General features: G+C 50.6%; 1 protein-coding gene across 6 annotated transcripts; it reads right to left on the bottom strand.

Moving 5' to 3' along the window:
* Nucleotides 1–22,069: 22,069 nt before the first annotated feature.
* Nucleotides 22,070–78,434, bottom strand: SYT6 (synaptotagmin 6; the record flags this gene model as incomplete). 6 transcript variants are annotated; one of them, XM_084242673.1, is made up of 7 exons in its annotated part: nucleotides 22,070–22,141; nucleotides 27,206–27,356; nucleotides 29,534–29,705; nucleotides 34,315–34,435; nucleotides 65,284–65,842; nucleotides 67,629–67,977; nucleotides 78,272–78,434. In XM_084242673.1, 7 exons carry the CDS (start codon nucleotides 78,432–78,434, stop codon nucleotides 22,070–22,072), a joined length of 1,587 nt encoding a protein of 528 aa, XP_084098799.1. The 6 variants fall into 6 exon arrangements, with proteins under 6 accessions (XP_084098799.1, XP_084098803.1, XP_084098802.1 ...); XM_084242677.1 differs by lacking the exon at nucleotides 78,272–78,434 and adding an exon at nucleotides 77,467–77,487 and having other exon boundaries at nucleotides 67,629–67,894; XM_084242675.1 differs by lacking the exon at nucleotides 22,070–22,141 and adding an exon at nucleotides 23,801–23,818 and having other exon boundaries at nucleotides 27,227–27,356.
* Nucleotides 78,435–143,022: the final 64,588 nt, after the last annotated feature.

The following is a 143,022-nucleotide window of genomic DNA, read 5'->3' on the forward strand; positions in this document are numbered from 1 at the left end:
CCATCTTGTTTTGGTCAAAGATTCATCCCTCTGCCTATTGGCCTAAGGTTTAACTCCCTGCTGCTTCCAAATTCTCAGCAGGAAGCAGCACGGGATGATGCTGGGGGTCTCACAGCAAGCAGGTCTCAGCCCTCCCAGGACTGATCTCCTCATGAAAAGACAGAGGCGAAGCCAAGCTCCTCTGAGGAGACATGTGCGCCGTACCTGCTTCTTCAAACTGCTCAGCCATTAGCCGTGTCAACCCAGGGAGGTCATTTCACTCCCAGGACTTTAGTTTCCCTGTTCGCTCTCATGGAGCAGTGGAGACACAGGTGCAGACATTTTAGAGATGGAACCAATTGGCCCGGGGTGAGGGCTGTGGGCTAGCCCAAGACAATAGGGCAGTGAGCTTGAGACCATGAGGGGGTCCTTTATCCTGCACCGCATTTGTGTTCTCAAGTCAACCCCCACTACATTGGAGGGGGTGGTTACCAGGGCTGAAGTCTCCTCAAATCATATGCCAGGAGAACCCACAGTAAGCTCTCTGAGTGGTCCTCTCAAGCCTCTCTCTCCCTAGGCGTCAAGAAGGACATAGCACTCCTCACCCCCTCACCTTGGGTGGAAGGCATTGCCTGTCTCTAGACAGCAACAACTCCTTCTCAAGAAATACTCTGCAAATCCCTCTCCCTTCATTCTCCTCCCTCTTCTTTGTACGTGTGCTCGGCTCTGAGCACCAACAGTCATGGAAATGCTCCTGGCTGTTTCCTTGGTAGAATGTGTACATGGCTCACTGGCTTTAATTTTTTTTGTTTTATCTACTGTCTTTTGAGGTTTAAGAGGGAAATTCTTATTTTAATGTGCTGTTAGACAGGTAAACAAACCAAAATAATATAATTTTGGATAGTAATAACTCCATGAAGAAATAAAAATCAAGTGAAGTGATAGAGAACGGCCTGGGGGAAGAACACCTAATTTAGGATGTGTTATCTGGGAGGTATCTGTCTCTAAGGAGGCGGCACTCTGAGCTGGGGCTGAAGGAGAGGAGCTGGTTCTACCCAGATCGGGGTGTGTGCACGGTGGGGGAAGAGAAAGCAGTGCAGGCCTCAGAAACAGCAAGCGCAGCATCCCAGGTGGAGACAAGGTTAGTGCGTTCAGGCAAGACCACTGGGGCTGGACTAATTGAGTAAGTGACAGAGAACCCCGAGGTTGGCAGGGCGGGGTCATGGGTTTAAATTTTATTTAATTGCAGAGAGAAACTGTTAGAGGGTTTTGAGCAGGAAATGACCTGATCTGATTTTGTATTTTTTTTTTAAAGATTTATTTTATTTATTTATTTATTTATACAAGCACTGGGTACAGTCAGAAGCGCGGGAGGGTGAGAGAATTCACCAGAGCCAGAGCGGGGAGCAGAGCAGGCAGACTGACGAGGTACACTGCTGAGGGGAGCAGCGGGTGGCAGGAGAGGTCTGCGTGCCATGTGGGACCCTCCTCTGGTGGCCGGGGAGCAGCCGGGGATCGAACCGGCGTCGCGGAGGCTTCGGGTAGCTTCGCAACCCAGCACTCAACCACTGCGCCACCAGGGAGGCCCTGATTTTGTATTTTAAAGAGATCAATCAATGGCATGGAAAAAAAGAAAGAAGGAGGGACTAATAAAGAATACAAGAGCCTGAGAGAACATAATAAACACATGGGAGAGACCTAGTTTGGCTCTTTATTCAAACAAACTAATTGCGAAAAGAGATCTTTGAGGCCATGCAGGAAATTTGAAAGCAAACTTGTTATTAAATAATATTAAAAAATTATTTAACGCACAGTATGTAGGGGTGATATGCCGTGATGTCTAAGATTTGCTTTGGCATGGTTGGGGGGAGAGGGAGAATTTTCCCCCACCCACATGGGCTCTTCTTGGGCTGCTCCAATAGTCAAATTAACATCAGACAAATTAATAGGAGGAAAAAAATTTAATTACTAATATGGGGGGGAACCTACATAGACAGCTGGATTCCAAAGACAGTCAGCCACACTGGGGGACTGTATCCTGAAGTAAGGAGTGGGGTAGAGGTCTGGGGCTTTGAGGAGAGAGATTGGGGGCTCAAATGATGAAAAGACCAGATGTTCTGTAACTAGATAGGTTTTTAGATAGAATGGTTATTTCTGATAATAACTCTAATTCTGGGGAAGACCCCAAGTTTCAACCTTGTAAGTAATAAGGGAGTGGTCAGAGTTTCTCTTGATGGGCCCTTAGTTGACCTTAGCTTGAGATAATCCACATGCCAAAGAGGTACATCTGGGGGCACCCTACCCTTTACACTTGCCACAAAAATACAGCTGTCTTCATAACACACTATGCTGTGCTACCAGATTAAGCATGTCTTTTTAAATGTCTATTAAAAGTTACAACAAAAATAATTCAGTTGTTGTGTGGACAGTGGATTGCAGGGGCAAGAGGGGAATCGAGAGGCCAGGTAGCAGGCTTTACAATGTCCCAGAGGAGAGGGGAGGTGGGACTTAGAGTAGGTGGTAGGAGAGAGGGGTGCAGTGGAGACACAGGTGCAGACATTTTTTTTTAAGATTATTTATGCATACAAGAGCTGGGGTACAGGCCAGAGGTGCGGGTGTTGAGAGGATTCACCAGAGACAGAGTAGGTAACAGAACAGGCAGACTGACTGAAACACACTGCTGAGGGGAGCAGCAGGCGAGACAGGAGAGGTCCAGGTGCAGACATTTTAGAGATGGAATAAACCAGCCCCGGGGTGAGGGCTATGGGCTAGCCCAAGACAATAGGGCAGTGAGCTTGAGACCATGAGGGGGTCCTTTATCCTGCACCGCATTTGTGTTCTCAAGTCAACCCCCACTAGATTGGAGGGAGTGGTTACTAGGATTGAAGGCTCTTCAAATCATTTATTTCTCACATCAAATCTGTTCTTAGGCTTGGGACTGGGCTGAGCCCAAGTTAGCCATGCTAACTTGGAGCATGCCATTGGAGTAGCCGTGCTACTGTGGGGAGCTAGCAAAGATGTGGGGGGATGGAAGTCTGGCTAAAAACCTTTGGAATAACTGGAAATTCTGTAATGTATACAGGATGGGTGAGGGAACAAAATCACTTCCTTTTGGCAGTTGTAATTCTCAGCCTTCAGGTAAAACCCTCGGTGTATCTACTCCTGGAATGAATTGCTTTTTCCACACTAGACCACACCACATTTCAGCAGTGGTGCCCTGAAACACAGATCTTAAATTGACACTTGGTTACATCAATTATGCAACCTATTTAGCTGCTAACACTACTTTGTCAGCATTTCAAGAGGGTTCATTCAGCCACAAGCCCTGGGCCCAGCAAAGGAACTCTTGACTGCCTGCAATCTGCCCAGAGGCAAAGCTGTTTGTTGGTAGCTATTTGTTTTTTGTGTCACTCTTTGCTTTTATTTTCTGCACAACTGGTAAAACAAATGGAGATGTACATCTGTCACTGTGGGTCTAGCAGTTCTTTGCTTTTTCTGGGTATAATCTTGTTTAATGGAGTCAGGCTTTGTTGTTTTGCCTGCATTTTTTTCCCCTTTGTTTGAAGCATTTTTTTGTTGTTGTTGCTAAAAGTGCTTTGATGTCCTGGCAATAACACACACACACACACACACACACACACACACGCACACACACAATGCTCTTATTGAGCACTAAGCGAGGAGGCTCTGAATGGTGCTTGGAATACATATCTGGACAGTACCCCTTGATATAAGCAGATCTCACCCCTCTTAGGCAGTGGCTTCTTAGCCTGTTTTATATTCTAACATCCTCCCCGATGCTTGGTTTCCTCCTGCTTGGCCTACCTTGTCATGTTCTCTAGAAAATCAGGTCACCCTGTACCTAACTTTTCCCTGGCCATTGACATTTAGCTGCTTTTTGAGCTCATGTTGTGTCTAATCCTTGCTCAGTGCAGCTATGTGAGCTGCCCTTAAAGAACACCATAAATCATCACTTAAGGGCCTTAACAGACTCTGTTAATGGTGGAACACAAAGTCTTCCCCTCCCTTGTGCCCAAGTGGCAGTGAAATACCTCCTCTGTTGTCTTCTTAACAGTATTGGACTTTCCTGGTTAGGGTCTCCAACCTCACTACTCAGGGAATGTTTTTCCCAAGAACGTGCCCATTCCTGCACTTTCTCTGGAGATTGGCACCTGCTTCCCAGCTGTCACTTACAGATTTTCCTAGTAGGAATCAGTCTTAATCACTTGCCACCAGGCAAGTCACTTAATATCTTGGAATACTATTTCTTTCGTAGGTAAATAAGAGTAATTCCTCCCTTTGTTCTTGACATCAGACCAGGGCTAGAAAGACTGGAATGGAGGGGGAGCAGTCGCTGGGATGAGCCGATGAGATACAACTTATGAATATTCTTTACAAAATATTAATACCCTGCACAAAAGCTAGAAATCATTTTCATAAGAAAAAGTGTCTCTAGAAGGTGGCAGTATGTGTACAGTGATAGGTAAGCATGTCTTTTTATTCAATGCTGTATTAATCATGCTGTGCTGAGTGTGGGACAGGTTCAATGAACAGTAAGACATAGGCCTTGCCTGTAAGGAACTAAAGTCTTGTGGTGTATACAGATAAGAAAACAGGCATTTATAATACGGAGCAGTAAGAACCATGGAAACGCTGACTCCCTTATGAGAGTACCCAGAAAGTTCTCTTAATCTAGACTAGGAGAGCTCAGAGAAAAACCTTGTGGAAGAGGTGTTGGGCATGGGCAAAGGAGACTGGAAAATGGTATCTTCTTGGAAATGTTTATTTTCCACTCAGACTCTCAGTGAAGTTAAGTGCTAAGACTGTAGAGACAGGCAGAAGCTAGGAGGGGGAGGATTTGAACACTGGCACTACTGAAATGTTTTAAGCGGAGAGCGACAAGACCACTTGAAAGCCATATGGGGAATATTTGGAAGGAGGAACAACTGAGTGAGAAAAATCAGTTAGAAGGCTACTACAATGAACTAGTTAAAAGTTGATAATAGGGCCTCCCCTGGTGGCGCAGCAGTTGAGCGCTGGGCTGCGAAGCCGCCTGCAGCCTCTGCAGTGCTAGTTTGATCCCCAGCTACCCGAGAGGGTCCTATATGGCACGCAGACCTCTCCTGCCGCCCGCTGCTCCCCTCAGCAGTGTACTTTGGTCCTTCTGCCTGCTCTGCTCCCCGCTTGGGCTCTGGTGAATTCTCTCACCCTCCCGCGCTTCTGACTGTACCCAGTGCTTGTATAAATAAATAAATAAATAAATCTTAAAAAATAATAATTATTTTTAATAATAATTTTTAATGATAATAATAATTATTTAAAAAATAATAATTATTATCAACTTTTTAAAAAAGTTGATAATAACATGATCTGAGATATGCTGGAAGGTTGAAGGGAAGTCCATGGAAGGGATATTTGGGAAGCAAAATCAGCAAAATTTGAAGTCAAACGAATTGGATGTGGGATTGGCATAGAATAGAAGGGTCACACCCTCATTTCCAGCTTGGAGAACTGTGTGGATGGCAGGACACAGCTCAGGATGGTAGCTTCAGTTTGACTCTGACTCATCTTTAGGGCCTATGAATTCCATGTAGAGATAGTGTTTAGATATTCCATGTAGAGATAAACATGGTGTTTGGATATTCTGCCATTTTTATCCCAGGATGCTTCCCTGTTCATCCCTCCAGGAAGGGGTAGGATGGCAGACTTAGTAGCTTTCTCCTGACTGCTAGTGCAGACTAGACAGGGAATAGGTATCAGGTGCAAAGGCAGTGCTACAATGACTGACCTGTAACTTATTATGTATGGTCTCACTCAGACAAATGATCTGTGCTGATTAGATTTTTCTCTCGAGAGTTTCAACCAAGCCATTGGGCTGCCAGTTGTTAATGGACAATGGTGTTGGAAGGTCCGAGAATCAGATACTGGTGGAGGCCACTGGGGTCATAATAAGTGGTTGTAAATTAGCCCCTTGATATCTTCCTGAAATACCTGAAAAGAGAAGAGGATGGAATAGACACAGATAGACAAAGAACTGAGTGATCATGTCACTACCCTGGAGAGAGACAGACAGACAGACACGCAGGCACACACACAGAGACAGAGAAAGAGACAATGCCTGGCTTATTTTCTAATTTTCAGTTCTAGTTCCCTTGAGCCTGACTGTCCCTGTTCTCTCTCTTAGTCTATCTGTCTGTCTGCCTATCTATCATCTATTATGTTTAAATATTCCATATATGTATGTTTATATATATTTTATATATAATTCAAAGCATTGTATAGTTATATAAATGTTATAGATATGTCTAAATGTTAAGTATACTTTCATTTACCATTTTCCACTTTAATTCTTTTACTTTACTTCATAAATATATAACCCGAACAGCCAAAATTAGAAATTGGGACCAGGAATGGGGTTTCAAGTGATGGAGCCTTAAAACATGAGACTAGTTATGGTATCATTGGGACAAGATACAATAAAAAATATTCCACTGCAGGATCGGAAGTCTATACTTTTTGGTGGAAAAACAATTAAGTTGTCATTTGATTTCCCTTGAGAATCAGATCACATGTACACAAAAGGTAAGGCTTTGGGAGGTTTTGCAGCTGAATGTAAGTGTAATAAGCAGTTTATTTATTGCTTGGAGTCTTAGATAAAGGCCAACAGAAGAGAAATAGGCTTCTGTCCAGAATGTCTTTCTATGAGCAAATAAGAAAAGCAGAGTGATTATGTAACCCTGAAGCCTGTAGCCTGAGCTCTCAGATTACTTGGAGTGGAGTTCAGAACCAGCGGACCTCGCCAAGCTGTGGTCTGTTCTGCATTCCTGTCTCCTTGAACGTCTGGTGCCAAAGATAAAGCTCTGATAGACAGAGACGGATATTCAGGCCATTGGGAAAGAATTATTTGGGAGGAGAAGGCATTGCTGAGGAACATGACACATGACACCCCCTCCATGTTTCTCCCCGACATTTCTCATTCTGCCTTTGCCATAAAATAAGAACATTCCCACTGAGATGCAAGGCTCGCAGGTAGGACTGGATCGAGAAGGAAAGGCAGCTTAGGGCCGGCATTGGGTTTTGATCCTTCTTGCTCTGCTGGTTCTGGGGGTATATTATGGAAAGAATTTCCCACACTTACGTGGCACAGAGCAACGTCGGGTCCGGCGGTGCTCAGAGCAGCAGCAGGAAGGGGAGGAAGACACTGCAGAGGCCGGGCTGGGACAGGGGCTTGCAGGAGGGGCCCAAGGGTGAGCGATCTCTTGCTCTGTACTCAGCAGCCACGGACCTCGACTGGAAAACTCAAATGACGTGTGTGTGTGTGTGTGTGTGTGTGAGCAGCTGCATGCGTACATGCACCCATGTACTTCAGCATAATTCCTGGCTAACAGCGCAACGGCAGGAAGCACACTGACTGTGTACGTGTGTGTGTACATATATATATATTTAATTGACGTAATGGTTTGCATTATTGTTTATATTTTAGAGGTATAAGGACCCCCCTCAGGTGCTATTACCGTGGCGCACCCACCACCAAGCACCCACAATCCACCACCATAGTGTTCCCTCCTCACACTACCCCTCAGCTTGGCAAGTCTCTCATCCCTACCATTTTCTCAGGTCTCCTTGGGGTCCCCCTCTTACATGGGGCACATAGCCAGCCTCACGGGGCTCCAGGTGATGGAGGAATCTCATCTCCACTTTGGAGAGGAGGAGAAAAGCCATGTTAGGGGCCACGAGTGTCCTCGCCGACCCTGACCCCGGGGCCCTCTCTTTGGCCTGCGCTTTCCACTAAGAGCGTGTTGGAGGAGACTTTGCTTGGAACTTCTCTCAAATCCACAACCTCTGTTTATTTTCACACCCCTAATTACCCTTTCAACTTGCAGTGGTTTATTTTTAGAGGCTTCCCATCCACCTCATTAACAGCTCGTAAAAGCTCCTGTCTCATATTTCTACCATTTATACCCTTAATTAAACACAGTGGCCTTTGTTATCTCTCAATACCGGCCTTGTTAGAATTTAAATGGGATGACTTGCAGCCAAGGCCCAACTGATTTTTAAGCATCCCTGCCCCTTCCTCCAGCCCTTTTGTGTGCCAGGGGGTTGTCTAGAGCCCTGACCCCAGGGCTCTCTATGTTGCCTTTGGTTGTTCTTTTCACAATGAAGGGCTGAGCATTCAAAGAAGACAGCTTGAGGTTCTGGCTGCTCTATTTCGCTTCTGGTTTGTTTACTTCTTATTTATTTATTTAATTTTTTTTTTTTTTTTTTTTTTTTTGCACACTTGGCTCCCTTCCTCCAACCCCATCCAGGCTTGTGAGGAAAGAGGTTGGTTGGGATTTTTTTCAAGCTTTGCCATCCAATGTGTGAAGAGAACAGCAACACTTCATTAAACGCACACCAGGACTCAGATCCCCGATCTCACACCTGCTGATCCTCCCACCTCATCAGGAAACGCTGCCTAATTACCTTTTCCTGCTGGTTTATGGTCAAGCCTTCTTAGTGGGACTGGCCAGAATATTGAAAGCATCCATCATCCGAGGCAGCCGATCCCAGGTACCACCTTGCAGCGGGAGGAAGGCGGGTGTGGGTAGGGGCAGTGATTTCAATCTGGTTACATGTAACATAACATATGATACACTTGGTGGCCTGGGCCGAGGTTTCCCAGCAGCATTTGGGGGCCTGTGGGAACTTACACTTCGGGCAGAGCAGGGCAAATAGCCAGTGGTCTGCCGTCCATGGCCTGGGTGCAATGTCCTGTGGAGCGCACTGTCTCCCTGACAAGAGACGAACCTATAGTCCATGCTGATGGCTCAGGGGTGACCAACGGGGTGCAGGCAGAGATGGCGCCCCAGCCCTCCAGAGGTAGGATAAAGCAGCTAGGGTCAGACTCATCTAGGATTGAATCTCTGCTCCTGGGCCTGCGGCAAGTGACTCTATTTCTCTGATTTGTTTCCTGTATGTAATGAAACAAAACTAGCATTACCTAGTTCCTAGGCCTGAGGGCAGAGCTAAATCAGAACCTGGCACAGGGCCTGCATATCATTATCATTTAACAGATGATGGCTGCTGGTGTTAGCATTCATATGGACTAGACATAATACTAACTGATACACGTAATCCTGGAATGAGTGTGTTGGGAGGTAGCGGCCACCGTGGTCCCAAGGGGTCCTGGGGCAGTGTGAACACAGGGAGGACCCTCCAAAGAGGTGAAATTTTTGGCTTATTTCTTAGGGCCCAGGAGAGGGAGGAACAGAAAGATGATTCGGAAGCTCTGCCTGGGGAGGAGCCTCTGATGGTGCCATCACCACGAGAAGGGGGTCAGGTGGCCTGGCGTGAGGGGAGTCTGTTGAGAGTGGGCTGTACAGAGTTGGGGGCGCTGTCGTCACCCACACGGATTTCTCAGCAGGAATGTGGGAGCTTAGGAGAGAGGTCACTGCTCTGGGGGCATCTCAGGATATTTTCTTGTGGCTCAGAAGACCCCTCCTCTACCTCCAGACCCAAAGCAGATGAAGAGTGGGTGGGATTAGCGCCCACTCGGCCTCTGCCTTTTCTTTTCTGCTCCACTCAGTCCTCGATCCCAGAGTAGATTCCTTCCTAAAGTGCGTCCGTGTCTGTCCCTGGGAGCCTGGGCAGTGCTTGTTCACTGTAAGAAGGAAAAGATAGGGTCAGGGAGAGGGTGGTGGAGGGCGTCTGGAGGAGGCACCCAGCCAGAGCCGGACTCTGCCACGGCCTGTGCCCAGCCGGGATCGCTGGTTCAGAGCAAATGCCCTCGGTCATGACCAACTTGTCTGCTTCTGCTTTTGTTCTGTGGAGGCAGAGGCAGGAGCGGGGACAGCGGAGGCCTGTCCCCCACCCCAAGACTGTCCCTGAATGCAGCCCTTTGTGAGAGCCAGCCACGTGGAATTCACAAGGTCCCCCTGTGAACTGAGTGCGTCAAGGTTTTCCCGACCTCGGTTCAGCTGGACCACTCCAGGTTAAGCAAACCTCTAATTCTGGGGCCAAATGTCCCTCCGTGCATGGGCCTGGAGTTTATTGGCATCAGAATCATCTAGCAGCTGGTTGGAATACAGGATCCTGGGCTCTGACCCAGGCTAGCACTTCAGGACCTTAGTGGTAGCAATTTCCACTTCAGCTTTTCAGTTGACTCCAAGGTAGAGTAAAGTCTGAGAGTGAGAGAATATCCTTTGTTGCCATTACACTGGGTTTTCTAGAAAGTTTCTGAACCACTTTTGGTTTTCTGAATCTGGGTACTGACTCTGGCCTTGGCTGGAGGGGGCTACCTCTCACAGCAAGGGCTTCCTCTCTGGCGTGCAGATACACAGGGCATCAGAGGGAGCCAGACAGAAAAAGGTTCTAGCCCCGGTCGCTAGTGGAGGAGGAACGTGGGCATGAAAAGAAATAGCAGCACAAAGCAAAGCATAGCAGCGTCTACGCAGGAGCACCCCAGCAACTGGCTCCCAATGTGGGCAGAGGCTGGCGTTAGGCCTTAAAGCAAGGATGGGATTCAGGTCCAGGGGAGGGGAGGGCATCCTGGGGTGGAGGTCCGGCTTAAGGAGGGCCTGAAGAGAGCAAGGGCTGCGTGTGTGCCTGTAGAAGGAGGAGGAGGAGACCCAGGGCTGCCTGAAAGCTGAACAGATCCATGGCCAATTTCACGTAAGGCAAAGTCCTCGGCAATTTCTAAAGCTTTCTGCAAACATTCATCATCCGTTTCCCCCTGTAGGCAAAAGGGGAGTCAGTAAAAAAAATTTTGAGTAGCGGTGGAATGCCTGCCCAAGGTATTAGGGTGATTAAACCACCAGGCAGTGGAGAATGGCCGTTTAGAGTGGAAATGTCATTGTCTGGGGACAAATCTGATTCATTTTCCTAGCTGTGAAATTTCTATTAATTTGAATAGCTTCAAGTAGGGTCTCCGGTTCCCACAACTGCCCCTCTAGCTTTGTTTTACAGCCTCACACATTGACACCGCCGGCTCAACCCCTTCGGTCTTGAGAGTATTCGGTCCCCGGATAAGCAAGGAGGAGAGGAAGAAGTAGAAACCCCAAATTAAGGAGATGACAGCAGTAATCTGGGGGGAGATCGTGAGGGTCAGAGAAAGAGCAGGGCGGCTGCATGAGAGAGGAGTCATCACAGGTGCAGAATAGACACGTGACTTTGAGGCCAGGGAAGGGAGAGAAGGGCCTCGAGGGTTAAACCAATGGGACAAGGCACCTGAGGTCCGCAGCTGCCCGGGGAGCTGGCGCGGGGGCCTGGTGCCCGGGCTGTGTGGCATCTGGGGTATGGTGCCATCAGCACAGAGTGGCAGGTGGCGGTTGAAGCTGCCCAGGGAGAGAGAGCAGCATTGGGGGGAGGCCAAAAACAGGGTCTGGGCCTTCCCACTTCTAGGGGTGTGTGTGTGTGAGCTGGGGGGCGGCAAATGTGGGTCCCGTGGAAGAGGCCAGAGTGAGGTTAGGAGAGAACCTCAGAGGGAGGGGTGACCAGCCCCAAAGAGATGGGCGGGAGCACTTGCTTTAACAAGCCAGTGGCTTAGCACGCTCGTAAGAAGGGGCGGTGGTTTGGTGCTGCTCTGCCTGTGGGTGCACTTAGGTGGTGGAGTTCTGGGGACTTGGCTTCACCCAAGAAGCTGGCATGGACTCCCTGGACAGTGGCGGGGTGGGAAACTTGCCCCAACATGTCTCTGCACATCCCGAGCAGCCGGCTTGGCCAAGGCTGATCTATCACCCTCTGTCCTGAGCCGCCTGCCGGCCCCGCTCCCAGGCCCCTCTCTCTCCTCAAGCCACAGCTGCGCTCTGCTCCACGAGCCGGAGCCTCTCAGCCACGCAGGCTTCTCAGTCAGTTGAACACCAACCAGTTTTCCATTTGGGTGGTAGTTGCTCCTCCTCCTGGCACCTCAAGTCTGAGTAAGGTTGAAGAGATTGGCCTCTTGGCTGGGCCTGAAAGCGGGGAAGCTCACTTTGGAGGGCAGGGGTAGAGTTTGGGGTGATGGTTGTTCAGTGCCACAGGCTTCATTTTTCCCTGAAGTGAGAATCACCTTGCTTGTTCCCCGGAGTGGCCTCGGAAGCGCTACCTGGGGTTTCTAGAGGACCGAGTCAAGGGCCCACCAGCTAGGAACAGAAATTCCTGAGCCTGGAGTTTTCTGGAGCAATTGGCTCTTGGCTCTCTCTGTCCCTGGAGTTCAGTTAAGGTTTTCTCTTGAAGATGTCAGCGCTCTAAGAAGTTTGAAGAAGCAAAATTGGGGCCAGGGAGAATGCCCCCTGGGAACACACCGGCTATCTTTTTTTTTGGTGTGGATTCTTTGTGTGTTTTTATAGCCGATGGCAAGAAGGTGGGCGAAGGGAGAGAAGAATGGATCAGTGGGGGAGCTGGAGCAGCTGCAGCCCCTGGCTCTCTGGGGCTGACGGGCATTGTACCCAGTCCCTGTCGCCTCCAGGACTCCCGCTTCTGCAGTGATGCGCCGCGCTAACCCACTGGGCAGAAGCCAGAATCGGTGGGTGGTGTTAGCATAAACCTTCCAGCTGCAGGAACAGGAGTTGCGAGTTATCTGACATTTAAAAAGACAGCTGAAATGAGTGAGATATCGACCGACACATTCATTAAATGTCATCACTTTGTTTCTCTTCGACGTTCACTGCGCTAGTCATTCTAAATTAATTACAGAGCCACTTATTTATTCCCCACATACCCACCCCTCTGCAGAGCAGCACAGCCCCTGATTCTCTTTATTCTCCAGTCACCTGGTTGGGAGAGGTGAACAGGTCTTTGAGGAGAGAGGGCATGGGCAGTAGCGATGCTGCTGTCTGTTCTCAGGGCACAGATCAGAAGCTGAGCCCCAGCACATCTATCCTGGTGATTACACCCATTTTACAGATGAGGGGACGAGGCACAGAGGTGATGTGAGCTGCCCAGGGGACGCCTGGGGTGGGGGAGCCAGGACTTCCCCCAGATCTTTTGACTCGAGGCTCTTGAGATTTCCAAATGTATTCATGTCAAAGGTGAATCCACCCAAATCCGGCAGCAAAAGGCTTTCTTTACTGTCAGCTTGCCCCTGGCGTTTCATTGTCCAGGAGTCAGGACCCCAGGCAGCCAAGGTTCAAGACCAGGAGGCCCAGAAGGACCTGTCTGCCTAGGAAGTCAGGCACGGGACCATCTGGCAGAGAAGGTGCTGGGAATTTTAGGAAGACAATGTCTGAAGCTTGTCTGGCTCTTTGATTTCACAATCCATTTTTAACTGCAGTGTGTCACTGTCGGTAATTTCTCCAAAGCAATGAAAGACCATGGTACAAAGGGCCATAACCTTTTCAACTGTGATTAGCAAGTCCTCTGTCATCTCAGGGACTCACACTTCCAAATACACTCAGAATACCTAGCTGTGGAATTTCATTCCTTATTGCCCCATAAACCTGACTCTGGCATAGACAGCACAGCAAAGCCACAAAGAAGAAATGCTGCGTGTCGCAGGAAAGCCTGAGGCACCTGCCCACGTCCCTGCCCTGTCTCTCTGGATAATCTACGATGTGTCACCAAACTTCCCCAATCTGTGCAGAAAAAAGTCACCTCGGGGGAAAGACTCACACATTTCCCCATTCCCCATCCCCAGTACTAATATACCGTGAGTAGGTCCACGCCAGACACCTGCAGAGCTGACTCATTCCTCTGGTACTGAATGCGGCCAAGCAAGAAGGCAGGCATCTGAGCTGCTTTGTGAGTTCCTGAGTTTGCAGGGTAACTCTGAACCCCCTGAGTCCTGTCTGCCCCCTCCATGGCAGCTCAATGTCAGGTTTTCCCTTTCATCAGGTCTAGTTGCAGAGGATTTGTTCAGAGATGCATACTGTAGAGTGATAACCCTCTTGCCTTTTGGAACTCAAGCCTGCTCTCCCGTAGCTCTCTGAGCGACGGTATTTCATTCTTCCTGGAGTTGTCCAACACAGAAGGCGTTTATGGGGTGACTGGTTGTGGTTGGTGTTATGGACACACTATGACTCTTCTGCAGCTGTCTCTGGAGGAGTAACTAATGTAGGGGATCAAATTAGTATGCATGAGCCATTCAGAAAAGGATGAGGCAAGGCCTCAGGGGGTCCATTTAGGGATGCATCATGAAAGATATATGTATAGATGGCTGAGTTACATTATCCTTCCCTACAATGCCTTAAATCTCAGACTTATCTCTAGCACTTCCCTTTCCACATTATAAAGCAATTTTCTAGTTATGGGTCTAGCTCCTCCTCTGAATTGTGAGCCCCACTGAAGAGCAGTGGGGCTGTTAGAAGACAACTTAGCATAGGACTTAAGCATGCAAGCTGTGGGATTTAACTATCTAGGTTCAGCTATGTGACCTTGGGTAAACTGCTTAACCTTTTAGGATTAGAGAGAGAATTAAATGAGATAATGCATGTGATGCACCTAGAATAGTGCCTGGCATGTATTAAATGCTTAGTGTATGTTAGTCTTTATTAGTTTGTGTGCCTCAGCTTGGGCATGTTACCCAATATACACAAGGTGCTTGACACTGCTTGTTGAGTGAATGAGTGAATACCTATGTGCAAGCAAAAAAAAGATGAGCCAGCATTAATGGGGCTAAGTTCAGCTGAATTTCTTGACTGTTCTGGGACAGTGATGGGGTAGGAGAGAGACCTTTGGGCTATCGGTTGAGTTTGGTCAGTAGATTGGGAATTGGGACAGGCATTTTGCAGCTGTGAAAGATGACTTCCATAGGAAAATGGCAAGAGTTGGGTTATGTGTGGTATAAAAGGTCTGCCAGGCTGGTATAACCTCCATGACTGTGTTTTGGTCTGTGCCAACTATCATAACATGAGAGAGGACCCCAGAGATTTGTGGACAGAATGTTAGCAAATGGTAGCTTCTGGGTGATTACAGAAATGGGTCTCAGTCAAGACTACCCAAAGTAATCTAGAGATTCAAAGCAATCTCTATCAGAACTCTAGTGATTTTTTTTTTTTGCAGACACAGAAATATTCATTCTAAAATTCAAAAAGGAACAAAATGGGAGGATTCACACTTTCTGATTTGAAAACTTACTACAAAGCTACAGTAATCAAAAGTGTAGTGCTACATAAAGGCAGATATAGTCAATGGAATAGAATAGAGAGCCAAGAAATAAACCCACAGCTATATGGCCAAAGGATTTTCAATAAGATGCCAAGATACACACATGCAAAAGATACAAAAATTAACTCAAAAAATGAATCAAAGACCTATGGGTAATAACTATAGACTCTTAGAAGAAAATATTGTGGAAAAGCTTCATAGCATCGGATTTGATGATGATTTCTTGCATGTGCAACAAAAGAAAAAAACGGATGAATTGAACTTCATTAAAATTAAAAATATTCATCTATTTTTGGGCATTGGATCAAGAAGATGTGGTCCATATACACAATGGAATATTACTCAGCAATCAAAAAAGATAAACACATGCAGTTTGCAGCAACATGGATGGCGCTAGAAGGGATCATGCTCAGCGAAATAAGCCAGAAAGAAAAATAAAAATACCAGATGGTCTCACTCATAGCAGGAATTTAGAAAACCTAAATAAGAGATCAGGAAAAAGACTAATCAATACAAAGTAAAAATCAAAATCAACAAGCAACTATAAACCAGAGACACAGTACGGGGCGTGGGGGGAGGGAGGTGCGGGGAAAGGAAGGACTAGAGTCAAAATAAGGGGGGGGGTGCAATTGTATGGGGAATATAACCAAAATGAAAATGCTTACATTGTGCAAAGATGAAAAAAGATATAAGAATTATATAAAATAAAATATTTAAATAAAAAGGCAAAAAAAAACCCAAATAAAACTAAAAACATGTATGAATAAAAGAAAAAGAGCCACCAAGTGAAAAGGCAACCCACAGAATGGGTGACAGTATTTGCAATTCATTTAAGGAGTTAAAATCCCAGAATATATCGAAAATACCTAATGCTCAACATCAATTAAAAAAACAACACAACTCAAAAACGAACAAAGGACTTGAATAGGTATTTCTCCAAAAAAGATATCAAATGGCCAATGAGCACAAGAAAAGATTCTCAACCTCATTAATGACTAGAAAAATGCCAATTAAAGGCACAAAATACCACTTCACTCACCATAGGACACCGACCATCAAAATCACAACATAAAACAAATGAACAAGTACTGGAGAGGATGTAGAAAAATTGGAAACTTTATACGCTGCTCCTGGGAATGTAAAATGGCGCAGCCATTAAGGCATCAGCATGGAGCTTCCTCAAATGTTGAAAATAGAACTACCATGTGACCTAGCAATTCCACTTCTGTGTATAGACTCAAAAGAATTGAAAGCAGGGACATGAAAAGGTATTTGTACAACCACATTCCTAGTCGCGTTATTCTCAATAGCCAAAAGAAAAAGGCGTCTTGCTTGTCCATGGACAGGTGAATGGCAAACAAAATGTAGGAGATATAGACACGGAAAGATGAACCTTTAAAAGGAAGGAAATTCTGACACATGATAGCAACCTCGAGGGCATTATGCTAAGTGAAATAATCCAGACACAAAAGGACAAATATATGATTCCATTCATATGAGCTACCCAGAGTAATCAAATTCACAGAGACAGAAAATAGGATGATGGTTGCCAGGGGCTGGAGAGCGGAATGGGAGTTGCTGTTTTGTGGGGATGGATTTTCAGTTTTGCGAGATGAAAAAAGTTCTGTGCCGACGGGCAAGATGATTGTACAACAATGTGCATGTATTTAAAGCCACTGAAGTGTAAACTTAAAAATGGTTAAATGGTAAATTGTATGATATATAATGTACCACCATTTTAAAAACAGCAAAGAGCAGACTAAGCTGGCAAAGCTCAGAAGAGCAAAGGATTGGGTCCCTGCAAAGGTGGGTGAAGAGAGATTTGTGACTCAAGTTATGTTTAAGTGCTTTGGTTGAGTCTGTTATGAAGACTCATTTTATGAAGTCCTTGATTGATCTGTTTTTGTCCATCAGCATTTTCATAGATCAGCTGTGCTGGAACCCAGCTCCATTATTATTCATATCACTTTCCTTTCCTTAGACCTCTACATGCTAATGATTCCTGGACAACCTCTCTCTGAGACTCTCCTTGTCTGCTTGTACCTGCGTGGTGGTGTCAGCCTCCTGTCTGCACGCCCCATTCTGGTGTGTAAGCTTCCTATAAATTAGCATCTCATGCCCGACCTCTCTGCCAGCTGCATCATGAACTGTAGCTGTCTGCTTGCAGCCATCCGGTATCTCAAACCCAGTTTGGTCCAAGCCAGCCTCATGATTTTAACTTGTTCTGCTGAATTTCTGGTTTCTGCAGAAGGCACCATCATTTTTCTGGTGCCTCGAGTGTAAAAACATACAAAATGTTTGAATCCCCTGCTGCTCCCCCTCTGCTGGGTGTGCACAGCTGACAGCCCTGTTGCATTGTCTGCCCGTGGTCCCCATACCTTAGAGGAGCCCCCTTGTCTCTCCTTGCAATGACCGCCTGGCTCAGCCCTGCATCCCTCTTGTGTGGACCACCGCGGTTGCCCACTGGTTTCCTCGCCGCCAGCCTCTCCTCGGGGCCGAGTGCAGCTATGAAACGTCCAGAGGAAAAGCAGGAAGAGGCAGCCCTGGTCCCTGCACTTGGACTCAGACATCTGGACGGGCTCACCTCAAGGAGAAGGGGACACAGCGCCGATCATGAAGTCCTGAGTGGCTTCTGGCTGAGAAACCATCCGTGGAGGTGGGCATTGGTAAGTGGATGGGGAGTGACTGCTACCTTGAATCTGGAAGCCAGGCAGAAACCGGCCACAGTGGAGAGGGGAGGGGCACTTCACCCAGTCAGGGGTGACAAGTGTCAGGCAAGGCCAGGTCTGCAGCCTGGTGGGGTGGGGCTCCGGGGGTGGGAGGGAAGGACTCCTTGGGCCTGACCCGGCGAGCAAGACAGCAGTCACCCTCAGGGGGGTTATAGTGCCCCCTGGGTTCAGGGTGCTTGGCAGCTGTGGGAAGTCCTCTGCTCTGGGCCTTCACCTGTAGGGACTCCTCAACTTCCACACCCTCAAACCCTGGCATCCTTAGAGTACCTAGATCAGATGCCCCTTCTTTCTTGAAGCTGTCACGCATTCTGCCAAGCTGTGATACTCTTTCTCCACCGTCTGTAGGCTTTTCATTCATCTCCCTAACCGCACTTTCCACATTCTACCCTGAACTGTAGCGACTTAACTTGCCAGTTTACTAGACTATAACTTTTGGGGGGTGGGGGAGATTCAGGTCTGAGGCTAGCACAGTTGTGTGGCTCAGTCTATAGTCCTTGATTTCACTCTACGCAAATAGAAGTTTCTCTTTATTCATTTCTTTGAATCAGCCATTCCAGTAGCTATCACCCTCCTGAGTTCTGAGTTCCCCTGGTCTTCCCAAGGCTGCTAACCAAACATTTCTAGTTATTCTCCCTTCCCCTGCACCCCAGGCACTTGAACCCCTTCTGTTTTTGGAGACCATGTGAATATTCCCCAGGAAATGAGCTGTGAAGGGAAGAGATGTGTGTCACTTCCAGGCCAGGGCACCGAGGCCAGTGGGAGGCACTCGGGTGTTCATTTCCTGGTGCATGACAACTTGTGTCATTGAAACTGTTGGCCGCTCTGACATCCTGAGCACCCTTGAATAAATTCGAAGAGTAGAGGCCTCTGTGTTGACCTATGATGGGCACCTGGCATGAATGAGAAATAAGCCACTGGAACCTGAAGGCTGTGATTGCTGCACGCCCCAGCCCAACCACCAGAGATGTTTGCCCCGACAGCATCACCAGGCCTGCCTGCACTGGGTGGCTGGCGGGAGGGCAGAACCAGGGGCAGTGGCGACCTCAGCCAGCAGAGCACTTCTCTCAGGCATTCAGCTCCCCCGGTGGCCTCTCACTCTGGAGTGCCAGTAATTAGGTGCGCAAGTGCAAGACAGCGGTGCCTTCCGCTCTCCTCTCTATGGGCTGCCGTCTAAATTAATTATAAAACTCAGGGGTGAGCAGAGAAGATATTCTATTAAGTTAGAACATCCTTTTACATTTGAGTCTGCAGTAGGGTTTTCTCATCACTCTGCCAGGTTGTGTTTTATGAGAGCAGGATTCCTCTTGGGAGAAAGCGTCACACACCCTAGGTACAAGGGAGAAGCTTCGGCATCAGGAGGGGCTGCTGGCTGAGCTGAACAGCAGAGGAGCAATTGAACAAAGCACAGGTAGATTCCAGTCTTAGGGGGTCTGCAGGCTTTCACTGGGTAAAATAAAAAACAAGCCCTTCTGCTACACCTCTGATTGAAAGGAAGTGGTTATATGAGATGAAGATTAAAAAATAAAAGCTGTGCAGGAGTGTGTGTGTGTGTGTGTGTGTGCACGTGCGCAGTTTAACCTCAGGAACACACAATGACAAGAGATATGGGCAAGAGACAGATTTAATTGAATAAAAACTCCAGGCTGTGACAGGGGCGGGAAGACACAGAGCAGTAATTAACAACATAATTTTTTAAATGACGATGCAATTAATTAACATCTTGAGTATGTGAGGGGTGGGGGAGAGGGAATCTTTCAGCCCAGAAACACTGCTAAATAAAGGACAAGGGAACTTTGCATTAAAAAAAGAAATCTATGTGCAAAATGCCCTGGTTTTTGCAACTTCACCAAAGCTCACAATAGCAACCCAAGCGGTTTCTCCTTAGCAGAAGACATTAAAAATGAGTCAACCTTGGATATCATTTTATGCTGAACTTCTAATTCCTTTTGTTCTCACGTGCGAAGGAGAGATGTCGGACTAGATATTGAAGTTGGCAGACATTCATGTTCCATTCCTGCTTCAGGTTGAGGACTTTCTCCCCTGAGGATGCCTGGGGTGGGGGTCCAGGAGCCGACAGAACCCTGGGTAAGCTGCTGCGCCTGGAGATATGTACCCAGAGGACTAGAGTTGGCGTAGTAGCAGTTGGTTAGGGTGGTGTGGGGCTGACCATAATCTGCTCAGAAAATATTCTCCAAAACCGTCAGGGGCTCTCCTGCATGGGACAGCGGCTCGGAACCGAGGAATGGCGGGAACAACGGCTAGTTTACGGCGCAAGAGGAGCGAACTCCCTGCTCCAGAAGCATAGAGATGCACTTCCGACTACGGGTTTGAAGGTGAGGTGACCGCTGGCCATGGAGACTGAGCTCACTTTTGGAAAGACCCCTCACCCCTCACTTTCTGGCCCTGGAAATACGTTACAGGACCCACAGCATCTGCTCAGTGATTGAGACCAACTCAAGTGGCTCAGTCTGGAGTTAAGAAACAGAAGGAGGTTTATGGCCTGCCAGGAGTCTTGCCATGGCCTTGTGTTTGTCTTCCTCTCAAGAGCACATCCAGCTGTTAGGCTGTGCGTCTGCCTGACTAGGAAGGGTTATCACTCACAACACATCTGGCGAGAAAATCTTTATACCAATGACACCTTAGTACCTGGACTGGCCTATGGTTCAGTCCAGGGTGGAATTTGGTTTATCTACATTTCCTTTTCTAGACCGAAAACATCTTTTGCAACAATAACCACATACCTTATGCCCAGTCTGGTCATTTTTAGAACTAGAAAACTCCCTAAAGTTTTATCAGCAGAAAAACCTGGTAACTCAGCTGAAAACGAGGGAGACTTATTGAGTTGCTGTCCCTAAAGCAGATGACAGATATAAAGAGTAAGACACACGGCGTGTGGATAGCTTTTACGTTCTCGGCCTTCCATCAGCAAGAAGGCCTTCTTCAGCACATTCACCTCTTGCAAGTCCTACCCACAACTCTGGAAATCGACAAGGTGTCATCTCAAGTTGAAGTGGAAACTCCACGCATTTACCAGGGCAAGAAAAACTAAGATTGAGCAAATCAACCTAATTATAGGGGGTTGGTGGGGAGGTCACTATCAATTCAACATAAGTATAATATTACAATACAGAAAAGTTGAACATTTTTTTTCCTAAACTGAATTTGGCTAAGGTAGAGTTCTAAAGGGAAAAAAAAAAAAAAAAAAAAACCTTCATTACCACTGAAACAAACAACACTGAAGTACTTAGTAATTTATAGAACTAAAGTTTAACATGAATATTGTCCCAGTGTCCAGGGGGCTGTAATAGGCTTAAGCTGACTCAGCATCCATCAACAAAACACTCGCGTGGAAAGATGGACTCCAACCATCACTGGGGTTTCAAGACTCCCCATTCAGGAAAGCACATTTTATCTCAGTTTTGCTTTGATCTATTTAGGCTTTTTAAACAGCTGCTTGGTACTTCGTGGGATTATAAAGCTATGTATAATGCAGAAATCATTCTCCAACATATGTGCCTCCTTTCTTTACAGTGAAGATTATTTTTGAGAACAAAGATCCTATTTTCAAACAAATGTGGTCATTAGCTGTGGCACGCCAGAAAACATATGGCAAGTTTCCTTTCTGCAGAATCGTTCCTAAAGACAGTGACTGTGTTCCCTTGAGGGAGCTACATTTTCAATTAGTGAGGAAGGATTATGAGGAAGGGGCGAGTGAGGAGCCCCCCACAGCCAGCTAAAGAGTCCAGACACCGCAGAGCCCCCCACCCACATCCATATGGGACCAGAAGTCCTTGTCTTGACATAGGTCACATCAGCAAAGAGTTTCCAAAAATCACAATTCACCTTTAAAGTCTTAACTAATGTCTTTACGGTCTTCCACTGGCTGACGTTGTTCCTGCCCACACAGAAAGCGCAGCCCTGCTTCCATGGTCCTTCTGGGTGGGGGAGCTTGGTGGAGACACAAAACGTCAGAAACTCAAACCACCTCCCCCCAGAGACGACTATTTTACATTGTGTTTTCTAGAACCGACCTCTGGGCTCTCCACGCTTCATCTTTTGTTCATCATTTCTTGACAGCAGATCCGTAGAAAGTGAAAACCACAAAAAACATCACCTTGGGAGACAGAAAAAAACGAAGACAGATCTGACCACGTGACAGGTGTCTTGGCCTTGACCTACATGGAGCGGTGAGGACTCGGGGAGACCGCCCTGGCTGCCGCTCCGCTCAGCGCTGTGTAGACGGTTGAACGAGTGCAAAATGAACGCTGCTGAGTCCCGTTGGTGTCGCTCGGCCGTGCAGCTCATGGTGTCGGAGGTGGTTTCGGACATGGGCCCGAGCTCTCGCTGTCGAAGCTGGCGGCTCGGCCCTGCCACTGCGGAGAGGAGAGAAAGTGGTTATCGTGGGCTGGGGGGGGGGCTGTTCCAACTTCCGAAACATCAGCCCATGCACTGAAGTCACTTTTCCCAGCTTCTTCAAGCCTTCATGATTTTTGCGGTTGGCCATGCAAAAACATAAGGAAAACAGCTTTAGAGCTTCTAGCTTGGGATACCTGACTAAAAAAAAAAAAAAAAAAAAACAACCTACTGCAGAGATAATTAAAGCTTTCCTCACTGTGCAGCGTGTACATGGGTGTGTGTGCATGTGTGTGCGTGCATGTGCGCGCGTGTGTGTGATTTAATGAGGTGCACTGAGTGTACCTTCTCTGAGTGCTTCAGCCATTTTTCACACGGAAATCAGATTATGTTAGCAGCGAAAGAGGCAGTCTGCAGAGTCTGCCAAGAACCCACGATCATGAATTATTAGCAATTTGTCTGGGAGCCGTTCGAACAGCTAAAACGCTGCTATTGCTTTAGCAGTGAGCGCTCTTCTTCGGTCCTAGAGCTCCCGAGGGTTTTCACACCACCTGGTGAGAGCTGGAAGGTCAGCAGGTAGCAGCCCAACCCCCTTTCTTCTCCACCTTGCTTCTCCTCAGCTCTCCACTCTCACAGGTTGCCTCCTCTCAGGCCAGCCCTCACCCCTGGGTGGAAGCGGTGGTGGGACGAGGTCTGATGGGGTGAAGGAGAGGCCGAGGATGGTGGCTCTTGGCTTGAGCCTTTCAACCCTCCTTTAGATGGAAGAACCAGTCGGAGCTGGACAAGGATCTGACCCTGTGGCTATTCTTCACCTGTCTGGGCTGTGTGATTTCCCAGTGAGTCGGTGGTGACTGCTTGCTCCTTTTGTGAGCTGAGGAGAACCAACCCTCTCCTAGGAGCCTCAGGCCCAAGGCTCCGAGAGAGAGGCCAAGCTGCTGGCCGTTCTGAGCCTGGCATGGAGCTCTTCTCAGGAGCTCCAGGGGTCTCCAGTGTGCAGTGGGGCAGGGAGAGGAGGGGGGCCAGTAGGAGTTGCAGCTGAGTTTGTGCCTACATGGTGGTGGGGTGAGGAAGGACCCTGGTCCCCCTCAGCAAAGCCATCTCTAGACAAGGCTGACCTGCCTCAGGAATAGACCATTTGTGACCCAACACCTCCTATGGGGTGGGGGGACACACCCACTGGTGGAAGGAGACCCAGGCCTGCTGAGCTACCTGCACACTCCCAGCTCTAGAGGAAGCCCCTGTCATCCTCCCCCTGGCTTTGTTCTCCACAGCCCCTTGGTGTCATCCTCCACAGGCTGCCTGAGGGCCTCTGTGAAAGCAAGAGCTGGACAATCAGGGCAGACCACTGTCACACGACCCCGGGCTGAGCCATCTCTGCATGCTAGACCTGGGGGTGGGGGGATCACCCCGCCGAGCTCTCCTGCTCTTGCAGGCAAAGAAACAGACAGAGCAGGCAAAAGGCCCCGCTAGCCAGGGTAGAGACAGGGTCCAGAGCTGGGCCTCCTGGATGCAACTCAGAGCCCTTCCACTCACCCTGCTGCTGTCACAGCATCTGCCACACTGCGGGGAAGGACACAAAAAGATGTAAGAAGAAACCTAACCTCTTTGGGTCCACACCAGGTACTTACTCCTAACTCCGGGTGGCAGTCTCTCTGCTGGCAGCATCCACGTGAATGAAATCACAACCGAGGGTTTCCCTGGTGAAATATTTTAGATAAATAAGTGCCTGGTCATCAAGCCCACGCTGAACTTCTGACTCCAGTGTTTCTTAACCAGAAGGTGACACAGTGATTACGAGTACTTTCATCGAACAGACCTTCCTTGGAGAGGTCCTGCTTCTCCTGTTACAGCTTGGATGTTGGGGAGAGTCACACCGTGTGACGGGCTCCTTTCTGGGGTAAGCGTGCCATCGCTCTATGATGGCGAGGTCACGCCAGAAGAGAAATGCAGTGGCTACGCATGGTACCTCTTTTGCTCTAATAGCCCAAAAAGGAAGTCACATGGAGCATCATTGTTTACACAGACAAATGAAGAAGACACACTCGCTCCCCAGCGAGCCCTGACTTCTCCGATGCAGATAAACACAGGGGGGGCTGGGGCTCGCGGACAATGAGGTGAATGGCTCCGGCCGCCTAGGAAGCCCAAAACAGCAAGAACCGGCCCCCTGCGCACAGGAAGAGAGTTGTTCCGAGGTGGCTGTGCTCCAGTCAGAACTTCCATTGTCCTGCTATGGGCACATTCCAGCAGAGCGCTACAGTCTCTGGCAGGTGATCTGAACTTGGCCCTTCATAACAGAACGCCTGGAGAAGGTCACTGGCCAGCCTGTGCGGTGTGTGTAACAGAGAGGATGCGCAGCACCAGGCAGGGCTGCCCTGGGGGGGCAGGGGTCGTGGGGTGCCGCTGGGGAGGGATACTTGCTATGGCTCCATCAATTTTTTTATTCATGAAAAAATCCCAGCAAGAAAAAAAACCTTATCTGTTCATTGGTTCCTCTCGACATTATTTTAAACCCCCAAACAAGCAAGCAGTGAAGGTGCCCTCTGTCCTCATTAATAAAATGGCAATGATCACAGCACTTGAACCTCTCAGAAAGGCGCCACATAGACACAGCGCTTTACAGATCTGGTGGCGTTTGTCTCCCACGAGCTGGAGAACACTGTTTCTTGACGTATTGAACAAATGGGAGAAACAAGTTCAAGGAACAAGTCTCTTGCTCAGTGTCCAGAACAGGACTGAAAAGAAGTCAGGATGTGAGCCTTAAAGAAAGTGGAGATGATAAACGTGCATGTACAAAGCACCCCAGGAATGCCAAGGGTGTTTAATAGCAGCCCGGTGCATTTTTAGATGCATTTTAATAAAGATACTCAAACTGTGCTGTTTAAAAAGGTATACAAATTGGTATTGATGAAATCCTGAGTTGCTGAGGCAAGTGTCACGTTCAGCTCCTCATGGAGAAATGACCAGCTGAGCAGGAAAAGGTAGGACAAGGGCCCGGGGTGGGGTGAGGGTGGTCGGGGAGGACAGGCAGCCTCACAGCTCAGCTGCCAGGTCAAGAAAAAGTAAACCCAAAGGACATGAATCAATTTATTCTCTTTTCGTTTTCCATATACTGTTACTTTCCCTTTACTGTCTCATCAAATATTCATTTTCAAGGGCTTGATTCTACTTTATCTTCTTTCTTTTGTAGTCCAGACTAGGGAGTGGGACTTCTCCAAGAAACAAGACTTAGAATCAATTATTTGGCTTCATGAGGCTGTGTTCATCATGGAGAGCGACTCTGGGCCCAGCCCCAGCACTTCCGTGGCACCCCACACCCCAACCCTAGCCGCTGTTCGTCCTCTATGCCCAGTTTGCAAGCACAGGCCCAGCCTGGTACCAGTGATGGGTTCTTACAGGTTCAAGATTACAGAGCAATGCAAGAGGGGGCTCGCCTGCCCGGATGTCTTTTAGAGTCAGTGCTTTGTGGAAAGGCAGAGGTAGGAAGGGCCTATGATTCCATTTCCTGCTTGGGCAGTGCTTGCCAGGGGTCCCGCAGGCCATCGAGGCCTGTTAGTTCCCATCCCATGCCCCGTCCTTAAATCATCCCAAGAATTTTAGTGTACTGATTTTATTCTTAACATCTCCAGAGATTTTAAAAAGCAGGAAGAATTTGGGGCCCTCCCTGGCCTGAGTCAACCCTGCATTGGGTGAGGTGCAGGGAGCTCCAGATAGCCTCAGACTCCGCCCAGTAGCGGCCTCCCAGGTAGCTGGGGCTGGTGGTGGGACCCCACCCACTCTCTGCGGACAGGGCCTCTGGGAACCAGGGGCCTCGGTGGGGAGGAGCACCTGAGCGCAGAGGCAATAAAATCCCACAGTGGTGGGAAAATCACAAGATAGAAACAAGAGGTCTCTGGCGGCCAGGAGCTTGGTGTCTGCTCGCTCCTCTCTGCTGGCCTCAAAGGCACAGGCTACCTGGGAGTAAATCAATTATTCTGGCTTCCTGGAGGCATCTGTCTCCTAAGGGATCCCCTGCATCCAGTCCCCTCAGCCCTGTTCTCCTGAGATCTCTCTCCCGGTGGAAGTGGGTAGAGGTGGTTTGTCCACCGTGAGAAGGAGCGGGGGTCCGGCAGGCCGTCTAGATTGCTGCCCCACGTTTTCTGGATGGCAGGGCATGGGGAGGAGATGTTTGTTTTAAAGGCATCTCTGCTTTTAAGTTTGGGGACTCTGTGGTGGAAGGGATCGAGTTTTATTTTTTTACTAGTACATTTTCCAATTTTATACAGACTTCCTAAGCTTGACCCCTATTAGGATGAGTGAATCACCTCACTTTCTAGGAGAAGTGTTGGGTTATGAAATATTCAACATGAAGTTTGAAGTTTGCCTGGTCAACATCCCAGCTCCTTTGAGAAAAAGTGGGACTGGGACCACCCATGTGGTCAATGGCAGGCTCTGCAGTTGGAGGGGGCCGAGGGCGTGGGGCGGGCCGGAAGGGACGGGACGTTTTCTTTGCAGTTCTGAGAGAAATGACTGACTTGGGATGATACAGGAAGTGACAGGGGCTGAGACTGGGGCCCCAGCCTCCAGACTCCCAGGCCTTCACTCCTCCGGGAGCACCTGCCAGAAAGCGTGACACCTTCTCCAACAAAGGTGGGGACCAGCATTCTCGGGGGAGGCCTTGTTCCGAGATCGCCACGTAGGCAGTGAGCACTTTCCCAGAACTGCTGGCTGTGCACTCAGGGAACTGACTGCTTAACAGGGGCAGAATTTGCTGCCAACGTCTTATCTCACCCCTGTGGGGCTGTCTCCTAAAGGACTGACTTGGCCCAGGGGCTTTGTGAAAGCCTTCCGGGCCTGGCACTGTGGAGCTGCTGGGAAGGCTTCCTCCAAGCTTTTGTTTTCCATTTAGAACTTGGTGTTGCTTTCAGAGGCTTTTTGTCAGCTAGCTGCCTGCCATCCTTCTCCACGACCTCCACACTGTGGGAGAAGCCCCCAGGCGCCACCTCAGAAGGACCCGCCAAAGCTGGGGGCTTGCAGCCGCCAACTGCCATTCTCCAGCCCACGCCGCCATGCAGCACACATGCCAAGGCAAGCACGACCTCACCCACCTCTTTGAAGGATTTCTTTACCTCCACCAAGGAGTGCCAGTGTGCGATGGGCTTCCGTGGGTATGCCAGCATCTCGTTCCAGTGGTCCCTGCCCAGGCCTTCGGCGTTGATCCCCACACGACACACTCCTATGATCTCATTGTGGCCCACTCTGCGGGAGACACGAGGCCCCGGCACTGGCACCAGCACACCCTCAGAGAGGGCACTCAGGGCCTCGTCACTGGCACCAGCACACCCTCAGAGAGGGTGCTCAGGGGTCCCAGACTCTGCGGCAGGTCTGAGAGTGCTAAACTCTGGAAAGAGATGCCTGGCAGGTCCTCAGGTTGCCAGAGGCAGTGAAGCTTCGCCCAGCCTTCTTGGGTGAGTGTTGGACACAGACAGAGGAGCAAAGGCTTATAAACTTGTTTAGAATTTGAGGAAATGGTGGGCAGATGGCCTGACTTTAGGAAGGGGGAGAGTTTAAGTGTGTTTCCTTCCGTGACTCAGCGAGCATCACATCCCAGCTTGAGATGTGAGCATTTGGAAATAAATCACCCTGTTATGAGTACCATTCCTCCCTGCGCCCAGTGGCTGGGATGTGATTTATCCACTCAGTAAGAACATCAGTCATCACTCAAATATGTTCACCGAGCTCCTACTACTGCCGAGAGATGTGTTAGAAATCCGGGACTGAGGCTTTACTGCATGGTTTCTTTCTCCTCCAGCTCAAGGGACAACTGGAGAAAAGAACTTCCACTGACTGGAGTAGTTGGAAGGTGCTTTTGGGCCTGGATTGGAAGAGCAGGGTTTGGATAATTAGAAGACAAGAAAGGAAGTAGAGGGCCTCCTCCGGTGGCGCAGCAGTTGAGCGGTGGGCTGTGAAGCTGCCTGCAGCCTCTGCAGCGCCGGTTCGATCCCCGGCTGCCAGCGAGAGTCCCACATGGCGCGACAGACCCCTCCTGCCGCGTCCGCTGCTCCCCTCAGCAGTGTATTTCGCCCGGTCTGCCTCTTCTGCTCCCTGCTCTGGTGAATTCCTTCACCCTCCCGCACTTCTGACTTTACCCAGTGCTTGTATAAATAAATGAATAAAATCTTTAAGAAAAAGGATACATTTTTAAAAAAGAAAGAAAGAAAGAAAGTAGAAATGAAGTCAGATGGATATGCTGGGTCCCGATTACGGAATATCTTGAGCATCTGGGGGAGAGCCTAGTGTAGGGTAAGTGAAAAAGCATCAGGCTTTTCTGCCCTCCCGCCATCAGGATAGAGGATGATCCTTGCGGCCTGAATGCATGCCTGATGGCGGGCACCTGGAGTAGGGTGTGGGCATAGGTAGATGGGATTCACCTGGGCTAAGGCTGGGCTTATAAGGGCAGCGTCATGGGGATGCTGGAAGAGCAGAATGAACGGAAGAGCAGAGAGCAGAACGAGAGTGAAAGAGAGACCAAAAGAGGCCTGCCAGCCTCCCGGCCCCCCGGCACCCCTGCCTGCTGTGTACCCAGTAAAATCCCAATAAAAGCCTGAAAAGCCACTGACAGCTCCAGGACACCTCCTTTACTCCATCTGCTCGGGTCATAGAGATCCTGCCCTGTGGCCTTCCTGCTACTACACCTGGACAATAGAAGCTGCGGATGGTTCTAGAGAGCAAGTCCAGGCCTTTGGGAAAGTGTGTCTTTGGTGTATCAGCTGGACTGAGGCAGGGGGTGATGAAGACAAGAGCCAGCTAGGAGGCTGCATCCACCATAAAGGATAGTGGCAGCAGCAGCAGAAGTGGAGAGAACAGGGAAGGATTTTAAAGGACAGGTGGTGGGGCCTCCCAAGGGGTTAAGCACAGTGCTATGAAGGTATCCGCAGCGTCTGTAGCACAAGTTCGATACCTGGCTGGCCAGGGAGCCACCCACATGGCCCAGCAGACCTCTCCTGTCTCACCCGCTGCTCCCCTCAGCAGTGAATTTCAGTCAGTCTGTCTGTTCTGCTCCCCACTCTGTCGCTGGTGAATCCTCTCACCCCCACACCTCTGGCCTGTACCCCAGTTCTTGCATGCATAAATAAATCTTTAAAAAAATAATAAAGGACAGGTGGTGCCTTGGTGCCAAGTAGAGGAGCAGGAATAGGCAGGAGTGAACTCAGGGAAACTGACATCCCCTGATAGAGATGGGTCAGCTGGGAAGCAAAGCTTGACTCTTTGCCTGGGGGACACACACTCCTCCTCAAACCCCTGTATCCTTCTTAGGTGGAGGTAGAGTTGAGACTTCTGGACCCCTGAGCCTTGCACCACAAGGTCCCAGATCTAGAAGCTGCAAGGAGAGGGGGTGAGGGCAGGGAATGTGTCCCTCTGGGACCCGGACGTACCGGTCGTAATCCATGACCGAGATGAGCAGGCTGACTTGGTCCATGTTCTCCGGGGGGATGTCAAAGATGATGGCCTCGTTGTAGACCGGATTGAGTGTGTTCTTCTTTATGGTTGTTTTTTTCTTCTTCAGTCTTCGCCCGTCACAGAGCAGGGACACTTTGACATATGGATCTGTGCCAACGGGGGTGAGAGGAGGGAGCGAAGCTTGTTAAACAGATGTCCTCGCACATTATTTGCAGCGTGGGGATGGAAACCCTAGACCTGCTGCTGCTCATCAGATGGTATCAGTGGGTTGTTCCAATAATTAAAACACCTTGTATTTATGTAGCACACCTGTCTCTGAGGACGCTCTGTGCTTAATAAACACAGAGTCTTTAGAGACCTCGGGATTCTTGGGAGAGCGCTTAATGGACTTCCACTAATAGGGAAGCTGGCCCCCCATCATTCAAGACACCTGCCCAAGGCTGGGCGGCTCACGGCCCGAAGCTCAGCTCCGCGAGGGCTGCCTCGCTCCAGAGGGCGGTGAAGCTGAACAAGACACTCTATTTCTTTCACCTACTTGGAGTCCTTTTCTCTGGGATTTGTCGGCACGATTAACCAAAGGATAAGGGGGTAAAAATAGAACTCCATAATGCCCGAGGAGTGGCCATGTGTCAGAGCAATGAGCAGCGCCAATCACAATGGCTGTGCCCTCCCCACCTGACAGTGTCCTCCCCACAAGCGCGTCCATCCAGCACCCAAGGGGGAGCAGGGGCCCCTGGGGAGCCCTTTCCGGCACACTGCTGGGCGGCGGGGGAGGCGGAGGGGAGCGAGGCAGGGTCCGAAGATTCAGGGCAGCTGGTTGACATTTCGCTTCTCAGCGGGGTCTTGGACGTGCTCCACGCGTGAGATGTCTGCACTCAGCGACCAAGGGCCTCCCATCCTCGCTGCTTCTTTAGTGTTGGGAGTGGGTATTTCGTGGTCATCTTTCTACCCTGGAATTTTCTACTCACCCACGGGAGGTGACACCTATTGTGTCTCCTCCTCGCACAGGTGTCTTGGTCACATCTTAATTGTTATTTATGCCGCACAGTTCGAGAAACAGGAGGGCCACTCATGGCTAATAACAGCTTGGGAGACAGGGGTGTGCGGAGACACCTTCTTGGCCAGAAGCCAGGGCTCGTGTGGCTCTGCCAGGAGGCGCTGGCCCAAGCAGCCACTCCCGCTCTCTGGCTCAGGCGTGGGCTCCCAAGCACCCCTAGGCCGTCACGCTCCCTGGGCATCGTTGGGGTGCAGGCGAGGCATAGGGCTTAGGGGAAGTTAGATCTGTGACACCTAACCAGAAACTCCATGCCTGGTAGGTGTTTTGTGGAGACCTAAAAGAGCCATTACTAACCATGTGACAATGGTGGCGACACCTTACCGCGGGGACACTCAGGTTTACAGGGGAGGCATGGAGGCAGGGGGTGCTTCATCAACCCGCTGTCTCTGACTGTCTACTTAAATGGACCCTCTCTCAGGGGGATTTTCTCAGGAGAGAGTTCTGAGCACAGCCCTAGGCCGGCTTCCTGCAGCTCCAGCCCCTGCACATGCGCCTAGAGCAGTGCCCAGCTCTGCGCAGAGAGGGGGCAGAGCCAGCTCCAAGGCTCATCATTTAGGTGGCAACTTCTGAACTCCTTCAGGGTAGACTTTGCCCTGGAAAGAGTCCCCAGGCTTGCGGCTGCTCAAGGACTCCCTCGTCCCCTGCCATCCCTGCTTCCATCCATGCGCACAGCAGACCAGATTTCTACGTCACTGGGTTTGGGAAACTATAGCAGAGCCACCTGCCTCCTCAACTACCAGGCCTCATTACTGACTGAGGGATTCTCAGCTTCCTTCCCCAACTGTTTGCCCCTATGAGGCATATCCAGCCTTTAAAGCTCAGTAATATGTTCCTCACCAGAACCAATGAGCTCACCAGCATCCCAGAGGCTAAGCAAATAGGTGACCATTTTCTAGGGTTCCCCAGGCAGAAGTTTGTGGCTTCCAGTGGAAAGCTGGTTCCAGATGACCTTTGCTCTCTAACAGCCTCTTCTCAGAAGGGAGACCAAGACCAGCAATGTCTTTCAGCCTGACAGTCATAACCCAGCACGGAGTATGTGCCAGGTACAGTGCATACGTCACATCATTTAAACTGCACATATTTATCACCCTCCTCATTTTATAGATTAGGGAAACTGAGGTTCAGAGGGTTTAAGAAACTCACCTGAGATTTGAGCTCAGGTCTGTCTGGCTCCAAAGTTCACATTTGTAACCACACTGGAAGCAGTACAGGCCAGCTACAGAGATAAGGGGGTTGCTCTCTCCCCACAAATTTGTGGCTTACTGTCCTTATTTTGTATGATTTATTTATTCTTTTGTATTATTTTTATTGTCCTGGCACCAACAGATAAGCTTAGAGAATTGATTTACCAGAAGTTTAGACTGAGTTGCCTGGGAAGATATTGGTATTAGTTCGAGGTCCTATGAGTCAAGAACAGGCCATTCATAAACTCCATTCACTTTCTAGTCTATTCGAACATCAAAACAGTCTGAGCTGAAGACAACCTCAAGGTCAATCTCAAAAATGTAGGTTGACAGGCCCCTGGCACGTTTGTCCTCACTGCGTCACCCTGCCAAGTTTCCTCATCCCAGCAGTGTATGCGTTCCTCCATCCATACCCCATCCGTTCATGCGCCATTTACACATACTGATTCACTGTTTATTGCGTCCCAAGCACTGGTGCAGACACTTGCTTATATGAGTAAACAAAGGAGACAGAAACCCCCAATGAAAAGGGCTCCCTGAATATTCAGAATCAAGCTGAGATTTAATACCAGATTCCAAGCCCAGGCAGAAAACAGAGGCAATTGCAAGAGGGAGGTTAGAACTTAGCAAAAGCAAAATCCCTCACCCCCAAACCTCTGATGTGGAGCTGCCCTGATGGTCCCCCCACCCCCCACCATGGCGTCCCCATAAGCCTCTCTCCGGCATGTCAATATAATTATAAAGGAGAAGAGAGTGTGGGGACTTGGGCAGCCAAATCCTATTTCCCTCAGCATCCTGGAGAGTCCTCAGTGAATTTCCGTCCCTAGCACACACTTATTTTGATATTAAAATTAAATCTATATTGGCTGTATTTTTGAAGGAAGCTGACTTTGCTGCGGCCTAGGAGCTTTGCACACTCGAAAGGGGTTTTTTAAGCTCTTCACCACATTCAGAAGATTCCACAGAAGGAGACATATGAAGGTGGGTGCTATGGGGAGGACTTTTGGCCTGGAAATTGTGAGCTGCAGAGACCGTGGGGGCCAGGAGCAGAGATAAAGCTGCAGCAAATCAACATCTCCACACAAATTTCCCCTGAAACCTCATTTCTACATCTGCGTCAGGTTACCCCCCCCCCCCGCCCCCGGGGCCCAGATGTTTTCGACTTCATGGTCACCTCTTTATGGTGACTGTGATTATACTTCGGAGTTTTCCAGGAAGTAAATAATGGATAAAGGAAAAATCTTCCATCTACTCCCATCCAAATTCAGAGGCACCTCCGGAGTAGTTGAGGCTGGTGATCTGAATCATCAGAAGTGCCTCCTGGGCGGGGTGGGGGTGGGGCGCCAGAGGAACATCAGGGCTGTGCCTACATTTGCTGCTCTGAGCACAGCCCAAACTGTCTGCGCCTCCTCTTTGGGAGGCTTCACCCCATTTCACTTCTCGGGCTAATTTGAGCCGACAGGGGGAAGGAGGCTCTAGGGACCTAAGCTCCTCCTCTGCTATTTCAAAACTCAGCTAACTTCTCCCACAATGACTTGCAGAATCGTGGCAAAGGATCGACCCTCTGACACCAGGTCCAGCCTGCAGGCTCTGCCACTGCCCCCAAGCCAGCATTTCCTTGGTGGCTAGAATAGGACTGGACAAGGACTTAATCTCTCCTCCTTACACGTGCAACCCTGCAGGAACAGACTGAGGTTGAAGCCCTGGGAAAAGCTCAAGGTCAAATGCACTTTGTTTTTGGTGACCTCGCTCCTTGGACTCAGTCTGCAGGGCTGCCGCAGGGCAGTGTGGTCCTACAACAGGTACACCCTCCAACTTGACTTAACTCCTGCAAGTTATATAAGCTAGACAGATTTTTTTTTTCCTTAATTTTTTCCTTCTGTTTATTCACATCTGTTTCTCTCCCTCCTCTAAGAGAAAGAATGATAGTAATAGCTAACACGGACAGAACACATATTACACGCCTGGCACAATTCTAAGCATTTATATGAATGAACTTCACTGGCCCTTAAAGCACCAACCCATGTAAGACTTTTTTCAGATTTGAAACCAAAACATCTCACAGGAAGGAGGTGGCAGGAGTAGAATTCAAAGCCAGGCAATCTGCCTCCAGAAATGGTTTTCCTATTCTAAGAATACCTTGGGCCTCCCTAGTGGCTCAGCGGTTGAGCGCTGGGTTGCGAAGGAAGCTGCAGCACCGGTTCGATCCCCGGCTGCTCCCCGGCCACGGGAGGAGGGTCCCACATGGCGCACAGACCTCTCCTGCCGCCCGCTGCTCCCCTCAGCAGTGTACTTCGGTCCTTCTGCCTGCTCTGCTCCCCGCTCTGGCTCTGGTGAATTCTCTCACCCTCCCGCGCTTCTGACTGTACCCAGTGCTTGTATAAATAAATAAATATTAAAAAAAAAAAAAAAAAGAATACCAGCAATTCTGCCCCTTCTCTCCCAACATCTTTCCAAATCCCGATGTCTGGGCCACTGCACACCACACAGGAGGGCGCGTGGGCAGGACAGGTACCTGAATAGCCTGTGATGTCCATGGCCTTGAGGTTCCGGCATTTGATGACGGTGAGCGTGAGCCTGCCTGCTGTGGGCAGGTAGCAGAGCGAGAACATGATCTCTCCCAAATCCACGCTTTCCTGCAAGAAGCAGACAAGAGGGCAGATGAAGGGCCCGGAGCCCCCTGCAGCTATGTGGGGCCACTCGGGGGGTTCTTGGCGGCAGCGTGCCATGTCTTCAAGACCCAAGGGTCTTGCCTCCGTGCTGGGAGTAACTGGGCATGAAGACACCCACACCAATATTGCCTTTTCGGTAGAATCTGTCTTCTTCACTATTCCCTCTCAATTCTGCTCAGATTCTGCTGAGTCCTTGCCATCCTGGGCCCTTGGCTGCAGCCTCCTTACCACCCTGTTCAGTCACTGGCCCCCGTGACTGGCCCCCTGCTTGCTCTGTGGTCGTGACAGTGTCTTTACAAGACACACTCAGGTTATCAACTGCCCCCCTCCCAGAGACCTGCTTCCCGGCCTCTGCGCAGTCATTCTTTGTCAGCCCCTCTGCAGCATCCTCGCCCCTCTGGAACACACCCGGCTCTCAACCTCAGGACATGCTGCCGACCCAGGAGGAGCACGCCAGCCATCGTGTCCTTGTGCTGGGATATGGTCTGTTCTGCTCCTTCAAACACGAGCCAGCACTCAACACACACTTTGCAGCCTCTCCTGCCGCCAGAATCACCACTGTTGGGGATCCCTACCCCAGAGAGTTCCTGACAACAGGGAATAGGAGAACTGCGGAGGTGCCAAGCAAGCCTGCCTGTTTAATTATTTGATACCACGAAGCTTCCTCTTCCTGCTCGATGAGGGAGGATGCTCTTACTACAGACCCTCAGGCTCAGAGGCTGGCTGGTGCTGCTGAGGGCTGCAGGCCCTGGGCGGAGGGGAAGGCCAGGGTTTGCTCAGAGGGAGCCTCTGTTCGTTCATTCCTTCAGCGCATTCATTGAGCACCTGCTTTGCCAGGGGTTACTCTGGGTGCTGAAGATACATATAGACAAAAAGCCCTGCCCTCATGGGGCTTGCATATTGCCAGAGCAAAGCACCAGAAAAAAGGTAAATAAGCAAGTTAGATAGTAAAATGTTGAACAAAGGTCAGGCAGGAAAAGGAGCCAGGACACTTTCATAGGGAGGTTGTAGTTAGAAGTTTAGACAGATAGGCCAGGGGAGGTGTCCCTGGGGGGGGGGGGTGGCTTCTGAGAAAGAGGGCGACACCAAGGTGTTTGTCCCTTCTTCTTACAAAGAACCAGGCTGTACCGAGGACTCCCTACCTGGAGAAAAATGCAAGACCCCTCCCCGCACCGCGCGTCTGGACATGTAGTCCCAATGCCCCCCTCGAGGTGGCGCTGGTACCCCCTCTGGCTCTGGAAGTGTCTTCTCTGTTAGCCCCTCTCCCATGCTCAGTCCCAGCCCAGAGAAGCAGGTGGGTCTTGCCGCTCCCAGGAGAGTCTGACTGGGGCAGAGCGCACACCGCGCAGAAACAGCTACCCCGCCAGCACTCAGGACCCTGTGATTCCACAGAGCCAATGAGCCCCACCCCCACAATCCATTTCTACCTCTGAGGCTCAGCAACTCTGCGAGGCAGGGTTTATCCCCCCAGTGCTCAGAGGCAGGACTCGGTGCTGGAGCGCATGGGCAGCACAGAGGCCCAGCCTAGCTCCAGCTCTCAGGAGCACTGCCCTTCAGGCCCATCAAAGGGGCATCTCCAGGTCACCCTGGACCTCTGGCCTCAGATCACAGGGTCATCCATTTGTTCATTTGCTCACCTGTGCAAGAGGCACCTCACTTTGAGGAGCGTAGGCAGAGCCTTCAACATGCACACAGTCCAGTGGGGGTGCAGGTAGCCAGTTAAAAGAAGGTGCCAGGACCCCATCTCTCAGTGTCTGCTCTCTCCCTAGCCCCCCGTGTGCAGGGAGAGGCCTGGGCACGGCGTTATCAGGGCGACGGGCCTGCACATGGCAGGGATGTCAGCACGCACCGGGCTGAGCGTCCCATCCCGGACACAGGCACCAAGGGCAGGAGGACCCCAGCTCCTTCCCCTCCCTTAGAAGCCTCCAAGCGTCCATCCTGCCCAGCGCTCCAGAAAGCCTTTCAGACTTGGGAACATGGCAATGAGAACTGACTACTGCGAGCCTCCCATGGGCCAAGTCCTTTGCAAAATTGTCTCCGTGAGTGTCCCCACCGCCCAGGAGCGCTCTCACCCTGCCCTGAGCACGCAGGAGAAATGCGCTTTGTGCAGGTGAATCACTTGTCTGAGGCTGCAAGAGCGAGCGGCGCCCTGGCCCAGATGCCCGTGGATCACTGGCGCGCCTCTCCCACCCTCGCTGGCTCTGGAGTCAAGGCCCATCCTCTGAGCTTGCTCCTCGGACCCATTGGGTCCTGTCTCACCTCCCGCCCTGGCCACTTCTCTCCATGCTGACCCTCTGCTCCATAGAGCAGGTACATTTTTGGTCCCTTTTGCCAAAATGCCGCTTCCTCTTTGCTTGAATGCTCCGTAGAGCACAGGGCCACCTCCCACACAACCCTCCCCCTACCCCTGTTTCCAGCCTACAGAGAGCCACCCCCACCCCATGACCTGCCATCACTTTCTGCCCCAGAGCTGCTCACGGGCATTACCAGCCCCCAGGCCCTGAGCTGTGCTCCCACCAGCCGCAGTGACTGGAGAGCCCTTGGGGCAGGGCAGTGACTGGAGGGCCCTTGGGGCAGGACTCTGCCTCACCCCTACTTGTGCTCAGAGGAGTCCAACAGCACATGAGGGGAGCCACATGCATGCCGAGGAAAGGGTGATTACATTTTCCCCGGAAGAACCCTGGAAGGGTGACTTTCGGCATCAGAGTTATGTCAAGTTCTGACTCTGAGATGGAAGCTGGGGGCCCCTCAGGCCCCTCTGGGCAGAAAGAGCAAAAGGCGCCCCCGCCAGCAGCCCACGATGCAGAGCGGAGCTTTCAAAGGCAGTCGTGTTCGTGTGCAAGCCCAAGTTCCAGTGCTTGTGGACTTGGGAGACCTGCCTGGGGCCTGGGGGGATACTTCAGGGACTCCCAAGGCTGGCTCCCTCCAAGGCTCCCCTTCCAGCAGAGGCATAGTTCCTGATAGGACCAGGGCAGCTGGGGCAGGTCGGTGCTGGATCTGCAGCGTGCTGTGGAACTCCCACCCCACAGTGAACTTCACGCTGTATCAGTGGGTCCAGACAGCACAGGGAAGGGGCTAAGATCCTCCACGGCCTGGAGCCAGGAAGGAAGTGAGCCCAGTCCGGGGGCCTCCTGCTGAGCCACGCTAGGCCTGATGCGCTTTGACCGCTGCTGGCTCCGAGCATCAAGGAGGTTATTGCTCCCTGCACAGGCAACAGAGAACTGGGTTATTTGATAAAGGAGAATAAATAGGCTTATTCTGAGTAGTCGAGAGGCGGAAGCTAAGCAAACAGGCTTCTTTCAGCACCACCTCCCTCTCCCGAAAGCCAGACCCTGCTGGCCCCACAGGCAGGCTGCCAGGTCCCCTCCCTGCTCCAGCCTCTTTCCCAGGAGATTTCAGCCCGGATCCTGTGTGCCCTCCCAGCCTTTTATCCTCATTAGGCAAGTTTGAGACTTTGGCTTTAATAAAACCAGGGGCGAGCAGGGGCTGCGGAACAGCCGCACGTTATTGCTTTCATCTTCACCCCGGTACAGGAGGTGCCTGGGGGCTCCGGCCGGTAATGAGCTCCCCGGTGCTGGGGAGGTCACTGCTGTCTAGAAAGCAGCAGAAACCAACTCACCCCCTCCACCCCTCACCTAGAGGCTGAGAGTGTGGTCCCAGCCAGTAGCAGCTCTGCTAAAAGCCCTGGCCTATCTGGCAGGGAGTGGCCTGCTGTCTGGGGAGGGGGAGCAGACATGGTGGCTCCCAAAGAAATCTGTCCCAGAGTGTTCACCTGACCGTCGCTGCCCATAATAGTAGCGCTGGCTGCAGTACCCAGAAGCCGGGCAGAAGGTTCGTAAAGGCCCGTGCCTGGCATTGCATTGCTCTCTGCCCTCACCACAACGGCCCACTAAAGCACTTCTCTCTCCTTGATGCACCCACAGAGCCCTAGACATGGCAAGCCAGCTCCTCTCTGAGGGCTGCCCAGGAAGAGCAGTGAGCCCCAAGTCAGGAGACCCTGGTTTTTGTCCCTCAGCCACTAAGTAGCCCGAGACTTTGGGCATTTCATGTCTCTCAGCTCCGTTCTGCCAGGTGGAGCGCTGCACCAGACGGTGGCTCCTGCCTGCCATAAGACTCAAGCTGGAAGGCCTGTCATCAGCCGTCACCAGCTGAGAGGACCCAGGGCACTTAACTGGTGTCCGCTGCCCGCCTCAAGATCTAGCAATTTGATTTAAAATCAGAAGATTTGAGCCCCACTGCTCCCCCCCACCAATGTTCTGCTCTTCTCCAAGGCCACCTTCTTCCTTCTAAATGGGCACCGAGTGGCATCGAGAACCCTGCGTCCATCCAGGAAATCCAGACTGAGCGAAGCAGGAACACCCTTCCCCACATCTCAGAGAGCACTTCCAATCTCCTCATCACTAAGTGGCTTGTCTGAATCTCTCAGCACCAGCAGAGAAGCATCCGCTGTACTTTTAGGAGGGCCCCACGAGACCTAAAAGCATCTCTGAAGCAATGGGCAAGAAGTGCTGTTAAGTTGCCCTGGGCAGGGGCCTGCAAGAAGACCGGGTAGGTGCCAATTTGGCTCCAATGGGTAAAGAAACATCAGGTGAGCAAGTTTTCTCTGTAGGTCTGGGGCCTGGGGTTGGAGCTAGAGATGAGTCAGATGTGGACACTGGACACTCGGGGCTGGGCTGACCCCCTTAGTTTCTGCCCCATTGGACCACAGAGCTTTTCACAGCCCAAGCCAGGACCATAACTCACCACTTTCATTGACTGTGGGGATTATGATAAACTGTGTTCTCATTAGATCCTGGCCCTGGGAGCAGGATGGGAGCTGGTTTTACTCATTCTACCTCTCACACCCCGCCCAGGGACAGATGGATAGAAAGTGCTCAGTAAATTCTAGCTGATGAATGAATGGTTGAAAATACGGATGTGGGGGCCAAGGCCCAGCTCTGATATTTACAGGTGGTACAATCTAACCTTTCATAGTCTCAGTTTTCTTATCTATAAACGGGGCTAATAGCAGAAGCTACTGCTCAGCCTTGTTGCAAAGATTAAATAATTCGTGCCAAGTACAAAGCCTAATTCCTGGCATAGAGAAACCTCTCAGTCAGTGTGAGCTGTTGTTACAACTATTAGGGCTGTAATTATGATGATTATAAAGAGCTCAGGGTCTTGGGGTGGGGCCAGGGGTGAGGGGCATTGAAGTAAGTGATACCACTTGGCAGGATCAATGTTGAAAGAGGGGTGTGGACAAGATGTGAAGAGTAGAAGTGGGGCCTCCCTGATGACGCAAGGGGTTAAGCACCTCACTATGAAGCAATCTGCAGCCTCTGCAGCACGAGTTCGATCCCCAGCCAGCCAGGGAGCAACCCACATGCCGAGGCAGACCTCTCCTGTCTCGCCCCACTGCTCCCCTCAGCAGTGTACTTCAGTCAATCTGCCTGTTCTGTTCCCCACTCTGTCTCTGGTGAATCCTCTCTCCCACTGCATCTCTGGCCTGTACCCAGCTCCTGTATGACTAAATAAATAAATCTTTAAAAAAAAAAAAGTGAAGTGGGAATCAGAGGGGCCTTCCCGGAGGGGGCGGTATTTGATAGGGTGTGTGGAGGGGGAGTAAGAGGAGTTTGCTGGCAGAATAAAACAGCCCAGAGTTCCAAGCAGAGGGAGCAGCAGGCCCATAAAGACACAGAAGGAGGGGGCCTGGGAGGTTCCAAGTGGGGAGAAGGTGAGATGGGGAAGGGGCCTGAGGAGCAGCAGTAAGGGTGCGGCAGTGACCGCTCAGGGCTCATTCTTAGGCCTTTGCCCTTGACTAGGGTGGAGGAGACGGGGTCTCTGCTGTTGCCCTCTGTCCCCGCGTCCCAGGCAGCCAGTGTCACCCCCATTCAGATGCCGCTGCAGAGAGCAACTTCAGGTGTGCTGCTCTCTCTCGTGAGGCACCTACAGTTGTTCACCCATATGGGGAGACAGCAGTGATAACACAGACAAGGCCCCTGGTATTCTAGAAGAGGGAGACAAGTAAACGAAGGGAGAGCAAATGAGGCGTGAGTGAGCCAGGGGCCTGACGACGACGGTAGGGGCGCTGCACAGAGGCTGGGAAGGCTGCTCAGACCTAACGAGGTAGGAGGCGCCGGGGTACAGGGGAGGCCAGGGGAGCGTGGGGGACAGGGCCAGACCTCTTAAAAGCTGTTTGGGTTTTATTTCCTAAGAGAAGCTGGAGGGCCCAGAGGCCTGAGGAGGACAGAAGGCCAAGGCAGAGTAGAAGCCGGAGTTACCCCAGATTCCTGCCCTTCCGCAGTCAGTTCCTGGCTTAACTAGACTCTGTGCCCCCCTCCTCTCTGTGCCCCGATTTCCCAGTGGTTTGGCCGCTCTCATTGACTGAGTGTTGCTGAGGAACTTCCTGTCCTGAGAGCTCACCCACGTTCCAGCGCAGCATCTGCACAACACTCCACGAGACGGGGTTTTTATGATCTCCCTGGGGCCACGGGAGTACAGACAGGTTTTGTAAGTGGCCCAAGAACACCCAGCTGCTCAACGGCAGGGCTGGATACGAACCAGCGTAGCCAGGGAGGGGGCCACTGCCTCTCCACGACGCTCCCCTCCCCAGCCCCCCAGGATCCTCTGCACCTCAGCCTTCACCCTGCCCTTTCCGTGGCCTCCAGTAATCTCCCTCTACCTCTGACTGTTCTGGATTCTGCTGGTCCCTCCGGCCAGCTGTCCTGCTCCTTCCTCTTGGGTCGCCTCCCCTGCTCCTCGGGCTGACTTGGGGGTGTGCTTCCGTGGCCCCTGGGGCAGAAAGGTTCCAGGGCACGGGTTACAAATGCCTCGAAGCAAAAGCTGAGTCAAAACCAGTGGGATCCGGTGACCCACTGGGTGAGGAGGCCTCGGGACAGAAGAGCCAGACTGACACTGGGCCTGCCCCCGCGCCCCCAAGCCTGGCTCAGCACTCCTCCTCTGGGAGAGGCGCCCTTCCCTGGCGTGCAGAGAGGGGCTCCCGCTGTGAGCACCAGGCCAGGCTGATGAGGATTGGCTCCCGCTCCACGTCAGGCCCGGGTTTCCCAGGCTGGGGGCGGAGGCCAGGGGGGGGGGGGGGGTGGCTGGGGTGGCAGGGCGGGGCGCTGGAGGCGCACTAGGCTCCCTGCTGGGGGCCATCGCTCCTATTTGTTCCGAGTTCCAGCTTTTCTCTCCCGGGCTTTCTGCCCCAAGGGCTCTGCAGCGTCCTGAATAACGGATCCAGCAGAATGGAGCCGCTTTAAACAAACTCCATGCGTCTGGGTGGACAGGACAGGCCCAGAGACCCCTCAGCCCCCGCGAGCGCCAGAGGAAGTGGGTGTCATCCTCTGGCTGGCCATAAGCCAGCCTTGGTCCTGGGGGGATCCTTGAGCAGCGAGAGCACACTGGCGGGAAACTAATGCTTCTCTACCCGAGCATCTCCCGGCATCTTCGGGGAAACAGATGGTTTTATTTAGAAAACCTTCCTCAACCCTCCTTCATGAACCTGCCCTTGAAAAGAGGTTTCGTGTTTCACGGCACCATTACTTGGGGCAAAGATCTGTGAGTCAGAGTCACACTGGGAGGGGCAGATCCCTTCCTAGCGACTTTTTTCAAAGGTGGGCGGAGAGGGAGGGGGCTCAGAGGGGGCAGGAGGAGCTGGAGGGGAGTAGAGTTCAGGGAAGTTCTAGAAGAAGTAGAGGCCATGCCTGGTCAAGCACAGGGGCTCTTGTCCACGAGAAGGGGGCCCGAGGACCCACCACAGCCCTGGTCCTTCCGATGGCAGCTTCGTTAGTGACATGGAGGAGTAAGTGACATTAATGAAGTTTAACCATGAAAACCCGTCTTCATTCTTGCCTCGGCTGTCCCGGGGCGTGGCTGGCAAGGAGCTGTCTTTGACTGCCCGGGGAGAGGGCAGGAATCTGGGGGATCCTTGAGCATCTCTTCCCTGCACAGGCTGTGGCAGCAAGTGTTCTCAGCAAGGGGAAGAGCTCTGGTCCCTGTGTGTGGGGGGGGGGGGTCCTCTGGGGCAGCTGAGACATTTCCACCAGCAGGTTCCCCAGGGGACGCCAACCAGACTGGGTTGGGCTGTCAGTCAAGGGCACATGCTTGAAGCGGCAGTGGCTTCCCCTCTGCCACTGTGCTGACCTGAAGGCTGGATCTTCACCACCTCCTGTGCTACACCCCCCAGAATCTCGTGGGCTTGCTGGGGTGAGGCTGCTCTCTGAAGAGCTTTTCACAGCCTTTCTCAGAGCTGACCAGTCTGCTCCGGGAACACCCGCTTCCTCCTGTTCTTTCACCCTCCAGCTGCCTCCCGGCCTCTGCTGGCTCCTCCTCCCAGCCTGGTCTCTGAACAGCGGCGCACATGGGACTCAGGTCTGTGCCCGCTTCTCGCCTGGCTCATGCAGAACATCATTGCCCGTCTCCATGCTTGTGGCCCCCGAATTCATGGCCCCTCCAACAGCCTCCCCTCTAGACTCCGGACTCAGACACCCATCAGGACCTCTCCATGTCTCCCAGAAATCTAACCCTCCGATCTTCCACTCAACACTCTCTTGTTTTCCCTGAACCCCACCCACCCAGTGGGCCAAGCCAGAACGGAGACATCACCATTGCTACGTGCCTTCCCCTCTCTCTTGGCTGGGGAGCCCAGAACTATTGCCTTGTCGAATTAAAGGACATAATCAGGCACACACAATCTGGCCAGGATTTTGACGTTTCTTCCCTTTCTTTTAACTTACTTATTTGGGGATCCAAGGCGCCGTCAAGCAGGGAGAAGGGGATTTACAGACATGGCACATCCACTAGTTTGTGGAGCCCATGCTGGGTACTTAACTTACTTAATTCATTTCACCCACAACGCTGCTCCGAGGAACCCATAATTATTGCCTGGTTGGGTTTCCCAGAGCTTACGTAGATGCCTCCTGTCTCAGGATGGTGCAGCAAATCAGACCCGGGGGCTGGGGTCTGCTATCTCCAAAGAACTTGCTCCTTCCGCTCTCCTACCCCACTCCCCTGAAATTGGTCTCACTCCAACTCTCGCCCCCCCCCCCACCTTCCACCCCTGGTTATTGAGGACCAGGTGTGCTGAGGACTCACGTGGGTTCTGAAGCTGAAATTTCTTGGTGTTCTAGAAGCAAGAAGTAGTAGAGAAGAAAGCTCTGGGACCAAGTATTTATATCCCTCTGCTTCCTCTTGAAAGGAGACACTACTGGCGTCTGGGGACGCGTCCCCTGCTTACTTAAACTAACTTGTGCTGGCACCCCACACTCGCCTGTCCATTGTCATTGTCACGTCTCATGAATTACTAAGCTGCTTGTAGGAGACAGTCAGGAGAGCAGAAAGCTGGGCCAGCAGGGACAGAACCCTGAGCCAGGAGCTCCTGTCTCTCCATGCAGCAGCTGGCACAAGGACTCAGGGTTTTCTCCGCGAGGATCATCCCCACTGAGATTTTCAGGGGTGCACCCAGCAGGTCTGGGCGGAGGAAACCCATCAGGAAAGAAGGTTTGGGCAGGAGATGTATTTCTTGAGCTCTCTGGCAGAGTGAGAGCTGTTGTACTCCTGTTTATTTTCTTGCTTCCTCGTGTCTGGAGGTGGGGTGAGTCCCTGTGGACATCCTGGGTGGAGGTGTCCGATCTCAGGGTTCATTTCCTTGGTGCGGGATCTTTGCGATTGGAGCAATGCAGCTCCCATCACATATCACTGGGCAGCAAGAGCCCACAGGGACAGGTCAGCTCCTCCAGTCCTGCCTTCCAAGGCCGTGCCGCCCACGCACTCCTGCCTTCCGCCCACTCCTCCACCACTTCCTCACCACACAGACTTGGTGCCTGCAAAGAATGAAGCCTGTGTGCATTTTTACTCCAGCCTCCCTTCTCCAAAGCTGAGAAATTTGGTTTCCTTGATTTTCTAAGTTTTGGGCACATTGGCAGTCCCCATGCAGACTACAATAGGCATCCGCAGAGAATTCTTGACCGGGGGTCCGTTGGGAAGCAGGGGTCTTGGCTCTTATTCGACCAGAGGAGAGGGATTGTGAGTTTGCTACAAGGGGCTCAGCATCAACTGCCCAACGGCGCATGCATTCCAGAACGGGGGTCTCAGACCCTGCTCTCCAGCTGTGTTACCGCGAATGTCATGGAACCTTCTCTGGCAGTGAGAATCCGCCCCGCTTGAGGTGGTTCCCTCCCAGGCGGTTGTTCTAAGCCCCCTGATTTAGAGGGTCAGGAGAGGAGGAAGCCACAAGGAGGACTGCTGGCTGCTAGGAGAAAAATCCAGCTTCACCAGCAGCCAGTACACATCTGCTTGTAAACCTCTCATTCTCCTGCTGTTTTGGGGCGGGAGGGGCCCCTGCACCCCTGGGTGCGCTGCCCAAAGCTCACGTGGTCTCTCAGCGGCCAATGGCCCCTGAGGATGTCTGAATCAGCAAGAGGGGAAGGAAGGGGCAGCTGCCTGGGTGTGTCCTGGGTGAGGGACGTCTCCCAGCTCGGCTTTCAGAGAAGCCCATGGAAGCTGGGAGGGCTGTGAGCTGTGCCCCTTTCTCCCTCCCAGCCCTGAACTTCCCCACCCACTGGCGCCTCCAACAAGTGGGGTTAAGGAGGCCACCTTGTGGGGTTTGCCAGGCCCCAAGCTCCTACACAAGTGTGCCCAGCAGAAGAATAAACTTAGCAGTGACATTAAACTTAGAGCCAGGAGGTCTGGTTCAAACAGCAGCTCTGCGACTACCCAGAAGTGTCCGGAGCAAGTTTCTGTCCTCCCTGAGCTGCAGCTTCCTCAGCTATAAAATGCAAGCAGATGCCCTTGTCTCTCATCCATGAACCGGGGTTCACCATGGAGAGAAGTGAATGTGTGCGCTTGAGCAACTTGCTTGGTGTCAAATGCAGACCAGGTGGTCACACATTTCCGCATAGGTCCAGGCCCCTACCTGCTTTGTCCTGCTGTGGCGCTGAGGCCAGCAGCCACTGGGGGTGTTATCACTCCTCCCCAGCTGCAACCTGCCACGGGACCCCAGGAAGGAAAAGCCAGTGGTGGGAAAGGATGGTGGGCAGGCAGGAGCATGGCCTTAAAGATGCCTAAGGAGGCACAGAGTTCTGTGCTGGGAGGTTGCTCCAAACCAGGCTCCGGGCTCCCTTCCCCCTCTGCTCACCCAAGAACATGATGATGAAACACCAAATTAGCTCCATTATTGTAACTCCTCCAAAAATTATAGGCCGCCTGTTCTGCCAGAGCCAGCTAATGTCTCCCACTGGTGAGCAGGTGACACTAATGGTAATTTCCTCCCCTCCAGGCACTAAGTGCAGAGTGGCAGAAACTGAGTGAGGCTTGGGCTGGGAGGCAGCCTTAGGGGTGGGGAGCAGAGGGATCAGAGACCCAGGATGTAGCAGGCCTACTCCCGTGGCAGCAGCAGCAAGTGGCCGGAGGAGCCTTGCGCCCTGGTTCTAGCGCCTTCTTTTCCTCTCCTAAAGCAACTGCCTCTCAGCACTAGATGAGCCAGCACAACCCCCAGAACAACCCCCAGGAAGAGCCCCACCTGTCCTGCAGGCCAGGTCAAACCCCATGGCCTCACCACAGGCTTAACCCTCAGGCTGGCACCCCAAGGATTGTGCCATAGCTGATGCCTATGCCTTGTGGGGGCAGGGCCAGCTGCTCCCTGCAGCTCCCTATTTCCCAAGCTCCTTCCCCAAGTCGCTGCCAGCTTTTCCTGCCCTCCCACATGCAGCCAGCACTTCCTCTGTCACCTCTTCCCCCTCTCCCGCCCCATCGCCTCTCCTCCCAGCAGACAGCCACCTCCTTTCCGTGTCAGCTGAGGCCGCTCTTCCTCAAAGGGGTGGGCCCCACTTGGAGTGGAAACAGCTCTTTCCAGGCCCCTTCCTGCCAGGTTAGGCAGATCACAAGTTCTAGGAAATGGGATGGCCCTGGTAAACCCAGGTTCACTGTCATCCACACACACCACTATTCTGCAAAGCTGGCCCAGCCACCCACGTCCCAGAAACCAGAGACCTGGTCCCCTGACTCTGTAAAGAATTCCTGACTGAGCAGCTTCTACAGCTAGTTTCAGAGCAAAGCCTTCTCTGTGACAGCCAGCGTTAACTCCAGGGCCCATAGATATTGCAAGGGTCACCTCTCGTTTTACAAATCAGAAGCCGAGGCTTCGAAAGGCCGTGCGGCCAGCGGTCATAGATGGAGCTTCCGGACCCTTTTCTTTGACTTTCCAATTTTATTCCAAGTTTAAATCGAGCACCTACTAGAAGCAAAGCCAGGCTCAAGGGCCACAGGGAACACATACACAAGGCCGAGCGGCAGCAGCGCAAAGTCGAGAGTCCTGGACTCCAGCGTTGATTACACGGAGAACCTTCGAGATACTACTCCAGCGAGTACTTGCTGAGCCTGGGCTGAGAGCCCTGTTTATGGAGCGGGATTATTCACACCCACATTTCATAGAGGAGGAAGCAAGCAGAGATATTAACCAGCCCACTTTGCTAAAGGAGGAGGTGTGGTTCGAACCCATGGAGCCAGAGCCAAAGGGCTAAGCTCCTAACCAAGTCCAGCCAGCTGGGCTGAAGGTCACCATGGAGCCACGTTCATGTGCGCGGGCCAATGTCCTGGCTTGCCCTCAAGCGTGCCGCGCTCCGGGCAGGTAGTATATTACTCTGCTTTGTGTCTGTCCTCCTGGCTACAGACTTCATAAACCTTTTTAAAAGAACCTCACTCTTTATCACCATGGACCAAGAACCTAGGGCTTAGGACTACCCACTCCACAGATGAAGAAACTCAGGCTCAGGGGTGTTAACAAGCTTCAGAATCAAAGACCAGCTCTGAGCTGCCCCCATGCTCCTAAGCGTAGCACTTTCTCTGGGTGATGCTGGGTTGAAAATTCCCTCCTGCCAAAGGGCCAGGTGTCTGGCTTCCTCCAGTCTGTGTGTAGTCGCTTCTGAACATGGCAACTCCATTTCCCTGGGCGTATAGCTGCGAGAGTGTTTGAAGTCAAGTGTGTGGGCCGCTCTGGTCGAGCTGGGACCTCGGGGCACACCTGTGGGAGGCGGCCTCTGAACCCTACTTGACTTTCCTGTATCCTTTTGCTATGTGTGTGATGCTTTAAACTTATTTTTGATCATGTGGCAGGTCTGAGGAGCAAGCTAAGTCCTTTTGGAAGTAACACAACGTGACAGGCAAAAACAAATGAAAGTTTTTATTACTTGCTGTGCAACCTTCAGACAAGTCACTCAGCCTCTCTTAGCTGGATTTTCAGTCTGCAGAATTGGGCTAATGTCCTCTGCAGAGACTTGCTGAGGATTGAATGGGACGTGTGCAAAGAGGCTCTGGATATTCAATAGCGCCAGAAGGCGACATGGTGTCGCTCAGGGATTGGTGAGGAGCATCTGAGGGGCTGGAACCCAGCCCTAAGTTTTGGAAAGACACCAGAGTTGTGTGGCCTGAAGGAAATGTGATAACTTGCTCAGAATGGCCAGCGCTGCCTGGCGGGGATCAGAGCTATGCCAGAAATCATACTTCACATACCCAGAGGCAGGCCCTTTGTCCACCTCCAGGCTCTGTTCCCTGGGGAGCCAGGCTGAAGGGACAGGTAATGTCCACCAGTGGTTACCCTCGACTCCCAGTGGACACTGTGGCATTGCTGGGCTCCCCAGAGAAGCTTCCAGGAAGCTTCAACCTCATTACCTGTGAAGGAGTCCTTGGGGGTGGGGGCACATCCCCAGAAGTGGGGGACGTGAGGGTTTAACTAAGCAAATAATCAGTGACTGTGGCTGAGGGAAGAAGGCAGGCCTGGGGCTGAGGTGCCCCCCGCAATTCTGAGCTTGCCCCTGTGTACCTGACAATCTCTTTCCTTCTGTGATCATACTACGTTCTTCCTTTCTTCCCAGTATTCTTCCAGAAGAACTTAGTTCCAGAAACTTCCAGGCCTAACCTCGCCAAGGCATCAGCCTCTCAGTCTCCAGCCTACTCCTGCCCTCACAGCATTCATGTGACTTTTCTAAGCGATAGGACTCTGGACTTCATCAAAATGTTAATGGTGGTCATCTAGGATAACAGGCTTGCGGTGAATTGTATTTCTTTCTTGCTACTTTCTGTATTTTCCAAAATATCTAAAACAAGAATGTAACACTTTGCCTTGAGGCAAGGAAGGGTAAAATATATTACAGTCCTACAGCTTTTAAAGAAAATTATCTCAGTTTTGGCTCTCTGTACCACGGTTTTAAATCTGTGTGACTCCAGGGAATTTCCTCAGTTTGCCTCATCTATAAAATCAAAATACTGATTTCTTACTGTGTTGAGAGCACTAGATGAGATAATGCACTTGAAAAGTGTTTACAAACAGGTTAGGGATTATTGTTATAATCAGGAGCAATAAACTATGGCCAGGAAGCTCAGCGGGCGCCTTCTCCTCGGTCCTGTCTCTCGGCCTCCGCCAGCTTGTGAAACACCGGTTATTCTCCACATTTGACTAATGAGCAGACAGAGAGCAGCTGTGATTTTTCTGCGGCCACACAGCAGAGGCAGGGTTCAAGTCCTGGGCTCTGACTGCAGGCAGTGGAGGGCTGGCCCCACCGATCCCGACCCAGACCGGAGCCGACGCGTGGCCTGGGAGAGCTCCCCTTCGAGCGTGCCCGTAAGTGACACGAAGAGATAATCTCCATCCTCCTTCCTCAACATGTGGGAGACACAACCAGGAGTGGAAGCGTCTGTGGGCTTATTATAGCCATCCATATGGGATGTAATAAGCTGCAAAATCTTCAGGACACACGATCTTCCCAAAATTCTTCTTTTCCAAAGGCAGTTTCTTAGAGTCACCAAAGTGTCCTCCTCTGGGGGATTAGATTCCTGGGAGGTGGGAAGTGACAAGAAGCCAAGCAAACAAGCTCGGGGGGGGGCGGGGGGGGGGGGGAACAAGCCCCTTCCTGCAGCCCCAGTGTGTGTGCTTTTGTGGACCCAGATTGTGTGTGTGTGTGTGTGTGACCCAGTGTGTGTCTGAGTGATCCAGTGTGTATGTGTGTGTGTGAGACCCAGCCTATGTGTATGTGTGCTTGTGTGGACCCAGAGTGTGTGTGTGTGTGTGTGTGTGTGTGTGTGTGAGAGAGAGACCCAGTGTGTGTCTGAGTGATCCAGTGTGTATGTGTGTGTGTGTGTGTGTGAGAGAGAGACCCAGCCTATGTTTATGTGTGCTTGTGTGGACCCAAAGTGTGTGTGTGTGAGTGTGTGAGACCCAGTGTGTGTCTGAGTGATCCAGTGTGTATGTGTGTATGTGTGAGACCCAGCCTCTGTGTATGTGTGCTTGTGTGGACCCAGAGTGTGTGTGTGTGTGTGTATGTGAGACTCAGTGTGTGTCTGAGTGATCCAGTGTGTGTGTGTGTGAGACCCAGCCTATGTGTATGTGTGCTTGTGTGGACCCAGAGTGTGTGTGTGTGTGTGTGTGTGTGTGAGACCCAGTGTGTGTCTGAGTGATCCAGTGTATATGTGTATGTGTGTGTGAGACCCAGCCTCTGTGTATGTGTGCTTGTGTGGACCCAGAGTGTGTGTGTGTATGTGTGTGTCTGAGTGACCAGGTATGTATGTGTGTGTGACCCAGTGTTTGTATGTGTGTGAGCACGTGCATGTGCCCTTTTACCAGGCCTCTATCCAGCCAGACTGGAGGTGGGCAGGAGACGCTGCTAAGACTGTCCCTTCCTACCTCATGCAAAAGAAAACAGTTGCTCAGCCAGTCTCTCTGGTAAACATTGCCCGAATAGGGTTGGGGGAATATTTTTCCTTAGGGAACACTCACTCCCTAAGAGAGCTGGGTGTCTGCCCAGTCTTGGATAGGACTATAGGACTGACTAATACACACACATAAAAGCCTTGTCAGCAGGAATTGGAATTACAAAGGCAGCTGCCTGCTTCCCCCCCCCCCCCGCCTCTTTTTCTCTCATATGTCCCCCTCCCATTAAAAGCCACATCAGAGTCCTACTCCCCACCTTCACTGTACCTATCCAGGACATCCTTCCCGGGAGAGGTGGCCTGATGTAGAATTCTCCAGAACTCCCACTGCCCTCCAGGCACTCAAAACTTAGCTGTCCTGCTTTCTGGCTTCTCTGCTGAGTCTCTTGAGGAGAAGGGGTGGGGGGTGCTCAGAGTGTCACTCTGAGGGCCCTGGGGAGTGACTCAGCTGGAGCCCGATTCTGTCAACGTGGGGGAGGCATTTTCCAGCAGGTGCCTGAAGTCACAAAGCCACCTGTCCCCAACTCCTCAAGAAGGGAAATGCTTGTCATGTTTTCATGACACACCAGCAGAGCTGTTTTTCTCTCGCTGGAAGCTGGACTGTTCTAGAACATGGTCCAGTGTGTCACTAAAGAGAAGTGAGTCAACCAAAGGCTTGGGGAGACAGTGGACTCACTCAGCCCCAGGGAGGAGCCCCAGGCCAGTGCTGAGAGAGCAGGTGGGGAGCAACCTTCCCACCCCCTCCCCCTTATGACAGGGCTTCTTGACTCAAATGAAGCTCCCTGCAGGGTTGGGGGTGGGCATCAGGGGCTCTGCAGTGAGTTTGCCAGGTGGGGAGGGGGCTGAAGCAGTAGCTCCCTGTCTCCCACCTACATTCTTCCTTTCTTCCTTCTGGGCTTTCTCTCTGGTTCCAGCCGCGCCATGTTCTGTGCCTGCTCTCTCTTTAAAGTTCCAACACATAAACCTGGTTTCTGGTTCCCCCAAATCATAAACCTGGTTTCTGGTTCTCCCTTCCTGGTTCCCCCAGGATCCCTGAAATAGCCTGGCAATCTGAATATGAAGGGTGAACAAAAGAAAATAACCCCAGGTGCAGGAAGGATGGGCAGGGAAGATGCCCTCCAGTGAAGGGGTGGGGGGGCAACTCCACAGCTTTCCCTGGGATTTCCCCCAGGCAGCTCCCTCTTGTAAGCTGGGGTGTGGCACCCTCTGTTTTCTCAGCATTCATCTGTGGTCTCTTAACATCCGTGTTCTCCCAGGCTGAGACCCCACCCAATCCTTTCCACCAGAGGCGTCCATCTTAGGCCTCATTTTGGTGGAAAGAGCTTTGTCACTCTCAACCCCACAGAAAATGGCTGCTTCTCCTTATCTCAGGAGGCATCTCCCATCTTCCCCAAGGAGTGATCTCGGGCTCACAGAAGGCCAAAGGCCATGACAACATTTAGGCTACAAGAGGAAACAAATGGTATTTAAAGCCCCCATTTCAGGGCCTCCATGGAGGCGCAGGGGTTAAAGGCACCGTGCTATCATGCTACTGCCAGCCACTACAGCACAAGTTCAATCCCCAGCCAGGGAGCTACCCACACGGCGCTGCAGACCTCTCTTGTCTCCCTGCTGCTCCCCTCAGCAGTGGATTTCAGTAGATTCACCTGTTCTGCTCCCCAATCTGTCTCTGGTGAATCCTTTCACCCCCCCCCCCCCACACACCTATAGCCTGTACCCCAGTTGTCATATGCATAAAAAAAAAAAATCTTAAAAAAACAAACCACCATTGCCTCCTGTGGTTGGTGGAGTCCCACACAGGCCACAAACAGCCCCTGAGGCCTGCTGCTCAGCTGACTTTAATGCTGAGCTTCTATGCTGGAAGATGAAACTGAAACTGACTCTGGGCACAGGGGCCGGGAGCGAACTGAAGTGCCCAGGGTGATTTAAAGGGGGTGTTCTTTGCTTATTTGCTTGTGCTGGGGACCTGGAACTAGAGGAAAGGAGAGGGGCCATGCCCGCGGGCACTAAGGGGGGCATGGCACCAGGTGACCACCAGGTTACAACCACCTGGGACTTTCTCGGGACAGTAAGGGAGACACCCCCCCCCCCATGACAACAAACCTTCCCTGGGACACTCACTTTGTGGAGTGGAGCGTCTTGGTGGAGTGGAGCAGGGCGCCTGCCTCGTGACGGGGCCAGGGAAGGCAGGGCCGCAGAGGCCGAGGCGAGGGCGTTTCAGACGAGGAGGACCCTGGAGCAGAGGGAAGCAGAGCATCTCCTCTCCCGTCCCAGAGAGGCCGGCGCCTTGGGACAGTCCCTCTGGCCAGCGCTTGGGAGGCAGCAGAGGGGACACTGGGGCGCACACGCAAGCAGGGCCGACCCCCCGAGTCTGCCTCCCGGCTTGCTCTCGCCGGCTCTGCGACCTGAGCGGACTGCCTGGATCTCCTCGTCTGGACACAGAGCCTAGTAAAGGCTTCCGCCCTGCGGCGTGGTGGCGAGGATCAAATGCATGCAGCAGCATTCAAGCCCTGAGAAGGCCGAGAAGGCCGGCCGGCGCCCTCTCACACCTGCCGGGGAATTCTGTCCCCGCGCCTGGTCTGAGACTCCTCCCGGCCACTCCCTCCCACCGTCACCCTCACTCCAGTGATCTCCTGAGGCAATAGAAGAGGCCCTGGAGAAGCCAGCCCCAGAGCCAAGGGTGTCGGTGCCCTGCCTGACCTCCCAGCTAGGCTAGGTCCCGACCCTCAGCTGAGCAGGACCCTAAAATGGCTGGCGTCTTCGGACGCCATCACTGGTGCTCTCAGGTCGTGAAGGCTGAGGCCAAAGGCAGCCTGCGCCGCCCACACAGAATGTTCATCATCTTCTCAGCCCTCCCTGTCCAGGAGGCTGTCCCCAGCTCTGGTTCCTCATCCCAAAGGTCAGGTGGGCCCCAAGGAAAACCCTCCATCCCACATTCTGCTGTGGCTCTAAAGGGACCCTCGAGGTCTCGGAGATTTTGCCCAGAAAGGAGGCATCAAATATTCATGGAGAATGAGTGTCGGTTTGTTAGGGGGAAAGGCTGTCCTGAGCTAATTCCATGCAGGCTTTGTGGACGCCACCCCGACTCCAGACCAAAGCCATCAGGACATTGGGAAAGACAAATCCCATCACCACCAAAGGGAGGGTGACTGGGACTTGAGGGTGGAGTTGGGCAGCCAGGTTGGATATAAAAACCAAACACGTGGGCCTTGGGGTCTCTCGCGCTCTGTCGCTCGCCTCCTGGCTTCACCGCTCCTGGCTCGCCACCAGCTCTGAGAGCGCCATTTTGGGATTCCTGATCGGCGGATCGGGTAGGACTCATTGAAAACTTTGTCTCCCACTTTTCTCCCAGAGCTGCACATTTCCTCATTTCCCCTTCCCTTGTCAATAAACCTTTTATGAACCTTTCGCGTGTGCCTGCAGTGGAGCATGGATAAGTCCTTTTAAGCGAGCGGGTGAGGACCCACAGTCAGGCACCCCGTTTTGTATCGGGGTTACTGTACAACAGGTTCAGATATGAGAGGAACACACGCTGCAGGGATGGCTGACGAGGATGAATGAGAGACAGATGGGCACGGGTCGGGGGTGACGGTGAGGTGAGGTGCCTGCTGGAGAGGCCACGGTTTTCCACATTGTTGCTGACACCGAAACACCATCAAAATGTGCTGTAACTGGACATGACTGAGCTAGAGCGCCACAGCCAGCCTGTCTCCCTCCTCCAAGGTGTAAATATTTACGCACCATGGGGAGGCTCTGAGGTTGAGGGTTAGTTGGCGCAAGGTCTGAGGCTTCGATCAAAGGCCTCCCTTCCTTGGTGGTCCTGCTGACACTGCTTGTTGGTTTGCCTGTGTCCAGTCTCAGTAAAGACAGGAAGTCTCTTCCCTGGAAGAGACCCGGTGTTGGCAGAGAGGAGGTAGATTTTGCTCTGCGCCCTTCCACACTTCATGCCTGGACCCCAGTTCTTCCCTGGGCCATCTCCCCTACAGGCCAGAAGGGTTCGCAGGCGTAGAATGAGAACTGTGAGTGGGCAGAGGAAGAGTGAGAAGAAAAACCAGGGCAAGAGAATTTCCTATGAAAACCTAGACACAGGGGCCTCCCTGATGGCGCAAGGGGTTAAGATGCAGCACTACGAAGCTGTCCGCAGCCACTGCAGCACGAGTTCCATCCCCGGCCAGGGAGCTACCCACATAGCGCAGCAGACCTCTCCTAGCTCGTCCACTGCTCCCCTCAGCAGTGTATTTCAGTCAATCCGCTGTTCTGTTCCCAACTCTGTCTCTGGTGAATCCTCTCACCGCCCCCATGCCTCTGGCCTGTACCCCAGTACTTGTATGCATAAATAAATAAATCTTTAAAAAAAAAAAAAAACAACTAGGCAGTAGGGAGAGCAAGGGTTGGGTCTATGCCACCTGGGGTTGGGGTCCAGATTCTCATGAGTCACCGAGACACCCCATCCATGTTGTGTGGCTTCTCTGGCCTCAACTTGCTCATCTGTGGCAGGAGAATATTGGGTCAGGTCATCCCCGAGGCCCTTTCCAGTTCCCATGGTCCCCACGCCCTTGGGCACGTGGAGTCAGACCCTGACAGATCTGCAGGGACTGTCCAGTTCTCCCAAGGCAGCTTCTACTCTGATCACAGCTGTGCCTGTCTTTCTGCATCGCTGTTGGTCTGGGGACCCAGGGCAAGCCCTTCCTCCAGAATGCCTCCTGGAGCTGCAACACACTTGCAAGCGCCCAGAGGGGATGTTTGGCTGGCATTTCCCTCGTGACCAAATAACCTCTCTCCAGCAGAAAATGCCACTGTGGCTTATCAGGTGTTAGAGGCAATAAGACAAATGTACCTGCTCTGAGCTGCAAGGTGGGGGAGCACATAAAGCGCCCCAGTGTTAGAGGAACAGATTTTTGTTGATGCATGAGCTTGTTGCCTAACGATTTCCCATTCATTCTTGCATAAGGGAAAGATTAGATATTTATACCATTGAGATGCACTGAATACTAATGAGGGACACGCAGGGCCGGGGGCAGGGCAGGACCGGCTGGCTGGGCCAGGAGCAAGAGCAAGCTGTGCCTGCTGCACCTGGTGGAGGAGGGAGGCAGGATCAGCCTGCGTCTGGCTGCCGGCTCTGCAGGAACTGGCCAGCCTGGGCAGAGAGGCTGTGTGAACACTAGAAATTTACCAAGGGGCAGAATGGTCTCCACTGTTCTGAGCCTCAGGCAGCCTCTTCAGCCCATTTCCTCCGGAACTACAGGGAAGGACCTATTGTGAAAGGCAGGGTTTAGGGACAACTTAAAGGAGAACGCTCAAGGCCGCAGTGGTTATTGAGAAACTTTGCTTACAGGCGGGTCACAGCCTTGTCCGGACCAATTAACTATGTTTTCCAGGGCCTCCCCGGTGGCGCAGCGGTTGAGCGCTGGGTTGCGAAGCTGCCCGCGGCCTCTGCGGCGCCGGTTCGATCCCCGGCTGCTTCCCGGCCACCGGAGGAGGGTCCCGCATGGCGCGCAGACCTCTCCTGCCGCCCGCTGCTCCCCTCAGCGGCGTGCTTCGGTCCTTCTGCCTGTTCTGCTCCCCGCTCTGGTGAATTCTCTCACCCTCCCGCGCTTCTGACTGTACCCAGTGCATGTATAAACAAAAAACAAACAAACAAACAAAGAAAGAAAGAAAACATGCCTCTATAAAAAAAAAAAAAAAAAACTATGTTTTCCAGTGTAAACCTTTAGCCTCTGTACCCAGAACACCTGCTGGTCTGAGCCTGCCCATGCTGCACACTCATTCTCTCTGCTGGAGACAGAACTTGCAGTCTTAGGGCTCTGGCCTGCAGTGTGGGGCCCTGTTGCTGCTCTGGGGTACACATCCTGTCTCCCAGGTTGACCACCAGAGACCCTGGTGAGCGCTGCCTGGGGTGTGGGGCTCAGCCCCCACACTCCCCCTTTTCTGGCTTCTTGCTGGCTTTCAGCAATCCTTTTCTGGAGAAGCCCCAGGCCCCTTAGTCCCAGGACAGGCAAGGTCCTATCGGCTTAGACTTGGGCTATGGGGCCTGAGACGTGAGCACAGAGGGAGGGGTCCCTTCATGCACCCCTCTTGCAATCTTGCAATTCCTGCCGGCACTTACAGGATAGGAGCTCAGAGGTAGTGTCGGGGGAAAGGATGTCCTAAGCTCATTCCACGCAGGCTTTGTGGACGCCACCCCCACTCCAGACCAAAGCCATCAGGACACTGGGAAAGACAAATCCCGTCACCAGCAAAGGGAGGGTGGCTGGGACCTGAGGGTGGAGTTAAGCAGCCAGGTTTGGTATAAAACCAGACACATGGGCCTTGGGGTCTCTGCTCCCTCGCTCGCCTCCTGGCTTCACGGCTCCTGGCTCGCGGCCAGCTCTCAGAGCGCCATTTGGGATTCCAGATCAGCGGATCGGGTAGGACTCATTTAAAACTTTGTCTCCCACTTTTCTCCCTGAGCTGTACATTTCCTCATTTCCCCTTCCCTTGTGAATAAACCTTTTATTAACCTTTCACGTGTGCCTGCAGTGGAGCATTGATAAGTCCTTTTAAGCGCGCGGGTGAGGACCCACAGTCAGGCACCCCGTTTTGTGTCGGGGCTGCCCTGTAACAGTAGGACTGCAGTCCTCATTCTGGAAGGCAAAGCTACCCCTGGCTTCCCTGTTCCCGTCTGGCCAAGAGGGCGTCCTTCCAAGGCGCAATCACACCCTTGCCCTCCTCCCTCCTGCAGCGAGAAGAGGCACACAAGGAAGACCCCACCCCCAACGGCCCCCTGCACTGCCAGGTCCTGATGGAATAAACCGGGTGGGTGCGGGCCTGCACTGGATATTTCCTTGCGCGGCCCGAGGGAGGGGCTGCAGGAGGAGAGCTCCATTCCAGAGGATAATGAAGATCATGAGGCCAGCCGGGGCAGCGCAGGGTAAGTGAGCATCGGCTAAGACAAGCAGGCAGGAGGCAGCTCCCCAGAGCAGCAAATAAACAAGGAAGCCCCTCGGAGACCCGGGCGGCTTCTGACTCAGGTGCGGGTCAGGCAGCTGGAAGGGCACAGGCCGGGCTCACTGGCCTCCCGAAGAGGGGGCAGGCTGGCCACCTTCATACATTATTCAGAGCAGCTCTGGCTGAGGGCTCAGGGAGCAGGCTTCGGGGACTTGGGCAGGCGGCCCAGGCCCAGTCTTGCTCCCTGCCCACCTCCTGGGGCCTCCGAGTGACCCCGATGGGCCCTGTGGGCCTCTTTGGGAAGCTGTCTCTCTCTGCTTTCTGTCCTGGCTTGATCCTACAGGCTTGTTCCTACATGTAAACTCGGGGATTGAAGGAGGAATTCTAGGGGTGCTGAGCCTTGGGGCAAATCCCTGACAGAATGTGGGGCCTTGGCCTGGCTAACTGACTCCCTAGCCCCGGCCCTCCGCTCCCCAAGGTGCGGGCGGCCCTTCCCCGGGTGGGCCTGCTGGCACCTGCAAAACCAGCCCTCCTGGGACTTTCAACCTTATTTCCAGGGCTACCCACTCCAAGTGTCCTTATCACGAGACAGTCCCTTTACCAACCCTCCACACGGCATCTCTTCCCCGGTGGGGCTCCAGAGGGGGAACCAAAACCTCTTGTCAAGACAGATGCTGAACAAAACAGCCACATCTCAGCCTGCATGTGACATGATGCCGCAGCGTCTGATCTAGGTGACCTCTCGCTCTCCTCCTGGGAATGTTTTCTTGGTGTTCCAGGACCCGGAGCTTTCCCAGCTTCCCCACCGCCTCACTGACTGCTGGGTCTCGGTCTCCTCGTGCTGATTTTTCCTTGTTTCCCAAGTCTTAACGTGACAGTGCCCCAAGGCTCCGTCTGGGGTCTGTTTTTCTTCCCCAAGCAGGAACCCAACAGGACTAGTGGCTTTTAACACCGTTTACACACTGACATTGAAATGAATTCCTTCAGCCGGGCACTGTCTCCTGGATTCTGGAGTCTAGATCCAAGTTCCTACCAACATCTCCACACGGATGTCCCAAGGGTGCCACAACTACACGCATTTCGTGCACACTGAGTCCTGGCCCCTCCCCAGTGGGCTCTTCCTCGGGATTCCTCCCTGGCGAAGGGTGAGTCCCTCCTGAGCTGCTCGGGCTGAAGCCCTGGACTCTCCTCCACCCCGACACCCTAGGCCCATATCCACGGTGTCCACGTTTCCAGACTCCAGCCACGTCTTACACGCCAGCAGTGCCCTTGTCCCTGCCCCCTTGACTCTTTTTTAGGGCCTCCTCCCTGAGGTCCCATCTTTGTCTGGGTGCACAGCTTTCTCCACCTGTCAGCTGCACGGATGCTTCTAAACATTTGACTGTAGCCGCCCCTGGAACCTTCCTTATTCCTTTACCTCTCTGGTTTTACCTTTTCTCTCTCCTTTCCCCTCCCCACCGCCACTTCAGCCACCTCTGACTCCCTCCTGCTCTGAGCAGGCCAGGGGCCTCCGACCCCAGGGCCCTTGCATTTGCCTTTCTGTGCCTGGCCCTCCCTCCTGCTCACTGCAGCAAGCTCTTTCATTTTTCAAATCTGCTCACTCAGCTCCCTCTTGGGGAGGTCTCCCCTGACCATCCTGGATGACCCTGCAATCCCGTTTTGGAGCCACCCTCTCCTACCCCAACACTCCCCACCACCCTTTCCTGCTTTATTTTCTCTGCTACTTCTCACTCTCGGACACACTTCACTTCACTGACTCACTTGTATATGACGAGGGAACACGAGCCATGAGAACAGGGACTTGGTTTAGCCCTACACTCCTAGAGCTAGAGCTCTGCTGGGAAAGCAATTTCAAGGAGAGTAATTTCATTCCAGGAGACCAGCCTTCCTTTAACATGCTGGCCCGGTGGGGGCTTGCACGTCCCCCGGGAAGGCAGAGTTGATGCCCTGTGCCCCCCTCAGCCAGTGAGGCCTTGCATGCAGGACTGGAGCCCCAGTGGACTCTAAACCAAAGAGAATCCAGAAACACACTCCATGACCTCTGACCCCACTTTTCAGCACTTCCTCCTTTTACTGCCATCCCAGCCTGGCTTAAAACTTTCCTTTCCTAGAACTCTTTTTTTTTTTTAAGATTTATTTATTTATTTATACAAGCACTGGGTACAGTCAGAAGCGTGGGAGGGTGAGAGAATTCACCAGAGCCAGAGCCGGGAGCAGAACAGGCAGAAGGACCGAAGGACACTGCTGAGGGGAGCAGCGGGCGGCAGGAGAGGTCTGCGCGCCATGTGGGACCCTCCCCAAGGGCCGGGGATCAAACTGGCGCTGCAGAGGCTGGGGGCAGCTTCGCAGCCCAGCGCTCAACCGCTGTACCACCGGAGAGGCCCTCCCTTCCTAGAACTTTTCCACTCATATCTCATCTAACTCTGATTTCTTGTCTCCATCTCCTCCATCTCTCCTCAACACTTCCGCTCATGGCTTGTAGTAGATCAACGTGCATAAATGAGCTGTGAGCCTCCCGAACCGCCTGTCCGCAGCGTGTGCCCTGTGTGTGAGGGGAGGGGAGGGCTAAGGCGGGGGCTCAATCTTTGCCACCTTTTACACAGTTCAGCTCAAGCTTCCGTATCCAGCAAGTGCTCAGTGATGAGCTAGCCAGCACACAGTTGACACTCAACAGATGTTTGTTGAATGAAAGAAGGAACGCCAGACTCCATGTCTACAGATAGAATACTGGGGAAATAGCAAAGGAAGCAAGGGTCTGTGCAAGAGATTCCCCCACAATGACCAGCTGTTGGAGAGAGGACATAACCAGGCCACCAAGAGAAAGCAAAACCAGGGCTGTTTTGGGTCCCTGGAGAGCTGCATGACTTCAGGATCTGTTTCTCTTCGTGCCTTGCAACAGACCCTGCAGAGCTGTTGGATTTGATCTCGGCTCCCTGCCACTTTTGCTATGGGCAACACTGGCACATCATTTAACCTGGAACCTTCCTTTCTGTTTTTACATAGAGGGATGACAATAGGGTGGTGGTAAGGATGAGACATGATAAAGTTGGTTGTGCTCTTGGCACCTGGTAGGAGCTCAGGTAATTGCCTGTGTCAGCAGTAAATGCAGAATCTGAAAGGAGGCAGGTAGGAAGGATCTGTCCTCCAGAGGTGGGGGAAAAGGAAGACACCTTCTTGGGGGGGGCCTCCCCACGGCAGGAACTCCTAAAGGACATTTCCAGAGACTTGAGCAGAGGAGTGATTCTTACTTAGTGTTCAGGGAGGAGGGTGTTTCTGGAAACCCTTCCCAGTGACCGATCATCTCGGGGTTAGGCCTCTATTGTGGAGCCCACCTCCCAGGGGCCAGCTAGCTCTGCTCTGTGCAAGCAAAAGAGCCACACACTTTTTAGAGAAGTGAGTCTCCGAGGCACAGAATTTTGAAGCTGGTTTAATACTGCAGAAACTGCAGCCCAGAGAGGGCAAGTCACTTTTCCAAGGCCACACAGAGAATATTTAGCCTCACTAGAAGAAGAAATAAGACAGGAATGAATCACCTACCCAGAACGGGCGGTTTGGGCCTAAGTGCGAGGGGCAGCGACCCACAGGCTGTTCAGGAAGGGAAGACACCAGGAGAATGGAACTCAGGAGGCTGCTCTGTGACGGGGCTGTTCCAGGCATCTTGCATATTTGATTTTATTTACTCCATAGAAAACCAGTATGAGCTGGAGACATCATCATCCCCATTTTACTGATGTGGAAACTGAAGCACAACTGTCCCCAGGGTCTCAAAGCTAGAAAACATAGATGCTAGAATATCTGGGTTTTTTTGTTTGTTTGTTTTTGTTTTTTAAGATTTATTTATTTATTTATACAAGCACTGGGTACAGTCAGAAGCGCGAGAGGGTGAGAGAATTCACCAGAGCCAGAGCGGGGAGCAGAGCAGGCAGAAGGACCGAAGTACACTGCTGAGGGGAGCAGCGGGCGGCAGGAGGGGTCTGCGCGCCATGCGGGACCCTCCTCCGGTGGCCGGGGATCAGCCGGGGATCAAACCGGTGCTGTAGAGGCTGCGGGCAGCTTTGCAACCCAGCGCTCAACTGCTGCGCCACCAGGGAGGCCCTAGAATGTCTGTTATGACCAAAATCTGACTTCTCTTTATGCAACTCTTCTCGTTCCTAGAGATTATCCCAGCACATAAGGCCTCCTTCCCTCCCTCGGACTCTGAGTCTGGGTTCCCTGGAAGTAGACAGAACACCCCATCACCCCCCCAAACAACACACACACACACACACACACACACACGCACGCGCGCGCGCGCGCGCACTCATTCCGACCTGGCAGGGACCCAGTCAGGCAGGAAGATGGTGGAGTCCACTCACACCCCACGCACAGCCTCCCCCTTCCACCCCTACACAAGAGGGAGAACAGTGACAGGAGCAGTTGAGTGCGCCAGGGTCTGAGGCCTCCGTAGCAATATCTACAAGATTACAGAGACATTAGCGAGCCCCAGTGATGCGGCTCTATTGTAATGATAAATCTACAGCTTCATAGAGAAATAATGAGACTGGAGGCCGAGGGGGGAGGGAAGAGCAGGGTGATTTCAGCCAATGGACCTTCAGGGTGGAGAGAAAATGGCCAGTCCAGCCAGACAGGAGTGGGGGCAGCCGGAGCTGCAGAGGCAGCTGCCCAGGGCTGGGGTGGATTTGATGAACTCCTGAGATTCCTTCCCACTCCTGAGCTTCACGATTCAGTGCGAGCAGAGGCCTCCAATCACCCTGGCACTTCCGGTTTGCCCGATTCTCACCCTTCAGTGCAGTGGGGGGTATATTAGCTCCATTATTGCCCAGGCTTCCTTCCATAACAGCTTGGGGGTGATCAGGCAAGTAAGCACCTTAAGTTTTGCAATTAATAAAGAGCTACACTCCCCAGATCATTCCTCCCCTTCGAGCGCCTTGAAACTGCATGTTCAGGGGCTGTGAGGATACAGCAGTGTTCCAGGCTTTACTGCAAACCAACCTGAGCACCGGGACAAGGGTCTGTGCTGGCACAGCCTAGTTCCTCCTGCCAGGACTGAGTCAGATTGTTCAATTTGGCAAGCACGAAAAGCAACAGGAACAGCACCCAGGGCTCCTGGGACCTCAGAGCAGCCTTCGGAGCCCCCTTTCAACATCTTGACTCTGCTCCAGTCCAGACTACCTGCTCCACGATTAATCCCTGCCATTCCAGACACAAACCACCTGCCTGCACCACAGCTCGGAAGGAATCCACAGGCTAAGCGGTCTCTCCCCGCCAGGCCAGTAACTTCATCCAGCTCTCACTGTACTTTCCTTGTGCCCTAATACATAGTTTTAACTCAATTAACCGAACTGTTGGTCATTTATCAAGGATGTGCTGAGCTCCGACGCTTGCATAAAATGGCAAGTTCAACCCTGAGGGAAAATACAAGAGAAAGTCAAACATGGAGCACAAGTCGTTCCTGAGCCACTGGGAGGGCTTTGCAAGATGGACTATGCTTCGAGATACAGATGAGGCACGTGGAACAGATCTGGAAGAGCATTTGCTTGGATGGGTTTGGGCCAGGCAGAGGGGTGGGGGAAAGGCCAGCCTGGTGAAGCTTGTGAGCAAAGACAGGACTGCGGAGTGTGTTCAGGGAGCAGCCCGCTGGGGCTCCAAACTGGGGCTCCAGGAGTGGAATCTGGCAGGCAGCACAGATGAAAGCCAGCTGTCCTCATCTGTACGCCTCCACTGTGCTGGCTGCAAGATTTTGTACACACCGAGTACTCAGTTGTCCCCAGCGACTGTGACTTGGGCCTCTCTTGCTCCCAAACAATTAAAATTTTAGAGTCAGCACCAAAAAAACATGTAGAGGTAGCAGCCTTCTTATTTCTCAGCCTGAGTTCTCTCCTGCCTGGATGACACGTCAGCTCCTGAGAGCCGGCCACCGCAGAGGCTGGGCATTAGAGGGTCCCAGGGGGCTCCCCTAGGTAGGGGTCCTCTGGCTTAAACAGACGACAGCCAGACAGGTCACCTCGCAGCTAAGTTTCACAGGCTCCTGGGCCCAGACTTCCTCTGCTCCTGGCTCTATGCTTCCCCTTCCTCGCTGTCGATGGAGATACACATACCAGTCCCCGCCTAGCTTAATCCCTCCCACCCAGGAAACATCCCCGGCTGTATATGTATATGGTGCCTGCTACTTTGCATCACTAGCTACTGCACAAACAGATTTTTGCCTCTATGATTATATTATGAATTCTATGGGCCAAGGAGGGCATCTTCTGCTTTCCCCCCATTACTGCCCCCATTCCCCCACTGCCCGGCACAGCATTCTGCTTAGGAGATGTAAAAAGCTATAATGGCACTGGCTGAGCTTGGGGAGGATGGTGAAGACTTGTGGGTGTTCTCTGGAGGATCTGTTTTTCTTTTGAAGCTGGCTGGGGTGGGGCCAGGGTGAAAGAAGAGCAGGACAGCCACCCCATGTAGTTCCAGGATCTAGGAAGTCAGCATCCAGGTGAGGGCTGTGTCTGGTGCAGACAGTCTGCTCTGGGACTGAGGCTTCCACTGGCGCTGGGAGCTAGAGGACCAGGAGGCTGAGCTCTGCTCCTGGAACTTCTGGGCTTGGCCTCAGTGTGAGGAGGATGAGCTGCTTTTCTCTCCCTGCGCTTGAAATGAACCTACTGCCTGATGAGGCCGCATGGGGAGAGCTGCACAGATGTAAACTTGAGCGTGATTTATGAAGCCGGGCTCCTGGACTCGGGGCCGGCACACAGCTGCTGCTCCAGCCCGCCCCGTCTGCCCGCCCCGTCTGCCCGCCCTGTCTCCCTGGCCGTCGCTGGTGCTGTTTCTGGGGATATTTCAGGAAAGCAGCAGTGGGGGAGGCACTGGGACGTCAATCTGGACGGGTCCAAGTCAGCACCCACTATGAGAATGGGGTGTCCCAGACGCTCCTCCTGGGGGCAGAAACGGCCCACCAAAGCCTTTTCTCATTGAACAAATCAAGATGCTTCCCCTGTTCTCACCAGAGCCAGGCTGATCTTTCCCCACAGATTCAACAGAGACACTGAGTACTGATGCCCAAAGGGAGGGTCTGCAGACTGAGTGGGGTGACCTGTGCCCCACAGAAATGGTGCAAGATATACCCAGCACTCAAGGTGCCAGACGCAAGGTCACTGGCGCTTGGTGGAGACACCCTCAGGGTCACCATCTACCCCCAGAGGCAATTGCACAGCTTCCTCAACAACTACCGTGGAGCGCCCTGCTCCAAACTCTCCCAGTCTCTGCCAAGCTCTCCTCCCTTCCCCCAAAAGCCAACGGGAGCTTCACAACTTGAAACCTTCCCTGGTTAATCTAAGTTGATGCTGAGCAGCCCAGCACCCACCTCCCCTGTGTGGATCAGCCGGGTCTCCTTTCAGGCCCACTCGTGTGGGCAGGCAATGCCTAAGAGAAAGGACACTAGTGCTGCTCAGTGAGCAGCAGGCTCCGGGCACACAGCAGGAATGCTTTGCTCCTAGAGAGAGGAGTCACCATGCGTCTTGCTTTGGCTGGTGAGATGTGAGTGAAAGTGTGTCACTTCTACGTGGGAGCCTTAAGAAATTGTGATTTGCTGCATTTTCTTCCATCTGGGGTGGTAACATGGAGATGGAGCCTCTGTCGGCTTGAATTTCTGAGTAACAAGGTGGCATGGTGCCCCAGCCAGGCTGCAAAGCACATGTAATATGAGCGAGAACTATGCACTGGTTGCTATAAGCCACCAAATCCTAGGACTGTTTGTTGCTGCAGCATAACCTGGGCCATCCTGATGAATATAGTCTGTTCCCGATCGCCTATTTATCCCAAACATTAATGCCCTTGGAAGATGCTGCTGTCTGATTCAACCTACAAGTCTGCTCCATTCTTACCCATGATTAAAGAGATAGATATTATTTTATAGAAGGCAAACCTGAGGCTTAGCATGTAGAGAGAACCACCCAGAACATATGATCAGAGCAACAGATATAAATTCCCTCCCCTTCCCAATCTCTTGGGAGTTCTGCTGCCCCGTATCCCAAGCTGGGGCAAAGTACAAGGTCTTTCCTAAGACAGGCTAGACCATTGGTCAATTTCCAGAGTTGCCCTTCACATCTGGAAAGGCAAAGGCTCATTTGTCTCTAGGGGAGAGAGAAATGGAGACATGTCCCACTCAACCCAGATACACAAATCCTCAAGAAACCTAGGAACACAGCTGTACTCACACTTGTGGCATACTGGATGTCCTTCCAGATGGAGGTTTCCCGGGACAGGTCAGAAGCCTCAAAGAGGTTGTCCAGGATGACCTCCCCAATCATGTCATGGCGGGAGAAACGGTCGAAATCGAAGACACTGAGATGCAGCTTGCGGTCGGCCAGCTCCTCGTAGGGCACAGGAAAATGGAAGTTCTCATCGAAGGTGGGGTTCAGGGTCTTGCGGTGCACCCGGGTCTGCAGCTTGCATTTGCGGTCGGGCAGGAGGTAGATCTTGACATAAGGGTCAGAGCTGCCGCAAAAGTCCTTGGCAGGGAGGTCGAAGGCCTTCAGGATGCGCACGATCAAGGTCTCGCTCTCATAGTCATAGCGGAGGCTGAAGTTGATCTTCCCGCAGCTCTTGGCGGCTTCAGACTTGGCCTCGTCCCCATCCACTGACTTCTGCTTGTAGAGCTCAGGCTTGATGCGGCCAATGCTGGTGGGCTGCTCCGCCGCAGGTGGCAGTTCATTGCCGTAATCCACGCTGGACACGTGCATCTGCCTGGGCAGGTGGCGCTTGAAAGACGTGTGCCTGGGGGGCGGGGGTATGGTGGGAAGGACGAAGAGAGAGGAGTGGTCAGGGGTGGGAATGGAGGTGCAGGCAGACACAACTGCTGGTTCCACCTATCTAAGACCCCCTTCTCCTGGTGCTTGTGGACCCCCTTCTCTCTGTACGCACTTTGTACACAATTTGTGCACGTGTGGTATCTTAATATATGTAAAGTACAGTTGGCCTTTGAACAGCAGGGAGTGGAGGCTCCAACTCCTTCCCCAGCAGAAAATCAGAATAACCCTGGTAGAACTCTACGCTCCCTATCGATGAACTCAGATTCAACCAACCAGCATCCCTACAGCTAGCTGAACTCCTGATAGTGGGGACAGAAAAACACCGTGTGTGAGTGAAGCTGCCCAGCTCAAACCTGTATTGTTCAAAGGAGCAGCTGAAGTTGGAACAGGGCCTGGTGTACAGAAAGCTCAGTGTTAGCCACTGCAGCAATTATTATTTTCCATTTTTCTGCTACCTGCACCTAGGCTGTTTCCTAATAGACCCAGCCCTGGGTCCCTGATTAAAACATGTGATCCCTTAGAGAAGGCCGGGTCATTCCCGCTCTCCACGTGAGGCCTCTTCACCATCACGACCACCTCAGCACCACTGCTAACTTTTATCTAGTGTTCGAAGCCGTCTGCATAGGCTAATTGGGCTCTGCCACTTTCTAGCTGGATGAACTTGGTTAAGTTATTTAACCTCTCTGTGCTATAAAATGAGAATAATAATAAAAGGAGCAATTGCATAGGGTCGTGCAATTGCTGTGAGAATGAAATTAATTCAAACATATAAAGTGCTTAGAAGAGTCGATTATCAAAAGGATTCTTTCATTGGCTCGTCACGGCCATCTTGAGAACCACTAGCCATACTTTGCAGTTGGAAAATGTGGGGTTTTGGAAAGGTAAGCAACATGCCCGAGGTCACCCAATCAACTCTGGGCCTATGACCCTCGCACTTCCCTTTCTGGCCTCCAATCTACAGATCCAGCTTCCTTCCCTGGAGCTGTTTCCCCAGGAGACCTTGCAGGGACCCAGGATCCACTAGATTCCCAAGTTTTCAATAAATCCAGCGCCTCCTCTCGGTATACACCCAAACTTCAATGTGTGTCTGAATTGAATAGTTTTTGTCACTGTGTGGTTATTTTTTTGTTTTTGCAATTAAAAAATGCCATGCATGTAACTGCTATCATGTGCAGAATTGTTAAAGGTCACAGAGGAATTCTCATCCTCAAGATGTTAAGGATCAAGTCCCTCCTCATCTCCCCTGCATGGCAGACTCCATCCGCGAGGCTTTATTGCCATATGCCTAGGCACGCTGGGAATTCCTAAGCCTCTGGGCTCTTGTCTAGTCTCTGCCTGAAGTTTTCCCCACCCCCTAAATTTTCACCCCCATACCCCAGTGCTCACCCCATGCCGAGCACCCCACTTCAAAGACTCCTCTCCTGAAGCCTTTCCTGGTGCCCGCCTCCCCACCATGGGCAGCTCATCTGGTCCACGGCCATGTGCAGCCTGACTAAGCTCGGGGGCATGGCCTTCACGACGGCGGCCCTCTGCAGAGCCTCGGCCGCACCTGACAGCCACAAAGCGGCGCTGACTGCTGACACCTCCTCAGTGCATCCCCCACCCCCTACCCCCGTCAGGGCCCCACAGCTGTGGCCTCCAGCCCAATCCACGTGTAATCTCACTCAGGCCTCTGACCCTCACAGATTGGGCTCTCGTTAAGGCTGGAAGGTTCCAAGGTGGGGTGCAGGGCCAGGGAGGGGGGGCCTCACCTGGTGGACGACGCCGGCTCCGTGGTTTGTCTCTGCAGCCGCGTGTGACGCATGATGTGCTCCTTGACCGACATCTGCACCTCAGCCGGGATGTCCGGGGACGTGTGGCTGATCTTCACGGCCGTCTCCAGGAATCCCAGGGCGCCGGGGTCCTTCAGCTTGTCCGCCATGTTGCCTCTGGAGCTGGGGCTCTGGAGGGGCTCCGGGAGGGGGTTAGCAGAAGAGGGACTGGAGGCCTCCTTGCCCCTCCAGGGCATCCAGCACAGCTTCCAAAAAAGAAAGAGAAAAACTGCCACCAGGGCCAGGCCACACACAATAACCACCACGGCGAGGAGGCTGACGGAGGTGCCTGCTCTCAGCGCGAGCCAGGCGGGGGGACAAGACAGACAGAGGCGGGGAAGGGGGCCGGGGCGTTGGAAGAGGGGCACACAGAAGGGACAGAGACGGAAGAAGAGAAAAGAATGATCATGAGAAAGCTGCCCGGAGGAGGGAGGCGGCTTCAGGGCCGACGCGCCAGAGTCCACTTGGTGAAACAACTGAGGCCTCGAGGGCACCTCAGACTGATTCTCCAGCGTCGCCCCCTCCCCACCGTGGCCAGCCCGGGGAGCACCTGGGCCCCCTCCCTGCTGCCTACCAGCACGTGCACCGCGGAAGGGAAAGTAATTTAAACAGCAGCCGAAGCAAATGTGCAAATTCGTGAAGCGTTCACATTTGGATGCCTTTTGAATTTCTATTAGAGCTGCTACTGTGGCCAGCCTGGCAGCAGCCATCCTTGCACACAGCTCTCTTCCTCAGCAGGCTGCGAGGCCTCGGGGGCCAGAGGCTTGGCTGAACTCCGCTTTCTCCCTTGCCCCACCTGTGCCAAACCCACAGCAGTAGCTCAACATGTAGCTGTTGAGCTGATTTGAATGAGATTGAACGTGAGCTCCTGGAGGGCAGGGATTAGGTCTACTGGCTTGTCTGTGCTCCCAGGACTCTGCACATAGTAGGCCCAATAAACCCTTGCATTAAATTGGAATCTGATCCACACAGTTAATTTCAAAGCTAAGGGCAAATGATTGCTACAGCTATCCTTTTCCATCCCTGGGGCAGTTGGAGAGCATTGCTGTAAAACCGGTATTTTTGAATGTCACGGTTGGGTCAAGGGCGGCCACTCACTGTCCCAACCCTACACCACCCGCCTCCCCAGGATGCCCATGGTCCCAGGAGAGCTGTGAGGGATGCCTCCCTTTGGGAGAAGTTAAACAGTCCCTGCTCTGCCTTTAGGAATGGCCCTCTGGGCCCCAGTCCCCTTGTTCTGAGAGGTCAGAGGCTTGAGCCAGCAGTATACAGGCAGGCTCTGCACAGGGTCACTGATGGACGAGCCAGCAGAGGTGTCTTGTTTGGTTTGCACGGTGATTGAAAAGTTGAGCAATTCCACCGTCACCACCACACCACATGTCTGGCTTCTCTGCAAACGGCCAGAGGACTCGGCAGCTGGACTGGAGTCCTAGGTGTGGGGTTGGCGCCAGGGTGGAAGGCTGTGTCCTCACCAGCTCCACTTGCTGCTCCCTGTCTGGCCCCTGCAGACCTGTATCTCTGCAGCCCCTGGATTATCTTGTCTCCATGCTCTAAGAATCTTAGGTTCTAAGAAAATTTCCCATGAGTCTTGAGGCCAGCAGTGGGGTCAGAGCGGGGACTGGCCTGGAGCCACAGATTGGTAGAGGCAGAGTCTGGGCCAGGGCCCCTGTGTGCACTGCCCACTGTCCCAACCTGCCTGTCTCTGATTAATCCTTGAACCCTGTGTTTGTACATTTGTCTAACTCGGGGCCTGTTATAGAACTGGCACACGGGAATGAAAGAATGGCTCACAGAAGGACCAGAGCGATCATTCAGCCAGCGTGGCCCGAGCACCTGCTTCATGACAGGATTTAAGCCAAGCGTGGGGTACAGAGATGCGCGGGTCCCCACTGAGGCTTCAGAGATTCCTGACAGCACACAGACCCCAGAAAAAGCTGTCATACATCCAGAGGAACCTGAGAGGGAAGTGAGAACATCAGCCATGCTCTCCAGGGAGCCAGCACTGCCTTTCAGCTCCCCGGATGCAGGGTACCGGCCTTGATCACACACCACCTTCATGATAAGGAAAACAACAGAGAATCCTCAAGTCCTTACTTAGCCATTTATCCCAAGCGCCAGATCTCTGCACAGATTTTTTTTTTAGATCTTTTTAAGATCCACCAAAGGATCTGGGATTGGTCCTTCATCTGGAAACTGCCAGAGAAAGCTGATCTAATTTAACTTTTAGATTAAAGGTCTCCAATGTGGTGTGTATGCATCCCCAGGCACAAGAGAGAAAAAGATCATATTATTTATTTATATATATATATTTTTTAATATACATTTTATATATATATAATTTAAAAATAGGAAACCAAAATTTTAATACACAGGTTGAATATAAAATACTATAGTTGAATATAAAATAGTTGAGTAAAAGAAATGATAGTATTTATTATTAGATTTAGTCAGATTATTGAACATTACTATGTCAAGGCACAAATTGCTTTTAAAGTTTTCAGTCATGTAACACTGCCCAGGGGAACAGGTGTAATTATTATCCTCATTTTGCAGATGAGGAAACCGAGGCACAGAGGGCTAAATAGACTGGCCAGGGACACACAGTAAGTGACGGGATGGAGGTCCCAGCCAGGCAGCTCAGCTCTGCAAACCCCCCGGAGACATACATACATATGTAAAAGGAGGCAACATGTAAACATGTATGGAGGTATTAGATCAAAATAATTTTTGGCTGTTAGGGGTTCCTGATCTAAATGGTCTGGAGACTGTTTCTTTATCCCCCTGGGGTTCACCAGGAAAGTGACCCCAGTTCTTCTAAGAACCGGCCATCTCCAGACCTCTCTCTCTTCCCAGTTACAGCTGTTCTGGTTGCATCCTCTGCATTATGAGTCACCTTAAAACAAAAGGTATTTCTAGGGCTTTGCTTTCCTTTGATCATACATCTTACTTGTTCTGGTAATAATTAGAATTTTAATGAGAAAGGGGGAGAAACAGGGGGAATCCAGAGAGCATAGAATGCATTTAAATGTTCCGTCTGACAAAAAACTGAATTCATAAATGAGCAGGGAAGTGGGGGGAAGGGGTGGGCCAAGGGAATCAAATTTTCTTCTGTGTGGTTGCTTTTTGAATGCTCTTCCACGTGACCCCAGCTGTTGTTCCTCGGAGCTGTGATCAGGGGAGGCAGAGTATGGATTATTGGGGATCGGCACCCAGCGCTCAGTTCTGGTTATATAAGACCAAGAGGTGCTTCTGCCTGGAGAATCTTCTTCCAGGGCCTCACACAGGCAGATGCAAGAACTAGGCCCTGAGTGGGTTGGCTCTCGAGAGGTGAACAAGGCTGGTAAGAGTATAATTAGGTCCCAGTTCGGGGCAACTGCAAAGGACTAGCCCCTTTAAAATCATTGTCTGGCCTTGAACTTGGTCAGCCCACACAGCCTGGGGAAGGTGAAGTAAGGCTGGGAAGGGGCGTAGGTTCCCATAAGGCCAGAGGATTGTGCAAAGGCCCAGATGACCTAAGAGATGTGCCTTAGATTTACTCCAGGTCAGCGAGTAAATCATGGAGCACAAGAAACCTTCAAACCTTTGTCCCATTCTGTCTTGTTTGAATCTCAACCCTGTGAGGCACAGAATTTTCATGGGCAACTCAGTCACCTTGTGAAGCCTGACCCTGTGCTCTCCCTATTTATACCCCACACCAGCCTCACGATGAGAGAGAGGCTGCCCTCCGGTAAGAAAGACTCACTACTGAAAAAAGACACAGTACTAACAATTTGTGTTCTCCCTCCTTCTCTCCCTTCCTCTTGATTTCTCTCTCAGTCTGGAGAGGAAAAAAACATTGCCCTAGAATCAGACTGGGCTGCTTCAATGTCCCTCGCCACTGCCGAGGAGCTGTGTGATCCTGGCAAGCTACTCAATCTCTCCGAGCCTCTGCTTCTGGCAAAATGGGTATAATAATAACTACCTTATGGGTCATTGTAAGGTTTAAATATTAAAAGTCTATCAAAAATGCTGAGGACAGTACCTCGAATGTGGTAAGCAGTATAATAAATATTAGCCATTTTTATTAGAATTACCCAGTTCTACCCAGTCTGGTTTTGAACAGCCTTTAGTTCTGAAATTTGTTTAGTGGACAAAACACCTACAAGTCATGGCCACTAATAAGTAGAGAGAGCTTTAACTCTATTTATCACAAACCAGAACAGCCTTACAAGCAGAAATAACATGCCTATTTCAAAAGTAGCGAGTTCTCTCTGTCTCTCAAGACAAAATACACACTGTATTAAAGAACCCCCATCTCTGGGCTTTTTGGTCAATACTCATTCGCTTGTTATTTGTCCACTCGTTTTGTCGTTACTGTCACTGGCCAGCTGGTGAACAGGAGTGAGCCTCAAAGGAACAAGGAGGAAATCAAGAATGAAAACTCTACAATTAAGAACATCAGCTCTGCTTTTGCAAAGTTTTCTTGGAAATTGGGGAAAGAAGTTCATTACTCAGTGATAGATGTGAAACATCCCCAGGCAGGTGTCACAGCGGTGTAGCGTTCCATGAGTACCAGGCTTGGGAAATCATATTGGCCAATTACCAGGCAGCCTTTGGGTAAGCAAAGGACTCACAGAAACAGCCCCAGTGACCCAGCTTCTAGCCCTGGCTGGCCAACTCCAATCCACCAGGTGCGCAGACACGGAGCAGACCTCTCAGGTGAGTACCAGCACCAGAAGGTTCTGGGAACATCCATATTTCTGAATGTGTGACCTTGAGCAAGTGACTTAACTTCTCCAAATCTTGGTTTTCTCTTTTATTTCATTGGGGATTCTAATGATCGCTACTTCTGAGAATCATTGTGAATATTAAATAAATGATGATATAGAGCACAGTGCTGTACATGGTGACTGCACCCCAAATGGAAATTGTTATTCTTCATATGTTACATTTTTGAGGGATAATTGTTTACTGCATACAGGCAGGACCCAAGCGGGGCCCTCTGAGGCAAAGAAGGTCGGGACACCAGCCTAGAGGACAAAGTATCTGAGCTACCTCAGACCTTTCTTCTCCCCTAGGAAAGTAAGGTCCCCCTGAAAGAGATCAGGGCAGGACCTACTTGTCTCCATAAATGGGACTGTCAGGCAGGAGTGATGGCTCACAGCCTCCCTTTCTCCCTGGAAAATGCCGGGTTATTAATTAGCAACCAGGACTTTCTAATCTCCCTTACCGACTTGTCTCCAAAGACAGAGCCCTGATGCCCCCTCCCCTTCTCTCCACCCACCGTGTTAGGATTCATCAGCGGGTCTTATCACTTGCTATTGTTCCCATTTTTCTAATGGGCTTCCATGTCAGGAAAATCCATTTTGTAACAGAAACAAGCATGCTCACTAACAGATTGTAATTGAAAAGATAAACTAAGGACAGGAAGGAAGAAGGAAGGACCAATTTCCCTGCTCCCCACAAAGCTAAAGAAGGCTGAATTCAGGGCCTGGGGTAGCTGGTGGGGGCTCAGAGACAGTCAGTCCCCAGCTGTGCAGAGCGGAATGCTCGCTCAGACGCAGACAAGAGACAAGCACAGACAACAGAGAGGCAAAGGCCAGAGAGCCTGGAAGGATTAGTGCCTGGTCCAGGAAGGGTGGAGACTCTTATCAGAACCACTAATATAAATGGCAATCTTGCTCGTTATTCGTTCCTACGTAGCAAGCACTGTGCCTGCTTACATTCGCTCATCTAATCTTTAGAGCCTCCCTAAGAAACAAGCATTCATCTCTCCCAGAAAAGTTGACTAAGTCAAGCGATATTAACTAGACTCTTGAGTCAGTGCTTGGAGCCTGACAGGAGTCAGGTTGACCCAAAAAAACTATCTAGTGGAAGCCTAGGCAGAGAAGCTGGGGGGCACATTTCTCAGTTTTGAATAAAGGGTGATGGGAGATATCCAAACCCTCTGAGCCCGGGGAGAACCCTCTGAACCCTCTGAATCTCAAGCAGCTTCTCATCCCTCATCTTATTCTTCTCTCCTGCAAAAAAGCAGACACTGCATGTTACCCAGCAGCCACCCCACCAACACCAACAGCCCCGGAAAAGTATCCTTCAGAGACAGACCTGAGAAATACCTGAGGGGGGTGTGGGAGAGAGTTAGGAGAAACAGGATTTTCTGTTCTGGGGCACGCAGATGTGCCCCATTAATAATAAGCTCTGCCATAGCTTGTAAATGTATTAGGAGAAACTGGTCTAATTAAAATACAGGGTTGGAGAGAGGGAGAGTAGAGAGTTTTCCCTTCTTTAGTAGAGAGCTTCCTTTCCTTCTTTCATAGATCCAGGCCAAGCTACCGATGGGGATAATTAGCAGAATCCAAACAGAGAAGGAATTAATGCTCCTGAAAAAACTGTGATGAGGAGAGACAATGCTGGGCTAATTACGGCCACACCAAGCTTTATGACTGGGCACCCACTTCCACAGTCATTAGGGGATTCAGAGATAAATCGGAGACTAATGTGGAGTGTTATACAGCTAATGGAGCGTTGGCATTAATTTAGCAATTATTAGTGTTATTATTTGGGCAGATGGTTACTGCACCCTCCTGCCTCATTGGTCATGTGGCAGGTGGCCTCTGATTGTGGGGATCAAAGCTGGGGGGAGGGGAGGGGCAGACAGAAAGCCGGACAGGTTCTATTCCACCTCCCCATCCCCCTCTGTACCTGCAACCTGTGAGAGAAGAGACCTGTGTGCAGGGCGAGGTGAACAGTCCCATGTCCCAACAGAGACTCTCCATTATACTAGGAGTGTCCCCACTTGGGTGCCCTGCTCACCTCTACTTTCCAAGGCTCCCCAGGTTTTTGTTCCTAAGTGTGGCCCAGTCCCTGCGGCCCAGGAGGCCTCTCTTCCTAAACAGGACCAGCAAGGGGACCCCCTGGCTTTGTCAGGACTTTCTCTGATCCTGCTCTCCCCACTTCCAGACAACCCTAAAGATACTTGGTCTGAACCAGGTGCCTCAATTCCAGTCGTAGTTATTCGTAGCCACAGGTTATACTCCCAGCTCTGATCGGGAGGAGGAACAGTATCCGAAGAGTGAAAAGGGAACACATCTTCAGTACAGAGCTTGGAGGGATGCAGCACCTGGATCAACCAACTTCACTGCTGAAATTCCCAGTCAGCAGGAGAAGAGAACTTCTAGAACTGTCAGTCCATAGCTCTACAACTCCAGGCTATTGGGTCCTGGTTCTAGAATCTTAAAACTCAAGAAACAGTGTGGATTGAGACTATCACCATCACAGGTTCTAAAGGATTGTGCATTGCCTCAAAGAAGACAAAATCTGGAGAATTCCTGCCCTTTTCAGCCAGCCAGGAGAGAGGGAGTGACTGAGTATTCAGTTATAAAAACAGGACTTTTGTGTTTTGATGAAATGCTGTGCAGTTAATTTGCCATCACAAGCAGGAAAAATATTATGTGTCACAGAAGGCCAACTTCAAAGCCAGGCAGCTGAATCACAGAACAACTCCACAATCGTTAGAGAAGTGAACAAACATCACGTACATGCCAGGGTCACAGGTAAGCCAGAGAACGACTATTCCTGGCTGCTGGACTGGGAGGCACAGGGCAGCTCAGGGTCTCCTGTGAGGTTCCTGCATTTTCTGGAACATCACTGATCCTCTGGGTCCTACCTCAACCCGACATTCTGCAACTTGACCTTCGGGAAACAGTCACTCACTTCCACAAAGCAGATGACAAAAAAAAAAACAACCAGAGAACTGCCTGTCAGTGTCCACCTTGGGAGGGGGTATGTTAAGAAATGAGGCAGACCCTTCTTGGCCTTTAGAGTTTTCAAAGAAAAGAGGAACTTTGTTTTCAAGCTGGGACAGTTTGTGTAGAGGTGTTTCCAAATCAGGGTCTGATTGAGATTGCCTGTGCAATTCCTAGCGCAGACCCTAGCGCGTGGGAGGGTCTTTGTAGAGGATGATAGAATCTGAATTTCAGTCATGAAGCTCAAGGTGTTACTAGAAATCCCAAGAGCTAGAGACTGAGAGCAGGAGGAAGGCAGGGGAAACAGAATGGTAAAGGCAACTGAGCATGCTCTAGTCACTTGCATTTTTCATGAAACTGCAAATGAAAACCCCAGTGTTTTCTCTGGCTGGAATCTGGATCCAGCCAATGGCTCTAGGAAGTAGGCTAGAGATGGGCCCCAGTCCAGGCCCCAGTCCTGAACCCCACTCCCTAGACCAGGTGTTCACCTAAATCCCCAAGACCCCAAAGCCACTCAGCTAACCCTCTTTCTTTTGCTCTGATTAAGGTTCTCCTGCCCCCACCCCTTGCAGGGCCACAGTTTGTCCCTCCAACCCCCCCCCCCCAACCTCCCCAGGGCTTCCTGAGGTTTGTGACTCAGCAGCCAAAGCTCAAGCTCCCCAGGCTGACAACCCAAACTGAAGCAGCCTGCAGGGAAGCTTACTGATTCATCTGGGTCCTCAGGCTCCTGCTTCTCAGCTTTCTCTCACTCACCCTGTCTAGGTACCTGCCATTCCAGACTGCAGGGTGTCCCCCTGGAGATCGCAGGTCCTTGGTATGGGGACGTGCTACATAAATATACTCCCCAACCTCCATCCCACCCCCCAAGATTTCTGGCTTGTACAGACAAGAGGGGCAGCCTCCATGGCAGCTAGAAATCGACAGGTGTGTTCTCACCTTGAATTATTACCTTTAGGGTCTGAGGGGTCAGGACCAGCACGACAGGTCCTGCTGGAAATGGATCACCTCACCGGAGAAGAAACGGAAGGGGGATGGAAAGGCCGGCAGGCAGGCAGCCTCCTGGCCGGCGTGTCTGGTGGGATATGGGGGGTTGGGAGGTGTGAGGAGCGATGCCACCAGGAACCAAAGTCTAATAACAATTTCTTGGCCTGATCTACTCTGAGATGCTTCCAGAAGCAGAACCAACCTCTCCAACTTCCACCACTGTGTCACCGTCTAAAAGCACTTCTTTATGCCTAAACTCCGTCTCTTCTGCTGCAGTAATCAACCCATTGACTCAACATTGGCGGGGGCCCCGGGAAGAGCGAGCGAGACCAGCACACCCTAAACCCCCACAGAGCTGAGGTGGGCTGCACCCCAAGGCTGGAGACAGCCCCCTAACACACACGAGCCTCTCTCTGGCCCCCAACTCCTCTGCCCGTCTCTCCCCCTCCCCAGGCCCTGGCCTAATGACCCCATCCAGCACTAGCCACAACTCTGACTTCTACCCTCAAGTGAAAACGGGGCGCTGGAACCCTCAGCCTCTGCGGACCTTACCCCACCGGTCCCTGCTCCGGAACCGCAGCTCCAGCCCCTGGTTTCTGGTCCCAGGAGAAGCCTGGAGATGAAATTCCCGCCTCTCACGGCCCCTCTTCCCTTTCACGCGCCGGTGGTGCGGAGCCGCCCTGGCACCCCCGGGCCCGGCGCCTTGGGGGCCAAGGAGGGGTGCAGCCTGCGGAGCCCAAGGCACCCCCCGCGCCTGGGTCCTTGCAGGATCTCCCCGCCCCCACCCTGCATTCCCTCGAGGCCCCGCGCTGCCCCGGCCCCTCCCGGCCCTCCCGACCTCCACCCCCGAGGGAAGCCCCCCCAGACTCCCTCCTGCCGGGACCCCCAGACGTCGGGGTCGGTCGGGACAAAGGACCCGGCTGCAGCCCGCGAGCGCGGCCACGCGGCGCCGGTGCCGCAGGTAGATGCCCGGCCCGCCCGCGCCACGCGGCCCACCCGCCGCCCCCAGGCGCCTCGGGGACCCCGCAGCCGCGCGCCGCCCGGGGCCCGGGGCTCGCGCTCGGCCTCACCGGCTCCGGCGAGCTCGACGCGGCTCGGCGCCCGCCCGCCTGGGCTCGGGGCGCCCGGGAGGCGCCGGCTGCGGGATCGGCGCGGCCCGGGCAGGAGGCGCCCGCTCGGCGAAGTGGGCGCGGGCACCGCTCCGCGCGCCCGGCCTCGAGTCCGAGTGAGTCAGAGAGAGGCCGAGGCAGCGAGTTATAGGGGTGCAGGGGGTGGGGGAGGGATGCCGCGACGCCCTCCCCCACCCCGCCCCCCGCCCCCCGCCCCCCGCCGAGACGCAGGCGGCGCTCGCAGCCCGAGAGGCGCCCGGACGCCCAGCGCCCGTGCCAGGCGCAGACCCAAGTTTCTCCCCGAGAACCGCGGGGGGCTGGCGCCGCGTTCCTCGAGAGAACAGACGGACGGACAGACAGACCGACGGGCGGGTCCCGGACATCCCCGGAGAAGCGAGTTACTTCCTCGGGCGGGATGTCCCGGCCGCCCGCTCGTGCCCGGACCCTCCCCGGCAGGTCGACCGCAGGGCGAGCCCGAGGCAGGAGGGACCCCGAGGTCCCCGGGGGCGCCCGGCCCTGCGAACCCGGCTTTCCGCGAGCCCGCGAGCCCGCGGGGGGCCGCGCCCCCCACCCCGGCCCTCGCCCCCACGGCCCCCCGCGCGCCCGGTCGGCCGCGGCCAGAGCACTGGCTGGCCCGGGTTCCGAATCCAAAATTCCGAGCCGAACTTCTCTAAGTTCCGGGGCTCCTGGGGTCAGGGTTTGGGGGAGGGGGCTCAGCCAGGGGGAGAGCCTAGAAGGGGGGCGGGGGGCTCGGGGGGCGCGTTACCTGCGTCGGCCGCGCTCGGGCTGCGCTCCGGGGGCTGCAGCGCGAAGCTCCGACAAGTCTCCTCGTCCAGCCCGGGAGGGGGCGGCCGGGCCCGGCACAGCGAGGCCAGGACCGCGAGCGCCTCCTGGCACCGAGGCCCCCCGGCCCCCCACTCCCCGCTCATGCCGGGCACCCCGGCCCTCGGAGCAGGCGCCGGAACCCGCGGCGCGGCGGGACTGGGCGGGGCGAGGCCGCCCCGAGAAGACCCTCCCGCAGCAGCCCCCTGCGGCTCGGCTCCGCTTTTAACCACTTCCCCGCAGGGTCCCCGCCCCTCACGTGGCACCCCGCGGCAGCTGGCAAGTCTGGCGCCTCCCGGCCGCCCCCTCTGCGCGCCGGGGCCGGCCCGAGGCCGGCGGGTCCGAGGCGGGGAGCCGCGCTGTCCCGCGTCCCGGAGGGCGCAAGGCCCCGGGGACAGCCTGGGAGCCGCGTTCGCTGCCTCGTGTGACCTTGGGCCTCTGCGAGCCTCAGTTGTGCCCCCGAGAAAGGAATAAAATAATTAAGAGTGCTTCCCGGGCTGCTTGGGGGTCTAAAGATCGTGTTTATGAAAACACTGGGTACATTGCCACCTGCCACACATTGGCGCAAAATAAATCAACCCATTACAGAAAGAAGGGTGGCCGGGGAGGGAAGAACCTGGCCAAGGCACCTGACGCGGGGAAGTTACTCAGACTTGCCCCAAGACTTGCAGAAGACCCTAAGTCTGAGGGGCGATGCCAACTGCAAAAGACTTTCTGGGCCCCGCAATCCTGCGGTCCGTGGTACCCGCACGTTGCTATGGCGACTGGAGGCAGCGGCCGTCTCTCTCCATGGCAACGGGAGGGGAAAGTTTCTGACGAATAGGAATCAGGGGGCATTTCTGGAGGGCGCCCTGTTCCAGCCAGAGCCACCTCCCGCAAAGATGCCATCACCACGAGACATAATGTATCTTTCCGTTAAGCATAAAATGGGCCAGAAAGACCGAAGCAGAAACGTGAGGACGGAGGCCAGGCTTGGGTCAGAGCGCCCCTCAGGACCTGTGCTGCGAGGTCCAGGAGCAGGTTGGCTGGGGACCTCCGACATGCTCAGCCCTGGACATCTATGGGTCCCCAAAAGGCGCGCGCCCTCCGCCGGCCCGCGGGTGGTCCCTTCCTGCGTGAGGCTCCCCTGAAGTCCGTTTGCCTTCCCGGAGCCGGGAAGGAAACTTTAGCTGGAAGCCCCGGGAGCTGCGGAGCTGGTGTGTACCCGGGTGGGGGAGAATGGTTTTTCCTTCTTAATTAACACGCTAATTGGAAGTGGCTGGGCGGTGACTCACGTTCCGGAGGGAGGAGATTCGTAGCTCCAACTCCCGGTCTCCACCGTGCGCCATCTGCACCAAGCGCGCTAGCCGGCCCTGGGACTCAGAGCTGGTAGCCCGAGCACAGAGGCCAGGGCAGTCTGAGAGGTCCCTGGCCCAACCAGGCGGTTCTTCCTCGCGGGACGCGCTCCTTGGCTCTGTCCACGGTACTGAAGGCCCAGTTTTTACAACTGCCGCGTGGCACAGGATGAGGGAAGGGCTTGGGGAAGAGGGAGAGCTCACAGCTTGCACCCTGACCTCTGAATCTTGCCTTAAGAAAGGGCTGGAATTCAGGCAGCAGAGACCGAGTAGGTGCGACCCCGGTGCCGTGGACACTATGCAGTGCAGGCCACCTTCCTGTGGAAGGTGCTCAGCTGCTGTTGCAAGAACAGGTGAGGATACGAAGTCCCCATTCGCTTCCCACCTGATGAGCTCAGAGACCCTGCCACCTCCTTCAGCACCCAAATGCAGGGCTCAGCGCTTGGGCAGATGGGTGCTCCGAGGCCCCACCTCACGTGCTCATTAGCAGTTTCCCCTCCAGCAGGTTTGTGTTTATGTAAAATACAAATGAAGAAGAAGCGCTCTCTGCCCGTATTTATGGCAACTCTGTCACTCCGCGGCGATTTCTCCCTCCCCCTCTTGAGTTCCCAGGGAAATTCGCAGAACAAAGCGCCTTGTTTTTCCTTTGCAGAGAAGAAAAAACACAGGACCATTGCAAGGGCCCAGGACTGCGATGCAGGGAAATCAATATTTTGCTTACAACGAGTGGGGGAATTTGCATCTAAACTGAAGGCAAAGGAGCCTGTTTGGAGCAGAGCAGGTGGCAGAAGCTGAGAATTAACAGATTATTTCTCATTGTTCCCAGATTCAGCCTCCACACTCGGCAGGCAGTTCTGCAGTGTCTCTGGCGCTCCAGTAGCAGCTCTGGACCTGGTATTTCTCAGCCGAAGAGGGAGAAGGAGGTTTTGTTCTGACAGGGCTGTGGGAAGGGACCGGAGCTCCTGGGCCAGTCAATAACTATTGAATTTGGAGTACGTGTGTGAGAAATACAGCGAGCAAGAAACAGGGCAGAGGTAGAGACAAGAGAAAGACAGAGGTAAAGAGCCCCAGAGGCAGAGGATGCAACATAAATTGGCAAATACAGGCGACACAGAGAGAGAAACGCAGAGAACAGAGAAAGGGACGGAGAGACTAACACACGTGTGAAGGGACACTCGTTCAGAAAGAGCAATAGCAGAGACGCGTGTTTACATTAAGCAAGAGCTCCACGCTCATTATCATCTTCTCATCCCCCTCCCAAGTCAGCTGCTGATACCCGTAGTCACATACCCAGTCCCAGCGCAGAAATAAAAGATAGTCACGTTAAGGTAGGAATTTTCCTCTCTACAACCCTTTCTCCCCCAAGCCCTCCCAAAATGCATGTATGCCTCGTCCCATGAGAGAGCAAATTCAGACCCCCAGAGTCCCAGCCAGACCCAGGGCGAGAAGGAGGTGGAAAGAAGTGGAATTTTTGCCCCCCGGGGCTGTGTCTCAGAGAGAAAACAGTCTGAGTTTCAGCTTAAGGGTGAGGAGGAGAGAGAAGCAGACATAGCCAGCATGGCATAGCAGCAAACAAGGGCACTGGCAGGGCACCAGGAGGCAGGCGTCCAGGACTGGAGCACCGACGCAGCCACAATCTGGCCCCTGTCAGGGCATCAGTTCCCTTATCTGCAAGATGATGAAGTTGGATGAGAAGCTCTTTGAGGCTCCTTCCAGCAATGACACTCTAGGATTTTATGGGAGGAGGGGAAGGGAGGAGGCTGAGTGGGGAAAGGAAAAGGGAGGCGATCTGAGAGCAGTTTTTCTGGCTCTGAAAGAGAAAGGGCATCACCCGTGTCATCCAGACCCATGTGGGACCTCCCCTCCCCCACCACCCTCACCTCATCTCCAATCAGGGCTTGAGCATCCTGAGTCTGCTCCTCGCCTCCGCACCCCCGGGGTCCAGAGTGCTTAGAAGCAGAGAGGGGAATTGGAAGTGGGGTGGGAGGCAGAATGAAAGTAGGTTTGAGGCAGAAACCAAAGGCCTCCCACTCATTTGCCCTCCTCACCTCGGAAATAGCCCGAGTGCACATCCCCTGGCCTCTTAGACAATGACCTGACTGCCCTGGGCTGGGATCCCACACTGCTCTGAGCAGCAACATCCTGTTGTGTTATGCTACAAATAAAATAAATTAAAACAAAATAATCATTTCTAATAGAAAATTAAACCTCAGCAGGAAATTGCTAATGCCGTAGGCGGGAGAAATGAGCTCCTTTGACATGAACCGATGTGTCAGATTGTCTTCCCATCTCTATGCGATTTCTAAATAGGGAGCCCCTTTCACCATTCCCTCCTCCCTCCTGAGCCCCCAGCAGAGATGTAAAGGGGGCAGTCTGACGTTCCCAGCTAGTCTGACTGCAGGGAGACACAGAGACACAGACGCAGGAAGATCCACCCTTTTGTCAAGCAGAACGGAGCCCAGAGGACACTGACTGACCCAGCCTCCAGGCCCCCATCTGCTCTCCCAAACTCCCCCACCTCCTGCTTACTGAGCCATGTGGCCTCTTTTGCAAAGACTTCTAATCTACTTAAGAAAATCAACATCAGCTGAAATTGCACTAACTGCTGGTGAAGAGATAAGCTGATGTCCTCCTATGGTGGGGACCGGAAGTGACTTTATACCATTGTTTGAAACAAACTCTGCTACAGGGTTCCTGCCAGAATAGCTTTATCTATCAGTATTTCTAGGAGCCGTCACCCACTGGCCCCCCAGGCCCCACACAAACAGCAACTAGCCAAACCTGGGTGACTTCGGCAAACCATGCCATTTCAAGCCATCATAAGACTTTTCAGAGATTCATCTCGCATAAAGATGCAGAACACGGGGCCTCCCCTGGTGGTGCAGCGGTTGAGCACTGGGCTGCGAGGCTGCCCGCAGCCTCTGCAGCGCCGGTTCGTTCCCCGGCCACCGACGAGGGTCCCACAAAAAAAAAAAAAAAAAAAAAGATGCAGAACACATCCCAGAATTTTGAGTCAAGGCCCAGGTGATTTTTGAGAGTCCAGTCTTGCTTTTATTCTGGGAACATCCTAGACCATTCAGGCGTCCCGAGCCCGGGGCACCATCTCAGAGGTTCTTATTTCTGCTCTGTACTCTCTGCTCAAGTCTACAGTGTTCCAGATCAAACTTGGCAAACTGGACAGGGGTTACCACTTCCAGCCTGGCTTTGTGGGCTAACACAGGCTTAGGACCAGGGAAGCAGAGACGGGTTCAAGGTCAAAAGGCAGCATCATCACTGAAAGAGTTTTAGGGCTGGACGGAAGCATGGTGGGTGCACGTTTCTCCACAGTATTTGAGAAGTGAGAACACTGTTGGGGTGACAAGATTAGGAAGGAAGCCAGGTGTGCCCCTCCTCACCCCTGACTGTGTATAGGGACAAGTTTTGGAGTCTGACAGGCCTGTGTTCAAATCTTGACTATCACTTGTCAGCTGTAGCACTTTTGGTGCTGTGATTTAGCACCTTGGACCTCAGCCTCCTCATCTTGGATATGGAACGAATCGGCCTGCTTCATGGTGGACAGGAATTAGATGAGTTAGGTTAAATGTCCAATACACCATGATGATTCATGGCAGGTGTTAAAACAAATTATAGTTCCTAGTCCCTTTCTTCTCTCTCTCAAATCATAGAGGAACATCCAGCAACACACTGTCCAGACCCATAGTCTTTCATCAGGAAAGTCCCTGAAGATTGCCAAGAGCGAATTTACTCCTCTCAGTTCCATAATGAGCCAAGAGGCAGGAGGGATGGATGCTCGTAGGCCAGAGGAAATTGCCTGGTCCCTGCTCACACAAGCTAGGAGGTGACAGAGACCTGGAATCTGGACCTTCGGGCACCTGGTTAGTGCCCCTTCCTTCTGCAGAAGAGGATGGTGAGAATAATTTTGCCTCTTTTACAAAGAAAAGAATATATTTTAAACTTGACTTTATGATAAAAAATAAAAATGGAGGGCCTCCCTGGTGGCGCAGGCAGTTGAGTGCAGCGCCGTGAAGCTGTCCACAGCCTCTGCAGTGCGGGCCTCAGAGCAACCCACATAGCGAGCAGACCTCTCCTGTCTCACCCGCTGCTCCCCTCAACAGCTTACTTCGTCAGTCTGCCTGTTCTGTTCCCCGCTCTGTCTCTAGTGAATCCTCTCACCTTCCCTGTACTCCGGCTCTTGTATAAATAAAAAATAAATCTTAAAAAAATAATTAAAATAAAAATGGAAACAAATTTCAAAGCCGGAAAAGAGTTACCCTTGTGTCTCTTTGCAAAGCTCTTGCCCTCTGACCTTAGCCATTACAGTTGCCTCTTGGACCTAGTTGCTGGTTTAAAGAAAAGATACTATTGTTGATAAAACCCAGGCTGCAGCCAGACAGCTTCATGGCTTGGGACTTGCTTGGCGCTCAGCTCTTGACAGAGCTGACAGAGCTCGAACGCCTCCGAGGGCAACTTGGGGAGTCTCGGCTGCATCTGGCTAATGTCTCTTGGTCCGAGCCCAACTTCCAAGAAAGGGCCAAGCCTTGTCAGACCAGGACACCAAAGATTGGAACCCTCTCCAAGGAACCTAGAGAGAGTTTACAACTTCAGGACTCTGGCTGTTTCATTAATGAAAAGAAACCAGATTAAAATGCCAGAAGTAATTAAAGTGACAAATCCAAAAAGGCCCTGTCAGAACTAAGAAGTCTTAATCCTTGATTTCAACAGAACCTCAGCAGAAAGAACCTGCAGAGCATGCTTTGGGTCAGGACCCCGCAGCCCACTGTGGACTAAGGGATAGGAGCCCCCAGAGAGAACAAATCTGTTCACCAAATTTAGGCTCCATTCAATCAGTAGAACAAAAATCCATCTCAGCTCAGGCTTACTTACATTCCCGCTGCTCGCCAGAGATACACTAAATGGCTTCAGTGAGTCAACCCCCACCTTTATTCATACTCTGGTACATTTGCAGAGCGTGGTGCAGTTTGCACAACACTCCCATATGTTAGCTCATTTCACACTCATTATAACCCTGAGAAGTGGGTCTGATTTTTCTTATTTCACTAGTGAGGACTCAGAAAGGTTCAAAACAACTCACTTGGAATTGCAAGCTCACAAGGGCCAGAAACAACTCAAGCCTTTTCACATCATTCATTCATTCATCGAGCATTTACTGAGCGCTGCCAAGACCCAGTCTGCACAGGCTCGTGAGACAAGGCTGGGTCATCCCCTCCATCACACACACCTGCAGAGCCTCCAGCTCACGGCTTGTCCGAGGGGACTGCGCGTAATAGGCTACTGGAGAGGCCACACATGAAATTGGTTTCAAATGAGTTATTTGCCCTCGTCGCTGCAGAGTTGCCCACACGCACATCAACTGTGACATTCTCGACCGTGACTTGTTTCTCTCCAGATTTCCCACCGGCCCAGATTTTCTCAGTCTCTGCTCTGCCTCTGCCCAGCCCCGCCATTTCTTTGGAGTTCAGCTCTTATCCCTCCTTTTTCTGCCTGCACAGTCTCTCTGTGTGATCACATCCACTCCCCGGGCTCCCAATATGAAATACCGTTGACCCTTGAGCAACTCGGGCTTGAACTACACAGTTCTGCATCTAGGTGAATTTTCTTGTAAATGAAAATTTTCTTTACATAAGGCTACATAAACCTACAGTTCAATAAATACAGTACAGGCCTGTAAAAGTATTTTCTCTTCCTACCCTTTCCTTAATAATAATTTATTTTCTCTAGCTTACTTTATGGCAGGAGCACAATATATAATATATGTAATCAACTATTTATGTTATCTGTATGGCATCCAGTCAACCTAGGCTATTTGGAGTCAAAAGTTATACTCAGATTTTTGGGCCTCCCCGGTGGCGCAGCGGTAGAGCGCTGGGTTGCGAAGCTGCCCGCGGCTTCTGCGGCGCCGGTTCAATCCCCGGCTGCTCCCCGGCCACCAGAGGAGGGTCCCGCATGGCGCGCAGACCTCTCCTGCCGCCCGCTGCTCCCCTCAGCAGTGTACCTTGGTCCTTCTGCCTGCTCTGCTCCCCGCTCTGGCTCTGGTGAATTCTCTCACCCTCCCGCGCTTCTGACTGTGCCCAGTGCATGTATAAACAAAACAAACAAACAAGCAAACAAATAAATAAAGAAAAACATGCCTCTATTAAAAAAAAAAATCTTTAAAAAAAAAAAAAGTTATACTCAGATTTTTGACTGTGTAGGGGTCAGCCCTAACCCCCAAGTTCAAGTTGTTCAAGGTTAACTGCAGCACCAACATTAATAGTAGTAATAATAAACATTTACTGAGCACTTACTCGATCCCAGGGTCTATGCTAACATGGATTGTATCATTTGATTCTCGCAATGACATTATTTTTATCTGAGGTTAAGGTGTCAAGTGATAGAGCCAGAATTTGCAAACCCAGGCAGTCTCACTGCAAGACCCAGACACGAAAGTCTCCTGGTTCTGAGTCTCTGACCCATCTGTCTCCTTGGTTCTACCTGTATGTTTCTAAATTCCTCTTCTGAGCACATTGACCTCAGACCTCCTGAATCCAGTATGTGCATTGTCAGGATTCACGTTTTCCTTCATAAACATGTTCCACCTCCCTAAAAAAGGACATGACCAACCCAGAGTAAACCCCAAATCTCGGAACCTTGATTCTTTCTGATTTTCTCAATTTCTCCTTCTCTCTCCTTCGCCCACCCACATCCATCTGCCACTGAATGCTCTTGTTTTTATCTCTGAGTTGCTTGAACCCCTGCCCTCCTCACCATGCGCACTGCCCTAGCTCAGCACTCACCCTGCCTCTTCTGGATCAGGGCAGCTGCCCTTTATGATAACGCGCTAACGCGCCTTGTCACCTTCCCACTTGAGATCCTTGAGTGGCTTTCCAGGACCTTCAGGACGAGGCCGGAATTCTCTTCATGACACGAAGTCCTTTGCAGATCTGGCCTCTGTCCAGCTCTCAAGCCTCCTCTCCAGGCACTCCTGGAGAGGCTGGAGCTGCCGGGCGGTGCTCACAAGCTGCCTGCCCCTGTCTCTCCTCAGAGCCTCCAAATTTCCATGCTTCTGCCATTTGATTGGCAGTTCCTCATCTCCACTGTGCCCCCTGTAGATTCTGGAATTGTGCAATTGCTTGCCCCTGCCCTGAACAACTTCCCTCTTTTCCTCACCACCCAGATGGCTCCTACTGGCTGAGGTGGGGTCTAGAGGGTAAGAATATGGGCTTTGGCACCTGGGCTCAGATCTCAGACCTGCCATTAGAAGCTGGGTGATATGGGGCAAGTTATTAAATTTCTCTGTGCCTCACCTTTTTTTTTTCGTTAGATAGAGATGATAATAGTATCACCTCTCTCATCAGTTTATGGAGAGGTTTAAATGAAATGATAACACAAAAGCACTGGAACAGCACCTTCTCTGACTTCTGAAGCGGATTCAGATGTCCCTTTCCTTGTCAGTCCATTGCAGTGCTAAGCTTCGCCTTGGAGTTTTAGCAACAGCACACTGCTGATTCTTACTGGACTGTGCGCTCCTCGATCCAGGGTCTGTATCTTGTTTTTTTTTTTTTAATATTTATTTATTTATGCATACAAGAACTGGGGTACAGGCCAGAGGTGTGGGGGGCGAGAGGATTCACCAGAGGCAGAGTGGGGAGCAGCAGGTGAGTCAGGAGAGGTCTGCTGCGCCATGTGGGCAGCTCCCTGGCCGGGGATGGAACTCGTGCTACAGAGGCTGCGGACAGCTTCATAGGTTGCGTCTTAACCCCTTGCACCACCTGGGAGGCCCAGGGTCTGTATCTTACTTATCTTTATACTTTCAGTGTCTCATACCTAATCCACATTTGGTGAGTGTCTCCTTGAAAAGAAGGGGTCCTATGGATGCAATATATGCAAAGTGAGCGTGTGAGTGCTGGAAGAATCTGAGTTAAATAGGTCAAATCAGGGAAGGCTTCCTGGAGGAGTAGAGTTTTAAGGGTGTTTTCTTTTACTTTTGATTTTATTTTTGTTTTCAAGCAGGTGAGAGGAGACCTGGACTAGGAGGAAACGGGGGGACATATTCATTCTCACAACCTGTGACAAGTCTTTCAGGCAAAAATCGAGTGCTTCATGTGAACAGGGAACAGGCAGACTTTCCTTGGTTGGAGCACTCACTCCTGAGGGACAAGTGAGACAGAGGACCCACAGTCTCCCTACATCTCTATATTCATGGCTGCAGGCTCCAGCGCTCAGTCTCACTAAGCTGAGTTCTTATCCAGAGCTCAGTTTTTCCAGGCAAGCAGAGGAAGGCCCACCCCCTGACCTCAAGCTGATTATGATAAAGCCACAGGACCCAGCCCCAAACTCCTCTGTGAACACATCAGAGTTTGGGTCATGGCAAGTTTCTCTCTGAGAAGAAATTGCTCGTTTTTCTCAAGTGTTGAGCCAGTGCTATGAAGCGAGCTTGTGTCTGCTGGGGCAGCTGACTGTTTTCCAGGATAAATTTCTGATAATAACACAAAGTCATTACTGTGCAGTTAGCATTGCTAATGGGAATGCAAAGTTCCTTCCCCACTCCTTCCCTCTCGCCCTCCTTCCTTTTTTACCTTTTCCTGCTCTTTCTCACCCCTGCACACACGTTTCCCTATGACCTCTCCCTCCCAGCTGGGGAGCAGACTGTGGGAGAAGATGGAGCCCAGAGCGAGGCAGTCTGAGCCAGATTCTCGTGGTCCTCCCAAATTACCAAAGTTGAGGATGAACTGGGGACCAGGAGAGAGCAGGGGTGAGGATGAAGGGAAGGGAGAGGTCGGCCTGTGGAAAACCTGTAAAGTTAAAAAGGAGGCTGCCAGGAGTTGTGGGGCAGTGTGCCCTTCTGGGTGTGGAGCTATGATCTGCCCCCCGGGCACCCTATACACTGTCTGGTCATGGGGGTTCTGCCCCAGCAGCTGAGAGACAGCCCAGTGCCGAGGCCAGGTCTGAGGCTATGGTAGGTGTGGCTGAACTTGTTTAGGCCGTGGTAGGAAGAGAAGCTCAGCTTGACAGGAACATGCTACGTTTCATTCGGAGTAATTATTTCCCCTACACACACTCACACACACACACTCACTCAGCCACACAGACATACATGCAGAGGCCAAATTCAGACACAAGCCCCCAGGGGGATTTTTTGGCCCTGGTCCTGAGCCCACTGGACAGACTCTCAGACGTGCTGCTCCTCTAGGAAGCCAGTGGTTTTTTAGAAAAATCTCAGCTGTCTTTGTAGGATATGAGGGGCAAGGCTTAAACCACCCAGAGGGGAGGCCCAGAGACCAATGGAGCCCGCGTTCCTGAGTGGACTTCATCACCATGGCCTGGACAGTCACCCACTGACCAGGGGAGTGGACACCCGCAGTAGCTGCTGGGGCCCAGCCTCACTGCCCAGAAGAGGTAAGGCGGGAACAGGAAGGAGGAGGAGAGTGGTTACGCCTACGGCCCAGCTCGCAGGAGAGGAACCAGGAACATGAGGCTGCTGAGGTGGTACCTGGATGCAGGAAGCTCCAGACAGAGCAGGTGTGGGGCTGGCAGCCCTGGCACAGCTCCTGCTAGGGAAGCGCAGAGAACAGGAGAGCCTCAGGCCCAGCAGGAGGTGGGCTGGCTGTCCCTGCTGGTCTCATATCCAGTTCTTTGTGGTTCTTGCACATGAAAATTGCCGAAACCAATCACTTTCTGCACAGCTGTGCTCACCTGGAGTGGGGGGCCGGCTGGCTGGCGGTGGGGGAGGGAGAGGTGAGGGTGGCAGAGGGGGCTTATTATTCATTGGATTAAATAGTTAGAGCCAAATAGCACAACAGAAGGAGGACGGTTGTTTTCTCTGAAAGTCTCCTGATCGTCAGCTGAGTGGTGGTGAGGTGCGTTGGGCTGCCTGCCCTCAGGCCTGTGCATGGAGCTTAGACAATGCCTTCCTCTGTCCCTCTGACTCCCCTCAAACCCTGGTGACACAGTTCCTTGGCCAAGGACTGACCGTGAGCGGCCCTCAATCTTCTGCTCTCTCATTCCCCCACAGGGCCCAGAGAGGCAAATATCAGTCTCTCCTTGCTTTGAGCATCTGTGAGAGGAGGTTGTACCCTCCAAAGCCCTCTCTCTCTGCTGTCTTAACTGCCCTCGGACTTTACAGGAATTATTCAATGATCTGTCTTCTAAACCAGGTAGAGACTAAACTATGGGCCGTGTGCCAGCACGTCTGTGTCTGCTTCACCCTGTGGTTCCGTTTGCTCCGTGTTTGTTACCTAATAGGTGCTCGATATATTTAAATTGTCCAGATTAACTGAGATAGGAGCTTCACAGTGGGTGTTGGCAGTGGTGGGAATTTTTTAATTTGATCAATTCCTCCTTGCCCGGGAGGGAAGGAATAACCGGGAAGTAAGTGAAGGCGAAGGGAGGGCTTACAGACCACAGACTAAGGTGGGCAGGCCCACCACCTGCAGCCCCTGGAAACCTGACCGCCAGCAAGAGCAGCAGCCTAGAAGACCTATCAGGTAAAGCAGTGGCATCTTCCCAGAATGCTCAGTGGCCTGGATGGACCAAGCCTCAGGAGAATTTCCTCCAATCTCCCCTGCCCTGACACCTGACAGATTCCACCCCCAGGAAAGCCTCTGCCTTGAACCAGGGCCTCACTTCCTTCCTGCTGTCTCACCTGGAGACTTGCCAGTGCCTGCGGCCACCTCCGGGTTCTGCTTCCAGAAGGGGCAGCTTCATCCCCTCATGGTCCCACCCTAACAGAGACAAAAGTCTTCTTTCATTCTCTTCAGCATGGCTGGCAATCTGGAGAAGGACCTGAGAACAACTAGGTAAGGAATTATAGATGGCGCACAGAAGTTCTGGCTAGTCAGGCTCCCGAAGCACCACCTCTGGCCTAGAGCACGTTCAGCTGGGAAGGCAGGTGCCCCTTGTAGGCCCCTGGCCTGGGTCTTGGCGGGGAAGGCTGGGCTAGTCGGGTGGGTCTGAGGCTGGGTTCTCTAAGGTCCCTAGCTGCATGGCAGGAGTGCAGCCCTGCCATTGACCATACACCGGTTCTGTAGTTCAGCCACATGGTCGTGCATGCAGCACCAGAGAGACCAAAGCTAAAGGCCACCAAGACCAGAGGTGGAGCTGAGCTCCCAGCGCACACCCTGAATGTCAGGGGCCAGCAGGGAAGCAAACACAGCTCGCCTCTTGGGGGAGGTGTGCGGCGTGCTTGAGTGACAGCAAGAGAAGAGAGCAGAGCAAAAAGCTTCCTTTCCTTCCCCCCGCTGCTAGTCCTCAGATGAATTGCTCAAGTCCTGCAAACCTGTCTGAAAAAATGTGAAATAAGACCACAGTAAACTGTCACCAGAGTTAGATGATCTTCATTTGCATTCCAGGACCATTGTCAAGAGGCAGGATCCGGAGGAGGTGAAGAGCTGGGCCTTGGCGTTAGATCACTGGAGGGGGTGTGACTGATTCATTGTATTAACCATCTCCCATCCTTTTCTTTATCTGTAAAAGGAGATAACATGATGACGTGTTAGGGCTGTGAAGAGGAATAAATGTGGAAATGTCTGAAAAAGACCTAGCACGCAGCAAGTGCTTAATAAATGGCAGCTCTGTGGTTATTATTTAGAGACCAAGATAAGATGGCTTTGCTAAAGCCTCTTGTTATGCCCCCCCCACCGTGGGACACCCCAGCCTCAGGAGAGCAGTCTCACACCCCCACCCCCAGGGAGAATGGTCCTACAAGAATGGGCCGCTGCTGGCCAGGTGGGCAAGCAGGCTTGCTGGCTGGGTCTTCAGCTGACCCCCTCCTGGTCACTGAGGTGGGCACCGATGGAGAAGGCTGATGGTTAAATTGAACCACGTAGACATAAATTATGAATCGGTGACCTTTCTTGGCTTAATTACTCCCACCACTGGGTGGTCTGGGCTCTGGCATGAGGCCCCGGGGGGCAAATGCTACTCACAGTCAATGAGGCCCAGGGCGGCAGCCTCTGCTTTCATCCACCCTGGTGTGTGTAGCTATTTCTGTGGCAGGAGAATTTGCTCGCTGTGATGAAGGTCACATGCGGGGCCAGGGGCCAGGCCCCCCTTAGGGCTCTCCTAATCCTTTGACCTTTGCAGACTCACCTTATCCTTCTATTAAGCTTTACATCAGCATCAGTTCAGTTTCTTTTTAAAAAAAAAATGCACCTGAGTGCTATTAATAAGACTGTCATACTAGCAGATTCGTGGGTTCTTGACAAAGACTTTGAGACCAAAAGCTTCATGTTCCATGAAGGGGCTGGAGGGGGGTTCTGTTAGTTTGCAGCCTCAAGAAGGGAGAAACCAAGAGGTTGACTTTTTAAATTGAAATTTTTAAACATATACAAAAGTGGAGAGTAAAATGAAATCCCACATACCCATGACCAGCTTCTGAAATTATCAACATTCTTCCAATCTTCCCCATCTGTTTATTTTCCTAAAGTTTTTTGAGCAAATCTCACATATTATAATGTATCGTTTCACTTGTCAATCCCTCTGTATCACTTCTGATAACATCTCATACATACATGTATATATATCAGCCCAATAAAAGAAACAAAATAATAATTCTCTAATTTTACTTGATCTAAATTCAAGTTACCGAGTTGTCTAAAAAGTATCATTTTGTAGTTGGCTTACTTCTATTAGGATCCAAAGTGGTTGGTTTGTTTTTTTTTCAAAGATTTTATTTATTTTTCCATACAAGAACTGGGGTGTAGGCCAGAGGTTGGAGGGGGTGAAAGGATTCACCAGAGACAGAGCAGGGAACAGAACAGGCAGACTGACCAAAGTACACTGCTGAGGGGAGCAGCGGGCGAATCAGGAGAGGTCGGCTGCGCCATGTGGGTAGCTCCCTGGCTGGGGATGGAACTCGTGCTGCAGATGCTGTGTATAGCCTCACAGGCTGCATCTTAACCCCCTGCGCCACCAGGGAGGCCCAAAGTGGTTGGTTTTTAATAATAGCTTCTGGCTTTCCCTATACAAGTGGGTGTCCCAATCGCATGACCTAGCGAACAGACAGCCAAGGGCAGTCATGAGTGTGGAATGGCAGTGGCGACTCGGTTCTATTTTCCAAAGATAAAACTTGAGCCCCAGGAAATTATTTTAGTCTTGGTTTTTTTGTGAGTGTGCGCTGGATCCTTGGGAGGACAGCTGTCCCTTTGGTGAGGTGGTGAACTCACCCTCTAGGTGAGTTCCCGTGTGATCACTGCAAACGGGCTGGGGCATTGCCAGCGCCTGTGTGCCACCCCAGCCTCAGAAGCCGTGGCTGCCTTCCTATCATGGACTTAGGAGCAGCACCTGTTCTGAGAAGAGAGCCTGGGAAACAGGCAAGGAAAGCTCCAGGCCAGATGCTGCAAGAGTTTACACAAGACAGTGTCTTAAGCCCTTTGTCAAGTGTGTGCTAAGAGCTGCAGATCCAGGCGAGAGAGCCAGAGTGTGCTGGGAATCAGGGGGAGCTTCCAGAAGAGACATTTTGAACTGGCCCTGTGGGTGCTGGGGTTCCCTAGGGGGACAGGAGTCAGATTTGAAACCAGAAACAGATACAGAAACCAGAGAGAAATCAAATATCATTATAGGAGAAGCTGAATTGAAGAAAACAACCTAGACCCAAGGCACAAAGGGGTTCCCTGTTCATCCTGAATGATTTAAAATTAAATGCAACAAAGAAGCATGGAGGATGTAGACAATGGAACAAAACATTAAAGAAATAAACATTAAAGAAATACCCAAGACTTTGTAAAATGTTACTGGAACAGGTCAGAGTTGCACTAACCTAATGGGAGAGATGGGTGATGAGTAAATAACAAGAATAATATAATAGTGCATCATGCAGCAAGAAGTGCTGAGAAGAAAAATAAAGCAAGTTGAGAAACATGGGGTGCTTTTATTGGTAGGTGGTCAGAAAATATTTCTAAGGAGATAATGCTTAACCACAATAAAGTGAGGGAGTAGGACATTTGATATTTATTCAGGAGCAGTAAATTCCAGATAGAGAGGCATGCACAGGCCATGAGGTGAGAATGTGCTGTGCTTAGAATGTTCTGAGAGCATCAAGCCACATCAATGTGGCTGCAGTGGATGATACAAAGGAGGGGGAAAAGGCCAAGTTAGGGAGGTTGTACAGCTGTGCTGACCAATATAATAGACGCTAGACACACATGGCAATTTAAATTTAGATGAATTAAAATGGGATAAAATTAAAAATTCAGTTTTTCAGCTGCTGTAGCCACATTTCAAGTACTGAACAGCCACATGTGGCTGCCATGTTGGCTAGCACGCACAGGGAACACTTTCATCATTGCAGAAAGTTCAACCGGACACATCTGATGTAGAGCCTTGAAACCTCAGAGAGGATGCAGGATTTTATTCTTAGAGCCATGGAAACTTTTTTACTTTATTTTAGATGAAATAAAAGCTTTTAGATTTTATTCTAAGAACTGGGAGACTTGGCAAGAATGGTCATGATCTGATCTGTATTTTAAAGAATTATTCTGGCTGTATAGAGAATAAGGTATAGGAAGCCAAGGATCAAAGTGGACAGACCAGTTAGGAGACTCCTGCAATAATCCAAGACAGAGTTGATGATGGTATAGACCAAAATGGTAGTGACGGAGATGGTGAAACTTAATTGGATTTTGGATGTGTTTAAAAGAGAACCAAAAGAACCATGTGCTAAGCTGGAGATTCCTGTGGGGGGAGAAGTTTGTTGGTAGGGGTGAGGCTGGTAATGAAACCATGCATTCAGACAACAGACAGCATTTTTTACGTCTGAGATACCCACTAGATATCCACGAAGAGATAAAAGGAGGCAATTGAATATTCAAGTTTGGATTATAAGGAAGAGGTCAGGGCTGGAGATAAAAGTCTGAGAGAGCTTCCCGAAAGCTGTGAAACTGGATGAGGTTATCCAGAAAGAGAATGAAGTAGAGAGAAGAAATCCGAGAAATAAATCTTGGGGCATCACCATTTAATTGTTGGGAGAAAGAGGATTCACAAAAGTAACTGGGAAGGAGCAGCCCTTGAGGTAAGTGATGCCTTGGGAGGTCAAGTGAAAAAGTTGTTTCCAGAAATGCAGCTAAGAGGTCCAGTAAATAGACCTGAGCGCTAACCACTGGACTCGGTGGTCACTGGTGTAATGGATTGAAAAATGGTTCTGTACCCCCAAAATTCATAAGTTGAAGTTGTAAATCCCAGTTTGATGGCGTTTGGTGTTGAGGTCTTTGAGAGATGATTAGGTTAAGATGAGGTCACAGGGGTGGGGCCCCCCATGGGATGAGTGCCAGGAGGCCAGCTCTCATTAGGAACTGAATTGGCCAGTACCTGGCTTCTAGAACTGTGAGAAATGTTTGTTGTTTAAGTCGCTCAGTCTATGGTATTTGTTATTGCAACCTGAGCTCACTTAGATCACCAGGGACCCCGACAAAAGTTCTCTCTGGGGGTGATGCAGCAAGAAAATGTATGTCTCTCTCTGTCCCACCAGATAAGCGCTCCCATTTCCTTTCTTTTCCCTCTAAGCTTAATAAACCCTGATTTATTTTATTTTGTTTTGTTTTGTTTTGCATTCTCAAGGAAAAGAGCTTCACTGCAAGGAATCCTTTAGAATTGCTGGCCACCAGATGTGGTGAAAGCAAGCTGGTGCCAAGCAGAATCACCAGATACTTGCGTCACAAGGACAGACGTGCTGACCTTTGGCCAGTCCCCCCCTTCTACTCCCTGTAACTCTAGATAAACACCCCTGCCCTCTGCCAACCCTCTGCCAACGAGCAGGACCGTGGTCTTTCAGACACGAGTCCGCGCCCTCCTCAATTTGTTGACAAATGAAACTACTTTCTTTCTCCTCAAACTGTTTCCCTTTATTGGCCAGGGAACGAGACCAGCTGGCAGGGGCGTGAGGGCCCTGGAAGGGGAGAGACAACTGCAGCGAGCACAAGAGTAAGTGAGGCTGTGGAGACACCGGTTAAGGTTGAGTTTTTCAGGGAGTTTGGCCTTGAAGGGGCACCGAGAAATGAGGCAATTGCCGGAGAAGATTGTGGTATCAGGGGAAGCCTTTATGTTGAAGATGAGAGATTCTGCAGCAGGTTTATATGCTGATAAGGGTGATCCAGCAGGGAGGGGGACATGAGGAAAGAGGAGCGAAGGCAGGAGCATGACCTTGAGTGGGGGGTGGGTGTGAGAGCCAGTGCCCAGGTGGTTTGGCCTGGGATGGATGCGAGGACACGTCATGGTTTCTAACAGGAGGAGGCGGGCCACACAGATTCAGTGTGCAGGTAGGTGGGTGGATATAGTTGTGGGAATCTCTAAATGCCCAGTGAAAGAGCATGTAGGTCACCACCTGAGAATGGCAGGAGGAGAGCCAAGAGGAGTTTGAGAGGAAAGGAGAAAGCACGAAGCTGTCCTCTCGGAGAGCAGGGGTGTGAATTAACTAGGCAAACATGGGAGCATGCCCGGCCGCACTGAGGGCTCACTTGAGGTTTGTGGTCATGAATTTAAAATGAGACAAATCAATACGGGTGGGTATTTTTTCCATCTATGATTGCAGGTGAGAAGTAGGCAGAGAGGAGATTTAATCAGGACTGGAAATTTGCCAGGCAAATACCAAGCATGAGAGGGGGCAAAATAGTCTGATTGTAATGATGCAGTGATTGGGTGGCTGCATGTGGACATCTAAGCTGGGGAGCAGGGAGCAGGGGGATGGGGAACAAGATGAAGCATCAGAATGACGTCACAGGTAGAGATGGATGGCCACTGAGGCTAAGGTTAAGGGGGCAGGATTAGGGTGGTGAACAAGTCAAGGAACCAAAAGCCATGGTGGGGGGAGTGGTGGTGTTGGGGGAGGGTGTTGTATGGGTGTGGAAGTCACCAAGAATCATGACAGGTAGAAAGAATGACGGGTAATGAGGCAGTCAGCGAATGGGGGTCTTTAGGAGAACAGTAGATCATTGCAAAAAGGGAGGATCCTACATGGTGTAATCTATAGCCTGGCCTTCAAAGCAGCTGGAGAATCCTAGGGCAGAAGGAGAGAAAATCATCTGAAATCAGCAGATTGGGAAGAGGGCACAGATCCTGGGCCCCAGTCCAGACAGTGATGGGAGTGATCCAGGCAGATGAGGACTCTGATTTTACAGAGATTGTATTTCATTTGAGGAAGACAGATAAATAAATGTGTGTATGTGTGTGTATAAAATATTAGTATATAAGATATATATAAGATAAAATAGAAAATGTTTATCAATAATTTATTAAATAATATTAAGTATTAATATATAATATAAACATCAAAATCTTTTTTTTAATAAATTTTATTTTTATATTCCCCATACAATTGCAACCCCCTTATTTTGACCCCAATCCCTCCCCTCCCCACACCTCACCCCCCATAGAGTGTCTCTGGTTCATAGTTGTTTGTTGATTTTGATTTTCACTTTCTTATAGTTATTCATTTTCCTGGTCCCTTATTTAAGTTTTCTAGAGTCCTGCTATGAGTGAGACCATCCGGTATTTTTCTTTTTCTTTCTGGCTTATTTCGCTGAGCATGATCCCTTCCAGCTCCATCCATATTGCTGCACATGGCATGTGTTTATCTTTTTTGAATGCTGAGTAATATTCCACAGTGTATATGAACCACATCTTCTTGATCCAGTCATCTATTTTTGGGCATTTGGGTTGTTTCCAAAGCTTAGCTATTGTAAACAGTGCTGCTATAAACATAGGGGTGCAGGTGCTCTTTGGAATTGATAAACATCAAAATCTTAATAAATTAATATTTTTAGCTAAATATACAAGATAATATCAAATCATAGCAAGCAAAAATGAAAAGGCTGATATTATTGATAATGTCCGGCGGTGAAAGGAGGCTGGAGCTGTGTTAATGCAGGTGGTTTCAGGAGTGGGCCTTGGTGATCTGAGGTCCCAAGCAGAGGAAAATCGAGTGCAAAGACAAGTTTGAGCCTTGAGGCAAGATCAGGAAAAATCAGGGTTCCATAAGACTTTAGAGACTTGGCCCCAAACCTAAAAGAAGAATTTAGCAGAACAAAGCCTCCAGGAAATTAGGATCTGAACAGGAATTGTTTGTCCACAATGCCTAAGGATGGATTCAACTGAAAATAACATTCTAGAAGAATCACTGTGTGGCTCAGAAAAGCTATAGTATTCCGAATACCCGCTTTTTATAAAAGTTCCACTTTTTTTTGCCCATAACCAAATTCCTCTTCCTTTGTCTCAAATCGAAGAACATTTTTATTCTGTTTGCATTGTTGGCTGAACATTGCAACGTTGGATTTTCTCTCCCTTGTTCTCATTTTTTATTTTATTGTTATTCAGTGCAAAACAAAAAGCTGTGATCAGGAAAAGACAATAGAGATGGCTGGAGGAATATTATCAAAATAACCTCCCAGTAGTAGCGCTGCTTCTGCTCAGCCCTAAGACTTTCATATGCATATAAAGGCCAGAAATTTATCACAAATGGCAGAAAATTGCATGCCATTAATTTCAGTCTTTGGCTCCAACAGTTCACTCTCTAAGAGCAGTTGCTTCTAGGGTGTTCAAGAAAACAGAGCACATCAGAATGAAAGCTATTTTGCTTATCTGTTTCATATTTTAGAAGAATAGATTTCAGTCCGTTATCCAGAGAGATTTTGCTCCAAATCATTTAGAGTCAGTTTGCCTGCACAAGCCCTTGACTTCAGCTTGAAAACAAAAGCTCAGAAACTGTGGGTGAGGTTGGTGAAAAAGAATCTCTTGCAGGAATCAGATTAAGACAAGTGAAATCCCTTTCAAAATAAAGAATTTGAGAAGTGGAGGCTGAAAACAAAACTCAAAACCTTGGAATCATTACCCCACTACATAGCTGAGATTTGTTCATTCAGTCATGGTTTGAATTTCTGTAGTAAGGAGGAACTCATTACCTTTGAAGATGGCCTTTCTGTTTTGTTTTGGTGGGTTTTTTTTAAAGATTTGTTTATTTATACAAGAACCAGCGTACAGGCCAGATGTGCGGGAGGGTGAGAGGATTCACCAGAGACAGAGCGGGGAACAGAACAGGCAGACTGACGAAATACACTGCTGAGAGGAGCAGTGGGTGAGACAGGAGAGGTCTGCTTTGCCATGTGAGATTCTCAGCGGCCGGCGGGGATCGAACCCGCGCTGCAGATGCCGCAGACAGCCTCATAGTATGGCGCTCAACCGCCTGCACCACCAGGGAGACCTGGCCTTTCTGTCTTTTAAGTAGTTTCTCTGGGAGAAACTTCTTCTTGTGTGAGAGGCCAAGGGCATTCTCTGCTCCCTCCACCTACTAACCCCTGCTATCCTGGCAGCCTCTGGCTCGCAGCCATCTCCTGGATCCCAAGGCAACAGGACATCTCCCTGGGCTCAGCATCTGTTATCACTTCTTTTTAGGATCATCACTTTCCAACACCTCTTTCTGCTGCTCCTAAAATCCAAAATGGTAAAATTCCAAGATTGCAACTCAGTTTGTCTTTGTGTTTAGAAAACAGGGGACTGAACTGATGGAGGCTAAGAGTAGAAAATTAGGGAAGGAGGTGTTACAAGGCCAGAAGCTGAAGGTGGGGGTAGAAATGATCAACATATTCATGAAACAAGCTACAGAAAAGTAAAAAATCCTTAGGTGCCAACCCCAGAAGTAATTAATTTAACAACAGTTAACAATTCCACAAAGGAACGAACCCCTCCCAAAGCGAACAGCACTTTATCAATTAGCAATTTCTGCACTGGCAAGGGGCAACTCTCCTGCCCACCTGGACGGTGCAAGTGTTTCCCTCAGGGAAGGGGGAAGTTCAAGGTTTCCTACCCCACCCAAGGATTGTGGAGCTGAGCAGGGAGGAGTAGCTAGAGAGAAGACAGGGAGGAGGGAGAAAGGAAGATCAAGAAGACCTGGAGGAGGTACATGGAGCAGAGAGTCCTGTGAGGAAACTTGAAAGAGACAGAGACATGGGTGAGAGATCCATGGGGAGGCTGACAGCGGCAGCCTCTATCTTGACTTGGGTTTTGATCTTGCTCTTTCCTTCCAGACTTGCCTGGAACCTTCTGTCCCTTTCCTATGGATCCCCATCAGAAGATACCTTAGCTTATGGCAAGCTTTTGAGCCTCAAAAGCTTTTAGGCCAACCCTGTTGGGCTGGGCGTTTACCCATGAAGGGATGGCTAACTTTGTGTGTTTAACAGGAGACTATATTTTTCTCTTCTACCGCACACTAAATGTATTAAAGTTCCTTTCCATTGAATGTCTGACGCACTAGAGTATGTTTTTGTCTTGATGTGGCCGATGGCAGAACCATTTACAGCTTGCAGGTTTAGGAGTCCCAAGTGCTCCTCACCCTGCCCTATAACATTTCTTTTCACCAACATTTTCCATTTGCAAAGCAGCAAGGGCAGCTCGCCTCCCAAGGCTGCAGCCTGGGACTCTGCAGGCATCTCTTTTACAAACCTGTCCCTTTGGGGGCTGCTCTTCTACCCACTTGTGTCTGTGCATGTGCCCTTTATTTCTCTCCCCCTTTTATAATAAACCTGCCCTTTTGCATATAACTAAACATCTCTGCCTCATGGGGAAGCTCGCTGCATACCACTGAAAGGGGAGGTCTGATGAAACCCTTCTCAGAGGTAACCCAAGGACCCCATGGTCTGAACCCAACACCTCTCCAAACCGACAGCAAGCCCCAAGGCCAAGCATTATACAAGCATGTGAATTTCTTAGGCTTTTTCAAGGAGGTCGTGAATCATTTTGAAAAGCTGATAAAAAGTCATATGAAAAAATGAGCGTACACATAAATATTGCATTCAGTTTCATCAAACGTCCACCCTTCCTGAACCCCATGCGTGAATTGCACTGCCCCCCTGGGCTCAGACTTGGCTAAGGGGCCCTGTCTTAAACACAGCCCAGCCCACGCCCTCTGCAGTATTTCAAAAAGCTTTTCGATTAAGGCCTTAAAATGAGTCGTCGCACCCAGCCCTCCTTTCCATCAAACACACCTCACGTGAACTACGCGTCCCACACCAGGGCCTGTCACCGAGCAAGGTGAGGTCTCCATTCCTGGGGAGCTGGCAGCCCAGCAGGCAGGGAGCGAGGAAGCAAGTGCCTTCCACGATCGCCCCTACAATGACAGCACCGCGACAGGTGTGAGGAGACAGCGTGCGGAGCAGGGAGGCACTGCCAGACCTTGGGATTTCCAGGAAGACTTTTTGGAAGAGACTGCCGAGCCTGGAAAAAGTCTGATATTTTGATTTTTTTTTTTTTAAGAAATCCCCAGTTTGGTGCTGATTCAATAGACATAACCAGCCACACTCTCTGCACAAAACAACACCTCACAACAAAGACCCCCAGGTTCATCACTCTGGAGGCTGCCACCCCATCTCGTCACAATAAATACTCCAAGAACAACTCTCCTCACCTGCCCTTTGGGCTGTCTGCCCCCCAGGGTCTCGGTGAAGACTTCCCACAAGCAGCTGTACCTTCCCAATATCACAGGCCCCCCAGGGAGGTAGCATTGGGGGGTAACTCCAGCTGCTAATGAAGAGATGATTTTCTTCAAGTGAAAACAGGACATGGCCCGGGAACCCACGGGGTCTGAATAAGTACATCCTAATTAAACACTCCCTTCTGTTTCCCACCCATTTATTCAGTATTAAATGTGAATGAAGTTTGCTTCATGAAAGCCTTGGCTCGGACACATTCCTACGGAGTCACTAAGAAGTTACTTCTCCCCTGGTGCTTATTATCCCAGCTGGTGCTCTTTCCAAAATCGGGATGTTCATACAACCTTTGAAGGTGGAAAACAGTGCCTGTTACTCTGGATTCTTCTCAGACAGATGATGTGCCTGGGATTCTTCTCCAAAGGAGCCCTGTTCACATTCTCCTTGGCATGATCCTTTGCACTGATTAAACCCATTCCTCAGTGCAATAGCCACCAAATTAGTTTACACTTCGTGCCCACTGCAGCCAAAAGGAAGGCTGAGGAAATCCCTCCTTTGTTCTATTCCTGGCATAAAGCTAAGAGGAGATGCTGTCATTCCCCAGCGTAGCATAGGGCTGACTTGGGGAAGTTTCCAAGGCCTTGTAGTTCATTTCTTCATGGTTTGGTTTAATCACCTGTTCAGAAGCTTTGCAATTTTCTCTGAATATTAGATTCTTCGTAGAGCTTCTCTGAATATTAGACTCTTCATATTCAAGTGCATTTCAAAGCCCAGACAGGATATTTCTGGGTTGAACAGGCTTATTTAGGCAGGTTCCTTGGGCTAAGAGCATCAAGATCTGTCTGTGTTTTGCAGGGATCAAGACCCCAGTTGGGCAGGAGGCCACACAGAGGGTGAAGACAAAGAACTCAGGAGTCACGGCCCTCAGTCCTGTTTGCCAAGATGCCTCGTGTTTGGGTCTGTATGGCTGGTTTGGGCCAATAAGCTATAAACAAAAGAAACATGTGACACATCCCTGCTGGAACTTTCAACTGATGGTGTGAGAACCTCCGGGGCATCTGAGCTGGTGGCAGCTCCATAAGCTAGGACCCCCGGGTGCCTACCAGGAGCAGACCTGCTCCTCGGAAGTATGGTCTGCAGACACGGCTGGCGTCACTAACCAGAGTCTCAAGGCCCAAGGCCTTGATCATCCCTAATCAAAATGAATGTAAATCCACATTTCAAAAAGTGTGTCTGATCATTTCTAATTTTATTTTTTACCAATGTCATGTCAGATCTGATTAGATCATTGCTGCCTGACTGCATAACGTGGCACATGCAGAACTCCTATCGGGAGCAGAAATGTCAGTGTTGCCTCTTGTTATTGCTTACTCAGGCTGATATTATTGGTGTTAAAACCACAGGAATCCTCTTAAGCCATTTGGCTATTTTATGAAAGCTATTTTAGTTAAAACTAGATAATATGATCTAACTCAATAAAAACTGAGAATTGCAGGAAAACAAAAAAAAAAAATATCTTGACAAAGGAGGTTACCAGGCTAACCCCTTCAGATGTGGGGCCCCCACTTCTGCCTCTGGGTCTCTCTGGAGTTCAGGACCATCCGACATGTGGACCCAGTAAGGGCATGTATTAAATATTGGTAAGAATCATCTGCTTTTTCCTTTCCTTTTCTTTTTTTTTAAAGCATGTCTATCACCTCTTATGAATTTTTTGGTTTTTTAGGGTACAGACCATGGGTGGGAATGTCACTGTGGGCTGCGTCCCATGAGGGGAAAATGTCCCTATTAATCTTCCTGGGATACTTTTACATTTGAACTTAGTCAAAAGGCCCAGAAGCGATTTTCCTGGGATACTTTTGACAACTTTTTCTTTTCCTTGAAAGCTACCGCTTTTGCCGCCAGCAGCCTCTTGAGGGCCATTCCAGCGGCTCCTCCTTGGAAGAGAGTTTCCTCTTTCTCTTGAAGACACTGTTTCCTGCCTCCTCCTGGTCACTGTTAGGTTTCTGCTCTAGAGGCACTGATATTTAGGGCTCATCCTGTGGGAGCCTACACTGTGTTTGATGAGAACAAACACACTTCCAAGGAAGTGGCTTACCCACCTGGCTACTCCTAATGTCTAAGATCCAGCTCTGAGGCAGGTAAGGGCCCAACACCTGGCTCTCTGGGAAAGAATCAAAGTGTGATTTTCAGCCTTTGTCAGTTTCCATGATGTAAATATTGCTCCCAGGCTAATTTGAATCTCCCGAGGACTTGCTGGGCAGCACTCCTGGCGATCTGACAGTTGCCTCCCTGGAGCCAGTATGAAGTCAGCAGCACTTTGCTCCAAAAAGTCCTTCCTGACCGCTGCTCCTCTCCCTTGTCCAAGACTGGGTAAGAATCACCCTACCTGAGTCAATACCCCTTAGAGGCAGAACTAGAGCATGCTGCTTATTCAGGGTCTGTGTGGTAGGCAGCATAATCCTGCGTCAAAGCTGCCCATGTCTGAATCCTCAAAATTGGCAAACTGTTCCATTACCAATCAGCTGAGCTTGTGGTGGGGAGATTATCCTGGATTATTGGGGTGGGTTGGCTATAATCACTCTCATCCTAATAAATACAGGAGAGAGCAGAGGGATCCAAGAGATGAAATGTAAAAGACTTGTTCAGAGTAGATGGTGGGGCCATGGGGGAGGGGACACGGCAGCCTCTAGCAGCTGGAAAAGCCAAGAAATAAGATTCTCCCTTTGGGTTGCCAGAAAAAGAACACAGCCTTGCCAACACCTTGATTTTAATGAGATTGATTTAGCGAGACCCATTTTGAACGTCTGACCTCTGGGACTATTGTTAAGGGAAAATACAGTCTCAGAGATAGTTAGACAAATGGTTTATTAGATAACCAGAGTGAGGATTTGAACCCAGAAGTCCAAGAAATTTACTCTGAGAGAACTATTCCAGTGAACACAAGCTGGAATTTAGCTTCTATTAGTAGTGAGTCATTGATATTAAGGGTGCCATTATTCTTAATAGGAGGGGCCGCTAAGTCTAAATTGTCCTGATCTAAAGATATGTGATGCTGGAGGAAGGCAAGGCAGAAGTTAATTATTTTCCCTTGCTAATAATAATAAACACACTGCAGAGATGCAAAGGCTGGGTGTCCATTGTTAAATCTTGTTTTTATCGGAAAAGACTAACTTTACCTTTAGATTCCTGTGTACAGGATGGAGCCTGAAGCTGGCCTTGCTAGACTGAGGTAGGTCCCCAGAACATTTTACAATATGTTTACACGATAAAATAATAAACTGTGTTGTTTTAAATAACTACGTGTATGACACTTTGTAATAGCAGTCATAGAAAACTAATATAATCTGTTTCTTCCTCTAGATTACTGGCTCACAATTTTGGCTGCACAACATTGGAATCACTAAGAATATTTAAAAATTACAAATCACATACAGTGTTGTAAACCAGTGTTACCTCTTTTAAGAATGAGCTAATTTTGGGCCTCCCTGGTGTCACAAGGGGTTGAGCACCACACTATGAAGCTGTCTGCAGCCTCTGCAGCACAAGTTCGATCCCTGGCCGGCCAGGGGGAAACCCACATGGCACGGCAGACCTCTCCTGTCTCACCCACTGCTCCCCTCAGCAGTGTATCTCCCTGTTCTGCTCCCCACTCGATCCTCTCACCCTCCTAGACCCAAGCATCCAGCTGTGGGGTCAGCACAGAGTAGTGAAATATTAAATGAATAGACAGCTCAGTTCTCAACAAACAGGAACCTTCCAAGCGAGAGTGATGGCAGGCATAAACTGATCATTTCAGAAAGATCTAAGATGATGATTTTCAATTTTTTTTAAGTACAGTAAGTTCATTCTGAAAGTTGTCAGTTGGTTCTTGGAAGCTGGAGATGTCAAGCAAAATGACATATAAGGAAACAAATTTTACTTTACGGGGAGCTAATTGCTATAAACAAGAGTTAAGATTCTATGCACATCTCTGGCCACAAAAACACCCCCAAGCCTGTAAGTGAGGACCTAAAACACTTCCAATGTTAAGCAATCATTTGTAGTCATTCACTCGTTTTCCAAACTGTTTACTCCCGTTCAAGATCATGCGTGCTCGGGAAGCTCGGGGCACCCATGTGGACAGGCCTTTCCCAGGGCAGGGAGCAGGGCAGGGAGCATGGCCTCGCCCACGCTCACGCAGACTGGGACTGAGACAGGCTAATAACCCAAATTCACATCTCTGGGGTGTGGGAGGAAACAGTGCACTTGGAGAAAACCCATGTAGACTCAGCACAACAAGCAAATTCAACAAGCAAATTCCTGGCCCCGGCCAGGAATCAGGTTTCTCTCATCAATGTTATCACAAAATGATGTTGAACAAAACAAGATTATTCAAGGACCTTCTGTAGAGGAGCTTTTTCTTTTGACTGAAGTCTAAGGTGGAGCTTGGCTAAGCAAGACAGATAACAGGCACTGAGAGACACAGCCTCGGCCCTGGCCTCTGGGCCCCTCCGCGGGTGGTAGCTCAGTTCTGACAGGAACAAAGTAAAGTGAGCACAGGAGAGGAGTCTTATAGAAGAGTGGACAGAAGGAACTTCCACAGGACGCCAGACACGCGAGGGCCAGGGCAAGAGCCGGCAAGGTGGCAGCATGATCCACAGTGAGTGTCAGTTCGAGGGGCTACAGATGAACACCAGAGCACATTCACCCTAGTCCGGGGCCAGGCCTCACCAGACCAGATAGACCCAGCATAGAGTGAACCAGGGTCCCGGTGCAGAGGTGAGGCTGGAGGCAGGGAGGGCAATAGAGACTCGAGACCCAACATCAGACAAGTCAAGAGGGAACGGAATCCCACCCATTTTCCACCCAAGGTGGCTCCATTCATGTCCCACTCAATCCCAAAGTCAAGTCCAGGAAAAGAGAGTCTTGCTCCCCTAACTTGGGATCCATGCTGTCCTTGGTTGGGGGAGGACACATCACCTCCACCTACAGTTCTGTCAAAGCTGTACCCATTAGGAAGTAGATAAACCTCCCAAAGAAAAGATAAGTGCTCAATTCCACTCCTAGGAATCTACCCAAAGGACACAAAAACATGAATTCAAAAGAACACCGACACCCCTATGTTTATTGCAGCACTATTTACAATGATTAAGCTATGGAAACAACCCAAATGCCCAAATATACATGACTGGATCAAGAACATGTGGTATATATACACAATAGACTGTTACTCAGTGATCAAAAATGATAAACTCATGCCATTTGCACCAACATGGATGGAGCTGGGCGGGATCATGCTCAGTGAAATAAGGCAGAAAGAAAAAGAAAAATATCAGATGTACAGGCTCCAAATAAGGGGTCAGGGAAAAACAAGAAATTAGAGTAAAGTAACAGTCAAAATCAACAGGCAAAACAACTATAAACCAGAGACATTCTGCAGGGCAGGAGAAGAAAGTCTGATCAAAACAGGGGTGGGAAGAGCACAAGGGACTATGGGGATGGTTCATGGGTGAATGGACAGTGGGAATTTCACAGGGACTATACCCGAGATGAAAATGCATACATTGTACAAAAATGAAAAATGATGTAAAAAATATATAAAAGAAAAGAAGAAATAAAAGAAGTGGAGGGAGAGGGAAAAAAGGAAAACATAGGTGCTGACAGGAATGACCAGCAAAAACCACGTTTGCAGAGACAGTAAGTGCTAAGGACCCGTTTGAGCCCAGGGAGGGCTCACGAGATGGGGCATTCGTATCCCCCAGCCTGGTGCCTGGGGACAGAGGCGCGGGCACAGGGCCAGACCAGCGGCAGCCAGGGGTGAGGGCCACTTGGCTCCCTGCCCACCACCCCCCCAGGACAGAATTGGGGTTGGTCGGTCAGGAGCAGCAGTGAGGAGTCAGGCAAGACAGCAGGACGTGGGAGTCGAGTCCCCAACACCAGGTAACCCTGCTGATCCTCCGACCCTGTTTGAAGCAGCTGAGTTTGTTTGCCACAGTAAAGAACTTCAACAACAGCAATTTAGTGTCCCGCAGTACTGGGGGCTAGAAGTCCAAAATCAAGGTGCCGGTCGCTTCCGTGGACTGAGGAAGGCTCTGTTCCAAGTGTCTCCTCTTGGCTGGGAGGCGGCGAGCTTCTTCCTGTCTCTTCACATCCTCTCCCTTCTGTATCTCTGTGTCCAAATCTCCCCAGGGCACCAGTCATATTGGATTACAGCCACCCTAACAGCCTCATTTTAACTTGATTGCATTCATAAAGACCTTATTTTCAAATAAGGTCACATGCTGAGGTACTGGGGGATTAGGAATTCAACAAATGAATTTGGGGGTGGGATGCAATTTGACCCATAACAGCCCCCTACTTGGTGCCAACAGAAAATTCTGTTGTGTGTGTCCTGGATCAGAGGCAGGACTGCACACACAGTTACTCCCAGCAGCTGTGTGCCTGGCACTGAATTCCAGCCCTGACAGAACTCACAAGCTGGTGAGGGAGAAAGACTTACAAATGGACGGTTCTGCAAGCATTTGGTGGCATGGTGGATGCAGTTTAACATGGTGGTGACCAGCCCAGGATCTGCCATCTGTCTGCTTTCAAATTCTGGCTCTGCCACTTAAAGCTGTGTGACCCGAAGCAAGTTGCCCAGGCTCTCCCTGGGCTTGTTGTCTTGTCTATAAAGTAGGCATCATGATAGTAACTGCTGCATTGGCTTCCATGAGCATTCATGCAGTAATGACCCTGAAGGTGCTAGCAAATGCTATGGATACATGTTTGTTAAACAAAACCATTGAAGGTGAACCTGGGGCCAAGACAGCACGGAGAAGAGATACCTGACGCAGATGGACAGTCTGAAGGGGCAGTCAGGTGCTTCCTGGAGGTGTGGAGTGTGGCGAGATGGGGGTTAGGGGGGCTTCCCAGAGGGCGTCAGAGGAGTTCTGGGGGTGATGGGATGGGGCTTAGGTACCTCTGGAATGAGGAGGCACAGAAAGGAAGGTGGGGCCAGCTCAGCCACACAGTGAGTTCTCAGAAGGGGAAATGTTGACAGAAAAGGCACAACCCCCTCTCTTACCTCTAGGAGTAGGCTGGGCCTCTCTCCTGTTAAGACGCAGGCCAGATACAAGATTTCAGTTCAGTTCCTGTGGCTACCAAGTGTTCACTGAGTTGCCTCTGCCAATCAATCTGTGTCCACCCAAAGGGTTAAAAGGTAGATATCAGCGAACTGAGACTGATTGGAAACCCCACTTTCCTCTAGCCCTATCCCAGCATTACTCCACCACCATAATTTTTTTTTTAAAGATTTATTTATTTATTTGTACAAGCACTGGGCACAGTCAGAAGGGCGGGAGGGTGAGAGAATTCACCTGAGACAGAGCGGGGAACAGAACAGGCAGAATGACGAAATACACTGCTGAGGGGAGCAGCGGGTGTGGCAGGAGAGGTCTGTCATGCCATGTGGGACCCTCCCCGGTGGCCATGGCCGGGGATCGAACCAGCGCTGCAGAGGCTGTGGGCAGTTTCCCAGCCCAGCACTCAACCATTGCGCCACCAGGGGAGGCCCTCCCACCATAATTGTTTTTAATCACCTCAGGGGTCTACAGTCCCGCAGTCACTTCTAAATAAACTGCAGTTTGAAAAATTGTCTGATCCCTGGGATGTGGTAAAGAAAAGCGGCTGATTGCTGAACTGCGAAGGGAATCCCCTTCCAGGCTTGCAAGCGCTAAGGAGCACCTTTGCTGACAGGTGGGGAGAGGCCCCCGGGCACTTGCGTCAGAGACGCAGAAGGGGCAACCCCCATGGAAAAGGCTTCTCTCTGGGCCTACAATTGAAGCCAGAGCTGGCACTGACCAGGCCTCTCCCAGGCTCTTGGTCCACTGCAGACAGAGCACAATTTCCTCTCCTTCCCTAAATGCTGACGAGTATCAACCCGGCCCCGCGATCTCTCATCATTTCCGTCGCCTGGTGGTTTAGAATGAGTTTCTTCCTTGTGTAACAAGCGAGATCTGGAAGTAGGTTAACAGCAACAGTGGCCCCCACCGGGCCTCCACCCATTACTTACGAGGCAACACCCTGGGACGGGCCTGCCAGCGGGGATGCTCCCTCCTGAGATGCCGCCTGGACTACAGGCCTTCACGAAGCTGCTGCGCAGTGAATAAGAAAATTAGATTCTTGCAGCTCGGCACTGTTGCCGAAGACTTGCCTATTGATTCATTGAAACTACAACAGAGCAGTCCATTAAGTGGCTTCGACAGGAACCAGTCTCCGGGGAGTTTGTGAGTTTGTGTGGGATTCAGATTTGCCAGCCCACTGAGCCCCCCAAGTGTGGTGCTGCTTGCTGTCTCCTGGCCATTCACCCCAGGCAGGAGCAGACGCCACAGCAGAGAGTGAGTGGAATCGCGTTACAGCAATGATGCCAACCGTGACTGGGCTTAGCACTACTCTCCTTTGCTGGAAACTTCTCAAGAGACTGGGGTGTGTCTTTTGTTTATCCCAAAGCAAGATTCTGCCCTGACTCCTGTTCTCACCAAAGTGGATTCAAGGCTGGGGCAGAAACTTCTGAGCTGGAAGAAAAGCAAGTAGCCCAGCTTCCTGAAAGCCGCAGAGGGGAGGTGGCCAAGACAGCAGTGACAGGAAATAACGGTCACTTCACTTACTGACCCTCCCTAGGGTACACGCTGTGTTGAGCACAACCCCCCTGGGAAGGCTGTTGTTCAAGAACCCCAGTCACAAGCACCCTTCTCTTCTGAGAAGGGACCAGGAGGGGGCCAGGCAGCCGTGCCCAAACCCCAGCTGAGGCCGCAGGGGTTGGGCTGGCTGGCTGGAGGCTCCTCTGCATTTTGTTCCAGTGCAGGCCCATTAGTATTTGTTCATTTAATCTCCACAGCAACCCTCAGGGGTAGAACTATTATTCCCAAGTTACACATGAAGACGCACAAACAGAATCAAGGGGTTTGATGAAAGCTGGTACACAGCACAGCTTGGACCCCCACCAAGCTCTGCCTGCCTGCCAAGTGGGTGTGCTCAAGTTTCTCCCCCAAAACTCATCTAGGGGGAGCCTACACACCATTCTGATCACTGAGGTTTATAAAAACACAGACTCATGTCTCCCTGAGGGTTGCCTGGAGCGCTTGGCTTTCTCTGCTGGCCAAGGAAGCTAATCTCCCTGAGGGTGTGGGCCACTATTGTGTCTGTTCTATTCAAAAAACAAATTTGGCTTATAGCCAAATTGTATGCTTTAAGAATTACTAGTAACACATTATTTGCAATCCTCTTCACAGCTGATTATACCATGTGCCTCAGTGGCTCTCAAAGTGGCCCATGTGAAGCAGGTTTCTGGCCCCCACCCAGAAGCCTGTGTGCTAAGCCAAATTTCCCAGAGATTCTGAAGCCAACTGGACCACAGGCCTCTTTCTAGAGCAAACTGGGTCTTCTCTATCAGTGTGGGTAGGAAGGGAAGACGCTAATATAGGGGCAAGAGTACTGGGTTCTGATCTCAGTCACTGCTCCTCAGCAATATGGCCTCAGGTTGAGCTCTCTGGCCTCAGTTTCCCCCAGAGTACTTGGCCAAATGACTTCTGAGACGCCTTCTGCCTCTAAGGGGCTTCTGAGGCAGAGCCCCAGCCCAGTCCATCAGAAGTGACAGTGTGTGCCTTCCCAGGGACAGAGGAGGAGGGCGCTGAGCGGCAGAGGAGGGAGGACAGTCAAGGACACACGTGGGGCCATCCCCTAAGCAAGGCCCCTGTACAGGGCTGAGCAGCTGAGTCGCGTGGACCTGGATTCCCAGAACTGAGCGCAGCCCAGCCAAGGAAGTGCTCGGGGCCTCCCTCCTGCAGACAGAGTTCAGGCAAGGAGATTCCAGACTAGAGATGCCCCGATATTTCTGAGTTTGGGGGTTGCTAGATGTATCTGGATTTTGGGTGTCCTCTGTGCTTGACTATGGCCATTGAAGAATTCAAAACCACCTCTAGGCAGAGCAAAGCAAAGATTAGAGAAATCATACCTGGGAAGAGGCTCAGGCGGGCAGAATCCATGGAAGGAGAGGCGAGGCACTCCTGGCTGCTCACTCCGTCCCTTTCACCGGGGCAGGCACTCCTGGGGTGTTGGTTCATCGGTGAAGCCAGGAGTTTCCACTGTGTAGTTTGCTCAGTCCCAGCAGCAGATGGGGTGGGGCTCTGCCTTCTCTCCTCTGGATGGTACTTGGCTCTCTGGGCTCTGACAGGTGCTTCCCGGGGGCCTTGGTATTGTTGGCCATTGAAGTCTCTTTAGGCCTCACCCTCCCTGCTCTCACTGGGAAGGGATTCGTGCAGGGACACCCCTGGCGGGAGACAGCTGTCCTTGCCCTGACACTGACAGTGTGTGACCTTTCCTGGGTCCCTTCACCTCTTTGGTTTTCAGGGCCAGCCACGCCATCAAACATCAAAAATACCAGAGGCCCCTCCTTGCTCATCATTCCCACCCTGCGTCTTGCAGATGCCCATCACAGCCCCCCGCTATTGAAGATAGGCCCCCGCTGCTCCACAAACCAAAGGGGAATGAAGACCAATGGAGGGAGCTGCCACGAGCCTCCGCTCGATACAAACACCACGCCAAAGCTCAGAATTACCTCTCATACTCCTGTAGACGCTTAAAATTAATGTGCCGTTACCCTCAACAGCCTGTTCCTGATGCCGCAGCCGAAATCACTTTGCTCCCAAAGTAACATTAGGAGGGTAAAGCACAGCAGCAGCTGTGCCTGTGAAAATGACTTCGTGTGGAAGCAAGATTGCCTTCATACTGTTGCGAATCTGAGCTGCAAAGAAACCAGGAGGCAGAGACAGAGGGGGTGGGGGGTAGCTAGACACTCACTGTGGTTCCGTGGCCTCGCGCTGTTGTGGGGCAGCCCCGATACAAAACGGGGTGCCTGACTGTGGGTCCTCACCGTGCGCTTAAAAGGACTTATCGATACTCTACTGTCCACACGAAAGGTTAATTAAAGGTTTATTTACAAGAGAAGGGTTGATGAGGAAATGTACAACTCAGGGAGAAAAGTGGGAGACAAAGTTTTATTTATTTATTTTTTTTAAGATTTATTTTTATTTATTTTATTTATTTATAGAAGCACGGGGTACAGTCAGAAGCGCGGGAGGGCGAGAGAATTCACCAGAGCCAGAGTGGGGAGCAGAGCAGGCAGAAGGACCGAAGTACACTGCTGAGGGGAGCAGCGGGTGGCAGGAGAGGTCTGCGCGCCATGTGGGACCCTCCTCTGGGTGCCGGGGAGCAGCCGGGGATCGAACCGGAGTTGCAGAGGCTGCGGGCAGCTTCTCAACCCAGCGCTCAACCGCTGCGCCACCGGGGAGGCCCTGGAGACAAAGTTTTAAATGCGTCCTACCCGATCCGCCGATCTGGAATCCCAAATGGCCTCTGAGAGCTGGCCGCGAGCCAGGAGCCGTGAGGCCAGGAGGTGAGCGAGGGAGAGAGACCCCAAGGCCCACGTGTCTGGTTTTTATACCCAACCTGGCTGCCCAACTCCACCCTCAGGTCCCAGCCACCTTCCCTTTGGTGGTGACGGGATTCGTCTTTCCCAATGTCCTGATGGCTTTGGTCTGGAGTGGGGGAGGCGTCCACACAGCCTGCATGGAATTAGCTCAGAACATCCTTTCCCCCTAACAGCACCGCCCCCGGGCTCCTTAACCTTCTGGGGAACTGCGCTGCATCTGTCCTGTGCCGTCCACCTGACCCCTGATGGGGGCCAGAGCTACCAAAAGACAGGAGATCTCTCTGCCACTGGACATCCTCTCCCGAGGAGCCCCGGCAGGCAGGAGCCCCAGCAGGGCCGAGCCTTACAGGGAATAGACGGGAGGCAGAAATGAACGAGCGCCATCCCTCCAGATTGTAGCCTTAAGCCATGTCTTGTTCCCATTCCTGCCCCAGGCGCTACCTGCAAGGCCCAGCTGGCGGAAGCAGAGCCCAGCGAAGTCCCAGCCTCCCTCCCCATAAAGGAGCATCTGGGGACTTTCTTCTTGCTCTCCCCTTCCCCCCTTCATCTGGTCCTAATTCAGGTCCCTGCGCAGCCTCCCCTAGACCATGCAAGGGCCTCTCACAGCAGGGAAGCCCCGTCCAGCAGCAGGATGAGGGGTACTGGGGCTTGTGCCTGAGCTCCGGGTTCATCAGTGTCTCAGGATCTTGCTTTTGCTCCAAAACCTCCAAGTCTTTTTTAAAAAAAAATCATAGTGTTAGGAGCAGCTTCGATAACAAACACCAAATTGTGGGGAAGGCACAACACTGAGAATCTAGGCTGAGAATCAACCCCTGCTTGTCTCCTGCTCCCCTTTCATGCTCAGCTCAGCCAGGTGAGCCCCCCACCTCTCAAGTCCACCTGGTCACTCTGCTCACACCCCTCAGATTCCGGCTGACTTAGAGCAGTGATAAACTGTGCCCCTCCCCTGACTGATGACCTGCTATATTCAGGAGCTGTTCTGGATGCGTCTCGTGCATTATGCAAGTGCCTCCTTTTATTGCGCTTCCCTTTTTTGCACTTTGCAGCTACTGCATTTTTTACAACATTCTCCGCCAGCAAAAACATCACAACCCACTGAAGTCTCCATTGATGATTAGCATTTTTTAGCAATAAAGTATTTTTTAATTAAGGTGTGTGCGTTGTTTTTAAAGAGTCTATTAAGTGTGCAATAGCACAGCCTATTACTTAATGGGCTACAGTATTGTGTGAACATAATTTTTCTATGAATTGGGAAACCAAGAGAGGTGTGTGACTTACTTTATTGCAGTGATCTGGAACTGAACTTGTGATGTCTCTGCGGTGTGCCTGAACCTCAGGTAATCTTCACCCCATCCTATTAAATAGCTATTTTTACTAATTTCATTTTACAGATGGGAAAACGAAGCTTCAGAGAAGCAAAGTTGTCTTGAGTGATAGAGGAAGGATTGGGAACCTGGGCCCACACCTTGCCATGATTTCATGCTCTCTGTCCATCCTGGTGTCCACGAGATGATGCCACAGGTTGGTCTGTGCTGAGAGGTAGAGGTCAGAAATAGGAGCCCTGAATAGCTGTCTCCTAATGTGGAGCCTCCCACGGCGGCGAGGTCTGAGGAGCTGGTACTGCAGATGCTGGTTCCGAGATCTGCTACACCACGGGGAGGCTCTCCCTTGGTCTTGGAGGGTTGCAACACACAGCAACCCTGAGAATTTCTCTGAGAAGTTCCCTTCCACAATGGTCCAACTTATTGAGATACTATTTTGCATTTTGTTCTCACTGTATTTTTCCTCTCCTTCTCTTCTCCCCAGGAAGCAGCCAGCAGTCCTGTGTGCAGTCTTGACTGAGGGGAGGTATATCCTGTAGGATCTCTGCAGCTACTTGTTGACACACCCTTTCCTGCCTCTGTGAAAAATCCTGCCAGATCCTCCCAGAGGGGAAGGGAAAGGCAGTGTTTTTGCCTAAGGGAAGGTGGGGTGGAGGCAAAAGTAGAGAGAGGAGCTAGACATTCTCCAAGATGGAAGGGAACAGAGGTTGGGAGTGTTCTGGGAGCAGCTGGCACCAGGTCCTGCTGGGAGCTGTCAGGGCCTGATAGGGACCCGGGGGTAGCTGGCTGTGGGCACTTGGGCTCTGGCATTAGCTGCAGCCCTTGAGCCCAGCCTGGCACAAGCACTGCAACCTCCCCCACACACACACATACACCTGCACATAGCCTGGGGGCCTGCGCCAAGAGTCCTTTGTTGATAAGGCTCCACCCTGAATCCTGAGGGTCCTACCTACCTCTAACTACTGGACATTGTCATAACCCTGAGGAGGGGCACGTAGAACCGAGGAGCTCTCAGTGACTGACAAGGTGATTTTCCATTAGCCTTGTGGGCTGGAGGCCAAGGTCAGAGTCAAACTGATTTTGAGAAAATGAAGGTAACATGACAGTTCTTGCCCATCCAAGTTTGGGTTGGAGGTCTTTCCCGGTACGTTTGATCCCTCTCGATTTGCCACAGAAACCTTTTTAAACACACCCAGGCTATATTAACCACGGTTGGCGTTGTTAGTCATCGGATCCCATTTTGGGGGACTCTGACTTCAGAACACGAGCATCCACACCTACGACTTAACTCCCAGAAATAATGGGGCCAAGCAGGCTAGGTAAGAAGGACTAAGTAAGAAGGAGGAGCGGAGAGTGGGAGAGGGAGAAAGTGGGGGGAGGGTATGGAGAGGATTTGCAATAAAACACGATGGAGAGAGGAAGAGGCGGAAGGAAGTGCAAGGGGCAGAGCACCCCCAGTGGAAGGAAGTGCAAGGGGCAGAGCACCCTCAGTGGCGCAAGCTGCCTGGACAGGGCAGCACCCACTTTACTGCAAGTGCAGCAGACGCGTCTGCGGGCTGCCAACACCAGATGGGCACGTGCCAGAGGGATGAGAGGCCTGGGGCTGAGGCCCAGAAGAGGTCCAGTGCAATTTCGAGGGCAGAATCCTCTCCGAGTGGTGCCGGCCACTGATGGTCAGTGACTGTGGAACTGAGGACCCCCTCCCGCTAAAGGGGGCGCTAGAGCTCCAGGCCCAGCCAGGGGAGAGTCCCTCCGACATCAGCAGGGTGGCCCCGTTCACCCACTTTGGTCCAAAGGGTGAGGCCAGCCCTCTGGGCCCTGTGCAACTGCCCCGCTCTGCCCCTCCCTTGTCAGAACCACTCCTGGGCTGTGGGGCCTGGGGTGGGTCATCCACCCCTTGTTCCTTCTGTGCTCAGGGAGGTTCCTCGGGTAGGGAAACGCCCTGCTTGTCAGCTCTGACATCTTTGAGTTCTGTAAGTGCAGTTGAATGTGAAAATCAAGTAAAACTTAGAATGGAAACAATCCAGTCTAAGAACAGGGCACCAGGGTTGTGACTGAGCTTTATAAAGAGTCAGCGCATACTCAGTGCTACTTGCCTGTCCAGAATGAGTGTTTTCTTGGGTCACATGGACACTGATGGAGCAAGGAGAGAGGGGGAGGGACTGTGCCCCCAACACACACACACACACACACACACACAGGAGGGGGAGTTCTCTGACTTCTCCCAACCTCAAGGCTGGCACCCAGCGGGCCCCACCTGGTTATAAGAGAGCAAGAGGGACACCAAGATCCCACCTTCAGCCCCTGCAAGCATCACACCACAACCACCTCCGGGCCCTAGTAGTCCGGACTTTCGGCCAGGAATGTGAGCAGCCCAACTCAGCCTAGTTTGAACAAAAAAGGAAATTTCTGGCTCAGATAACTGGGACACCCGGACTTGGCCAGGACCAGGCATGCAAACGTCACCAAGAGTTTTAAGCTCTGCCTGGATAGGGGGAGTTCAGCAGGCACTTGGTTGCACTCTCTGGGCCGTGTCTTCCTGCATGGTAGGCTAGAAGGACCTGCACCCCCATACTCTCAGCAGCCCCACCAAGAATAACTGTTTGGTGGTTTGAATCGAACACTCCTCACTGAATTGGACTCTGGGCTGGGGGTGAAATTCTCTCACTGTCTCCCTTGTGATTGGGAGGATGCATTGGGGAGGGATTCTACATAATGAAAATTTTTCCTCGAATAGGTTGCTTTTAAGCCCGTTTTACAGATGAGAAAATTAAGGATCATATTGGCTAAATAATTCACCTAAATTCATGAAAGGGAAGAAATTGGAGCGCTTGGACTATCTGCCTCCAAAGTATGTTTTTGTTTCTGTGGAGGTTTTTTAGTCATTTTATTTTATTTTTTGACGGATTCTCTCCTTTTATTTTATGCCAGGGAATCTCAAGTTGGAGGCAGAGCGGAGCCTGTAGATCTTCCCTCCAAGGAAGAGGAAGACGCCCCTCTAGAGCGGGTGGAAATTGGATGGTCAGAGAAACTGCTCGCTGCCCACTCTGCCCCTAAGCCTGGGCCATCTCTGCCCACTGTTTATGCACCGCACACTTTGAACTGTGGGTTATTTAAATTCATAATCTTGCATGACCACTATCATATTTCCAAAGCACATGGTTAGCCATTAAATTTTACTGACTACACTGTGCCAGCATCCCCAGGAACTCCATAATCCCAGCTCCAAACACTTGGGGCTTGCTTTGTTCTCCCAAAATAACTGAGGTTGCAGGGAGCCTGGCAGTAGCTTCCAGACCCCTAGAGCCTCAAGGGACTTGCTGCTGTGCTGTTCCTCTTCATCTGCCTTTCTCCGTTTGAAAGAAAGGAACTAGGGAACCACAAAACACACCTTTGCGCCCCCTTCCAATGCTGTAGACACAACATGTGGCATAGACCCAGTGTCACCGTTTAAGACAAAAGTTCTCAACCATGTGTGTCCCCACCGGTGTGCTGAATTGTTTGTAAATTGTCTTGCAAGTGATTTGTTTTATTGATATTTAAAATATTGGTGTTTGCTGATGATTTACCTTTATAAAAAATAAGCCAGGGAAAATTCAGGGTTATGCCTATAACAATTCATTTGTATTTATGCCTTCTTAAGTAGGAGAAAAGTGAAGTTAAAGCACCCTTGGATTGATCATGGGAGGTTTTCCTGCTTCTGTTCCCTAGCGGAAAAAAAGTCGGGTATTATTGCTTTAAGGAAGTATTATTACACACAAATATCTTCTCAATACCTGCTTTTTAAAAATCCACCAAGTAAAGATATATCAATTATAAAAGCTAAAACTGGGTAGGAGGGAGTTCAACAGTCACTTGGTAATTCATTAGTGTGAATCATAGGATATCCTTGGATAAGAATAAAGATTTCTAGAGATCCCAGATGAATGGAGACATTTCTAAGGACTTTCAGATAATTAAAACTTTGAAGGACTAAAAAGAAAGAAAATCAAACTTTAAAGTGAAGCTATAAATAGAGTTGAAAGCTTTAATAATTTTATGCAAAATAACTTTCACACTAGCAAACAGCTTGGAGAGTGAGTGACAAAGTAGACAGCTTTATCCTTTAGTTCTGGATATTTTTATTATAACTTATAGTATAAGAGAGAGCCAGGTTGCACACCAAAGTTCATTGCAGCATTATTTATAATAGCCAAAAGGTGGAAACAACACAAATGTCCATTGATGGATGAATGGATAAAGAAAATGTGGTATAGACACACATAGTGGAATATTATACAGTCTTTAAAAAGAAGGGAATGCTGTCTCATGCCTCAACATGGATGAACCTTGAGGACATTATACGAAGTGAAATGAGCCAGTCACAGAAAGACAAATACTGTATGGTTGCACATTTGTGAGGTATCTGAAGTAGTCACACTCAGAAAACAGCAAGGAGCCTACCAGGGACATGAGGGAAGAAGAGATGGGAGACCTGAGTCAGTGCTACAAGATGCAAAAATTCTAGGGATTTGCTGCACAACAATATGAATGTAGGGCCTCCCCGGTGGCGCAGCGGTTGAGCGCTGGGTTGCGAAGCTACCTGCGGCCTCTGTGGCGCCAGTTCGATCCCTGGCTGCTCCCCGGCCACCGGAGGAGTGTCCCACATGGTGCGCAGACCTCTCCTGCCGCCCGCTGCTCCCCTCAGCAGTGTACTTCGGTCCTTCTGCCTGCTCTGCTCCCCGCTCTGGCTCTGGTGAATTCTCTCACCCTCCCGCGCTTCTGACTGTACCCAGTGCATGTATAAACCAAACAAACAAACAAATAATAAATAAATAAATAAGACATGCCTCTAGAAAATTAAAAAAAAAAAAATTAAAAAAAAAAAAACAATATGAATGTAGCTGACACTACTCAAGTGTACTTTTCAGAATGGTTAAGAAGGTAGATTTTGTTATGTATTTCTACATAATTAAACAAAAAAATTTTTAAAGCCAGAAAACTAGGGCTGAATTATTCAACCATTGTGGAAAAGTAAAAGAGGCAAGGCAAGGCAGTAACTGGTCCCAGAACCGAATTCTAGGAAATTTGGAAGTTGAAAGTGACAGCAATCCCCTCTTTGATTGATAAGTGTCAAAGGGAAGATCTCCAAAAATGGAATACTCAGAAGTAGGGAGAAAGAGAGGAGGGAAGAAGCAGCCAGAGGTGTGATCTAAAGAAGGAGTTATTTTCAATAACACACACTAAAACCAAATAATGCAGCGTCAGAGCCGGCAAGGGGTACCACCTCTGTCACACTAGCCTGCGTGCCGGCAGGGACGGGTGCTTACGACTCATTAAAATAAAACCTGGGGACCTCCCCGGTGGTGCAGTGGGTTGAGCACAGCTCTGTGAAGCTGTCCGCAGCCTCTGCAGCACGGGTTCAATACTGGCCAGCCTACGAGAGTCCCACATGGTGCAGCAGACCTCTCCTGACTCGCCCGCTGCTCCCTCAGCAGTGGATTTCAGTCAGTCTGCCTGTTCTGTTCCCCACTCTGTCTCTGGTGAATCCTCTCATCCTCCCTCGCCCTGGCCTGTACCCCGGTTCTTGTATAAATAAATAAATAAATCTTTAAAATAAAACAAAACAAAACAAAATAAAACCTCACCAATCACAATGGTGATGGATTTGGAGTTTAATCGGTAGCTTCCCCACACTTAGCATAAGAAAATGGAATAGGGAGGGAAAAATGATTTGACGGTATGGAACTGTAGACCAAAACTTGGTGTTCTGGGGAATCAAAGGTGTGCACGTGAAGAGGGCTTATCGCAGACTAGGCGTAGGAGGGCAAAGCATTGAGGGAATGGAGGAAACGCTTATGACAAATGTTACCAGGCAGGAAATGACGTTTTGCTGAACATTGGTCCTGCCTTCTTCCTTTCAAGAAACAAGTCACATTTAACTTAGCTGTTATCAGTCTTAGACTTTTGCTCGACTTAACCCTGCCGGACATGAGGGCTGAGAGGGGTTGAGATGAGGCAAAGCCTGTCGGGGGCTGGCTGAGCTCCCGGCAGTGCTGAGCTCCCAGGCACCGTTTGGTCAGCTGCAGGCCTCGGCCAGTGGGTGCTGGGCTGTGGATGCCAGGAGGTGCTGGGAACCCATCATGCAGGCGGCCACATGAACACCAGCTTGGCCAGCAGCCATGTACCATGGCATTCAATGTGCATCTTCTGGACCTGAGCAGGCTGGCCAGGACTGCGCTGGTTGGGGGAGGCTGGGGTCATTAGCCCTGCCTGTGCTGGACATCAGAAACCCGTCAGAGCGGTTGGGGGGCTGGTCTCCCAGTCAGATTCCACTGCACATGAAGGTACTTGAAAGAGTTCTTTAATTTAGACTTCAATGGCGATGAGACAAAGGTTAATTGAGAACGACTAAGTCTCACATTATGCAATGAGAACTACTTGAAATTTACTGTACTGTCAACTTGGGGAAACTGCAGCTGCTTCTGATGTCAACTTCCACTCCTCCCAGAGCAAGGACCAGCTGCTGAGTCTGTTGATTTGATGTCATCTGAGTCTCTTGATCTGCTTCCTCCATTCCACCTAATTCTGAGCTCATGAGGTCCAGCTTTGGGGGATCATTTCTGTGTCAAGGATTTTGCTACTAATAGCAGAGAATTTTGAATCTCTAGATTTGCAAACCCTCAAAGCTCAGGTTTTAAAGAACAAAGGCATATCAGCTGATAGCTGGCAAGGTCACCTTTCTCCATGTGTTTCACAAAATGTCTACTGCCAGTTATTTATATATACCCCACAAGTGGGTCCTTCTCTGCTTGCAATGGCCTCTTCTGCTCCATCACCAGCATCTGCTTGCCTCTGCTCAGCTGCCTCTCTGCTGGGCTGGGTTGGGAGCTGGTTTCTCATGGTAGCAAGAATTACTTCCAGACTGAATCTGACCTTCCCTCTTTGGAAAGAAAGACAGATTCCAAAACACAGATTCCAAAAGACAGATTCCAAACCCTTTCAACAGCCCTTGGCTTCAAATGGCTTGGAGTTTACCCTTTAAGTTTTTCATGTTCGTAGGCGAGAGCAAGACAGAACCTGAAGGGGGCATGGAAGTGGGTGTGTGCACTGTGCAGAGACTCCAGCCAAGGCGAGGAGGCAGGGGTCATGGAGACCCCAGGAGCAGAGCACAGGCTCACGCACCCCGTGAGAGTCACCTGCACGTCACCTGCCTTTGGTGTTGGACAAAGCAGTCTTTTTAAGAAACAGGCAAGAACATATTATCGACCTCTGCAAACCCGTCCCATCTGAGAGCACCATCTGCATTTCCTGTTCTGGTCTCTGCGCAGCCCTCCTGCCTCTCATCTGACCCAGGCTATTCCAGTCCCTAGAGCCTTCTTGTTCTCACTCAAACACACTAAGCCCATCCCTGCCCTTTGCACAAGCTGTTCCTCCTGCCTTGAACACTCTTCCCGTGTGGGTGTCTTCCCCCCTGTCACCTAGGCCTCTGCTTAGCTGTCACCTTCTTGTGGAACTTTTCTGACCACCCGTACCTTCAACACCCTCCATAGCTCTCCCTTCTTTAAAATAAAGTAGACTAACTACTTAATTTTATTCAGACCACTGTTACTCTCTAAATTGTATAATATTTGTCTATTATCCATCTCCCTGACTGGAAGGTAAGATCCACAAAGGTAGGGATTTTTGTCAGTTTGTTCACTACTATGTTCCCAGTGCCTGGACCTGAATCAATGGGGGAAAACAACATTTGAAAATATGTAACAATAAAGTCATTTCTAGCACAGTCATAATAATATTTTCCGTTGGGGGCTTATTAAATCCCAGACAACTTGCAAACAAAATTTCCTTTAATCCTTACAGGACCCCATGAGATGGGTACTATCACGATCCGCATTTTACAGAGGAAGACACTGAGGCTGGGTGAGAACAGGAAACTCAGGTCACACAGTACAAGGAAACAGCTGGGATCCACACCCAGGCTGACTCCATAGCCACCTCCCTCCCGGCAGGGAGATATTATTTCCCCCCAAAATAAAGCAGGGGCTCCCTTGCACAAGAGCACCCCAGGGCACAAGACTGCCACTGTGGGTGACAGCTGCTCTGAGGCTATTTCTAAACTGTGCCCTGATGAATAGCCTGGGATAAGGAACTTCCCCAAAGATCCAGTGGAAAATATTAATGCAGTGCCAACCTCAGTGTGTAATTGAATAGAATATTTATTTAGTCTCAAACCAGCTTCAGGCTAAACTGAGACTACCCAGAAAACAGGTGGAGATGAGGACAGCCCTCCCCAAGCCCTCACCTAGGCGGACCTGTTCCTCTCCCAAGTCTGTGCTGTCCCTCAGGGATGGTGAGGGGAGAAACAAGGGCTGCCACCCCGCCAACCGCAAGAAGGCAGACAGTGCTCAGCCTCTTCTGCTGCCTCTGGCTAAAGCCTGATGAACAATGAGGTTCCGGCCCCTTGATTTATCCTTAGCAACATCCCTCACATAGCAGCATTCCTCAGTCCACCACACTGAATTTCTTCAGTCTCTGCACTTGTCAAGCTCTCTCACCTACTGGCTTAGCTCATGCTTGTCCTCTACCTAGGATAATCTTTCTTTCTTATATCCTGGTTAAATCTTATTCATGCTTCAGGTCTTGGTATAAATGCCACTTCCTCCAGGAAGCCTTCCCCGACCATTTCACTCCACGCCTGGGGTAGGGCTTCTCTGCTCTACAGGCACCCAGGATTTCCTCTGTAACAGGGAAAACCACCCTGTATTTACGCTTACCTGGCACTTTTTTTTAAAGCTGGTACTTCTATAGAGGGTCCCTGAAATAAGGGACCAAACCCGATGGACATTGGTTGTCTGCAGCCCAGAATTTCATCCCCTCTCCTGGGAAAGAATTGATCAAATATTTCTGGGAAAAGCTCCTCCATCTCCTTTTTAGCCAGGTGGGTTATACGGGATCAGCACCAATACCCAGCTGCAGCTTAAGAATTTAAACTCTCTGGCACCCCGACCTTCATCCTGCTCCAGGTGGACATGTGACTAAAGTTGGTCTAATCAGACTGAAATCTCAGGACTCTACCAGGGAGGGGCCACCACCACTACAACCCTGCCTGGGCCCAGCCTGCCTTGGCTTAAACACAACCAGGGCCACGAAGCAGGCATATTGTCACACAGCTCAGATTGTTAGAAAGTTCTTCCTGAAATTGAGCTGGAATCCGCTTCCTTGTCATTCCACCTAGTCCTGGATCTGCCATCTGGAATCCTTGGCTCCAGCCTGCTCCCTCCTCCACGTGGCAGCCACTGGTATATATGAGGACAGCTCACATGTCCCTAACGTCTGCTTGACTCCTGCAAAGCATCTCACTCCACACGATTTAGTCTCCTGATGTTGCACTAGAACATGCTCCCTGGATGTGTTCCAATCTGTGCTTGTCCCTCTGAAAATATGAGCCCTTGGAGCCATCTGAGCCTTCTAGATGTGGCCTGTCCAGCACCAAGTACAATTGAACCATCCTGGACTTTGTTCTGGACTCAATTCACCTATTATACTGACTTGTAAGTTTCCAGGGCTGTTTTCACATCTCGCCATACACTAGCTCAATGTAATATGATCAAGAAAATCCATTGGATTTTGTGTATCTGAATGTTTGATGTATGGAACTCTACATTGATTTCCTCTAAATCTTATCTTGTCAGGTTTAGATTAGGCAGAATCACTAAGGTGACCGTGTAATTTATCATCCCAGTAGGGACACTTTCAGAAATGAAAGGGTTGCTATCACTGTATTCACAATCGCATTGAGACAACAGGCATGACCAAGCCTGTCCCAGACAAACCTGGGTACGATGACAAGACCCCCCTGAGTACGATGCTTTGGACCACATAGTACAGCTTCAAACCGCAGTGCTATCGTTTGCCAGCTCTGTGCTTAATCTCTTGAAGATTCTCTTTCCCCCTCTTGAGAAGGGAGATAATCTTTCTACATCACAGGATTATCATAAGCATTAAACGAGATCATGTATGAAAAGCATCTAGCCCCGAGCCTGGCTTGCATTAAGTGCTTAGACAATCTCACCAGTTATATTTAGCTTCTAGAGATCTCTTTTTAATTTGGCCAGCTGTCCCTCTCAATATTGTGTCATCTTTAAATCTGATAAGTATGGCTTCCACAGCAATGACTCGTGGCTTCAAATAACCGGTATCAGCACTAAAGATAGCCCTGTGGCGTGTCACCATGTCCTCCTTCCAAGTTGACGTGGATGCAGGGGTCACCCTTTATCCAGCTGTGAAACCAGTGGACCCAGCACAAGAAAGGAAGGTGAGTTCAGGGCTCAGACCCCATAACTCAGAGGCATGACAGGAGCACAAGCTTAGTTCTCCCTCCGTAACAAGCTGGGGAGGCCCCACTTGCACAGGAGACCATCCTCTCACTATAAATCAGGGACCCTTCCGTCTTCAGCATGTAGCTTCATAAGTTCCTGTGCTGGTCCCCATCCCAGCCAGCAGGAAGGGAGTGAAGAGCATGGAGGGGAGATTTATGGGCCGGGACAGGAAGTGGCAGGTGTCACTTCCGTTCACATGCCAGGGGAGAGAGCTGAGGTCCACGGGGCACCCAGTGGCATGGAAGGTGGGAAATGCAGGGCAGTAGGGCCACCCAGGCCAGTGCCAGTCCTGTTCCCGTGGAAGCAGGGAGATGGCAAGCAGGTGGACATGCAGCCATCTCAGCCCAGCCACGCACCTCGTGCTTATCATTCAGCCCACATTTCCTGCTGTCCTCAAGGAAATAAAGTGAGATTCTTCCAAACGCCTTATGAAATCAAAGGTCTCTAGTATTCTGCTCTGCTGCTGGCCCAGGAACTCTATCACAAAAGGAAATCATTTCTAGGGCCTGGTAAGAAGATGGCAGAGGCAGCCTGCGCTGTCCCTGAAAAATGGCCTCACATTTTGGGCAGTGAAATTCATTTAATCTTTCCATTAATCTGTGTGAGGAAGAAACAAAAAGGATAAGGCAGAAACACAGTGGAGTTGAAAAAAATGAAATCAAATGAAATTCCAAAACCCAGAGCTTTATGGGAACTGTCAAGGGGGGAAAAAAAGGACAGCTATATAAAAATTAAAGCAGTCTTATGGATTGTTGAGTGTTCATTTATAAGAGTCCTGGGCTCCTTGAAAGAGGTTGTAGGACCCAGATTTCTGAGGCCAATAATGTAAGAATTATGTTCAACCCTGCATCTCCAGCCTAGAGCTATTAAGATCAAGCTCAGTAGGTAAGCATATTCATTCATTCAACAAACATTGATACATAAGTTACTTTGGCACCAGGCACTAGGTGAGAATAAAAAAAAAATTAGCAAGTGGTGTTCCTTGCTGTGGAAGGTTTTTCAGACTAGGAAAGTGGATTCCTGGTTGCACAAATTAGAAATCAACTCTGGTTACCTACAGCAGAAATGAATTCATTAAAGAATATCAGTTACAGGGCCTCCCCTGGTGGCGCAGCAGTTGAGCACTGGGCTGCGAAGCTGCCTGCAGCCTCTGCAGCGCCGGTTCGATCCCCAGCCGCCGGGTAAGGGTCCCACATGGCGCAGACCTCTCCTGCCGCCAGCTGCTCCCCTCAGCAGTGTATTTCATCACTCTGCCTGTTCTGTTTCTGGCTCTGTTGAATTCTCTCACCCTCCCTGCTTCTGACTGTAACCTGGTGCTTGTATAAATAAATAAATAAAACTTTTTTTAAAAGAATATTAGTTACATCATAAAATCTCAGCCATGAAACCATAGCCCAAAACACTCTGCAGAACTAGTCCAGAGGAGAAAGCACCAGGCCCCCTGTTGGTACAGAGAGCAGAATGATCTGGTGAGCTTGCTGAGGATAGGCCTGAGTCGCTCACCAGAGTTCCCTGCCACTGCCGCCTCTGAGAGCACCATGGGGACAGCACGGTGGGGACAGCACTGTGGCCAGAACGAGCGCATCCCTGTGCTCCATGCTTTGCTTCACTAACCTTGGATTCAGGGTCCAGAATGGGCACACGCGGTTGGCAGCCCAAGTCGTTGGGTATCCTTGCTGCAAGGCTTCCTGGGAGACTGAGCACATGCATTCTAGGGTGGATTTGGGATTCATCAAACAGAGGATTCTCCAAGCAAAGGAAGGAACTGAAAAGTCCTTGGTGGCCAAATAACTGATAAATGTCCATGTGAGGGGTAAACACCTATAAATAGAGGCACTGAGGTGGAGCACGCGCTTTGTGGATTCAATGGACAGAGTCGTGGGAATGCAGAGGATGACAGAGTTACACGTGCCGGGGCAGCCCCGCGGAGGTCTCACCAGGCGACCTCCAGCCCTTCTCCAACCAGCGCGTTATTATCCTGCCCACATTTCTGTTTTGTCCTCTGAATCATAAAGGATGAGTAAGAACTTTCTGGGGAAAGGGTGTAAGAGGGGCACACAGAGGGAGCATGGGGGAAGGCTTCGTGTCTGCTGAGAGACCCTGCGTGGTGGCCGTGAAGGCTGTGGGCAGCAGTGGGAAGGGGGCTGAGAGAGGCAGCCTTGTAGAGCAGGTGGGCAACGTGAACTTCACTTCGAGGAAAGGGGAGAGTAACCAGATGTCATTTAATAAGGCTGAGAGTGATGAGATCTGCTTGTCTTAAGGAAGTGAGGCAGTGGAATGGGCAGGGTAGGTTGGAGAGGACAGAAAAATGAGCATGGAGAGGCCAGAGCTGGAGCAAAAGACACACGAGAACAAGATAAACCCGAATCAAGGTGGTGGCGACAGGAATGAGGGGAAAGTTGGATCTGAAAATACTTTTGAAGGGCATATGTTCAATGAGACTGTGGGTGTGGAGACAGATTAGGGAACCATTGGCATTTAGGGATCCATCATTGAAATAGTATGAGAGAGCCCTGGGGGTGAGAAGAAGACAGCTGGGAACTCACATCTCTGCCTCAGAATGCCCAAGTCAGGTCTCCCATCCTCACACCAACCAAAGGCAGCTGTGTCTGCGGCATCAGGTACCACTCTGGGTATCAGCAGGACCAGAGGTCTTCATCCAAGCTTCCTGGAGCTCACGATGTTTGGCTACCAATGCCAGTTTCCTCTTCTCATTGCAATGGCGCCTGATTTATTTGGGGGGAATTACCTCTCAACCGTTGTGGGTGACCTTGGGCACCCGGTCCAGGAATCAAGCTGCCCTGTCCAGTCCGCCTAGGAGGTGAGCATGGGGCACCTGACTCGCAGGCAGTCAGACAGTCTTCAAGCACGTCACATCTTGAGCCGAGCGAGGCAAGGCTGGGAAGAAAAATTCAAAGTCGCCTCCGTGCAGCAACCTCTCCTTCGGGATGCTTCTCGTCGGCCTGTTCCGTGGGTGGGCGCAGGCCTGGCCCAGTTCTTCCACCAGGTCAGCTTTGGGGGCTTCCTTTCAACCCTGTGAACTCGACAAGACTCTTGGATTCTACTCTTCTGCTGAGGGAAGCTCGAATCTGTACCTTGCAATGAAAGAATCCCAACCAAGTGCCAGAGTGATGGACACTCGTGAGAACTCTACATAGAAAGCCGAACAAACAACCTTCAACAAGGGCAAAGTGATTCTGAAAAAAGAATGGCGCTGTCACGCACTAGAACATGCATTAAATTCTAGCTGTGATTCCATCCCTACTGTCACCAGGCCTTGAACAGGTCCGTTTACCTCTCTGAGCCTTGCTGCTCCCATCTTGCAAGTCACCGTGCTGGGCTGGATGTTTGTCTCCCCGTGGCATGCTAAAAAACTGGTTCTCAAAAAACAAATAGTCTTGATTCATAATGTTTGATGATTTCTGTGGTGTAAATACGCCCCCAGCGCTGACTTTAAACAACTAACGTTTTCGCAACCAGCTTGCAAAAGTCCTGTAAGTGTTGTTTTTGCCATCAGGCGCTGGTTTGCCCCTGTCGATGTCCCTTCTGGAGCCGGCTCTTGCCTCTCGGCGCTGGGAGACCGAAAAGACTAAGCATCGGCTCTTCTTGAAGGGAACAGGTAAGGCAGCGTCTCTCAAATTCAGGGTTATCTGAGAAACCTAGGGAAATTCTTAAATGACCATGGGCCCCTGCTGGACACTGAAAGGCAGGGGCATTCCTGGAACTCTGCACTCTTAACACCCCCTGATCCCAGATGATTGTGGTGCAAGAGGACCTTTGGGAGACAGTGGCTTGGAAAGTAAAAGGGATGTGAAGAAGGAACCAGGTGAGAACAGGGATGAAACAGGGAGAAGCTGAGGGAGAGGAGAGGTTTGTGGAGCAAATGTAATTTAGACCTCAAACACCGTGGGGCTGAGGGGGTGGAGGGGGGAACAGGGAAATGGAGGCAGGAAATATTCTCAACTAAGCCTCCAGACTCTGCTCTGCAGAGCACCACACACATATTAATTCAGAGTTAATGATAATGACGACAGTGATGATAGTAATGCAGTGGGGGGGGATGGGAGGAGAGTAGGTTCTGGTAACCAGCCTTTCAGAGCTGGTAGGAAGCAGAGCCATCTGGTGCATGCTCGGTACATTACAAAATCTATTTTGCTTTCACTAACACTGCTCAGCCAAATTTATATCTGTTTCTGGCTGCCAAACCTGCCTGCTATTGGACTAAGCCCTGAGCTCTGAGCAGGAAGAATCCCATGCCAAGGACATGATCGTTTTTTCCCAAACCCAGGGCAAGTCTGCATTTCTGAGCCTTCCTAAAATTTGAGCCCTGGTTCCGGAGGCTGGGAACCCAGGAATGTCTCCAGATGGAAGATCTGAAGCCAAAGCCTCTGTCTCGTCCCACAGGAGAGGGCAGCATTTGCCCCAACCTCTCTGCTTTGCATCCTCATTCCATTAGTCCTGTGGGACAGGGGTGGGGTCTTGTTCATCTTTTCAGGTCAGAACCTCCTTCGGGGGAGCTGCTCCGTGGGTGTCTGCTAGGTGGATGGAAGGAAGATCAGGTGGTGGTGACTAGAGAGACCAGGACATGCTTTTAGGACCAGGCTGGCTGAGACAAACACAGACAGGAGAGTAACTGAGAAGCAGCAGCAGTGGCTGAAGATTAGGGGCCCCAATATCTGGAAATTCACCTACTTAAGGAGACTAACGAATCTGCTTAAAGCTACAGAGTGAATTAATAATAATTCATAACATAAAAAAGTTGGTGGATGTGCCTCCTGACACGAGCACGCCCCAAAATAAAGCAGAACAAAACAAGACGACTTGCAGGAGAGTTGGGAATTGGGAGTACAGCCTAGTACAAGAGGCTCCTGGGGCCCAGGGAACATCCTCTCAGTCTTTCAACTTCTTCCTCGCTCCACTCCCGCCACTGTTCCAAAGACAAGGGGAGAATTTCTCTCCCCAGTGGGCCTGAGGAGCAGAGACCATCGACCATGGCTAAACCTCTTCTGAATCCTGGAGTGAGGCTTCCGGTTTCATGCATCTGACTTTCCCCATTTAAAATTCCTCTTCAGAAACCCTTCCTTCCTCCTGACATCCCGGCACCGCTCTCAGCATCTCCACCTGCTTGTCTTGCATCCCCACAGCTCAGCTCAGACAGATGAAATGCTGCATAAAACCTCTCATTCTGTGGGGCCGGGACCTTGTCTTTGTGTCTCATAAAATGCTGTGTACACCTGCAGTGCTTTGTAAATAATAAAAGGCCATAATAAAGAAGCTGCCTCTTAGGGGTCAGGGGTACATGTTGGCAGAAAACAAACCCCCTCCCGCCCAGGTCTGGCTCTGCCTGGCGAGGCAGATTCACTGCGTGGAGATTTCCAAAGAGACATGTGACCTGAAAACTTGGGGATCCAAACTGAATAACAGGCAGGACGCCAGGATTTCTTGGCCAAAGGAGGTCACAGGCCGCTGACATACTAGGTACTTGGAAATTAAATGCACCATGGAGATGCAAGGTGCCATTGTTATTAATTTAAATGTTATCGTTCTCTTTAATTTGGCCAGTACAAAGGACAACAGCTCAGTCTTACTGTTGAAGGAGAGACCGACTGGTAATGGCAGGGAGTATTCCTTTAATCATGACTTGCCAACTTAGTATAAAGGAAAGGGAGGCCTCTTTCCAAATGCAAGAGTGAGCTGTGATAGACAGAGAGGGTTCCACTGGGGAAGATCAGGGACCCCAGTCCCAGGTGGTCACTCACTGCAATGGCCCCCACCGAGGCTGGGAATAGGTAGGGGAATATCCTGCGGGTCTCACGACAACTAAGAACAGAGTGGTCCTCTTTTTGAAAGTGTGCAATTAAAGTCAGCTCTGCCCGTTTCCTGCCGCAGGACATTCCAGGGTGAGAAAGGCTCCATGGTGAGTGGCCGCTCTCAGACGTCCTGGCTGCAGACTCCAGCGTCCGGTCCCCATAACTGCCTCACTTGCACCAGGCTCTGCCTCCCCACCGGCCAACCTCTCTGCCTCCCTTTAATTGACCTAGGAAGTCAGTCCTTTACTAGCCATTAAGCGTGGAATCTGGGAGAGACTGTAGCCTCCGGGTCTAGGACACAGCATATAGTCAGATTCGCATTTTCTTAATGTCAGAGCCCCGGATCTCACCACTGTCATCTCCCAGCTACAGCCATTTGGAAAGTTTTCAATTACTGAAATAAGTGGCTCAGGCGAAGAGGCTCCATCTTGACATCTCTCATCAATAGGGAAGAACTTCCGATCACGTAAGTGAATGGGAAGGACGTGGAGACCCTCGGCTCCCGGGCCCCGGGAAGTCACTGTTCTCTGCACCACCCGCCTGGGCCCGGGCGGTTGACAGCAGATTTGCTTTCTGCAGGATGCCCTGAGAATGCTGTAGCTGGAAGAAGAGGGGAGAGGCAGGCAGGAGGTGGGAGTGGAGGAATCGCTGAGGCATGGAAATTTTACTACAGATTATCTGTAAAGTTGATTAGGTTTGCTCTTTCTAATTAGCTGTTCTCTGTGGTTGTAGCTCCTTCGTCCTTCTGAGACTTCAAGTTTTTATATTTCTCTATCTCTAAGTGAGAAGAAAAGAATAAAATTCGAAGGGTGAATACTTCAAGGTCTTTATTGTCTAGGCCTGACCATCTGCCCTGGGCTTGATTTATTCCAGGCTACAAGCTCCACAGTCAATGCTAACGAGCAAATAGGGAGGAGACTCGGTCCAGGGCCTGCTCTGGGCTAAAGTGATTGCCTCATAAACGACTCACTAATTTCTAATTAACCCTCTGATCCATTCCAGAGCCCTGATGAGCATCTCGTACCTTCCCACCCTCTGCACTAGCAGAATGCAAGACGAGGGGGCAGCTCTGGGGTCTGTTGTGATGAGAAATGACCCTGTGATCCTCATGGAAGTCACAGGACTGTTTATGGGTCAAGAAACTTAAAGGGTGGAGGAGAAGGGACCAGTGTGTCTGTGTGTGTCTGTGTGTGGAGCACCTGAATGTGGTATGGGTTGGGGGGTGTGAGGTGTGCCCACATGCCTGCAGGGTATATTTAGTATGAAGCCACGGTGTTGTGTCAGAGGAATGTGTTTGTGTTTTTGTGTGTGTGATGGTGTGTGGTGTGAGCATGAGGGGATGGATGTGGTGGTAGTAATAGCACCGTTTGTGCATGTGTGTGTGTGTGTGTGTAAAAATAGGCGTGAGAGTGAAGCCATCTCTAACAAGCTGTTTGAAAAGGGAGTTTTTCTATTCCCTAGAAATTTGCCAGAATAACTTCCTTTTTGGCAAAAATTCTGTTCAGAGGGTCTCTGACGCTCCAGATAAAAAAGACAAGCTGGATCTCAACCAAATAAAATGAGTGTTAAAAGATATTTTGGGGAGAAGCATTTAAAAATTTAAAAAAAAAAAGTGCTAACAATGCGGTGGTTTCCGCTTCCTTCCATTGGGTGAGAAGGAATATTTAATTCTAAGCAAGTCGAGTCTCCGGTACTACACCGAGGGAGAGGAAGCAAGCGCCTGCCACCTTTGTAGATGCGTCTCCGCTCCTGTGATGGCTCCTGGCTGCCAGGTCCTGGGTGGAATGAAATTCTCTTTGTGGAATATTCAAAAGGGCTTTCGGTCTCCTCGGATTTGGGATGAATCCTGCAGAAACCGCTACAGCTGCCATCTACAGGCACCAAGGCCTGCGGGAGCCTCTCCCAGAACTAGGCAGGAGGCACCCAGCTGAAGCACGTGTGAGCGCAACTAGCATCCTGGAGCTGGGATCTTCCTCCAGGGACGCTCAGAGGAAGGCTTCAGCCTGGACAACTCTAGCAGCCTGAAAAACCTTCCCACTGAAGGCTTTTCTCCAAGCCAAACTCCCCTGCAGAGGCATTCCAGAAAAAATATATTAATAAATGAAGTAAACATGTGAAAGAAACTTGAGCTTCACAAGTCATCAAGGAAATGCAAATTAAAACAATAAATCAATATCGACTTGGCTAAGATTTTAAAAATGGTCATGCCAGGACACTCAGAGATGTCACTGGAAGAATGTAAATTAGCGTTACCTTTCTGGAAGGATGTTTGGCAATATACATCAAGGACCTTAAAAATATATCTACTCTTTGACCCAACAATTCTATTTCTAAGCATTTATTCTAAAGAACTCATCAGAGCATGAAGACTTCTCTTTAAAGAATCCATTGCTGTGTGTAGGGTAAGGAAAATGTCAGGCTTTTCTGCCCTCCCGCCATCAGGATAGATGATGGATCCTTGTCCTGAATGCATGCCTGATGGCGGGCACCTGGAGTAGGGTGTGGGCATAGGTAGATGGGATTCACCTGGGCTGAGACTGCGCTTTTAAGGGCGGCATCACGGGGACTCCAGTAGAAGCCAAGAATGAACAGAAGCCAAGAGAGAAGCAGAGAAGGCCAGAGAGCCCAGATAGAGTGAAGACTTGCTAGGGGCTGGGAGGCCTGCCAGCCTCCCAGCCCCCCAGCACCCCTGCCTGCTATGTACCTGGTAATCCCAATAAAAAGACCTGCAAAAAGCCACTAAGGATTCTGACTCCTCCTTTACCCGGTCTGCTGGGTCAGGAAACCTGCACTGTGTCCCTTCCTGCTCCCTACACTGTGTTAGTTATAAATGTGAATATTAGGTATTAATGTCAATGCCCTAAACAGGGGTATTTTAAGATTAACGGTGAACAACCACAAGACAGAATGCTCTAGAGCCTTTAAAAATCCTACTTTGGGGCACTACCAAATGACAAGAGAAAATAGTGAAATACAAAGTGATGTGAAAAAAAACTGCATGAGAAAAAGTATGTAGATAATGTATACTCACAGAAAAAAAGGGTTGGGGAGGTTATACTTCAAACTGTTAATAGATGTTTTCGTGGGGGAAAGATTGTGAGGTTTTTTTTAATACTTGTCTGCATTTTCCATATGATTCTTTATCAAACATGAAGTAGAATTGTAATAATAAAACTATATGTAACTTAAAAGTTGAAATTTCTGTGAACAACAATCAGCAGAGGAACAAAGGCAGTAGGGGAATTCCTTTCAGCTGCAGGGAAAGCCACTGAGGTTTATAAGGCTCGCCCTGTGCCTGGCCCTGTGCTTGGAGCATCTCAACTTCACCACAGACTGGGGAGGGCTACTTCTTCCCATGTCTCAGCCAGGCTTCCTATTCACTGACAAAATTGAAGCAATAAGGAGAGTAACTTGGACCTTCCTGGTGGCGCAAGGGGTTAAATCACAACCTATGAAGCTCTCTGCAGCCACTGCAGCACAAGTTCGATCCCCAGCCAGGGAGCTACCCACATGGTGCAGCAGACCTCTCCAGTCTAGCCCACTGGTCCCCTCAGCACTGTATTTCAGTCAGTCTGCCTGTTCTATTTCCTACTCTGTCTCCGGTGGATCCTCTCACCTCCCACACCTCTGGCCTGTACCCCAGTTCTCATATGCATAAATAAATAAATCCTAAAAAGAAAAACCAAAACCACCCTGCAAAGCAAATACTGGCACAATTTTACAAGCACAAAAAGAAGCCATCTGCATGTGATCACCAGAAACCACCCTAGAAAGGTGGTGTGCTACTCTTCCCGTAGAAAAGACTAATACCTCCTTGCTTGGGGAAAAGTTGTCTTTTGATCCTGAGGTCACCCTTCTCCAGTCTTTGATCTACAAATAAAATTAACTTGCTATGCTGAACTCGGTTTCATTTTATTGGGTCAAGCAATTCTGGGTAGGAAAAGAACCAGGCAGGGCCCAGTCCCAAGAGCCAGTGATAGTCCCGTTTTGAGTGCTATGACTTTCAAATTCATATTATATCTCAAACATGAACCTCTGTCCTGAAATCCACATATATATAAATTTTAATATGATACATATTAAAATATATATGCCTGAGGCATAGCAAACTTAACACAATCAAAACCAAACTTCTGATTTTCTTCCCCAAACAATACGTTCTTCACTGCCTTCTTCATGTCAATTAATGCAACTGGGAAACTGGGATCTTAGCATTGTTCAGGTTCAAAACCCTGCCAGCACCTTCGAGAACCTCTTTCCCTCCCACTCTGCATCTAATCTGCTAGCAAATCTTGTCTCTTCCACCTTCATAACAAATCCAAAATCCAACCATTTCTCTCCACCTCCAGTGCTACCAACTGGCCCAAGCCACCATTAACTCTCTGCCTGCCGGATTTTTCCAGAATTTTCTTAATCCCACCTTGACTGCCTGCTTTTAGTCTCAGCAGAGTAGCCAAGACACTCTCCTTAAAGGCAAGTCAGAGCATGTTGCTCTTTCCATGTTACGCAGGAACAAAGCCCGGGTTCCTTCCTAACTGGGCTCCAAGCCACCATGTTGCCCCTCAGATACCTGCCTGACTCGCTCCCACATATCCTTAGCTTTTGCTCAGATACCTGGGCAGCCATCCTTGATTGCGGCATTTAAATTGCCACACCCCTGTGCCTTTCCCTGCCTCCTTAAGTCCATAACCTCATTACTACCTGATGCACCACATAGTTTCCTTTTGAATTTCTTTGTTGTTGCGAAGCCAAGCTCCATGAGGGAAGAGCCTTTTGTCAGTTTTCTTCACCTCTGTATCCAACGCCTAGGTGGTTGTCTGGCATATAAGAGGCACTCAACCAACGTTTGTTGAAGGAAGGAAAGAGAGCATGAGGAAATGAATTAACTTGTATTGACCAAAAAGGACGTAACATCCTACTCACTGCTTTTACAGTATACTACTAATTTAGGAGCAGAAAGGAAATTGGCCATGAGTATTTCTTTTCTGTTCCCATTAGAAGTCCCGATGAGATGTCAGGGCTGTGTTATTATTCCCATGCAACAGCTTTCCGGTGTCCAACCAAGTGCTAAGTGCTCTTGCTGTTTGTTTCTATTCCTTTTCCCCTGATGGTGGGGGGATTTGCTTGCTGATTTCCCCACCCCGTCACCATCCTCCTTCAGCATTTCACTCTTCATTTCTCAGATTCAGTCAGTGCTGGGTCAGTTGACAAGGCTTGTGAGCACTTCTATGGGCTAGGTGGGCGGTTTTTCAGTCTGAACTGTAAGTCCATCATGCCCCGTGAAACATAAACCAATCGTCTGCACCGCGATCCTACGCATCTCCGCTCAATGCCCAGTGAACTTTGTGATAAAGGGTGTCACGTCTCTGCCAGGAGAACTTTGACACAATTTGGGGTGATGTGGTGGTTCCCTGCCTCTTCTGTGGACCTCCATTCTTGTCAAAGACTTCTAGATGCTCTTCACTAGATATTGGTTATATGCTTCTTGGCCGAGGCTGCGGCTGCACATCCCGCACTTCACAAAGCCTTTACTACAACTGAAAACAACAGGGGCTGCAGGCTGGAGCACTGCTGTCACAGGAAAGAACATTGTTCTCAGAGCCCGAAGTCCTGGGTCTCCCTCCCAGCTCCGCCACCTGCTGGCTGAGCCTCCTGGAGCAACATCCTCATCCATGAAGTCTGAAGCCTGCCTGCCTGCAGCTAGGGTGCAGCGAGGACCAACTGTTTGAGAAAGGACTCGTAAACAGATGCAAGGATGAAGTAGCAGCAAAACCACTGCAGTGTCTCCTCCGACATTCACCTGCACAGGTGGCTGCCTCCACCCCTTGGACCCATCTCCAGAAATATTAGCTGAGGTTGTATGGAGGTGGTTTTTTCCATCTACTTTTTATTTTCTGAATTCATTAAACATATGCTGAGAACAGGTTTACTCTTAGGGCAGTGACAGAGTACCCTTGGCCCTATCACCCCAGAAACCTACAATGAGCCCAGGTCCCAGGGCACCTCTTCCTAGCAGTCCTGGGGGCTCAGTGTGGGTAACCCCACACCTGAGAGAAGGCTTCTGAGAGAGGAACTGAGGACCAGCTTCCTTCCTGGGCCACAGTCTAAGAGGAATTTTTCCTTTAGCTTCTGCAAGCAGCCTCGCTTCCTCGCTGAACATTTTTGCCAGCTGCTTTCAATCCTAATATTTTGGCAGCAAAACAGCACGCTGTTCTGCAAAAGACTTGGGAAACTGCTGATGAGCCGATAGAACAGCCTCTCAGCTTTCCCAGGGTCCTGCTCAGAGCTCAAGGTTGGTAGCAGGAGCCGGGGTCTCCTAGGCCAGCCCTGGGCCTCCTGCTTTAGGGCTTCAACCCCATGCTACACAAACACAGAAACCCAACACCTCTGTCACTCGAGATTTGCTGTTTGATTCTGGTACATCATGACTCAAAATCCGAACACCCGTTCTGGGCCCCAGAACAAGGCTCTGCCACGTCTTTTGTCCTACATCCTTGAAACAGAAGGTCTGAATGTCAAGACCTGAGGGTTGTGCTGCCGCTAATGTTGCAGATGGACATTGTTTCCAAATGGGTATTAGCTGCGGAAGAGGGTGATTGATGGGCAGAAGCACTTAGGTAAAAGAGAAGACAAACTAATTAAAATGTCAAACCCCCTCTGCTCACAAAGCAAGATGGCAATAGATTCTCGGATGATGCAATCTTGTCACATGTCCATCTTCCTGCAACAGGATGTTGCTTTTCCTGTTCCAATTTGTGATTCTGCAGTTACCCAAAATTAATGCAGAATGCCCATAGCAGTTAAGGAGCATTTTGCAATATTAAACAGTTCATATTACTAGTGCACACACACAGAGACCAGTGTGTGCATGTGTAACCGGGGTTTCTCAACCTTGGCACTAGTGACATCCTAGACTGGGTCATTTTTGTTGCAGGACCGTCCTGTGCCTTGCAGAGTGTTTGGTAACACCCCTGGTCTCTGCATGCTGGACACAAGAGCAAGCTGTGTTCTACCAAAGATGTCTATAGACATCACCAAGTATTCCTGGGGGGTAAATTCCCCCCAGTTGAGACTCGCTGGTATATACATAATGCACATAAATAGCAATTCTGGTTTTCTATGCTGGCAACTACATGGATTTTCCATACTGGATTTGTGGGAATGGTTTTACTTAACTTGACTTAAATTGTTTTGATCAAATATCTATATGTTCATGAATAATACTTTTTATTTACCCTTAATGTTAATGCATTAAAGAGAAAATTTTTTTGAAATATATATGAAAAGTTAGCTCAAATAGTCTCCAATGAGTTGGATCTACAGCTTATGAGGAAAATATGCTGCAACTTTGGACACCTGGAACATCATCACATTTTTAATCCAGATCATTACCATTGATAGAACACACATGATGTGGACTATCTTAACCGCATATTGACAAAATTAGTGATTTTGCTGAAATGAAAAATGTAAGTTATGGATTCAATATACAATGACTTGTGAAAATACATGGTGTTTTATTTTATTTCTCAGCCCAATATAAATGGCCCATCAACAGAACACCAAGAAACGCCCAACAATAATTTAAGTCGGTCTTCTTAGATATTTGCTAAATTTCAATTATACAAAAACTATAATTTTATGCATTTTTTCACTTTGTTGTTTTGGAAATGTATTTGTCAAAGTAAGAGGCTACCATAGATTTTATTGAAGTTTACTCACTTGGGTTTATAACTGTGAAATATCTGACCCTTCCTTAAAACAATAAAATAAAATATTTGGCTTTTGAGCCCCCATTTTTCCTTCTGCCAGAGGGTCTAGCAAGCCTGGGGGACACGTCTATTCTCATGCCCTTGACCTGAGGCCTCAGTTCAGAGCCTTGGATGGGGCCAGGCAGTTTCTGGAGCTGAGGCAAAGAGCAGAGTGTGGCCAGGGCAGAGAAGCTGTTGAACACACCACAGATCTGAGGCCAGATGGGCCCTGGGCAACACAGGCAAAGCTCAGGATCTCTTGCCAGAATATCCGTGTCCTACCTTAGAATCCAGGTTTTTTGTGGCTTGTCTCAGTCAGAGCCCAGACCCAATCCTGAAGCACAACAAGTATTTGTGAATCATCTCCTGTGTTCTAGGCACTGGCCTGGGCCATGGGATCGAAACTAGTTGCCCTTAAGAAGCTCATCCAGAGAGGGAGAGAGGCCGATCAATTCCCACTTCTCAGCTCTTCTCTCTCTCATTATTTCTCTATCCATAAATGATAATAAAGGAGAAAAACACACACTTAATTTATTAAGTCCTTACTTAATTTGGGGACAGGTCCTTGGAAACTACAACTTTAGACTTAAATATAACAAAAGCAGGTGCTTAAATATGTCATTTTCTACAATGTCAGGCAGGATATTTTTTCTCATCAAACTTACAACATCATGATGTTGAATGAAACGTTGTTTGAGGGCCTGCTGTAGTCACTGCATTTATTAAGTTCTATGTTCACTTTTTCTGAATCTTGCTTTCTGCTCTCCTATGCAACAATTAATTTAATTTAATTCAACAGGGATTTATTTATTATAACCTTACAGGCATGGATGGATCTGTCCTCAGAAAACCCAAAGATACAAGGAAAAAAAAAAAAAGAAAAATTGGCTCCTGGCCTTAAGGATCTTACATCAGCAGAGAGGCAGGCAGCTGAGTGAAGCACTCGCAATGAGCAGGGCCATGCAAAGAGTTTGCACAAGAGTAAAGACAACAGAGAAGGGCAAAGGAACTGCTTCTGGGCACATGCAGGTGAAGCTTCGCCATCCGGTGCAATTTGCACTTAGTTGTGCCGGGTATGTAGAACCTCCAGTCAGACACAGGACAGGTGGACAGCAGCACTGGCAAGCACACAACCAAAAGGGACAAGCATCTGAGGCAGGGAACAGCATATAGAGCATAGTATGTGCTGTGGTTCCATCTGTCTTGCATGCATCCTAGCAGCGCTGGGCAGCTTATTCCTGATCGATCTTAATTATCCATAGAGACATAACACCCTAGCCCCAAAGAACAATCATTCCTAGAATTTTTCTGCTCCTAGATACTGGAATTTCCACAACTTTCAATACCTATGGAGGCAGTTGCCATCTTGGCAGAGGGGCGATGGCAGGAGCCTCTGAGGACACTCTGGCTAATCAGTTAATTAGCAGCATTGACTGACTCCCTTTCCTCCCTGAGTGGCTGTGAAAATCAGAGAGATGAGGTGTGTGTGTGTGTATGTGTGTGTGTGTGTTTGAGCCTGAAGCTGACAAAGAATTAGAAGACACCTCTCATCACTATTGTCAAGGAACTCACAGCCCTGTTTGAAAGAAAAGCGTGCCTTTGAAATACACAAGAGGTGAATCTCAAACAGGAAAGTTTGCAAACAAAGCACTGCAGGTAACTCGCTTGGGGAGAATCCCCAGATGCTATAGGGCTGCAGCAGGGGGGCTATGACATGGCGAGTGGGCTTAGTCGGGGTCCACCGCTGAGACAAGATGCCCGTGGACGGGTCACGAGAAGATGTCGTGTTCAGGGGAGGTTGGGCACCAGGTCGAGTGAGTTGGCAAGCAGATGTGGCTGAGGCAACAGAGAGGGCCAAGGCTCAAGGCTGAGGGCACTGGGGAAAGACTAGAGACGTGAAACTGAGGCTGTGAGGATGCCAAATGCCAGCTGGAGGAGCCTTCCTTGGAGCGGCCAAGCTGGATACCCTCTAAGATCCAAACCCCCGCTAAGCATCACACCAAGCCCTGCCTAATGGCCTTTGTCCAAAACAAGTCCTTTCTTGGATGTGACCTGGGCCAGGATTAATTCTCCCTGCTCAGCCCCAAGCCATCACCTTTGGTCATGAATTCTACATGTTTCTTTGAATCACTATTATCCCAGAACTCGGCATTTTTATGGCACCATCCATTGGTCAGTCTACAAGTTTGTCCCACCAGTGGTCACTGGAATTAGCTAATTATTCTGATTCTACAGCCAAAGCTGTGACAAGACCCAGAACATGCTCCAGAAATCCCACCAGCTCCCCACCTCCAGCATTGCAAGCCACTCCTCACCTCCACCTCGGAAAGCACAGGAGAGTGATATCGAACGCTGAACCCATTTTTCCATGTTCTATGGTAGTGTAATGTGTGCAGAAAGTGCACTCACCGTAACAGCACAGCCAGGTAAACCGTCACAATTGTGGCTCTCCATGGACAAACCCCACAGCAGGAAACACCAGCCCCCCTCACATGCCCCCCCACCACCTACTTCACTCTCCCCCTCAAAGGTAACATCTACCCTGACTTCTAACACCACGGAAGTTTCTGAAATGGAGAATTACTAAAGGTCTAAAGCAGGGAGCAAACACGATTACATTTGTCCTGGCTCCTGGGCAGGACTGCGGGCAGGGAGGTGACTCAGAGGCGTGGCAGAGAGTGATGGCCGGACCAGAAAGGGACAGTGGGGTAGGGAGGGTGGAGAGAGAGGCAGGGGAGCAGGGGTCAGGAGGCCAATTTCCTGCCAACTGTCCACTCAGCTGTGTTTTCTGTGGTCCGACAATTGATTAAATGACCTTAAAAAGCCTCCTACCTCCCAAGCTGAAAGTCTTTTACTTAAACCAGTTACGGAGAAAGAAAACCTCCCGCCGGTGCTTAATTCACTAAGGAAAGATTAGAAGAAGCTGGTTACCCAGCTTTGAAAAGTTGCTCATAAAAAAAGAAAACCAAAAAAAAAAAAAAAAAAAAGTTGCTCATAAAATTCAGCAGGAGCCTGCAGTCCTCAGAGACTTCTATTTTTACCAAAAACACACACAGGGAAGTGGAGAATTTTCAAATGAATTAGACATGAGATTGATCTTTTTATACAAAAAGAGAAAGCAACAGGAAGGCTGAGCTTGAGCCGCTCCCCTCCTCTGTTCCAGTCGCCCCAACCTACCCCCAGCCCCCGGCCTTACTCTACAGCCTCAGTCAGGCCTGAGCAGACTCCCACCCAGGTTCAGATCACCAGGAGAGCTCAGGAAGACCCTGTGCTCCCCAAGACCATGCACACAGAGCACAGCCACCCAGACGGAGCTGCCTCCGCCACGGAGGAACCTGAGTCAAAAGCACGACTTACAATGCGGGTGACAACTGGTATCAAGAAAGCTGAATATAGGGCACGCTCAGGCATATTTGGGGTGATCTACCTTGGCAGCCAATTGTCAAGGTAGCGCTCAGAAGTCAATGATTGTTTCCAATACTTGTTCTGTGTCCACTAAGCTGTCAACTTCTCAGCAGTCCTTTGGCAGCTACCTAATACCCTTTCCTCTGGCTGGGGTGAGTCAAGGACTCTGTTTTCTTTTATGAGCTTTGCATTAGCTAGATCTGCAGCGACTCACCAGGGCTCTGTGGAACCCCACAGACATCGTGACGGTAGCCCAAGCGCCCCTGAGCAGGCAAGACTCCGAGCTTGCTATAAACTCCGGCTAGAGGAGCCCCGTTTCTAAATAGGGCTTAAAATAACATAGCAATCCTTTCACCAAATTGCATCAGGCAGATGTATCTCTATCCTGTTGGCCAGAGCAGGGTGATTACTAACTAATGTGTGTATAGCTTACCAAGTAGGAGGAGATAAACCTTTTGAAAAAACTTTGTTCTTCAAAGAGCTAGACAGAGATGAAAAACTGAATCCTAATGAAATCAGGTGGGTAAGGGAATGAGAAAAGAAGGCTGTTGTAAGACAGTAGGGAGTGGTAGGGCCTATGGCAAAATGAAGTATGCTTCCTCCCACCTTCAGTAAAATGCTGTCATGTGACCGTGCAGGCCTCCATGCCCTTGTTGGCTGCGACATTCTTAGTTACTTCTCATAGTTAACCTTCCCCACACTCCCAGCATCCTTTGTCTTAGTTGAAGTTATTTAAGGTAGTGCCTGAAGCCACATGGGCGAGGGCTCTGTCTTAATGAGTCTCGTCCATCCATGTATATGGGGGTTTATGTGCTGTTGTTAAACTTTGGGTTTTTCCTCTTATCAACAACAACAACAAAAAGACAAAAGAAAGATGCAGGCCTAAGTTTCAAGGTTGGAGAACACCCCAGTTCTTCAGGAGAAGATAGATAACACAAAATTGCCTGTGAATATTCCACTTTTAAAATACTGGTGATTATGAAGAGGAAATGCAAATGGCCAACAGGCATATGAAAAAATGTTCAACATCACTTGTCATCAGGGAAATGCAAATCAAAACTACCATGAGATACCATCTCACACCAGTGAGAATGGCACATATTAAAAAAACTAGCAACAACAAATGTTGGAGGATGTGGAGAAAAAGGAACTCTCCTGCACTGTTGGTGGGAGTGCAAACTGGTCCAGCCACTATGGAGAGCTGTGTGGAGATTTCTGGACCTACTAAACATAGAGCTTCCATGTGATCCAGCAATTCCACTCCTAGGTATTTACCCAAAGGACACAGAAACATCCATTCCAAAGAGCACCTGCACCCCTATGTTTATAGCAGCACTGTTGACAATAGCTAAGCTTTGGAAACAACCCAAATGCCCAAAAATAGATGACTGGATTAAGAAGATGTGGTTCATATACACCGTGGAATATTACTCAGCATTCAAAAAAGATAAACACATGCCATGTGCAGCAACATGGATGGCGCTGGAAGGGATCATGCTCAGCGAAATAAGCCAGAAAGAAAAAGAAAAATACCGGATGGTCTCACTCATAGCAAGAATCTAGAAAACTTAAATAAGGGACCAGGAAAATGAATACCTATAAGAAAGTGAAAATCAAAATCAACAAACAACTATGAAACAGAGACACTCTATGGGGGGTGAGGGGCGGGGAGGGGAGGGATTGGGGTCAAAATAAGGGGGTTGCAATTGTATGGGGAATATAAAAATAAAATTTTTTAAAAATAAAAATAAAAATAAAAAATAATAAAAGGTAATGACAGGAAAAAAATAATAATAAAAAATAAAATAAAATAAAATACTGGTGACTAATTTTTAAAAATAAGTAAAAATTTATAGTCA

Source organism: Talpa europaea (genome assembly GCF_964194135.1).
Source record: "Talpa europaea genome assembly, chromosome: 9".
Lineage (NCBI taxonomy): Eukaryota > Metazoa > Chordata > Mammalia > Eulipotyphla > Talpidae > Talpa > Talpa europaea.